At 44.2% G+C, this 103,106-nt stretch overlaps 2 protein-coding genes and 1 long non-coding RNA gene across 9 annotated transcripts; 2 read left to right on the top strand and 1 right to left on the bottom strand.

The window, feature by feature from the left end:
• Positions 1–6,625: 6,625 nt before the first annotated feature.
• Positions 6,626–35,694, bottom strand: NPTN (neuroplastin). Of its 2 annotated transcripts, XM_026689462.2 has the most exons (9): positions 35,329–35,694; positions 29,272–29,619; positions 23,859–24,027; positions 22,877–22,971; positions 21,933–22,066; positions 20,712–20,985; positions 9,004–9,025; positions 8,264–8,337; positions 6,626–7,657 (listed from the first exon to the last, which is right to left on the bottom strand). In XM_026689462.2, exons 1-8 carry the CDS (start codon positions 35,420–35,422, stop codon positions 8,277–8,279), a joined length of 1,197 nt encoding a protein of 398 aa, XP_026545247.2. In that variant the 5' UTR covers positions 35,423–35,694; the 3' UTR covers positions 6,626–7,657; positions 8,264–8,276. The 2 variants fall into 2 exon arrangements, with proteins under 2 accessions (XP_026545247.2, XP_026545243.2); XM_026689458.2 differs by lacking the exon at positions 29,272–29,619.
• A 12-nt stretch (positions 35,695–35,706) lies between these two features.
• On the top strand, positions 35,707–36,927 carry LOC148129679 (uncharacterized). Its single transcript, XR_015750768.1, has 2 exons — positions 35,707–35,835; positions 36,301–36,927. It is a non-coding gene; the product is annotated as an uncharacterized LOC148129679 (long non-coding RNA).
• A 3,745-nt stretch (positions 36,928–40,672) lies between these two features.
• On the top strand, positions 40,673–71,509 carry CD276 (CD276 molecule). 6 transcript variants are annotated; one of them, XM_087972563.1, is made up of 7 exons: positions 40,673–40,791; positions 46,727–46,859; positions 49,402–49,752; positions 53,471–53,767; positions 66,102–66,242; positions 67,648–67,683; positions 69,176–71,509. In XM_087972563.1, the coding sequence occupies exons 2-7, from the start codon at positions 46,754–46,756 to the stop codon at positions 69,196–69,198; spliced, it is 954 nt and encodes a 317-aa protein (XP_087828689.1). In that variant the 5' UTR covers positions 40,673–40,791; positions 46,727–46,753; the 3' UTR covers positions 69,199–71,509. The 6 variants fall into 6 exon arrangements, with proteins under 6 accessions (XP_087828689.1, XP_087828686.1, XP_087828688.1 ...); XM_087972560.1 differs by having other exon boundaries at positions 40,683–40,791; positions 67,639–67,683; XM_087972562.1 differs by having other exon boundaries at positions 40,685–40,961.
• The last annotated feature ends 31,597 nt before the right edge of the window (positions 71,510–103,106 follow it).

The raw sequence follows: 103,106 nt of genomic DNA, 5'->3' as shown, positions 1-103,106 counted from the left end.
TCTATCTCTATCTCTATCTCTATCTCTCTATCCATTATCTATCTATCTATCTATCTATCTATCTATCTATCTATCTATCTATCTATCTATCTATCTATCTATCTATCTATCTCTATATTTATCTCTCTATCCATCATCCTATCTATCATCTATCTATCTATCTATCTATCTATCTATCTATCTATCTATCTATCTATCTATCTATCTATCTATCTATCTATCTATCTACAGTATATGAGAATTTTCATAGCCTTCTCTCACATTTTCCTGGGAGATGCGACATCGCCACCTAGTGGGGAAGGCTGGTTCTGTCCTCCTGATCAGCCCAGGCAAAACCGGGGCAAATTTGTCAAATTTGTGTCTTTCAGCACCACAAGAAGCTTTTGTGACGTGTGTCAATCAAATGAAACAAAGGAAGGGGCCTCGTGGTTGTGGGCTGCTGTCGTTCATTCTGCCTTCGACTCAGTTGAACTGCGGTGCTGAAGAAATCTGTGTACAGATAGTCCCCGACTTACAATACTTCGTTTAGTAACCGTTCAAAATTACAACGGCAGTGAAAAATGTGACTTAGGACCAGTGGTGGGATTCAAATTTTTTTTTTTACTACCGGTTCTGTGGGTTGTCTCCCAGGAATAGTCTTTAAGTGGAGGAAATTCAGTCCGAAAATAAAGTATATACAAACTGTAAATAAAAATCCACACAAACCACCCTGCAGCAATTAACTGTACAGGGTAGAAGAAGGAATTGCAGACTTGAAAGGCCAGCAAAACACACACAGTTAGGAAGACACCAGGAACACAGATAAGCCATGACGATACTAGATAAATTCACGATTTGCTCCCAACAGCTTGCTGCGTGCAGCTTGCCTTTTTAAACACTGCGTTCCCAGCTGCAGCTAATGAAGGGAATCAGGGCCCTTTCCTCCCCGTTAAGCCATGCAACTCGTGTTGCTCCCTTCTCCGTTCCTCCCTGTGTGCTCTAGGATGAAGAGGGGGTGGGCCTGGGTCTTCCTCTGAATTCCCACTCCCTTGTTCTACCTCTTCCCTGCTCTGCCCAGCCAGACTTTGCCCTTCCCCAAGTTTCTTCCCGGCCAACAGAGCCATCACTCCCACTCCCTGTCAGCTGATCAGATTCCGACAAGGGCATGACCTATCCCCACAATCACATGATCAAAATTCATAGTAACTGGTTCATGACAGTTGCAGTGTCCATGGGTCAGGGGTGCCCTTCCGACAAGCAAAGTCAACAGGGAAATGGGGATTCACTTAACCAATTTATCAGTTGCGAGGATTCCCTTAACAACGGAAGCAAGAACAGTTATAAAATGGGGAAAAACTCACTTAAGCAACAGAAATTTTGGACTCGGTGGTGGTCGTAAGTGGAGGATTACTTGTATTCCTTGGATAGCAAAGGTGACTAACAAACAAGTAACGGAGTGTAAAACCAGACACGTCACTAGAAGGCAAAAATCACACAACTGCGACTCGCTTACTTTGGTCGTTTCATGCAGGGCAATTCACTGAAGAAAGCAATTGTTTTATGTGCTTTTTTTTTCAAAAGTTAACTGGACTTTCTGTTTTTTTCTTTGAAGATGTTTTTCTCATCTGAGAAGTTTGGTTGGTCAGTGGGAGAACAGACGGTTGGATTAACCAAGGCCAGGACTCACCCTTAAAACATTTGACAAACGGTTGCAGGAACTGGGCCTGGCTAGTCTAGGGAAGAGAAGGACCAGAGGAGACATGATAGCAGTCTTCCAATATTTGAGGGGCTGCCCCAGAGAAGAGGAAGGGGTCAAGCTGTTTTCTAAAGCACCTGAAGGCCAGACAAGGAATAATGGATGGAAACTGATCAGGGAGAGATTCAACCTGGAAATAAGGAGAAACTTTCTGACAGGGAGAACAATCCACTCATGGAACAGAAGTTGCCCTTGGAAGTTGTGGGAGCGCCATCACTTGAGACTTTCAAGAAGAGATTGGACTGCCATTTGTCAGAAATGGTGTAGGGTCTCCTGGTTGGCCAGGGGGTTGGACTAGATGACCTACAAGGTCCCTTCCAACTCTGTTAATCTGTTAAGGCTAAAACGTATGAAGAACGGTTGCAGGAATTGGGTATATAGCAATAGCACTTAGACTTATATACCGCTTTATAGTGCTTCACAGTCCTCTCTAAGCAGTTTACAGAGTCAGCCTCTGGCCCCCAACAATCTGGGTCCCCCCCTTTACCTATCTCGGAAGGAGGGAAGGCTGAGTCAACCTTGAGCCTGGTGGGATTCGATCTGCCAAATTGCAGTGGGAGTAGCTTACAGTACTGCACTCTAACCACTGTACCACTGAGGCCCCTTCCAATATATTTATTCTTTACTGGCCTGTTTTTCCTTCTGTGAATCCTTTTTAAGTAGACCAGAAAAGAAACAAAAACCATGACTACTTAAGCTACCTTTATTATCTCTGAAATTTCACTGGTCAAAAAGATGCACGTGCATTTGGGCAAAACATGCGTCCCCACAACATTGGATTAGCTCGATGTTGATGCAAGAGTGATTTTGGGTGAACTGGAATTTTTTAAAAAAGCACAATTTGATCCCTCATAAACGTTTCTTATTCACAAGTCATCTTTTATTTTTTACTCCCATCTTTTAAATGTATATTCCACTCATCTCTTATTTTATTTTTTTGTACTAGAGGGAAGGAAAGAAGGAATAAAAGGAAAAGGAGGAGAGGGAGGAAGGGAGACAGAATGGTTGTAGGAATTGGGTATATAGCAATAGCACTTAGACTTATATACCGCTTTATAGTGCTTCACAGTCCTCTCTAAGCAGTTTACAGAGTCAGCCTCTTGCCCCCAACAATCTGGGTCCTCCCTTTAAGGATAAAGGGACACAGGTGGAAGGAAGGGAAGGAAAGGAGGGAGGGAGGAACGGAGGGAGAGGGAGGAAAGGGGAAGGAAAAAAGGAAGGAAAAGGAGGAGAGGGAGAGAGAGGGAGGAAGGAAGAGGGAGTGAGGAAGGTAAAGGGGGAAGTAAGGAAGGGAAGGAGGAAGGAACGGAGACAGGGAGAGAAGGGGAAGGAAAAAAAGGAAGGAAAAGGAGGAGAGAGAGGGAGGAAGGAAGAGGGAGTGAGAAAGACAAAGGGACAAAGGGGAAGGAAGGAATGAAGGGAAGGAAAGGAGGGAGGGAGGGAGGAACGGAGACAGGGAGAGAAGGGGAAGGAAAAAAGGAAGGAAAAGGAGGAGAGAGAGGGAGGGAGGAAGAGGGAGTGAGAAAGACAAAGGGACAAAGGGGAAGGAAGGAATGAAGGGAAGGGAAGGAGGGAGGGAGGAATGGAGGGAGAGGGGAAAGGGAAGGAAAAAGGAAGGAAAAGGAGGAGAGGAGGGAGGAAGGAAGAGGGAGTGAGAAAGACAAAGGGACAAAGGGGAAGGAAGGAAGGAAGGGAAGGAAAGGAGGGAGGGAGGGAGGAAAGGGGAAGGAAAAAGGAAGGAAAAGGAGGAGAGGGAGAGAGAGAGAGGGAGGAAGAGGGAGTGAGGAAGGTAAAGGGGAAAGTAAGGAAATAAGGAAGGGAAGGAGGAAAAAATGGAGAGAGGGAGAGAAGGGGAAGGAAGGAAAGAAGGAAGGAAAAGGAGGAGAGGGAGGGAGAGAGGAAGGGAGAGGGAGGGAGTGAGGAAGGAAGGAAGGGAAGGAAAGGAGGGAGGGAGAGAGAGAGAAGGAAGGAAAAAGGGACAAAGAGGGAAGGAAGGAAGGAAGGAAGGAAAAAGGGACAAAGAGGGAAGGAAGGAAGGAAGGAAGGAAGGAAGGAAGGAAGGAAGGAAGGAAGGAAGGAAGGAAGGAAGGAAGGAAGGGAGTGAACCTTAAGACATGCAGCGAAGAATGTTCTACTGGGGTCTATTTTACAAGTATGTCGGCCTCGGCTTTTCAAATGTTCCAGAATGGATGTTTTATCTTCATGCACGCTGAGCATATTCAGAAAGATGAGAAGTGAAATGTCATTTTCTGCCAAGGCAGAGGGGAAGGTTTTTTTCAATGCAGCTCGCAAGAGGCTGCTCAACATGGCCCCAGGGATCCTGCAGCAGCTGGGTTGGAAGAAGGAACAGGAGCCTGAGAAATGTGACAAAGTCACAGCGGGGGGATGACAAAACACGCCAAGCAAAGGGAAAAATAGCAAGGTGCAGCCGCCGGAAGGTAGAAGTGGACAAGGAAGATACAATTTTAATGAGGGTCTATTGGACAATAAAGCCATCTTAGATGAGATTGAAAAAAAAAAAAGGGGAGGGAGAGAAATAGAATATAATAAATGCACACTCCTTTTATTTTTTTCCTTTACCCAGCCTTTATTAAATTTATTAATAAATTAATCTCTGAAAAGTGACGTTTTTCAAACGGAAGAACATTACTTTAGAAAACAGCTCAAGTTGGCGAATGTGATGTCATACTCTATAACCTCTTTCTATTTTCCCCGCAACAGTCCTGCGAGGTAGGTTGGGGGGCTGAGAGCAAGAGGCCGGTCCAAAATACACCCGGTGGGATTTTGCCGGAGGTGGAACGAGGAGTCTCCCAACGACTGGTTTCTAGGCACACACTTTCACCCCTACGTCAAAACGGGCTTGTGCATAATTTTTTAAAAAAATTATACGGTTGCCCATATTGCAATCAAGCCAATTTAAAAACAAAAAACCCCTCGCCCAAACTATCGGAATAAAGCAGGGTGTCCAACCTTGCAACTTTACCTGGAGGACTTCAACTCCCAGAATTCCCCAGCAGCAGCAAAGCTGGCTGGGGAATGGTGGCTGGGAGGGAGTTGAAGTCCTCCAGGCTTAAAGTTGCCAAGGTTGGACACCCCTGGAATAAAGAGTCAAGAAATGGTGGGCTGGGGAATTCTGGGAGTTGAAGTCCTCCAGGCTTAAAGTTGCCAAGGTTGGACACCCCTGGAATAAAGAGTCAAGAAATGGTGTTTTAGGGGCCAACCTGTCAAGGTTGACCGAAAAATAAAAATGCCGCAAGTAGCTTCTTTCAAACCTTGACGTTGAACCGGAGGAAGGGGGAAGCAGAACACTGAGGATGTGTGTGTGGATCGCGAGAGCCTGTGCAACCACCGAGGTCGCCACTGCAGGTGCTGGAGAAACGGACAGTTCCCGTCGCAAACGGATGTCTCATAATTGGACAATGGGATCTGCCAGGGATGGGGAGGAAGGGAAAACGTTGGTTTCACTAAGCAAGTCTTTGCGCGGGAAAACCGGAGCTGGTTTTGGTTCTTCGGTACCAAAATGGTGTGTTTCCAAGGAAGTTTTTTACTTTTTGGAATTCAAAGCTCCCGAGCCTGTTTCCGTATTTCGGGTTCTCTAGTTGGACAGTGGACGCCACCTCTCCCACGCATCCTCGGGCCATCTACTGGGCTCCAGTCTCATCCTAGCCCCCAACCCTTTTGGGGGAAGAGCCAGCCAGGCAAGGAAGTTGAGGGCCTCCTTGGACCTCTTGGAGAAGGATGTTCCACAGGGCAGGGGTAGTTAGAAAATGGTGGACTTCCAGGTTCTACTAGATGGCACCACTTAAGGGACCAGGAGGGCATCCTCCACACCTGACCTGGTGGGATGGGCAAGGAGCCTCCAGATCCTTCCCAGATCCCAGAACCAAAGTTGATCGCGACGTGTTGCTTCCCTTCTTTGGAAAAAACTGACTTGACCATTTGACGATGTCTGGAAGGTTTATCAAGACCTGGCTCTTCAAGGTAGACATAGAGGGACTTTGATCTCAATAGAAGACAAGACATGCATGGACTGTAATAATTTGCCTTTCCATGCTGCATTTTGCTATGTTTTAAGAGGATGGATACAGCTATAGAAGGTGTCCTACTTGACCAGCTGAGAATGGCTTGTGAACTTATGCTCTGATTAATTCATGAGCCTCGAGCCAAGTTTCAAAAGAAATCCAATTATTTATTAGGAGCAACATGTCAGCATTTTCCCCCAAGTACAGTCGGCTCTGCCCTACGTAATTTACTATCCACCCATGACCCTGTTTCCCCTGTCCAGGGCGTGTCATAAATCACATTTTCCAACAAAGCACTTAGAAAAACAAGCTCTGGTAACTTGAGACACAATCTAAAGAAAGGTATGCGTGGAATGTGCTTCTGATCATAGCAACTGAACTGCTCCATCAGCTCCCCCCTCCCTCCTTCTTAGGGCAACTCGGGAGCAAGCCAGCAATGCTTTATCAGTTGACACTTATATTACAGAGGTCTTAACTGAGGCTTATGAGAATTGTAGTCCAAGTACGTCAAGCGGGGAAGATCAACTTCCTCCTGTATTTTGAATGAACACGTTCAAGCTTCAAGTCCTGTCGGTCTTAATCAACATGGGTAACAATCCAGGATGAGGGAAGACACCCCAAAATATTTGAGGCTCCACCAGTTGATTTAGACCGTGTCCCTTTTGGGAAGATCTTCCTTCCATTTATAGACAAAGTGGAGAAACGGATGAAACACTACCAGGTTTTTGAGAATAGCCGAGTGTCCCCTGTATAACCTTAACAGGATGTCATAAAGCTGTCTGAGGAGACTGCGAAGGACTAATAATGACACAAAGCCACCTCATTTAGTCAGGAACATTCCAATTTAAAAATGGTCCCACAGCTAGGATTTTATTTAAGTTTTATTTTTAAAAACAGTGGAATCCCTTTTATACATTATCGTTGCACTTCAACAATTTTACACACCACAAGTTTCATGCATCTACAAGTACGCCCATAATCTAAGAACCCAGAAATGTCTGTGATTCTACAGTCATCCTAAAATCAACATGAATTAATGTCAAAACTGAAACAAACCAGTTGCATAGAATATCACCATGCCGCGATGCTGTTTCAACAGCATTAAAACAAAAAACGAACAAAAGAGAGAAGAAATTATAAAATTCGGCCTGAATTGAATATACAAGACTGTGAATCCATCAGTGCAAAAAAAGAGATGAGAAATATACATGATTTAAGGAAAAACAAAATTAAAGCCATTATAATATGTATATAAACGAGTGTGTCTCACTGTATTCCATCATCGTCTTCTGGACTACCCCAAATTCCACATTCCATAATTATAGGATTATCTCATTTTTTTCTGTACAGATTGAGCCCTTAGGTCAAATGTCAATTTACATGATATTCCTCCTCCATACTTGGACATAAATCTCTCAGACATACAATATAAGGAATGAATTCAGCAGCTTAAAAATCAAATACTCACTGTAGTTTGGTTTTCCCACCCTCCAAATATAAATATATACTGTATATATTTTAGGTTTTGCTGTACTTTACAAAAGGTCTTCACTAGGATGGCAGCAGGTGCATTTCAGAGCTAATTTTTAACAGCTACGTTAAGTAAAAAATAAATAAATTGCTGCATGCATGATTGGACTTCTTACTTGTAATACTTAAGTGTTCTTAAAAGGGGGGGGGGGGGAAGCAACATTCCCACAGCACATCAAGCCCAGAATAGTTTACATCCTGTATTCTGAAGCGTTAGTAAAAGTGATTTCAGCTAAATAAGGCATGCTTGAGACAGTCACCGTTGCTCACTTCAAAGACAAGCATCAGAGAAAAATGGAGTTTGTAAATCAACCCTCGGATATTCAGTTTTGACAGGTGGCATTTCTATCAGTCTCTCAAACCTAAAGCTCTGAAAAAACAAATAACAATTAGTGATGACTGAAATTTCTAATTGCGATAAGCTAGGACAAAACTGTAGGCCCACCCACTTTCTCAGGAATCAGCAAAAAGGAGTTTTAAGGGGGGCTCGATTCTGAACACCAATATAGAGATGGAAGAATATAAACACCACCTTTTGTTACAAAGTTGTTTATGGTCAGGAAAGCTGTGTGCGTGTTTATAAAATGTATAAACTTTGGGTTTTGTTTATATGAAAAAAGATGGAATTGGTTTTTTTGTTTTTAAAAAAGGCTCACCGATATTTTTAAAAGAGGTATGCCACATTGGATATTATAATCCTGTATAGACGTGGTTGATCTATGTGTGACGTGCATCCAATTTTTATTGTCCTAATAGCCAAAAATGTGTGAAAAAAATATTCAGGAGTAGGGCTGGCTCCATTCAGCGTTAGTGCCGCTTAACTTGCAAATAATTTCTGATATACAGACGACTCAGTCTTACATATTTATATTTAGCCCCTTTGCATTTTCAAAAACCCAGGGGTGGATAAGTAAATAAATAAGTAAATAAATAAATATGAAAAGACAGTTTTGAGAAACATTTTATACAAACTTACATAAGCACTGCTTTTAATTTGTATTTCTCTGGCGTAGATTTTTATCTTTATGGTTGTTTGTGGAATTAGTTTTCCTACAAAAGAAAAATGACATCCAAATTCAGTTTTGGGAGTTAAAGCCCATACATTTTCAACACGTTGAGGTTGACAAGCACTGATATAAAACCTTGTAAAACTTTGTGGGCAGAACAGAGATGGCTTTCCAGAACAATCATGTTAGTGGCATCATTTACATTCACTTGTGTACAATGCACTGGTTTCTGTCCCAGTTATTTGTGAATACTGCTATTTCAAATGCACCGCTCTCTCGGGGGAAGGATTTGTTCTATGTAATCTCCCCCCCACCAAAAAATAACTGTTCAAGATGGCAATCCCCACTGACACCCCCCACTTCAATCGCTCCTCCCTTTTCTGACAGTTATTTACATGCAAAAACATCCCGACTGATCTACAATGAGATTTAAAAGGCCAGAGTAAACAAACAAAGGAACAAAAAATCAATGTGACAGTTTCTTGATTGTCACACTTCTGGGGATCTCTGGGAAAGTCCACATATCTTAAAATTGTTAAAATTGAGAAGCACTGCTTCATTATATGCCAACCCTGAAAAGAACAATCTTTCATTGCCTTATAATATTTTGCTTTCCCTTCATATTCCCTTCATACTTGCCTGGAAGATGGAACATTTAGAGCACAAAAAACGGACTGAGATAGGAAGATCAGGTCCATGAAATACTTACATTGGTCCAGCTGGTTCATCATCTGCAAGATGGGTGGATGGTGATCCAATGAAGGAAAGAGAGAAGGCAAAAAAAGTCATTAGGTTCTGCAGTAAAATTCCGTGGGAGGGTACAAAATTATTGTCTACCAATCAACAGCTTTATCTGAAAGGCCATTCCATTCGAAATTGCAAAGATTTCATGAAGGGATATTTTTTTCTCTCCTGGATTTGAGTTTAGATGACAAAGTAAGGTGGTTCAAAATCATTTCAATCAACAGTATTTTGAATGCTTATTGTGAAAATGCAACTGTTAAGTGGACAGATTCTTGCAAATATTGCACATACTCATCCTGACCCCAAATTCCAGTGGTTCAATCTTACAAGAGATGAGAAGACAAACCAACATTTCAGTTGTAAAATCCTGCTGTTTGTTTCTAAAATCAATGCTTTTATTTTCCCCCATCTTAACTCTCCCCAGAAACACTTGGTACATGATTTCTTGAGTATTCCTGTCTCTTTCAGACTCTGCTCCAAGTTCTGAATAAAATATTTCAGAAGGTGGTAGAGGCAATTTTGACTGGTGCAAAGCAGCCCCTGCAAAAGCAGAAAGCTTTTGTGGTGATTACATACACAAATGATATTACCCAGTTATTACACATCACAGACACTTCTGCTCGTTACCTGGGAGGGCCAGAAATTTGCCCCTTTATAATTTTTTAGAAGATTAGGGAAAAAAATATTATAATAATAATCAACTTGTCCCTTTTCATGTAGGCTTCTTCATGATCAACTCGACTTTTCATTTGTACTTTACCTTACACGGAGTAAAAAGAGAGGCACATTTTAAGCAATAAAAAAACCCCAATCCATAAGAACACCTTCGGTTGGCAACCTGTTCTGCATTACATCACTAGTTTGTTTGTTGATAGATAGTTGGCAGGCTAAAAAAAGAAGAAGTTTTCTTATAATTTGTGGGTTTGGGTACAAAGTCAGCAGGATTCCACAAGGGGACTTGAGGCACACAAAGCATTTATGGAAACTACAGTCTTTAACAATGTAAGCAACTGCAAAGAGCACACACTAGGAGTAATGTTGGCCCAAGCTGGACATTACTCCATCAGTACCTTTAAGGCAATGGAGTGGCTCAGCCACCACCAGCACAGTTACCAGAACGAGAAGAGAGAAGAAAAAAAAGGAAGAACAAAAGAGGAAAAAAAAGAAAGAAAGCTAACCACAAACTAACAGCTGGACAGCCAAAATAACACACCAGTGTCCACAGAAGTCTGCTACTCACAGCAAACTATCAGAACAAGGTACAGAGAACTAGGACTAGTAAGGACAATCAGACATCAATGTGCTGTATATACAGTGGAGATATACAGAGACACATCTGGTTTGGAAACATGAAAGCACATTATGATAAAAACTAAGCTGCCCCTCCAACAAACATATTTCAATCTCCCTCCCCTCCCAACGAAGATCTCACAGGCAGCCTAAGCTAGAGACGCTCTAATATAGAAGCTTTGCTGGTGCTGACATCGAAGAACATCCTTAGTTTTCGTTTCCCAGGAATTAGCGGGGTTAGGGTTAGTGCCGTGTTCAAAACCATCGTTCTGCCATTCGAAACCTCGCTTCCACCCCAGCAGCCTGAAACAAGGGTGGTTGTTTCTTTTTTTTTTCTTTTCTTTTTTCTCAGGGAGGGTTTTGGCTAATGGATTCTGAAGGAAGCTCCAACTTATGCCACCTGAGACAGACCGGTCGTCAAACACGGAGGTGGAACAAGAATGAGCTTACAAATGGAACAAGGCTGGCTTCGGACTTGACATGAGGAAGCAAGATGGATGCTCTAACGTGAATGCGTTGAGGTTGGCAGAGCTCGTGGGGTGGGGTGGGTGGGCGGTTGACATGCAACTCTTTTATCGTGGGTTGGCGAGGTGGCCATTTCTCCTTTCTATGCCCAGTCCAGTCAAGTGTGGCTGTTATAGAAAGCCTTTCTCGGTCAATAGCTCCTGGGCCAGCCATAGCACCTTTGCAAAAAAAATTAAAAATAATAAAAAATCCATCCCACCATATACAGGACGTGACAAGACAAAAAAAAAAAAAAAGGACCAGAGCCCTAAGAGAGGTTGACCCAGAAAAGGGGAGAAACAGAAGTGTAGGAAGCCAGGGGGGAGGAGAGAAAAAAGAATGGAACAAATTAGGAAAAAAAAAAATGGAGGTTCGATAGCAAACTGAAGCCCAAATTATTGGTGGGTGGGAATGAAGAAAAAGTAAGGAGAAGGGTTAACGTCATGAACTGTGCATCGTATAGACTGAAGCGGAGAATAAACAAACTCCAAAGCATGCAAAGCTCTCACTTACCACCATTTTTAAAGGAATGATGCAATTGAAAGGGGGAAAAAAAAAAAGAAGTCATAGTAACTGACAAATAACAATATTACTCTCATTTCTAGTTCTAGTCATTCTCTAATTTGCTAGGGTTTGAGCCGCAGGTTGGTTCCTTACGCTCTTCCACCTGGCTACAGTTTTTTTTCGGACTGGTGGCCTTTCCGCCCCCACCCACCCCCCAATTCGTTCCACTGACATCATCGAGTTAAAGACTCCCAACTTCTCATTTTACACATCGGCTCTAGGATACAAAAAGAAATTAGTCCACCACCAAAACGCAGGACCTCTGAAGAGTTACGTGCATGTTATAAAAAAAGCAAGCTTCCAAGCAGCCGTCTCAGGTTTTGTTTTACATCCCAAGATGAATTTTTTACAATCCCCTTCCCAAATGGTCAAGCGGAAATCCTATATGCTCTGTATTAAAAAAAAAAGGGGACATTCCGTTCTTTTTTTTTTTTTTTTTTTTAAATGAGGTTCAGGAACTTCGCTCAGATGCAGGGGGAAGAGATTTTACGAACAGGCTAATTGGGGACTTTATTTGAACTGTTTTGCTCTGCCAAAGGGACGGGAGGGCTTATAAAAGTGGGAATCTGTGATCGGGAGCTGGCAGGAGAGAAATACTTTTGTCCTCTGTTCTTCCCTAGCACTGAGGCAATTGTGCGCATGTATAGATGCTCTCAAGAGACCTCGATCTGGCAATCTCCCTCACACCCCTCTTCAGTCTAGACCTAGGTCTCTTATTTCTGACCGGCCACAACCTGACAAGGGAAGAACAAAATAAAAATTAGAAATTGGGGGTTCGGGGGGCGTGAAAAGAGAAGGAAGCCAATGCCCATTTTTTGCCCTCTAACCTGGATCAGCGTAAGGAATAGAGGCCGCGTTGCTAAGTGGATCTTCTTGCAGAGGCCCGTAAATCAATGCCAACTAGGATCTTAAATAGTAGGACAGGCAGTGCTCGTTTAGCGGCTGCCTCAGTTAGCAACAGTTCAAAAGTTACGACAGCGATGAGAAAGTAATTTTAGGACCAATCTTTACGTTTATAGCCTTTGCAGGTATATATATATATGGCGAAAGAAAGTAGAAGTCAGATTGTAAGATGAGTTATGGTTTCACTTAGTGAACGCTGTACTTAACAACGAAGTTTCTGATAGCAAATGTGGTCGCTAAATGAGGACTATGTATAAGAACTAACCTACAGAAAATTATTAAATTGGATACTATTGTTTAGAAGAAGCATGGACAAAAGGCCAAAATACATAGATATTCTCTTGTAAAAGGCAAGAGAATTTGAAACTATTATGAATAATTTGATTAACATTTCAATAGCCCAAAATGCACAGAATAAACATACTTTTTAAAAAAATTGGGGGGACATTTCCCATTAATAGCCCAATTATATGCTACAGTGCAACGTATTAAAATCTTTGTAGAACTGTTTTTTCCGACTTAAAAAAAAGCATACTAGCTATGTACATATATGTGCAAAAAGTTTTCTTATATATCTATGATAAACACATGCAAAGTACAAAGCTATGCAAAATTTAATATGCACATTTTTGTATTTCCGGAGCCTGGAATCTATGAAAGTTTATTTTTAACAAGGAAAAAAAAATCACTTTAATGCAAAAGAAAGATCTGAAAAAATTAAGTGGTCTGAATTGATTTATATAAAGAGCAAAACAGTATTCCAGGTAACATCAAATAAGACAAAAAATGACTTCCAAGCACCACAGCTTATAGCAACTACAACGCTGGAAATTAAGCTTGTATGTTTTTAAGATACTCTATAAAGATCAGTTCCTTTCCTTTCTAAATCCGATATCAGAACTGAAAACAGAAGTTTGGACGTGACATCTGATAAACAGTGTTGATGCTCAGCATATTGAATCAATAGAATGAAATTCGTGGAATACATAAATAGTATTTTTATGAAGATAGCCGGGTATGAATTCATACAACTAATTCTGAAAAAGCATTAAGGGGCAAGGCCTGATGGAAATTCTCTGAATGTTATAGTGTGGTTCAGGTTTTATGGTGTATTTTACTCTGTAAGTATTTCAGCACTACAATTATAAGGAGCACAATTTGTTAATGTTTATGCTTGCTGCACTCAAATAAGCTAACCAGGTATGGGGTAATATAAGCACGGCATATTTGGTAATTGTACTTATGTAGCCAACATTAAAACTAAACACAAGAGAACAAAAAGAAAGCCTAACTTGGGAGGGTTGATAGAACAGACCTGAATCCAAGAAAAAATAAATAAATGAAAGGATTTGGCTTTTAGGTGAAAGTTAGCAGATTTAATATTGTAACAATTCTAGTAAGTCAACCGTTGGGGTGTGTACTCATTTGAGTCTTCTACCTTGGCAACTTGGTTTCCAATTTCTCAGAATAAAGTAAGGCTCAGGTAGGATAAGGCACAAAGTATTTAAAAAATGTGCTTTTAAAATGGAATTTCATTTAGAATTCTCTGGCCCAACATCATCATCAAAGATTAACCTAGCCAGGAACTTCCTCCTGCTTGAATGCTGTTGACAAAAAAGATTAAAAGGAAAGAGTTAACAAAACGGCCTGAGCTGCAGACTTTAATAGACCAGAAAAGACCTTTTGAGAACTAGCCAACCCCTTCAAGTCTCATAGATGCACTGATGGGGGAGTAAGGATTAGCACCCAGACAGGTTCCTGCGAGTAAATAATTTCTGCTAAAAGGTAACAACTAACCAATGCAAGAAAATGCTTGTAGCTCAGGGTTGAACTCTTGGGAGTCCTTGGTGCTTTCTGAGCTTGGTTGTTTTCCTGCAGACGTTTCATTACCCAACCGGATAACGTCTTCAGTGCACCTAGCTGGGTAATGAAAGAAAACAAGCAACCGTGGAGAGCACCAAGGACTCCACAGATAACAATTAAGCTGGACAAGAAGGCAGAATCTTTAGAAAAGGTGTAAAGAAAAGGATTTCCTTGGGAGGGTTATCCAGGCCAGTGAGTTCCACGTTTTCTGGAGAGCAGCAAATCCTTATCGCATAGCATACCGTAAAAATAAAAATAAAAAGGTCAAAATAACTGTTAAATTAACTACTAAGACCGTATTACTATTCTTCTTCTCATCCTTACTAGTACCTATCTCTTCCCACTTATGGCTATATCCATGTTGCTTGTATCTTTACAACTTATATTGTTTTATTGTTTCCTAGTATGATTTGATTGCTTATTAGTATCCTATGACTATCAATTAGTGTTGTACCTGATGATTCTTGACGAATATATTTTATTTTTTTCTTTGATGTACGCTGAGAGCATATGCACCAAAGACAAATTCCTTGTGTGCACAATCACACTTGGCCAATAAAGAATTCTATTCTATTCTATTCTATTCTATTCTATTCTATTCTATTCTATTCTATTCTATTCTATTCTATTTTGCTCCATTCCATTCCGCAGGGGGTTGGACTAGAAGACCTCCAAGGTCCCTTCCAACTCTTCTCTTCTACTCTACTCCATTCCATAGGGGGGCTGGACTAGAAGACCTCCAAGGTCCCTTCCAACTCTTCTATTCTCTTCTCTTCTCTTCTCTTCTCTTCTCTTCTCTTCTCTTCTCTTCTCTTCTATTTGCCTTTGGGTTAGGAGGCCTCCTCCATAGAAACCTGCCTATGGGGGCATCGGAGACATTACTTGTATTTAACAATAGCAACAACTGGCCATGATCATTCCAAGTGGCTGGAAAGAGCATCTATAAAAATTAACACCTGGGATAAAGGGCAGAGCTGCTCATTTAGCTTGGCTTTTTGTGCGTTCTGCGTACAAGAAAATCTCAGTGGCAGGCAACAATTCCGGGCAAGCAAAGCACAAAACATAACCAAATTTTTGCTAAGGAGATTAGATGAGTGCCGAAGTGACAAGAAAAAAGGAAGGAAAAGAGGAATGTGTTTTTAAATTGCTTTCTTCACGCTCTTTATTTATAACCAGGATCAAGCCAAGAAAAATAAGTATTGGAACAAAATGCAATAAAAATGGAACAGCTGCCCTGCCAAGGAAAGAAAATCAGGCATTCTTTATTTTATTCCAAACTGCAAAACAATTCAAACAGGAAAACAACATGCTACCTTGGCTTAGGCTAAAATTAACACAGAGAGGAGCTGGAAGAAAACCAGCTGAAGTTCTTACTTTCCTCTTACTTCAAAACACACGTAGTCTAGAAAAGCATGTGTTTGTTGATTTATTGCTAATCCAATAGAAAGATTTTTATTTCCCACTGAAGCCATGGCACATACACTAGACTTGATACAATGAAATAATAATTGTTTTGGATGAAGAAAAGAACAGGACCAGAGGGAAAGTAACCGCTTGACTGTAACACAAAAACATGTCCCTGTTTGTGTAACAAAAGCTACAGCCCAGTAAGTTTTTGAATAGTATCATAAAGACCTGCACTGCCTCAGTCATAAGCAATGACTGCAGAAATGCATCTCTGCTTTTTAAAACTTCAGCCTAACATAGCAAAGCACCCAGTGCTTATGTGTTATATACATCAAAACTTGATGGCTGTTGACTTGCCCATAAGATAAGCCAAGAAGGAAATTCCTTGGCAGTAGCTCCAAGGAACAGCAACATCTGGAGCGTTGGAAAGTCAAAGTTAAAAATGATCAGCTGTTTTTTACGTAGGGAACATCGACTACACTGAGAATACCCAGGTTAATAATAGGATGTCTCAGGTACACCTGGACCACAATTCAGTCTGCCTTGTCATTGGGAGAACAAAAGGGATCTACTGGTGCCAGCCCGATTCACAAAACCCTCAGAACTGAGTTAAATCGAAGAGCGCTTTCCTATCTATTCTCACAGAGAGAAAGGAGGCATAAATAGGTCAACAATGAAGTGAAACTCCTTTGGAATAAAGCAACCGTAGATTTTTATGCCGATTTGCTGATTCGTTGTAGTAGAAGATGGTGGGGGGGTTCTTTGGAGTGCTGCCTTGAGCTCAAAATAAAGAGTTACAGTCAAGTCCTGGCCACTGATTTATACATGGAAATTATGATTTTTTTTTTCAGCAGGCTGGCTGGGAATTTCGCAGTTTCAACAAAACAGAAGCTTGCCGAGGGGACGTAGATCGATTCCACAAAGAGGCTAACCTCACACCCTTGGAATCGCTAATATATCATGGGTGCCTCTATAATAAATGATCTGTTTAATTGCATCGTCGAATCCGGGAAGTCCTTGGCCTAAGGCCACAATTGACCCCAACATTTCTGTTGCGAAGTGAAACATTTGTTAAGTTAAGCTTGTCCCATTTTATGACCTTCCTTGCCACAGTCACGGTTGTTAAGTGAATCTGGCTTCCCCACTGACTTTGCTTGACAGGGGGTCACAAAAGGGGAACGTGTGGCCCCTGGGACAAGGCAACCGTCATAAATATGAGTCAGTGGCCAGGGGCCCGATCACGTGACTAGGGGGATGCTGCAATGGTTGTAAGGATGAAAACTGGTCGTAAGTCACTTTGTTCAGTGCCGTTAAATGAACTGTTGTAAGTCGAGGACTACCCGTAGGTGGCTCCTAGCTTTCCTAGTCTTGGTTTTGGTGCTCAAAATGGGATCCTACAGGCAACGAGGGCGGCAGGCCTGGACCTGTTCTTAACTGCTCGCTGTGACAACGTAAAACACTGAATGAACTGCTGTGCACAACTGTTATTCATGAACAATTTCTGTTAATCATGTGCCTCCATCTATGCAGGGGGTGCCCGATTCAGATGTCCTCCACTGCAGCTGGAGAAAATTATAATACATCAGGAAGTAGTCCTGTTAATCGTGTTTCTCTGAATTAATTACGTGTAAATTTAAAGCAAACACAAATGGGTGCATGTTTCTCTTGGGTTCTTTGTTCTATGTTCACCTGCTGGCTGGAATTCGGTTCCCACAAGTGACTTCAAACCCCATGTCCTGCCCCTGTCGGAGTCCGACTCAGAGGAGGAAGCCGAACAGCTGCTCCGCTGGCTGTGGAGGAGGCTGGGGAAGGGCAAATTCTGCCTGGGCAGAGCAAGGGGAGAGGTAGAACAAGGGAGAGGAAGACCCAGGCCCACCCCTTCTTTACCCTAGGGCATGCAGGAATGGAGAAGGAGCAACGTGGGTGGCATGGCTTACGGGGGAGAAAAGGGCCCTGATTCCCTTCATTAGCTGCAGCCGGGAACACGGTGTATAAAAAAGGCAAGCTGTGTGCAGTAGGCTGTTGGGAGCAAATGTGAATTTATCTTGTATAGTTGTGGCTTATCTGTGTCCCTGGCGTCTTTCCAACTGTGTGAATTTTGGTGTGCTTTCAAGTCTGAGATTCCTTCTCCTGCCCTGTCAAGCTAATCACTTCGGTTTGGTTTGTTTGGATTTTAAGTTACAGTTTGTGTGCGCCTTGTTTTGGACTGAATTTTCTACAGTCAAAGGGAGAGTTTTTCTCCAGCTGAAGGTAATCCGGACATTGGGGGCAAAATTGGAAATACTAAAGGGATTTTTCTTGCTTATTTGACTGTGTTGCCTTTGTGCCACACCCCGGGTCATCACACCCCAAGGATGCATTGTGGCCCTAAACCTGAAGAAGCACACTCACTGACGAAGCAGTGAGGGCTCTAGGCTTTAAGCTCTCCTTCAACATTTCCTGGCTTTAACCATTGCTGGGAGTACTGACCCAGCGGCTTCTTCAGAGTATATTCTGCGTGAGTCCCCTCTTCGACAGGTAGTGCAAAAACTGAAATGGCCAAAAGGAAACAGCCATTCCTTCCTGAGAGATAGGAAGGCTTGAAATGAAGTTCTTCACAAACTCAATAATGAAGTTCCCCTAAGTTCCGAGGTTTAGAAGGAAGCTTCAATGGCAAAGGCGAGGAAATACACCCTTAAAGGCTTTACCCCATGGTCCCAACACCAGACCCCCCCCCTCATCACAGTCAGGAAGCAAACTCTCCAAGCAGTTGAGAAGCCCAAGGGATCCTTCTCAAGAATGTCTACACACATTCCTGGCACATGCATCTGTCTAAGCAATGTGTTCAAAGGAAGACCAGTCCAGTGTCAGCAAATGCTTATCCAGCTGTCAAACCAAACAAAACCGTCTCTTCAAAAGAAGACCATGCGCAACGGGTCTCATGCCGAATTGAAAGCTGGCGCCAACTCAACTCTCTTTGCATCTTGTTAGAAGGGAAGAGCTTAGCAAAATCCCAGCCCCCCACCTCCCCACCCAGTTCTTATCAAGGAGCTGTTTGCCCAGGAAGCTGTAAGCAGAAACAGACAATCTTTTCTGCCTCTTTGGGCTGAATGGAAAGAACTTGCATTGGTTCATGGCAATGACAAAACATACAAGCAAGCCATCTTCCTTGAGACACTGTATAAGCTGTTCTGGTTAGCACGGTTAAGGCTACTGCTGGATGGATCCTAGAGAAGCGGAACAATCAAATAGAAAGGGCCTTTTTTTAAAAAAAGGGGGGGGGATTGGGAACCGTTTTAAAAGATTGACTGGTATATTTCTGGATATAGACTATATTCCAGCTGATTAAACTAAAATTAATATCCAAGCCGGAGTAGGTTTTTTGAAAACTGGAAGAACAAAAACTGCCACTATTGGAGGTGGGAGTTACTGTTTTTATTTTATTTTCTCTGCTGTTTTTATTGCTTGTAAATCTCCTAGAGTCACTGCAAGCAAATAGGCAGCTATGTAAGTTTCCTAAATAAATTAATTATTGGATTTTATGCATATAATAAAAACGCGGGCCCATTTTTACACAAATGTACCAAAGCTGACCTGCTCATTTGAAAAAGCTGAACATTTTGCCAAGGCAGCTGTGGAAAAACAGGACTGTCAAATGGAATCTATTTTTTTTTCCAAAATAAAAAGATGGAATCCATTATGACACCTTCAGCATCTGTTATTGGCAGGACCATGCTTTTAAAATTTTTATCTTATCTTACATGGCTAGTCCAGAATTATTGCACCGTTTAGGCAGTGTTTGTTTCTGCATAATTGCAATTTAGTGTGCTGTATTGTCTACATGACACAGTCCTTATCCCATGAACACAGTATCTTATTCAAGATGTTAGATGGGAATTAACAACAATTTATTTCTAAAATAACTTCCCCATTTAAAAGGAAGATGCCATTTATTTTTGGTTCATATTTGTGGTTTTGTATTGTTTCTCATAAAGTAATATTTTACACACAGACAACCCTCAATTGTAAATGGACATAGCCATGCTCTCTATGGTCTGTCATAAACAGGTTCACATAGGAAGCTAGTTATTAGCTTGGAGTGCTTCTATGCCTTAGTGACTGTAAGATGGAGGGACTTCAACTCCAAGAATTCACCAGCCAGCCAAAGCTGGCTGGAAAATTCTGAGAGTTGAAGTCCATCTATCTTATTGTTGCTAAGACCGCTATTTTCTCACTAATAATAATAATAATAATAATAATAATAATAATAATAATAATAATAATAATAATAATAATAGGAAAGAAACAGCCATACCAAGAAGAAAGTTAAGATTAAAGCTTCACTACCTCAAAGGAGTCTCAAGCAGAAGATTCAGGATGGTTATGGGATGTCTGCGGGATTCAGTGGATAAATTTCAAAAGGCTACTGATCTCTACCATTTAAAATGCAAGTATGAGCAAAAACTTTCCATTACAATGTGTTTTAGTCGCTTAAAGCATTAGATCTTATTCATGCAAAGGCAGGTTGCAAGTATCTGCAGTCAAGAGGTCTTTAAAAAGTTTTAGCAATTAATTTGAAAAATCCTTCTTTGTTTTCCTCCAGCAAGACACAGTACCGTATGTATTGAACCGAAGCTGCATTTAGGCACAGTGAATTTAGTAACAAGCAACATTGTGTTTTAAAATGTCTCGCATGCTAGGAAGAAGTCTGTAGGACAAGACCAGGCTGAGCCTGAGAGAGGGAGGGGTCAAATGCATCATCGGTCTTGAGTCCCTTCACGCCCACAAGAGATCTAAGTCCAGCCCACCTTGAATTCCTTCTATTCTTCATTCCTGCTAATTTCCCTTGACCGTTAGTAATTCAGATTCTTGTCGAGATCATAAGCTCACAACAAACTTTTATATTCATTTGAACTGCCTGGACTTCCTGATTTTTCCCTCATTTGACAAGAGTCTTTTTAAAGATACAAATATTTCAGTATCTTCTCTGTCAAGGCCTCTCAAACGCAAGGACCGAGAGACAAGGATTTCCCAGCAGCCTTCAGCAACCCGAAATTGGAAAGTATCGGTTGATAACGCCAACTTTTTAAAAGGATGGCTCCCCAAGGGAAGAAACCAAGGGCCTGGTTCCCAGCAAACACAGGCGGTGTGGAAGAAACTTACCATCCGGAACCTCATCTGGCCGCTTCCTTTTCTCATAAACAACTATGATAACCACAAGAATGATGATCTCTGCCATAATTCCCAGGAAGGGCCAGAGAGGAGCCAAATGGCTGCGTACGCGCAGGATGGTGGTTTCAGCGGCCGTGTTCACGGAGTTGGTGGCATTGCAGACGTAACTCCCAGGATCTTCGCTGATGTGGAGGTTTGCAATACGGAGTTCGGTGTAATTGTCTTTGTTGTTAATGAAGAAGCGACCGGAAGAGTTATCAATACTCTAATGAGAAAAGGGTAGAGCAAAATTACCAAGCATTCCAGTTAGGGTGTTATATGCCCACATCCCATCTCTTGAACGAGCTTAATATTCTTCATTATGAGAAGTAAGCTGGGCACGCGAGAAGCTCATTCACCTACTCGTTCCACTTGCTGAGGGTTCTCCTGCCTTTTAAAACCTCCTGAAGTTCACTTGTGATGGAAGATGACAGGTATACTGGCATGTCCTCGGCTTACGACCACAACTGAGCCCCCAAGTTTGCGTGGGCTAAGCAAGTTGCTTAAGTGAGTCACCGCAGTTGTTAATAACACGGCTTTTAAGTGAATTTGGCTTCCCCGTTGATTTTGCTTGCCAGAAGATCGCAAAAGGACCCCAGCACACGGCAACCGTCATAAATATGACTCAGCTGCCAAGCTTCTGAATTCTGAACAGTGGTAAGTGTGAGGAATGGGTCGTAAGTCATTTTTTTTTTAGTATCGTTATAATTTCGAATAGTCACTAAATGGACTGCCGTAAGTCGAGGACTGCCTGTATTTCAAATAGCCATGGAGGAACAATTCTGAGGAGCAAGCAAGGTTAGTCAGAAAAGGATGCAGGAAGCTTGAGGGAAACTATATGCAACTGGATGTTTGGGTTCTTGTTCTGCATTAGAAAGCAGGGTCGTCTGCAAGAGATTTCCTGCCTAGAAGTTACATTATTTTTAACATCTGTTGCGGGGACCATACCTGGTTTTGCTCTTAAGACGCCTCCGATTTTGATCTTCATACCTCAAGTTTAACAAACAAATAGAAAGCCCTCCCCCCAGCCAACAAAAGCCATTTGCAGAACAAGAGAGAATGATCTGCCGCTAGGAGGCAAAAATACTGGAACAGTTTCATTCCTTTGGCCTCGTGTTGCAAACGTCAGCCAGCAGCTGAGCTTACCTAGTGGGAGTTCGGTCTTCTACTCACCAGAAGCATTCCGTTGACTTTTTTGTACCATGTCCACTCTGGATGTGGGTAGCCAACAGACTTGCAATACATCACTGCCTCCTGCCCTTCGTTCTTGTTCTCACTTCGCTTATGCCCAGTAATGTCAGGAGAAGCTAACAGGCACACAAAAAAGGGGGGTGAGGAGAGAAAAAGAGCAGCGTATAATTCAGTCTTGTTTCCTCTGTAGAACGGTCACAACCCTATATCATGAAATTCAAAACCGTCACCCACTGCTCAAAACTCAAGGAAGCACAGCGGTGGGCCATTCAGTGGCTTAATATATTCAGTTTTGCCACTGGTTATTTATTTAGAGCCTCCTTCCATTTTATATTGAACTATTTATTGTGTAATCTCCTGTCATGGGAGAGTCGGCAGAGCGTTCGTGCCCAATTCTGGTTTCTGTTTTTAGCGTCATTGAGTAACCCAACAGTACCTAGACAAGTCTGGGGAAACGCCTTCAGATATGCACTGAACAGTGCAACAGCATGGAGCAATAAACTAAAGCCAGAAAAGTGCTCTTAATTCTTAAAAGATCATTCTACACCTTCTCCTGAACAATTTAGGACTAGGCTGGAAGACATATAGCATTTATTCCTACAGGAAAACGCAGAAAGCTGCAGCTGGGATACCATTTTTAGCAGCTTCAAAAGACCCGTTAGAACATGGCCAAATAGCTTATTAAGCAAAATAAGAAGAAGGCACAGCACTGACATATCTAGAATTATTTTGCATTTTCTATGTTTGGTTTTGACATTCGGGAGATAAAAGCAATTTCCTAGAGGCTCCAATTTATGAGGATGAGCGCTCATCACCTGTGACCTGGAAACCCTCAATAAAGTGTTCCGTGGGAAATTGCAGAAGGAGAATTTTAGAAGCTAATCTAAAGAGGAAGACAAAGGAAATGAATTAAAAACTATGGGTACCTTTCACTTCTATTGTAGCATTTGCTGCTGGGGAGGCAGCAAATAAAAATACGCACCAATATTCCCCCGAATCATCAGCTCTGGGCTTTGTGATTCTGCAGAGAAAAAAAGAAACAGGGATCAGAACAGCAGGGGACTAAACCTTCCCCAGGTTTAGAAAGCCATATAGCCTCAGTTGTTTCTAGCTTATAAAAAGCAGTCCTAAATATTCGAGACCTTGTTTTTCCAGCTTCTTTGCTGGAAAATTGAAACACCTACGTAAGAAATTCTGAACAGAGCGTTTTTCCCTCATATTTTACAGAGCCAATTGGGATCCCAAATAGGATCTTCCCTTTTTGAAATGGACGTTATGAATTATTTTAAAACTTGTTTTTTTTTTTTTTTTAAAAAAAGCTGTGTTAAGATGGATCGAATTATCACATAGACTTTAAAGTGAGTGTATCCATAATGTACAGGGAGTCCTCGACTTACAACAGCACGGAAAAAAAGGGACATGACCATTTTTCACACTGTGTCCCAAGGACACGTGATCACCTTTTGCGACCTTCCGACAAGCAAAGTCAATGGGGAAACCGGATTTGCTTCATAATCATTACCGACTTATTAGCTGCAAGGATTCGGTTAACAACCGAAGCAAGGTAGGTCGTAAAATGGGGCAAAACCTCACTTAACAACAGAAACCTTGGGTTCAGTTGTGGTCATAAGTCAAGGACTATCTGTATTCTGCTTGCTAATGGACAAAAAACCCCAAATAATGCATGGTGTCATCCCCACTTCATAAAGTTTTGAATATTATTTCTTAAAGTCATCCTATCAAAGACTTGAGGATTGGATGTGAACAAGCATCTAAATCTCCTTAGCTAAAATCACTAGTTTTGTTTAGTTTTAGTTTAGTTTTAAGGTTAAGAGCTGTTCAGCTACTACATTTTGTAGCGGAAGCGTCACTGAATTTTCAGAGATGAAAATTACTTTTCAGACTTACTTGTATTCTGTCGTGTTTGTGCTTTTTATGGTGCTTGGCATCTCTTCTCCGTTTTTCACCCAGTAGCTGTGAACGAGGGGACTAGGGCTGGTTGTGAGGTTGCACTGTAGTGTGATAGGAACTTGAGGGGAGGTAATGGTCACCTCACCACTGGAATTGATCCTGGGCTCTGGAGGAAAAGAGACACATTAAAAGAGCTGTCAGTTTTAACCCGACTCAAATGTCCTACGTGGCACAATTAAATGGCAGGAGTTGGGAGAGGAAAAGAAACTACACGTGGAAAACAACTTTACTAGCTCAGATGGCATCAAGGCATACAATGAACAGCTGACCAGCAGAGGGAGAAAAAAAAAACACAACAAGGACTAGTCTACTGATACAAAAGGGCAAAAAGAAAAAAGAAAGAAAGAAAAGGAAGGAATATATTTTGGTATTCTTTTGTTTTTTTTTTAGCCTAACCAAGGGGAAATTAAAAATAAATAGCACAAGAACATATAGCAAGCATTCAGTCTAATCCGTTTAAAAAAAATAAAATCTTTGGACGCTTTCACATATCGTTCTAGATTGAAGGATTTTGCTGCAAAGAAACACATCTGATAGAATACAATATTGTATGTGCAATTTTTGCCCCCCCAAACAGGTATTTAGCAGGGCCTCTTCTAGGAAGCTAGCAAAGAAAATCGTGCCATTACACCTTTCAGTGCCTCAATAATGGAAGACAATTTCAAATCATCAATTGTGTAACACAGATTTTGAGCTATGATGAAACAGACAAGAAACAAAAGTTTATTTAGCTAGTACTCCGAAGTAGAGGAATCAGCAGAAACAATAAAGTCTTGTAGCAAATCTATTCTTTCCATTTTCTATGGTACACAGGACACCTATGTAAAATAGGTGCCTTGCCCCTAACAGCATTAACTTCTTAGACACCTGTTGTGTTCCTTGGGATCCTTTTATTTACCAACCCCTTTACCTAAGAAAAAAGAGAAGTTGAAACCCTTCCCCCAATTAACATGTTGGATTTCCCTGTGATCTATATTCAGATTGTGTAAAGTATTTGAAAGAGGAAGTGCACAGGGAAGCAAACCGAATTTACACGTTCTAAGTCCTTCAAGCAGCAAGGCCTTTTGCAAGGCTTGGACAGAGATTTCTGGCTTTTTACATGGGGAATAATAATAAATAAATAAATAAATAAATAAATAAATAAATAAATAAATAAATAATAATAATAATAATAATAATAATAATAATAGATTAACAGAGTTGGAAGGGATCTTATAGGTCATCTAGTCCAACCCCCCATCCTGCCCCCAAGCAGGAAACTCTGCAGCATTTCTGACAGGAGACTGTCCAGTCTCTTCCTGAAATCTTCCAATGATGAAACACCCCAAATTTCTGAAGCTGTTCCATTGGTTGATTGTTCTAACTGTGAGCAAATTTCTCTTTATTTCTAGGTTGAATCTCCCCTTGATCAGTTTCCATCCATTATTCCTTGTCTGGCCTTTGGGTGCTTTGGAAAATATACACAGCCCCTTTGCCTTACTGGATAGAAAGCGGTCACATTCTTAATGTATTGCTATATCCCAACCTGAACTCCCATTTCTTTCAACTAAGGAACTTGGACACGCAATCCCACACAAATCCCTCTGAAGCAAGAACATTTCACCGCACAGGTCAAAATGTACTTCATGAATATCAGGCTATGCAGCCTTTCATCCTTCCTTTGTATTTATGCTGGGTTTTTTATACTTTAGACCCTTGGAATCCATCCAATCCAACAGTATAATCTTTGTTCTGCAATTAGATGTGTTCAGGCACAGACTGTGGGATTAAACCAAGTACTGGTAGAGCAAAAATATATGAACATACTTTTTTTTAAAAGACCCGTCCTAAGCATTTATTTCATGCCAGCATCTCAAAAGACATAGTACAAAGCCATGCCACTCTATTTAAAAAATAATTGTGTAAAGGAATAGCGTAAAAATTTGAAAGACTTGTCATGATTTACTTCTGGCATGGAATGTTTTTTGCAAATACATTTCATTTTATGGGTGATCTTGACATATACATATTATCTTCAGGAAGAGAAAATAGTGGCAGGATAAACATGCTGGTGACTGTAATAGAGAACAGGAAAGATTTAGACATGTGTTTGTTAGTAGCATATGATTGTACCTATATTACCAAATCCATGAAAATCTTTACCTAGTAATACTCTCAACTGAGAATTATCCTCCACAGAAGTACGTTATATTCGGGTTTAACATGGCTTTATTCTAGACTGAAAAATCAGCAAATTTAATTAAATCATAAAATGTTCAACTGCAGCTTTCCAATTAGTCCAGCAAAGGGAAACCTGATTTTCAAATTCCCCATATGGAACACTTCCATGTATTTGCTGTCACTGCAGCCTGAACACGAGGAAATCTCATGCCCAGTGGAAAACATTACTATCTAGAGTTCCTCTCAAATTTATTTGGAAAGTTCCATGACTTTACCATTAAGGAGTTAAATATTTCCTCATAAACTCACCATACAGATTAAACAAAATTAAATAAGTACACAAGGTAGACACCTGATGAATAACATCTACGTGCAAAATGAAATGCTGCACTAATAATATTTGTCAAGAACATAAACAACTGCACCCAACATAGAGATTTATAAATCAGCTTTACAATCTCTAATCTGATGCCAAGAGCCATGTTGGCTAGAAATTCTGAGGATTATAGTCCAAATATATTTGAAGGACATCAGACTAGGCGAGACTGATATATTTTCCTACTAATTGTCAAATGAATTAGAAACAAGGCAAAAGGAAGCAAATGGGAGAATTCGACACAAGACTTTGGGAGCAGAGAATATTTATCGCCTAGAAATGGGCAATACAAGCAGTTGTATTTTTGAGAATTCTGGGTTTCAAAAATTTATTCTGCTGTATTGCTTTCAAAATACTAGTTTTTAGATTGCATCCCGTTTGATGCATTTTAGCAAAATGGTAATATAAAACTGATAGTGAGACAAGCATGCAACTACTACTGGAAAATCACACTGACCATCCAGTATTTCTCTTAGTTGTTAAAACTGTATCATAATGCTTGTGTATAATGTATATGTCAGCATTACACATAACGGATTCTTGGTTTTTCATAAAATAATCCTCTACTGTTAGCTGTTCTTACTGCCAATTTCTAACTTGAGAAGCATTTGTCTCATTAAAAAAAAAGATTTGCATGCTTTCCCTATCAGTTGTAGTCATATAGTGCAGGAAGTTCTTTAAGTCTTCTAACAAAGCATCTGATAGGCTTTTTTTCTATATCCTAATAAATGAACTGTTCCGTTTACACAAAAAACATTTATGGTGCAGCTTTATGATCAGAAATCCAGATTAAGTTTATCAGATTTATTTTCACTGCATGGCCCAGGAGAAAGGCTATAAGCCACAACAAATAAGAAAGAAAATTGATTTCCAACTTATTACTGAGTATTTCACATTTACATGATTCCTCATATACTTTGTGGGCAATTTTTCCTCTCACTCTGATACATTCTTAACACTCCATTTTGATACACATATATTCTACTCAAGGTAACTATTTTTTTATGAGCATACCACTGTAGAAGGTAAATTGCAGAAAGTAATCTTTCTAAAAAGCTTCTAAAAGTTAAGTAACGCCTCCCTTCTGAGATTATGCTTTTGATATGAGTGCTGACATTACAGACCAGAGTTTGTGATTAGATTGGTTTAGCCAAGGTGTGGCTCTGATGGAGCTGCAGTTTAGAAAAATATATGTTTTTAAATAAAATCTGCTTGCTGGAAAAGGTGCTGCCAGACTCCTCCCAACCTTTTAAAACGATTAACAGTATTATAGTAAAAGAAAGCAGAGAATTCATACCACTGAGAGGTCCCAAAAAAAGTTACTTCCCATATATTCTTCCCTGCTTTTTAAGATCAATGTAGAATTTTTCTTGCAAGTTTTGTTTTCAATTGAGATTGGCCTGGCATGAAAGGGGTGGGGGAGAGAAAGAGAGACAGAGAGAAAGAAAGACCCATTTCCGTATTAAAAACCATGTTGTAAAATGTCCTACAAGCCTCATTCCCTAATGAGTCCTGCTGTCTTGCAGCTCTAAAAAGAACTTTTAAAAATCTCAAAAAGGCAGATGCAGATTCATTATGTATGCCTCAGAACTAGAAACTGCCAGATTTACCAGCATAAATGACAGCACAGAAGGGTTTCTAACAGCAGCTCTAGGGAACAAAATGAGGTTGGAAATCATTTATACAATGGCACAAAATAAATCTGCAGTGCACCAAAGACATTTGGGAAGTTTACAGGCCTCAACCAGAGGAAATAGTTCTTCCATTGTTGGTTTCCCAGGATCTAATATTTAGGATAAATTTCCTACGAATCAGGAGTGAAACTTAAATGTGTGCCGAATATTCATTTTTTATTTTAAGAATTTATATGCCACCTCTCAAAATAAAAACCCTCCTGCGATGGTACGTATTAACTATTGCCACTTGCTTCACAGTGCAGTACAATTCATTGGCCTGTTCCTCTGCGCGATGGGGCTTTTCAGGAACCACTTCAGGCAACGTTTTAGAACGTCATCATGATTTCTAGGCCTTTCAATAATAAATAAAGTCGGTTACAAGATCACCCCATGCAATTTAGCTTTGTATGTGAGGACATATAACTTGAGTGTTAACAGGAAGGAGATGAGAAAGAAAACCGCCTCTTTTGCATTTGTAAATAACCAGGAGGCTTCAGATACACCAGGGAAAAGTACTATAAGCAGAGACTCAACATCTGGGAAGTTTCGGTATGGATGTGATTTATAAAAAGCAACTTCTGACTAACCTTAAAGGGAAAACCCAACATTTGTCAGGCAATAAAGGTTGTAGATGAGGGTCTACGTACTTAAAACCATGAGGAGAAGGAAGGCAATCCCACGATATCCCCATAAACAAAATAACAATAATAAAAAAGAAAGTGTTAGGTTAACAATCAACGCAAAATAGAAAAGGCACTCATGGAGAAACTAGGAGAGCACAAAGCCTACTATATAAGAAGTAAATAAAAAGGAATAAAAGCAAAAGGAAACAAACATTCCAATACCAGCTTGTTTTTCAGAGGAACTAGAAGACAGTTTCAAAGATTCTCCTCAACACTTGTGGTCCTAGGAAGGAGGAGACACATTAAGAAGGTGGCAAAAGACACACTTTGACACGTCCACAAATGAAAAAAATCAAGGCACTTCCCCACCACCAACACGCACACACACACGCACGCAACGAAGACAATCGGTGGGTGATACTAAGGGTCACAAGAGAGGTGGGGTGGGTGGAATGGGGATCTCTGGGAGTGCCTCTAGGGACTACAGCGCGACTCCTCTGAGGAACTGGACTCACTCTGAAGGACGCTTATAGTAGCCTGGGCTCGTATCCACGTTATGGCAGGATTTTGCCTCAAGTCATTCCTCCTGGGGTCGTTGCTCGCCCTGCACTCATACGTCCCAGAGTCTTCCAAGGTAAGACGAGTGATTCTCAGCACGCTCACGCCATTCACCCCGTAGGCAGTGTTAATGGTGACACGGCGCTTTCGAGCACCGTCCCACAGCTGTTTGAAAGATTCAGCCCGGTTGACTTCAGCGTACCACCACTGGATCTCTGGGGTGGGGTTCCCAAACACGTCACAATACAGTTCAAAGGCGTCCCCTGTGAGCTTAGTCTCTGACATAGGCGACTTGACAAACCCAGCTAGAGAGGAAAAGGGGCAGCAGAAATGCCATGACGGATGAACAGGAGGGGGAAAGGGGAGGAGGAAAAAAAAACAGATCTTATAAAGAAAGCAAATGAAATAGCAGAAAACACAAAAACAAAACAAAAACAAAAAGAGAGACATGCCCATCTACAACAGTGGCTATAGTGTGAGTTCAAAAGAAGAAAAGTGAGATCGGCAAAAAAAAAAAGCCAGGTTTAAGGGAAACAAGCCATCAGATTTTACAGATTCATAGTCTGTGACAGAAAGAGAATGTGTCTATTTTTTCCTCTTCCTTTCATCTAATAATAATAGATCCAAGGGAGGAGGTTAAAAACTGGGTTGACATCTTAAGTCTTATCAGGAATTCCCTTTGTTTAAACTTCAATAATTCTCCTTTATTATCTCCTTTGGATTTAACACTGGGATTAGAAAAAAGCTCTCTATTATAACCAGCGCTCCCCCATGTTTGTGCTTGGATCTCTTCTTATTTCAAGCCCAGAGGGATGTATGATAGTCAGATAAATTGCCCTAAACATCTTATAGCAGCCAACAGTTAAAGAACTCTTGTGTTGCAATAATCACTGTATTACCATAAACTTATGCTGATTAAAAACAAATGGACCACAAAGGTGTAAAAGTTAGGCAAACAATCATGCTACTGTTATAGTCACACACCAAATAACTATCCCATGCCATGTAGATCTCTTATTTTTCCCGCCCAAGCAAATCCTCAGAACTGAATCAGCATTTTCAATCCTTTTAAATTGGTATCTTTCAAGCTCTGGAGTCAAAATAGTACAAGGGGAGTATGTTTTTCTGGTAATGACTAAGAATTCATTGGTTCTCAAATCCCATGCCCAAGTATAGGTGAGCTAGCTTTGTGCCCAAGGCAGGATCAGAACTCACGGATTACTGGTTTCTAGCCTAATGCCTTAACCGCTACACTCAACTAGTTCCCACTTCATCTAATTAGCTAGATTACACCTAGATTACCAATTACTTAAAATTATAAGATTACTTTTCTGTTAATCAAACAACACCTAAACTAGATTGCAAAATATTTCAAAATAACGTAGAAGGTTACCTGCTTGTTTATACTCTGAGTCACCCTGGAAAGTTACAGACATTTTCTTCATATTCCAATATGCATTCAATCATAAAGTAAGCCAACCATTGTTGGAAATCAACATAGTATGTATCAGCCAAAAACTAACTCAATTTCACAACACACCACCCTATGAGATCAGGAATCATTCCTGTCACACTTTCCAGTTTCAAATTTGGTGCTAAGGTAGGTATAAAGTATTTGCTGATTTAACTCCACACTGCTGATTGTTTCTTAATAATGTAGCTGCTGAAAAGTTTCTGGCCTTCTAACCAGTGAAGGAAGGATGAGACACTACAGTCTTTAAAAATTACAGTAAAACTTTAGAACTATATTTTCAATCCTAATTTGGTGAAAACTCAAATCAGTAAAGCTATACACATATGTATTGTTCTGTAATATTCAATATCCACCACATTTTTGCTTTCACAGTTCTGGAACCCCACCTAGATATGATAGTTTTATTCTCTTTTGATAAAAAGAAATTCTGTCAAATACAATTGAACAGAATGTCTGCAAATCTAGTTAAGGTAAATGTTTCTGACTATTGCTATAATCTTGACTAGCGCTATACCTATTTAATACTTTTGAATATACTGGATATTTTGTACTATCAGCTTCAATTCGTTTCTTCAAGATGGTGACAAATACTTTCTACAGGCAGAAAAGCATTCTAAAAAAAAGCCTCTAACCAAAATACAAATCCAAACATTATGTATCTTAATGTAGTTTTGCCTGCAGGTTCTATACAGCAAGTCAGGAAATGGGCCACACTTATACTAAATTATTAATGTGACCAAAAGGCATCATCTCACTAAAAGCTATGCTGCATAATGTTAATGTTGCAGAATCATAATACCAGGCCTGTGTGTAGCTATGCTATCCTGCTGAGCCACTCCCCCTCTGTTTTGACCGTGCTGCTAAAATATACATAGCCTTAATAAAAATGCAAACACAACCTGTCCTTTGCTTTGTGCATCCTACACCGGTTAGCAGGAAGTTGAGCTGTTCAAAATGAGTTCTGCTGGAGTGATCTTTGTATTTTCAAGCTTGGAAGCTAATCCTTTAATATGGTTTCGCAGGGAAGCCAAGAGCAATAGATACATTTAGTGCTTATGAACAGGCACAACTGAAATAAAAGTCATAGAACAAATAGAATTTATATTTAAGCACTTCTATCAAGAAACTTTTGTGAAAGGTGCATAATAAATTTACATTACTTAGCAAATCTAATCCTAATTTAAATCTTTCTTTGACCCAGACCACTACAACGCTTAAAGCAACTACACTCAAGACAATACAGATTTTAATTTTAATAGCAATCCCCTGTAGTACAATGATTAAAATGCAAATCTTTATTCTTTTCAACATTTAGTACTATCCACACTAATAATATTTTCAAGGTCAAATGAATGCATGGAAAGAAAGGCCTTCAACCATGTCTCTCTTTTATGATGTAAATCAGTTATTATTCTGAAGATACCTGCTTACTATCATTAGCTTTTGCACTAAAGCAGTCTGTTTTGTCCTATCAAAGCCAGTTATTGTCATATGTTACTAAAGAGTTGAAATCTGAATATTTCTACTATGAACGATTTGAAACATTCCTTGTTTACATCATCAAATTTAGGCAAACTAGACAAGCCCTCTTCTTGTATTGATCTGGCAGAAAATTGGAATATATCCAAAGCTTGTAAGTGATCAGTCACATAAAGTTGTTCAATTAATTTCTAGACCCCAATTTTAAGATTTAACCATTTACTCTACAGTTCTGTTACTGTACTAATTCTGCTTTTATTTAATTCAGATTTGGCATGATAGCATACGATATAAATAGTCCAAACTGGTTCTTTGCAAGTACTGCAGGTTTTCCCTTATTTGTAATATCTTATTTTCTAGTCAACTTGACCTAAAGCAGTTCAAATTCTGATATAATTTTACAAATTACTAAGAGCACAGTAAAAAAACGAAAGCCATACACAACTCTCCTTTCAATTTCTTGTTTGAAATTAAGCATTCAGGAATTGATGTTCTATAATTTTCAGAACTGTCTTTTTGAAAATACTGGTCATGCTGGGAAGAAAATGAAGGGAATTTTTTTTTAATTTTTGATCATTTTTGTATCAAAATAACACACCAATTTTCTACTACAGCTTTCAATTAAAGTATTGCTCCTATATGCTCATCTTTTGGGGGTTATTTACCTCAAAAATGCTTCCTGAGTCTTCTCTGGACATGCTGAGCTTTCCTGTGTTCATTTTATACTCTCTCTACTGATAAGCGTCACTCACTCGGATGCAAACTCATGTTTCTCACAGTTCTCTGGAGCAGAAAAGACTTTCCATGATAAGACCTATCAGAAGAACTCTCTTGTGTTGTGAAGGAGCACGAAGCATACAGATGTTCCATCTTATCAAACAGAATGCACCCACTATTTAAAAGAGCAGTGTCATAGACTTCTTTAGGAATCCCCACTAACACCAGTAACAAAGCATGCTTCTGTCTTACGACACAGGTGTCTCTAAACATTTTCATTACCATGTTTCCTTGCTTTATACTTAAGCTATTCTTAGGCATTTCTGGGGTGGGGGAAGCTTGGGAATGAACAGAAAAAGGCTGCAGAAAAACTATAAAGTGTTCATTAAAATGGACTAACGTCCTTCTTGTTAAACTACTGAAGATAGAAGGACTGGTCTTCTGTCTGGAAAGGGACATAGGAGAATACATTTTTCCTTTTTGGTAGATCTTTTTTAAACCTTTTGGTCCTCCAAAAACAGCAGGATTTCCTCCAAAATGTTCAGCTGATAACTATATATTTTGTGTGTTCTAGATTCTTGACCCTCTACTTCTGCTCTGTCCTTTCCTTGCTGCCACCTACCTGTATTATTAAACCACTTGCCAATATAATCTTATCCTTATTGTCCTAACTCAGCTCCTGATACCGCCACAGATTTTTATCTATCTTTTATTGCTTGCTTTCTATCAGCTTCTAGGAACATTCTAAGCTAGATCAGCCCTCTTAAGGTTAATAAGTCAGCTTTATGGCAATGCAGAGATCTGGACCTGGCCTGCAGAGTTAACAGCCAATTTTGGGCCATGCTGGGAATTTGAGGAACTGCAATTCCAAACACATCTAGAACACACCAAAATTGTTTTATGCATTGCCCTGTAGCAATTTAGCAAGTATATCCAATTTCCACATCTTTCCTGCCTTTCAGGTCAAACCTTTTTGACCATTTCTATAGACAATTCAAGTAATTTTGTATTTTTACATTAAAGAGCTTATATTTCAATCACATTTGAGACTATCACTAAAAACAATACAGGTAGTCCTTGACTTACAACACTTCATTTAATGACCGTTCAAACTTACAACAGCACTGAAAAAAGTGACTTGTGGGCGTTTTTCATAGTTACGACCATTGCAGTATTCCCACGCGATCAAAATTCAGATGTTTGGCAACAGGCTCTTATTTATGACCTTTGCTGTGTCCCAGGGTCACGTGATCCCCTTTTGCGACCTTCTCAATGGGGAAGGCAGATTCACTTAACCACCAGGTGACTAACTTGTCAATGGCAGTGATTCACTTAACCACGGTGGCGAGAAAAGTCATGAAATGGGGGCAAAACTCACTTAGTGAATGGCTCACCCAACAACAGAAAGGCTGGGCTCAATTGTGGTCGTAAGTCAAAAACTACCTGTATAGCAATATTGTTTCCTAATAATCCCTATAGCAATAATTGCATTTTTGGTGGTCAGGCTTATTGCCAATGACCCAAGGGCACTTTCCCTAACAGAGCCCACTTACAACAGCAACAGCTCTTCCTCTTCGTCTTCCTCGCTTCTGTCCTCCTCATCCCTTGAATCTTCTCCCAGCTAACAAGCAAACCATGAAGGGAAGCACCCTCAAGGCAATTTACCCTGGCATTCATTGGCTCTAGCCCCCCCCCCCCCCAATCCTACACCAACCTCCTCCCAACTATTTTATCCGGGCATGCAGTCACTACAATCCCCCAAATGCTAAGCATGTTAGCTGTGCTGCATGGAGATTGTAGTGCCGGCACATCAAGGAGGGCAGATATGATGCACGCCTCTGAGGACGTCCACAAACCTGGCTGCGCTTCAAGGGCGTTACCCTTCCCCCTGCAAAAGATACAAGGCAGCGGCTCCCTGCCGAAACCCTGGGTGGATTCCTCCAGAAACCCTGGGTTGGTTCCTCCAGAAACCCTGGGTGGATTCCTCCAGATCCTTCCTCGCCTTCGGCTGCAACAGACCCGCTCTCAGCCATGCCCGAGGGAGGGAAAAGGGGCGAACTGCCTTCCCTGCACCTTTTCCCTGCCGTTACCTCCTTTTCCCTTTCCCAACCTATCCTAGGACAGGCTTGGGATCTCCTGGTGGTCCCCCATCCCAGCCCCAAACCAGATCGGGCTTGCTTCGCCTTCCAGGAGGAGGCAAGAATTCATCCGGTCCTCCTCGGCCCCGCCCACCCGAGAGAAGCCCCGCCCCCTTGTCAATCACCGCCTCAGATCGGCTCCTCGTCCCCCCACCCCGCTTCCTCCCTCCTCCTCCCTCCCCCACCCCCGGGCCGCCTTCCCTCACCGTTCTGCGCGCCGACCGGCGTCGGCCAGAGGCTCCCCGCCGTGGCCAGGAGGAGCGAGAGGGCCGCGGGTAGAGAGGCCGGGCCCCGCAGCATCGTCCCTGCGGCGGCGGGTCCGCGAGCGGAGGAGGAGGAGGAGGAGGAAGAAGGTCGGGCAGGGGGCGCGGGGCGGCGGCCGGTGAGGGAGGAGAAGGGAAGGGGAGACGAGAGGAAGAAGGGAAAGAGGAGGAGGAGGACGAGGACGGGCGGGCGACAAGCCCCGGCGCCCTTCGGCGTCGCCTTCGCCTGCCTGCCTTTTTTTTTCCCCCTCAGCGGCGGAGCGGGCTCCTTCTGCGGCAGCGCCGGACTCTCGCGAGAACTCGGCTCTCCCTTCTCGCGAGAGAGCCAGCCCACCGGAGGCGGCCTCCGAGCGCGCAGAAAGGCGAGGACGACGACGACGAAGAGGAGGAGGAGGAGCCAGCAAGCGCCGCCCATGCGCCCGGCTCTCGCGCTGCAACGTCACGAGGGAGGCGTGTCTTCCTCCCGCGTGGCAACGTCACGGGGAGGGGTGTGGCCTCAATCTCCTCCTCCTCCTCCTCCCACCTCTTGTCCCGCTGTTCACGCGAAGGGACCGCCTCCCTGCGGCTTTCCCAGCGAGGGACTGCAGGGGGGAGGCTTGCTGGATCGTGAGAATGCGGGGAGCCACGCGGCTTGCGTGTACCGGGGTTGCGTGGATAAGGAAGGAGGTGCGGGAAGGCAGTCCTCGTGTGGTACATGGGGGGGGGCGGGGGGAAGGGAGGAGCTCATCCTTGTGCTGGGAAGGGCTGGGGTTTCTCAGCCGTGGTTTGCTGGTCTTGTGAACGCGGCCAGTTGCGAGTTAACCATGGAGAGCTCCTAAGTCTGTAAGAGATTCGCTGGTTGTCCCCAAAAGTGCTTTTTCAGGGAGGCAACTGGACTTCCTTGGTTTTTTTTTCTTTTCTTTTGGGGATGCAAAGGACCAGCTGTCTGCAAGGAATATAAATCCTTCGGTTCATCACCATCATCATGTCAGAGCTGAAGAACCTTCTTGGAGGAGAAGCGAAACATCTTCAAAATAAAAAAAAACAAGAAAGTCCAGTTGCCTGTTGGAAAAAAAAAAACATTTTTGAGACAACCAAATGACCTGCAGGACTGAGAATCTCTATGGACTTTTAGCTATGCAATTTGGGATGAACACCCTTTGAATGGTGTGGGACAATGAACGGATTTCCAGAAAAAAATGGCAGGCGACAGGAACCACTAGCATTATTCAAGTGACCCTGAGGACACAGATAAATCTCCAAGTAGCCTCAACGACCCTCTGAAAGGATGCAAATGACCAGCTGTCTGCAAGGAGTATCAATCCTTCCCCACCATCCATGTCAGAGCTGAAGAAGCTTCTTGGATGAGAAGCGAAACGTCTTCAAAAGGAAAAAAAAAAAAAGAAAGCCCAGTTGCCTGTTGAAAAATGCACCTTTGGGACATGGAGTGCTCTAGACAGCGGAAGCCACGAAACAGGAGGAAAATAAAGAAGTACTTGGTGGCTTTGATGTTTAGAAAAAATAAATAGAAATAAAATAAATAGAATAATAGGAAAAAAGTGACTACAGAGTAAGAGATGACTCTCTAATTATACAGGGAGTTCTTGACTTACACCTGCAATTGAGCCCCCAATGTATGTTGCTAAGTGAGACATTGGTTAAGCGAGCTGTGCCCCGTTTTATGACTTTTCTTGCCATATATGTATATATTATAAATTATATATACACTGCTCAAAAAAATAAAGGGAACACAAAAATAAGACATCCTAGATCTGAATGAATGAAATATTCTTATTAAATACTTTGTTCATTACATAGTTGAATGTGCTGATAACAAAATCACACAAAAATTATCAATGGAAATCAAATTTAGCAACCCATGGAGGTCTGGATTTGGAGTTACACTCAAAATTAAAGTGGAAAAAAACACAACAGGCTGATCCAGCTTTGGTGTAATGTCCTTAAAACAATGAGGCTCAGTAGTGTGTGTGGCCTCCATGTGCCTGTATGGCCTCCCTACAACACCTGGGCATGCTCCTGATGAGGTGGCGGATGGTCTCCTGAGGGATCTCCTCCCACACCTGGACTAAAGCATCCCCCAACTCCTGGACAGTCTGTGGTGCAATGTGGCGTTGGTGGATGGAGCGAGACATGATGTCCCAGATGTGCTCAATTGGATTCAGGTCTGGGGAACGGGCGGGCCAGTCCATAGCATCAATGCCTTCATCTTGCAGGAACTGCTGACACACTCCAGCCACATGAGGTCTAGCATTGTCTTGCATTAGGAGGAACCCAGGGCCAACCGCACCAGCATATGGTCTCACAAGGGGTCTGAGGATCTCATCTCAGTACCTAATGGCAGTCAGGCTACCTCTGGCGAGCACATGGAAGGCTGTGCGGCCCCCTAAAGAAATGCCACACCACACCATTACTGACCCAATGAAATAATGAAAGTAGTTATTAGTTATTAGTTACTATATATATATATATTCTTAAGTTTTCGCGGGTACTTCCATGTATGGTACTCAGCTTTGTTCAGGTATTTTCCCACGTCATTATAGTTGTGCTTTTAAAGTTGTAGCAACGTTTCGGCAGAATCTCATCTGCCATATCAGGCTTCTGTATTGTGTTCGTCTGTGAGTCAGACTTTCACAGCCATTTCAACGTTGCTACAACTTTAAAAGCACAACTATAATAACGTGGGAAAATACCCGAACAAAGCTGAATACCAAAAACGTGTGTGTGTGTGTGTGTGAATTGATGATAGAAGACACAAAATAACACTGTCAATGTCAAATGCTGTTAAAAATGTAAATATGACTTGTACTGGTGGAAAAACAATAAAAAGCATTGTTAAAAAAATAAAAAGGGGAAAGGAAATTATAAAAACCTCTCATCTTAAGAACAGGCTAAAATCAGCTTTAGGAGGAGGAGAAATGCACCTTCTGGGCCAGGCCTAGTTGGTTTGACTGGGATTTAGCCACTCATGAATTGTGAAAGAAAGTAAATAAATGCAACTCAAAAGAGGATACAGATTTGCATAAACTCTGCATGTATTAATTAACGAGCACAGGTGCTCGTTTAGAAATACCGATTAGGTTTTCCATACAGTCTCACTAGAGGTTGTGACTGGGGGATGCCCATGGAATAATCTAAACAATCCATTAAATGTTTGTTTGTTTTAAATATTTACACATTGCCCTTCAGAATGCATGCCAAAATAGCCGTCAACTATTAAAAAGCCAACATCCAATTAAAAATGCATTACTGACAAGTGGGAGGTTTTTTTTTTTTAAAAAAAAATGGAATAAACAGTATTTAAAATGGGGGAGTGAAATGTTGCAACTCCCAGTGCTTATTAAGATGGATTGTCTCATTAGAAGTTCATTAAAAGCCAGTTAAAAAAAACAACCAAATACAATGAAATTGGGAGGTTAAATGAGAGGAACTGGGGGTGTTTATTGGAATCATCCAATTACCTCCGGTTTGATCAAAACATAAGCCACATTATATACATTAACTGGAGAAGGAGCAATAACTGCTTTTAGAAGTCTGGAAACTATGAACTTTTTGCTGAAAATGGATAAAAAATGAATTTGGTGATCTCTGGCTGTAAGTTTTAGGACTCTGTAATACACACAGTATTGTTGGAAATAACAAAAAGCTCCACGTTAAATCAAAGCCCATCAAAACCTCAGCTACGCTCTGGAATCCAAGATAAAATGTTGCTTATTTATCAGCCGGGTTCCATAACCCTATGCTGTCCCCAGCATGCCTCTCTTTGCTCAGAAGTCAATCAGCCTATGACTCAGACAAGGTCTTCCACAGGAAATACAATTTCTCTCCAGTGCTGCTAAATTTAGTTTATAGTTCAGACAGCAATAATACCCAGTAGGCACCCTATGGTCATGCGGTTGCCACAAAGGAGTTATTGGATTGGGGCCAGCGTTACTTCAATTTTTTCCATTCGTGCTGTCCCTTTCTTCCTTCTTTCTTTGTCTGCTAAACCATCAGGGTACGGAGAAGATGAAAGGGGTCTAACCACTGGGACTGCAATACATTGTTTACACTGGAGGAAATTGCATGGCGGGCATGCAGTATATATACTGTCTATATATGCTCAGGGGTGGGATTCAATTTTTTTAACAACCGGTTCTGTGAGCGTGGCTAAGTTGGTCATGTTATTGGCTGGGCGTGGCCAACTCAATATCACTCACATCGAGGCACGCATCTCCTCGCCTGGCCTCTCATGACTGTGGGGATGCTGCAACAGTCGTAAGTGTGAAAAACGGTCATAGGTCACTTTTTTCAGTGCCAGTGTAACTTTGAATGGTCACTCCACACAAGCAAAGTACCAGCAAAGGAGGGGGAAAAAAACTCCAGAGATGCTCCTGAGACAGGAAATCTAGTCCTGCCAAGAATGCAATAAAGGTTAACGGAGAGGCAGTTTCTGTAAGAAACACCAGAATGTTTCCTTCCTGCCTTCCTTACAGGATTAGACCAGCAATTTCTTCTAACAACCGATTCTGCTTAGAATGTTAACAACCGGTTCTATCGAATACATGCGAACTGGTAGAATCTCACCCCTGTATATGCGCTATATGTATGTATGTATGTATGTATGTATGTATGTATGTATGTATGTATGGTATTCAGCTTTGTTCGGGTATTTTCCCACATCATTGTAGTTGTGCTCTTAGAGTTGTAGCAACATTTCAGCAGAATCTCATCTGCCATCATCAGGCTTCTGTATTGTGTTCGTCTGGAACACAATACAGAATACAGAACACAATACAGACGAACACAATACAGAAACCTGATGATGGTAGATGAGATTCTGCCGAAACGTTGCTACAACTTTAAAAGCACAACTACAATGACGTGGGAAAATACCCGAACAAAGCTGAATACCATATATATATATAAACTACGTTTATACTTACACCTGTTATCTTATAATTGCTTGACAAAATGAAATAAATAAATAAAATAAAATAAAAACCTCCAGTGATGGAGCGCCCACCCCTTCTGGTGGCAAGCCGTTCCAATGGCCAATTGTCCTCCCAAGTTCAAGGACGTTTCTCCTTCATTCGCTCCTGGATGAGTTGCCATCCGTTGCTCCTTGCCTTGCCTCCTGGTGCTTCGGACCCCTCTCTTCCTCGTGGCAGCCCCTTCAAACACAGGAACACCGCTATCACGCCACCCCTTAGTCCTCCTCTCCTTTTCCCCTCCTCCCTCTTGGCCCCCCTCCACCTTCCCGCCCTCCCGCCCCCCTTCCCCAGTGCCCAGATCCCCCGCTCTCCCCACCCCGGAAGCCAGGGGGCTGGGATTGCCTCCTTTTCCACTCCGCTCGGCTCCCTCCGGCTCTCGCCCTCGAGGGCGCAGGGAGGAGGTTGCCAGACAAGCTGGGATCTGCACGGCCGGAGGGTACGCAAAAAACGGGTGGAGAGACCCGCCCTTGTCTACAGCCGGCCCTGGAAAGGAAGGGAGGCGGGAGGAGGAGGAGGAGGAGGAGGAAGGAGGACGGTCGGGTAAGGCTGCTGCAGCCTCCAAGGCTGGCCGGCGCAACTTGGACGGGACTTTGGTTGCGGGGCAGGGTAAAAGTCCGATGATGTGGGGAAGGGGCGCAGGGAAAGGAGGGGTGGCTTAGCCGGAGGGAAGGAAGCCGACCTAGCCTTACCCAGCCTCCCTCTCTCCCTCTCTGTAAAGGAGCTGGAAGGGGCTTTTCCTGGCCCACCTCCCTCCCCGTCGCCGCGCCTTGTTTGCCAAAAAACAAAAGCCTTTTGAACGGGGGTCCAGATTTCGTGGTAACCTCCGGCCGCGCGTCTTTCTCGGCATCTGAGCCTCCCGCGGGGTTGGGTTTCGCTTCGTTGGCTTCGGACTCCCCTTCTCGGCCGGCCACGTAGGTCTCGGAGGAAAGTTCGCAGTCAGGCGAACTCCGCTTCCCACCCACCCCGGCGGGGGGTTCACCTTACGAGCGCCTCTCTCCGGGGAAGAACGGCGGGGGTGGGGGTGGGGGTCGGGAAAAGGGTCCTTGGAAAACGGGCCAGGATCCACAAAGGACCCTTCTGTCTGGGAGGCCAAAGGGGAAGGGGGTGATGGCGGCGGGGGTCTTCATCCGAATTGCGATCCGGGTTGCGCGGCGATGCGGCTCACAAGCCATATGTGTGTATTCAGCAGAAAAAGTTCCACAAACTTTATCCTTTGCATCTCAGAGGATGTGGGAATGTGACCTAAGCTGTACTTTAGACTGGAGTCTCTGTTTGTATATGTCTGTTTGTGTGTCTCTTCTCCTCTCCTCACCTCTTCCCTTTCCCTTCCCTCCCCCCTTTTCCCTTCCTTTCCTTCCCCCTCTCCTCCCTTCCCCTCCCCTCATTTCCTTTCCTTTCCCTTCCCCTCCCTCCCTTTGCCTTCCCTTCTCTTCCCTTCCCCTCCCCTCCTTTCCCTTCCCATTCCCTCCCTTCTTCTTTTTTTCCCCTTCCCTTCCCTTCCCTTCCTTTCTCTTCCCTTCCCTCCCCTTCCCCTCCTTTCCCTTCCCTCCACTCCCTTCCCTTAGCTTCCCTCCTTCCCTTCTCTTCTTTTCCCCTTCCTCTACCCCTCCCTCCCTCTTTTCCTTCCCTCCTTTCCCTTCCCTTCCCCTCCACTCCCTTCCTTTCTCTTCTTTTTCCCTTCCCATTCCCTTCTCTTCTTTTCCCCTTCCTCTTCCCCTCCCCTCTTTTCCATCCCCTCATTTCCCCTCCCTTCCCTTCCCCTCCTTTCCTTTCCTTCCCTTCCCTTCTCTTTCCTTCCCCTCTCCTCCCTTCCCTCCCTCCTTTCCTTCCCCTTCCTTTCCCTTCCCTTCTCTTCCCTTCCCCTTCCTCTTCCCTCCTTTCCTTCCCTTCCCTTCTTTCCCTTCCCTCCACTCTCTTCCCTCCCTTCCTTCCCTCCCTCCCCTTTCCTTCCCTTCCTTTCCCTTCCTTCTCTTCCCTTCCCTTCCTCTTCCCTCCTTCCCTTCCCCTTCCCTTCCCTTCCCTTCCTTCCCTTCCTCCACTCCCTTCCCTCCTTTCCTTCCCCTTCCTTTCCCCTTCCCTTCTCTTCCTTCCCTTCCTCTTCCCTCCTTTCCTTCCCTTCCCTTCTCTTCCCTTCCTCTTCCCTTCCCCTCCACTCCCTTCCCCTCCCTTCCTTCCCTCCCCTCCCCTTCCTTCCCCTTCCTTTCCCTTCCTTCTCTTCCTTCCTTCCTCTTCCCTCCTTTCCTTCCCCTTCCCTTCTCTTCCCTTCCTCTTCCCTTCCTCCACTCCTTCCCTCCTTCGCTTCCTCCCCTTTCCTTCCCCTTCCTTTCCTTCTCTTCCTTCCCTTCCTCTTCCCTCCTTCCTTCCCTTCCCTTCCCTTCCCTTCCCTCCACTCCTTCCCTCCTTTCCTTCCCTTCCTTTCCCTTCCCTTCTCTTCCCTTCCCTTCCTCTTCCCTCCTTTCCTTCCTTCCCTTCTCTTCCTTCCTCTTCCCTTCCCCTCCACTCCCTTCCCTCCCTTCGCTTCCCCTCCCCTCCCCCTTTCCTTCCCCTTCCTTTCCCCTTCCCTTCTCTTTCCTTCCCCTTCCCTTCCCTGTTCTAGTTCTGTTCTGATTATTTTCTCTTCTGGTCTCCTTGATTCTAGTCTATCCCCCCGCCTCTTACTTATCTCATCTTCCCGTTTGCCCAACCCTTTTAGAAAGCTGGACCTCCAGAGTCTAACGTTAATCTAGAAAACTGAAATTGTGGCCACACCAGGGAACTTCCATGTGGCCAGCTGGGCTTGGAGCCAGACAAACAACCACATCGGGTGGATGTGGTGAAGTTGGCAAAGCCAAGCAGATTGTGGTCTCTCCCGACCGGTTGCTCGTCAGGTCTGGTCGCGCAAGAATGGAAAAACACTTTCTTGGCCTCAGATTTGAGAATTTTAACCCCACTCTAACTCTGAGCCACGTTGTGTGGACAAAAGCGCTTCCCAGCCTCTGGCGGGAATGCCAGTTTCCAAAGGGTGTCTGTCTCTTTGTGTGTGTGTGTGTGTGTGTGTGTGTGTGTGTGTGTGTCATTCAAACGATACATCCTCACTTCCTGAAATCTCCCCTTTGGGTAGGACGCCACTGTTGTGGCAAAGCTGGCCATCTGTTTCCTTTGGTGGGATGACTTCATTGTGGAAGACTGGCTCGATGGCTCTTTTCGCCAACCTCTCTCTCCAGAGACCAAGAAGTCATTAGGTCCAGGGAAAAGCACGTGCAGGGCCTAAGGGGAACCATTCTTTTCTCTGGTTGAATAGGGACGGCCGGTTTCCTTAGCCCTACTGGTTAGTTAGTGTAATTGAACAGAATATCAGAGATGGAAGGGACCTTGGAGGTCTTCTAGTCCAACCCCCTGCTCAAGCAGGAGGCCCTATACCATTTCAGACAAATGGCTGTCCAACCTCTTCTTGAAAACCTCCATTGGGGTGGACAAAATAACAGAGTCGGGAGGGACCTTGAAGGTCCAACGGCCTACTCAAAACAGGAAACCCTATACCAGTTCAGACAAATAGCCATCCAAATTCTTCTTCAACAGTTCTGGTGTTGGAGTATCCACAAGTTCTGGTGGCAAGCCGTTCCACTGGTTAATTGTTCTCACTGTTAGAAAGCTTCTCCTTCGTTCCAGGTTGCTTCTCTCCTTGATGCGTTTCCATCCGTTGCTTCTTGGCCTGCCTTCAGGTGCTTTGGAGCAGTGGTCCCCAACCTTTTTTTGTACCAGGGACCAGTTTCACGATTATTCATTCTTTGCGGACCGGTACAAAATGATCCGCGGACCGGTACCAGCATCAGCACGCACGACCAAGGCAAGGCGAGCCGAGTGACTGGCCAGCCAGCCGTTCCCCGCTTCTCCCCGCCACCTTCAACTCCTCTTTTGTACCTTCTCGCGGTCGATGGGCTTTTCGAGCTCTTTCTTAATCTCCTCCTGAGTAACGCGAGACCCCACCGCCATCGGGACGGCTCTTTGTTTGAAGCCACCCCCCTTTGACGAAACTAAGGCGTGAGGATTCCTTCAGCACCCAAACGCCGCTTTACAACCAACGACCGACAAGCTCACCCGGAAGCACTTTCTCAAGCGCCGTCGAAACAAGATGGCGGTGCCCAAGCAAAATAGGCCCTACTTTCATTCTTTGCGGCCCGGTACAAAATGATCCATGGACCAGTACCGGTCCGGGGCCCGGTGGTTGGGGACCCCTGCTTTGGAGAATAGCTTGACTCCCTTTTCTTTGTGTGGCAGCCCCTGAGATATTGGAAGACTCCTCTCAAGTCACCCTTGGTCCTTCTTTTCATTAAACTAGACAGTCCCAATTCCTGCAACGGTCTAGCCTTCAGTCTCTTAACCATTTACACTTTTGAGAAGGAGCTTCCAATGATGGATTCAATGGGAGCACCTAGACCAACATAACCTTCTCCAGATTTTGGGGGGGGTTTATACCTTCCAACATTTTCAGCCCTCATTGCTGGCCAATGATCCCAAAGACCATCATTCCAACTCACTTCCATTGAAAAAGGTTGGTGCACAAATTCCCCTTTTTTAAAAACTGAAATCATCCCACCTGATTTTCTTTTTGAAGCCAAGGAAACTGACGGCGGATTGACTGAGCTTTGTAAATTTCACTTCTGCAAAGAAAGGGCCTGACTAATAGTCCTGAGACCAGGCTGTTCCTTTTCAATGTCTCTTTCGAATGTTTTGAGGGCTGCATAAGACAGCTGGACTTGCCAAGGCTAGCCCAAAGATAGATTGTTTGCACAATCACACAGGAAAGGGACGAAAGCAATCGAGGGACGAAAGCAAGCATTTCAAAATCCAGTTGATACAAAATTGTATTATGTGTTTAATTGGGGCGTTAGACTTTTAAGATGATTGTCCAAGCGCAATTCCAGAGGGGGAAGAATATTATGTCATTCTAAGCTTGCCTTTTAGGAGAATTTGGCATTGTGTGTTATCTTGCACACTTGAATTTTTCTGCCATGTAATGCAGCTGGCACACTTTGCTGGCAGGAAAACAAAAATCGCCTTGACAATTACAGGGTTCTGTTGGTAGGGAAACAGAAAGCAGAAGAGTCCTGGTAGAAGGAGGCTAAAAATATAAACCCAGAAGACCTTATAAATAGTTCCTGTTGATGTCAAATAAATATGCTTGTCACAATCATAATTAGAGAGCCAAGAATGGGTGGGGAAAAGACAGCAGAAGAAAGAAGCTGATATAACGTCCTGGATTTTGCAGAACATGTGATGGATCTGTTTGGGGAGAAGTGAATTTCAGTTAGAAGATTAAAACACACCTTAGTGCTGTGCCAGATAGTAATTTCTCTTTACAAAGCTTTAATTTGTCTATCTTATTCTTCAGAGGTTGGTGAGAATTTATTTGGAATTGGTTGTGAGAATGTTCTTGAGCTGACTTGGTGTTGAAGATAGCACTGAAATTGTTGGTTTTGTGGCTGCTTCTTCTGGCCTTCCATCTCTCTCTGATCACACAGATGGATGCATCCTCAAGGAAGGAGTTTCTTCCCAAATGTAGAAGAAGGATTGTAGTTGGAGTCAAAACTAGAATCAGCCTAGAATCTCTATGTAGCCACAAACAGACTAAGTCCAACCCCTCTTGAATTCAGTTGACTCTTAATTAATGTCATGATAGTGCTAAGTATTAGCTGAGTAGACTTTTGTGCAGAGGCATGATTCGTAATAAATCAATTTAATTGGAATTTCATGTACTCCTGATCTGACATTATGTATCTGACATTAATCTACTCAACTAAAGGTTGGCAGTATTTTAGCTTTGGATTAAGGGTCAACAAAATTCAAAACAGATTGGACTTAGTGTGTTTGTGACTACTTAGAGACTCTAGGCTGATTCCTCTTTTGACTCTACCACAGGGTCTGCCAGTCCTTCCCCTAAAGTAACTTCCCCTAAAGTAACTAAAGTAATGGAAGCCAAGAGAGTTGGAGACAAGAAGGAGGCTTACATAGATGGTGATGATATGCATCATTTGGCCAAACTGGGAAGTCAAGGCAGAACATCTCATGCCATATCTAAGAATTTTATTGAAGGTATCTTACCCCCAAAATCCTGCTATAAATCAAGGAGGGCTTCTGGTTCCTATGTGGATGTTTTGTGGAAGGATTGTGTCAGCTTTAGAAGTTTGGAGTTGAGGTTTTCTGGAACGCTGATAGATTGTTGAAGTGGTTTGCCATTCTCTTTCAAAAGGGTCTTTCTTTTCTAGCCCACAGCCCTAGACTATCCTGGTAGCAACCCATCAATGTGCTTGGATTGTTCACAAGTTGTCTACCTAACATGGAGAATAAACCTGGTGTTTTGCAACGTCTTACCCTGTTTGGTTTTCCTTCAGGAAGAGGACCACTGCTTTCTCTTGACCATGTGCTCCAACGCTTGTGGGCGTCCTGGCTCTCAGGACTCTTCGTTTGCATGGAAGTTCTGTGTCCAGCTGCTTCTTCTGGGTTTTCTCCTGCCCACTTGGCTAGGTAAGTAAGAAGAGCATCATGGATTCGCCTTCTTAACTTCTGCCTTCCCAGTTCCAAGTTTGATTTGGTTAAGGATGACATAGAGGGGACTCAGCGGTTCAGTGGCTAAGATGCTGAGCTTGTCGATCAGAAAGGTCGGCGGTTTGAATCTCTAGCACCACGTAACGGAGTGAGCTCCCGTTCCTTATCCCAGCTTCTGCCAACCTAGCAGTTCAAAAGCATGTTAAAAATGCAAGTAGAAAAGTAGGGGCCACTTTGGCGGGAAGGTAACAGCGTTCCATGCACCTTCGGCAGTTTAGTCATGCCAGCCACATGACCACTGTCTTCAGACAGTGAAGACGTCCTTTAATGCCTCCAACTTGGCCCCACTGTTCAATAATTTTCAGTTGAAGATAAAACTTACTTCAAAAATAGTCTTCAAAAGAAAGCAATACAGTCCGAATTTAATGAGCAGATAGAGGTGAAATAAAAAAAACCCAAACAAACTACAATGATGAAATTTCCACAACGGAACAGGAGAAGTATTTACCAAAGTCAAGGAGATAACAAGGCACAGTCTGTTGTAAGGACGCCAACTAAGATAACTTCGGACCAAAATAAAACACGCTTTGTTTCCAGCGTTTGCCAGTACTCAGGTCCAAACTCTTATTCAGTTCTCACACCTGCAGCCCATGAAGAGGATCAAGGACCTCTCCTCCCGAGTAGACCACATCTCTCCCTTATCTTCTCCTCCCTGTGTGCCCTAGGATGGATAGGGGATGGACCTGGGTCCTCCTCTGACTGCTCAGCTGGCCTCTGCCCTTCCCCAGCCTCCTCCACAACCTCCGGAGCCACACTTCCACTCCCTATCTCCTGTTCCTCCTCTCCCTCAGAGTCAGTCTCCACCAAGGGCATGACAGTAGTGTTCTGATGCACTGATTATGTTACCTAGTTGGGTCATGAAACATCTGCAAGAAAACCACCAAGCTCAGAGAGCACCAAGGACCCCCTCATTTCAACCCTGAGCTGCAAATATTCTTCTTTATTGCTATTATCTAACAAATCCAGAAATATAAGGAGATATATGTCACCCTTAATTTTAACCTCGTTAAAATGCAGCGATCTGTGGGAATGATCTGAAAAGAGAAGAAGGAGAGACCTTACAAGCTGTGTCTCTCTACTCACAGAAGGTGGGAGGACGTGGGAAATGTTTCAGAAAGGACCCCAACCCAGTTTTCTAAAGAGTAGTAGGACTTGAATAAGCAACTGCCGTGGCAACTGTAGCAAAAAATTGGGGGCAACTCACTTAATGACTTCCTTGCTTAGCAACGGAAATTCTGGCCCCAATTGTGGTTGTAAGTCGAGGACTACCTAGAGTAGTGAACTCATTTCTTCTCCCTTCCCAGCGTCAAAATTTTTTCTAATCTTCTTGGAGGCTTCGCCTATCCCAGGGGAAGTCCCATATCAAACATCTGACTGGTTCTTTGTTCTCAGCCAGAGCACATCTGTGCATGAATGAAAGATTGCCGTGTCTTTTAGTTCTCTGGAGTGTTGACACTTGGAGTTAACGGGTCTCCCTCCCTCAAAATGCAATCAGAGCTACTAAGAGGCATAAAGCCGATGTGATGAAGCTAGACTGACATCTAGAGGTGAACATACGAGCTTCTGGATTGTTGTGTGATATGATTTTTTTTTTAGATCATCCTTTTCTATTTGGCTGCTGGATGTTGTTCAGATACGGGCATATTTCCTTCAGATTTCAGGCTATCCCACACTGGGGATTTGGGTGTCCAAAGTTGGGTGTGAACAGAACCAGGGTCTTTCCGGAAGAGGTTCTGCACTTCAGGGCTGGATTCCAAAAAAAGCAGAAAGTCAAGTGTGAATTAAAACACGCTTTGTTGAGCAAGACACAATGGGTTGGGTTTTTCTAGAACACTGAATGGTCAACAAGGGTTCACAAACCACAATGCCTGGCTTGGCCTGAGCTGTAAATGACACGAAACAGGGCAGTTGGTGGGATTCAATTTTTTTTTACTACCAGTTCTGTGGGTGTGGCTTGGTGGGCATGGCATGACTTGGTGGGCATGGCAGGGGATGGACACTGTAAAATCTCCATTCCCTCCCCACCCCACTAACCTGCTTTCCAGCTCTGGTCTCCTGTGCAGGGCAACCAAAGAAGACCCAGCTGATCATCTGGGACTCAATGGGAGGCAGAGAATAAATGGGGTTGGCAGGGCCAGTCAGAGGCGGTAGTGGCCGGGTTTTCTGAATTACTCAAACTTTTCACTACCAGTTCTCCAGAACCGATCAGAACCAGCTGAATACCACCTCTGAAATAGGGGCATTTGGAATAAACCAGCCAACCTGAGCTGAGCAAGAGTGCCAATGGTGGATTCTTAGTTTGTGGTGCACCGTGGGTGATGGGACATCCCTGGCTTGCATCAACGGAGACGGCAATTGGCAAAGGGAAGGTTGGCGTACAAGGCTTCGTCCCCAAAGCTTTTGCAAGAGGTTGAGCAGGGAAGTCTTAAGTGTTGTGTTGTGTCGTCCTCTTCCCCATCAGGAGCTGTGGAGATCAAGGTCTCCGAAGAGCCCGTGGTGGCCCTCGTTGGCCATGACGCCGTTCTCCATTGTTCCTTCTCACCGGAGGCCAATTTCAGTCTGAACGAGCTCAGCCTCTTCTGGCAGGTGACCGACACCAACCAGCGGGTGCACGGCTTCACGAAAGGCCAGGACCAGCCGGCCTACCAGGACAGCCCTTACGCCAACCGCACTGCCCTCTTCTATGACCAGCTGGCCCATGGCAACATGTCGCTGCTGCTACGCCGAGTGCAGATTTCCGACGAAGGGAGCTTCACCTGCTTTGTCAAAGCGCGGGACTTCAGCAGGGCGGCTGTCACTCTTCAAATGGCAGGTGAGCTTCAAGGAAGGAGGCGGGGAAGATGGGTTTCTGAGCCACAGGGAGATGTTCTGACCCAGCTTCCCAAACACGACAAACCCCCTGACGTGAACGCAAAAGATTCCTTTATTAGGAGGCCCGGCAGCCCCGGCAAAAAAGTTCTTCTCTCACCGCAGGCTAACAAGTCTGTCCGGCAAGCAGATGAATAGTTGTCTGCCACATCTATTCATCTCCACCCCCTGCCTTGTTTCCCCAAAGCTAGGGTGGGACTTTGCTAGCAGCAGTGGCTCTTCCGTCCAAGGACCAGCCCATAGATTTCCACCGCTCTCCTCTCCTCTGCCTTCTGCGCATCCGCAAGTCAGGCACTGGACCCGGCTGTTCCTCCTCTTTCTCATCAGCCACCTCCAGACCTGGCTCTTCCATCCCAAGGACCCGCCCATAGATTTCCACCGCTCTCCTCTCCTCTGCCTTCTGCGCATCCGCAAGTCAGGCACTGGACCCAGCTGTTCCTCCTCTTTCTCATCAGCCACCTCCAGACCTGGGTCTTCCATCCCAAGGACCCGCCCATAGATTTCCACTGCTCTCCTCTCCTCTGCCTTCTGCACATTCACGTGTCAGGCACTAGACTCAGCTGTTCCTCCTCTTCCTCATCAGCCACCTCCAGACCTGGCTCTTCCATCCCAAGGACCAGCCCATAGATTTCCACTGCTCTCCTCTCTCCTCTGCCTTCTGCACATTCACGTGTCAGGCACTAGACTCAGCTGTTCCTCCTCTTCCTCATCAGCCACCTCCAGACCTGGGTCTTCCATCCCAAGGACCCGCCCATAGATTTCCACTGCTCTCCTCTCCTCTGCCTTCTGCACATTCACGTGTCAGGCACTAGACTCAGCTGTTCCTCCTCTTCCTCATCAGCCACCTCCAGACCTGGCTCTTCCATCCCAAGGACCAGCCCATAGATTTCCACTGCTCTCCTCTCCTCTGCCTTCTGCACATTCACGTGTCAGGCACTAGACTCAGCTGTTCCTCCTCTTCCTCATCAGCCACGTCCAGACCTGGCTCTTCCATCCCAAGGACCCGCCCATAGATTTCCACTGCTCTCCTCTCCTCTGCCTTCTGTGCATCTGCAAGTCAGGCACTGGACCCGGCTGTTTCTCCTCTTCCTCATCAGCCACCTCCAGACCTGGCTCTTCCATCCCAAGGACCAGCCCATAGATTTCCACTGCTCTCCTCTCCTCTGCCTTCTGTGCATCTGCAAGTCAGGCACTGGACCCGGCTGTTCCTCCTCTTTCTCATCAGCCACCTCCAGACCTGGCTCTTCCATCCCAAGGACCAGCCCATAGATTTCCACCGCTCTCCTCTCCTCTGCCTTCTGCGCATCGCAAGTCAGGCACTGGACCCGGCTGTTCCTCCTCTTTCTCATCAGCCACCTCCAGACCTGGCTCTTCCATCCCAAGGACCAGCCCATAGATTTCCACCGCTCTCCTCTCCTCTGCCTTCTGCGCATCTGCAAGTCAGGCACTGGACCCGGCTGTTTCTCCTCTTCCTCATCAGCCACCTCCAGACCTGGCTCTTCCATCCCAAGGACCAGCCCATAGATTTCCACCGCTCTCCTCTCCTCTGCCTTCTGCGCATCTGCAAGTCAGGCACTGGACCCGGCTGTTTCTCCTCTTCCTCATCAGCCACCTCCAGACCTGGCTCTTCCATCCCAAGGACCAGCCCATAGATTTCCACCGCTCTCCTCTCCTCTGCCTTCTGCGCATCGGCAAGTCAGGCACTGGGCCCGGCTGTTCCTCCTCTTCCTCATCAGCCACCTCCAGACCTGGCTCTTCCATCCCAAGGACCAGCCCATAGATTTCCACCGCTCTCCTCTCCTCTGCCTTCTGCGCATCTGCAAGTCAGGCACTGGACCCGGCTGTTTCTCCTCTTCCTCATCAGCCACCTCCAGACCTGGCTCTTCCATCCCAAGGACCCGCCCATAGATTTCCACCGCTCTCTCTCCTCTGCCTTCTGCGCGCATCCGCAAGTCAGGCACTGGACCCAGCTGTTCCTCCTCTTTCTCATCAGCCACCTCCAGACCTGGGTCTTCCATCCCAAGGACCAGCCCATAGATTTCCACTGCTCTCCTCTCCTCTGCCTTCTGCGCATCCGCAAGTCAGGCACTGGACCCGGCTGTTTCTCCTCTTCCTCATCAGCCACCTCCAGACCTGGCTCTTCCATCCCAAGGACCCGCCCATAGATTTCCACTGCTCTCCTCTCCTCTGCCTTCTGCACATTCACGTGTCAGGCACTAGACTCAGCTGTTCCTCCTCTTCCTCATCAGCCACCTCCAGACCTGGCTCTTCCATCCCAAGGACCAGCCCATAGATTTCCACTGCTCTCCTCTCCTCTGCCTTCTGCACATTCGCGTGTCAGGCACTAGACTCAGCTGTTCCTCCTCTTCCTCATCAGCCACGTCCAGACCTGGCTCTTCCATCCCAAGGACCCGCCCATAGATTTCCACTGCTCTCCTCTCCTCTGCCTTCTGTGCATCTGCAAGTCAGGCACTGGACCCGGCTGTTTCTCCTCTTCCTCATCAGCCACCTCCAGACCTGGCTCTTCCATCCCAAGGACCAGCCCATAGATTTCCACTGCTCTCCTCTCCTCTGCCTTCTGTGCATCTGCAAGTCAGGCACTGGACCCAGCTGTTCCTCCTCTTTCTCATCAGCCACCTCCAGACCTGGCTCTTCCATCCCAAGGACCAGCCCATAGATTTCCACTGCTCTCCTCTCCTCTGCCTTCTGCGCATCTGCAAGTCAGGCACTGGACCCAGCTGTTCCTCCTCTTTCTCATCAGCCACCTCCAGACCTGGCTCTTCCATCCCAAGGACCAGCCCATAGATTTCCACTGCTCTCCTCTCCTCTGCCTTCTGCGCATCCGCGCCAAGTCAGGCACTGGACCCAGCTGTTCCTCCTCTTCCTCATCAGCTACCTCCAGACCTGGCCTTCCCATCCCAAGGACCCGCCCATAGATTTCCACTGCTCTCCTCTCCTCTGCCTTCTGCACATTCGCGTGTCAGGCACTGGACTCAGCTGTTCCTCCTCTTCCTCATCAGCCACCTCCAGACCTGGCTCTTCCATCCCAAGGACCTGCCCATAAATTTCCACTGCTCTCCTCTCCTCTGCCTTCTGTGCATCTGCAAGTCAGGCACTGGACCCGGCTGTTTCTCCTCTTCCTCATCAGCCACTTCCAGACCTGGCTCTTCCATCCCAAGGACCCGCCCATAGATTTCCACTGCTCTCCTCTCCTCTGCCTTCTGTGCATCTGCAAGTCAGGCACTGGACCCGGCTGTTTCTCCTCTTCCTCATCAGCCACCTCCAGACCTGGGGGCTGTTGACTCTCCTTCTGAAGGCTGACGGATGGCCCAGGCTCTGCCTCTGTCTGTCTCTCTCTCTCTCTCTCTCTCTGACAGCTCCATTTCCTCTTCCCCCTCAGAGCTCTCAGGTTTCCCTGATGCTGACCCTGACTCCCACGCCTCCCCCTCCTCTGAGTTGGCTGCTGGAGGGGCCAGCGGCCGACAGGCCACAACAGGACCGCTTGACTTACAATGGTCGGTTTAGTGACCATTCAAAGTTGCAACAGGACTGGAAAAAGGGACCTACAGCCATTGTTCAACCTTACGACTATCTAAATATTATTGCTATTGCCGTGGGTTTGGTCCTGAATCATCTCTCATCCATTCTTCTCCGGTTTTTAGCTACCTACTCCAAGCCAAATGTGAATTTGGAACCCAGCAAGAACCTGAAGCCAGGTGACCTGGTCAAAGTGAGATGCCACAGCTTTTCAGGGTACCCCGAAGCTGTTGTGCTCTGGCAAGATGGCCACGGCAACAACATCACTGACAATATCACCACCTCCCAGATGGCCAACGAGCAGGGACTCTTTGACGTCCAGAGTATCCTGCAGGTGGTGCTTGAGCCTAACAGCACCTACAGTTGCCTGATCAAGAATCCTTTGCTTCAAGAGGTGACCCATGCTTCCATCTCCATCACAGGTTTGTGCCTTTTGGGGAGTGGGTGAAATCTCGGGTAGTCGGTGAGTAGGGGGGGTCTACATTGGCTCTTCTGGGATGGAGGTTGGACTTAGCTGGGACTGCTGACCTCTGTGGAGAAGACTCGATGCTGCTGCAACAGTCACCAAGTGGTTGTAAGTCGAGGTCTACTTGTACTTAATATCTCTGTAAAAATTATTTATTTAGTGTACGGCACGTGTCAGCCAGGGATCACTGAGGTGGCTGGCTGCCTCTGTGAAAGGATTTTTTTTTCGGGCGGTGTTACCTTACCTGCGGAACGTCTGAATGCCAGTAGGCAATCAGGGGAGGGTCCTTTTTCGTCCCTTCCACGGCTTATTCGCTCACGCAGACATGATATTCTTCCGATTAAAATCGGAATTCCGATTTTTTGGGGAATCGCCCCCCCTTTCCCCCCTTCTTCTCCTCCTTCCCCTCCCCTCGGAGGCCCCGAGTCAGGAGTTGCTACCGCTGGTGCGGCTCCGCGTGGCTCCAGTCCCGCGTTGCCTCGGGAAGGGAAAGGCAAAAAGGAAGAGCCGCGGCAGCGCTTTGCAACGGCAGCAGCGGCTCCCGGTTTTGCCTTTCCCTTCCCGAGGCAACACAGGACTGGAGCCATGCGGAGCTGCGCCGGCGGTAGCAACTCCTGACAGCCCCAGCCGGATACCTGAGCGGAGCCCGGGCGGTGCGAGCGGAGACCGCTGAGCGGCAAGGAAAGAGAGCTGGGCAGCCACAGACCAGCCTCCGTGCAACACGCCACCGCCCGGCCCTGGCGAGGGAAAGCAGCGGGTGCTCCCCAGGCGGCGGCCTTGGCCCCACCACCAGGGAAACAGCTGCCTAGCTCCGGAGCTGATCCACACCTGACCGGCTGGAAAGGAAGGGTGTGTAGCGTTGGTGTTGTGTGTGCGATTTCTTGGCGCGCGGCAGGGGGTCTCTTTTGGCTGGCCCCGATTTTTTTTTCAGAGGGGAATATCATGCCTGTCACGGGAATCGAACCGTGCACCTCCGTGATGGGCGGGCCCAACATCTTACCCAGGGGATGGCTTCAAAAATATTAGCAAAGAGTTCTCTGCCTGGTTGCTGAATGGGCATGGACATGGTGGGTGTGGCTTAGTCAGCCTCCTGCACCGTGGCAGGGGGGCATTTTGCCCTCCCCGTGCTCCGGAGGCTCTCTGGAAGACGGAAATGGGACGATTTATGGCCTTCCCGAACTTCCGGGAGGCCCGTTTTTCGCCCTCCCTGACCCTCCGCGCATGCCCTACACTTACCTGCATCCAAAACGGGCCGTGGGGGAGTGACTTCTGGGAGGGGCAGGGTGGGGTGGGGTGGGCGGGGCCAGCCAGGAGTGGGATTTGGGGCTTCTCTGAACGGCACAGAATCTGGTCTTACCACGTGAGCCACTGCGGCCGCTCTGTAAAATTAAAAAGGCTTAATGTCTTTAGCTTTGGACAGAAGTTATTTTTTACAAATGGAGTTTGTACATTTTTACAAATGGAGGCCAATATACGTGTCCCAGGACAATGTTGCAGGATCCAATCTGGGTCAGCAAATTGTAGGATTGCAGCAGTGGTGGTATTGGACTGGTTTGGCCCGGTTCTGGCGAGCCGGAAGTGGTGATGAGCAGCGGAGACCAAACTGGTTCTCTCCACTGCTCTGCTGTTGGGCTCACCTGCCCGCCTGGGCTCCCATATTCACTTTTATCTGCTGAATTTGAAATGCAGCTGCTTTCAGGGGTGGGATTCAAATTTTTTAACAACTGGTTCTGTGGGCGTGGCTAAGTTGGTGGGTGTGGCTTGGTGGTCATGTGACTGGCTGGGCGTGGCCAGCTCAACATCACTCACATCGAGGCACGGATCTCCTCGCCTGGCCTCTCATGACTGTGGGATGCTGCAACAGTCGTAAGTGTGAAAAACGGTCATAAGTCACTTTTTTCAGTGCCATTGTAACTTTGAATGGTCACTCCACACAAGCAAAGTACCAGCAAAGGAGGGGGAAAAAAACTCCAGAGAGGTTCCTGAGACAGGAAGTCTAGTCCTGCCAAGAATGTAATAATGGTTAACAGAGAGGCAGTTCTGTAAGCAACACCAGAATGTTTCCTTCCTGCCTTCCTTACAGGATTAGGTCAGTAATTTCTTCTAACAACCGGTTCTCCGAACTGCTTAGAATGTTAACAACCAGTTCTAGCGAATAGGTGCGAACCAGTAGAATCACACCCCTGGCTGCTTTGCGCGGCACAGAAGAGTGCTGCGTGGCAGCTGCTGAAGTGACCTGGATTGTGCAGGCTTGCAGGAGGCAAGTTAGAATGCCTTTGTAGCTGCACAAATGCCTCTGCGCCTGCGCAAAGTGCGCATTTGGTGCATGGGCACACACACAAAGTATCTGCATGCGTGCAAAGCACGCCCGCCAAGCCACGCCCACCAAACCGGTGGCAACACTATTTGAATCCCACCACTGGATTACAGCCTTCAAAAGGATCGGCTTTCGGGGACGCCTGACCTTTTCCCTCCGAGCGCTCTGACAGCGCTTGCCTTGCCAAGTTATCTTTGCTGGCTTTCCAGGTGTCTTCGAGTCATTCCAGTTTTTTTATAGACTCCCCCAAGCTAACCTTTTTCATTTGATGGTAACATTAAGTAGGGTTTAATTGTCCTTGGCACGGCAATTGCTGCTTTGTGAGAGAAGATCCCTTTGGGAGCATAAACGTTTTGATTAAACACACAATGCCACTCGACGGAGCCCAGTAGGGTTGGACACCAGCTGCAAGCGTCTTCTTGAGGGCAGCAAAGGAAACGCAAATCGAACCGATGTCTTTTCTTGTAACCCAGAGGTCCCCAACCCCTCATAGCCGTGATCCAATACTGGCCCGTGGCCCATTGGGAATTGGGCTCTGTAAGTGACAGGTGTTCTGACCCAGCTCCCAAACATGACAAACCCTCTGAAGTGAACCCAAAGATTCCTTTTTATTAGGAGCGCCGACATTAGGAGCGCCGACATTAGGAGATTCCTTTATTAGTCCCGGCAAACAGTTTCTCTCTCACTGCAGGCTAACAAGTCCATCCAGCAGAGTCTGTCACATCTATTCATCTCTGCCCCCTGCCTTTTATCCTGAGAGCGGGGGGGGGGGGGGGGGGTCCCCCGGGTTTTTTTTTTTTTACGAGACTGGAAGTGGGGCTCCCCTTGCTGACAGCCAGTGGCTCTTCCATCCCAAGGACCTGCCCATAGATTTCCACTCCTCTCCTCTCCTCTGCCTTCTGCGCATCCGCAAGTCAGGCACTGGACCCAGCTGTTCCTCCTCTTCCTCATCAGCCACCTCCAGACCTGGCTCTTCCATCCCAAGGACCTGCCCATAGATTTCCACTGCTCTCCTCTCCTCTGCCTTCTGCGCATCCACGCGTCAGGCACTGGACCCAGCTGTTCCTCCTCTTCCTCATAAGCCACCTCCAGACTTGGCTCTTCCATCCCAAGGACCTGCCCATAGATTTCCACTGCTCTCCTCTCCTCTGCCTTCTGCACATCCGCGCGTCAGGCACTGGACCCAGCTGTTCCTCCTCTTCCTCATCAGCCACATCCAGACCTGGGGACCATTGACTTTCCGTCTGAGGGCTGATGGACAGCCCAGGCTCCGCCTTCATCTCTATCTCTGACAGCGCCATTCCCTCTTCCCCCTCAGAGTTCCCAGGTTGCCTTGATGCTGACCCTGACCAACGCCTCCTCCTCCTCATCTGATTGGCTGACAGATGAACGTGTGAAATCCGTTTACACAAGTGGTGGGGGCTTGCGTTCATATGCGAAGCTCCATTTGTTCAAATGGAGTTTCACACGGGAGTGCGAAACTGTGTTTATGTGAGTGTTGGGTGCTTGTGCTCACGTTCGAAGCTCCATTTGTTCAAATGGCATTTCACACACGCGTGCAAGCACCTGCCACTTAAATGGAATTGTCTCCTCTCTGCCCTGTTGCTGTCACCACCCCCATTGGTCCACAGGGCTGGAAAAATTGGGGATCACCGTTGTAACCCATTGGTACAACCAGAATATACAGATAATGCTCAACTTACAAACACAATTGAGCCCCAAATTTCTCTTGCTAAGCAAGACAGTAGTGACGTGAGTTTTGTCCATTTTATGACCTTTCTTCCCACAGTTGTTAAGTGAATCCCTGTGGTTCCTAAGTGAGTCACACCGTGGTTAAGTGAATCTGGCTTCCCACATCAACTTGGCTGGTCAGAAGGTTGCAAAAGGGGATCACGTGACACTGCAATGGTCATAAGTATGTGTGATGACCCGGAGTGTAGCACAAACGTAACAAAATCCAAAACATAAATAAATGTCCTTTAATGCCTCCAACTTGGCCCCACTGTTCAATAATTCTCAGTTGGAGATAAAACTTACTCAAAAATAGTATTCAAAAGAAAGCAGTACAGTCCGAACTTAATGAGCAGACAACGGTGAAATAAAAAACCAAAAAAACTACAATGAAGAAATTTCCACAATGGAGCAGGATAAGTAATTACCAACTTCAAGGAGATAACAAGGCACAGTCTGTTGGAAGGCCGCCAACTAAGATAACTTCAGACCAAAATAAAAGACACTTTGCTTCTAACAACTCTGTGTTTTAACCGTCTCTCTTATATATTATTCTCCCCAGTTGCAACCAATGAGGGGGATCATGGCCGCTTCCTCTCTCGTAAGCCAAATTGTTTCCTTCTCTGTTCCTCCCTGAGTGTCCTAGGATGAAGAAGGGATGGGCCTGGTTCTTCCTCTGACTGCCCAGCCGGCCTCTGCCCTTCCCCAGCCTCCTCCACAACCTCCGGAGCCACTCCTCCACTCCCTGTCGGCAGCTCCTCCTCTAACTCAGAGTCCGACTCTAACAAGGGCTTGACCGTGTGAGTCAGTTGCCAAGCATCTGAATTTTGATCACAGGGATACTGCAATGGTCGCTAAGTATGAAAAACTTTCGGAAAACACTTGCCATGGTAACTCCGAGCAGTCATGAAATGAAACATTTAAGTCGAGGGGTACCTGTAGGTGGTGGTGACAAGGAATTTCCCAGAATTTGGCATTAAAACCAACCTCCTTCAGCATTCCGTCCCCTGGGATTGAAATGTCCTTGAATGGGAGCAAATCTTTGGCCAGATCAGCCGTGTTAACCGTTCTCCTTCACTAATGCAAAGAAAATGTACCTGCCAAACAGATATCTCCATTGTGATCAAACGTCCTCGCTTCCATCTTTGGAGCCTTGTCTTAAAACTTGGAACAAAAGAGGAGAAATTGAACAGATTTCAGCTTCTTAAAAAGCAGCGGCGGCTTGGCAACACGTCAGAAATAATCAAGCTCTTTTTCATTTGAGGAATTTCAACAAAGACCCGACAGCTGTGGTGAGATTCAGCCAGTTCGCACCTGTTCGGGAAAACCGGCTGTTAACTTTCTGAGTAGTTTGGTGAACTGGTTGTTGGAAGAAATCATTAGGGCAGAGAACCAGTTGTTAAATTATTTGAAGCCCACCACTGCCTGACAGCACAGGGTGGCCAATTTTTAATATGCCCTCTTTTTTATTTTTTAAATCTCTCGCTAGTTTAACTTAGGTGATTTTCCAGATCCGTCTCGTCCTTGTAAATCAGATATTTTAGTCGCATGCGTCACATTTACACCCTGCAAATTTGGGTTTTCGGTGAGCCTGAACTTCTGAATCTTGTTTTGAGATTTGAAAAGAAAAGTGAGGGGAATTATTTTACTTCACCACTGAAGGAAAACGTTACTCAGTGTTTACTTCATCTTAATGGACATTCTGAACTGAAGATTCTGCACCAGGCAGGGGGCCTGTGATCCAATAATCCTGAAGTCGTTTAGAAATGCTAGGACAGTTAGTAAGTTTTTTTTTGGGGGGGGGGGGAGTGCATGCAAATAGATGATGAATCCCCCTTTGGAAAACTGCCAGCCGGAATGGAAGGAGGAGTCAAGTAGGGAATTAGCCTTGAGTCTTTGTGTAGCCACAAGAAACATAAACCTGATACACTTCCTCCCCGAGATCCACGTAACTTTATTTGCTTGTTCCGAAGAGAAGGCAAGCAGTGTGGGAAGATTCTTGTAATATAGATGGAAATCAATAAAGTTGGTGACTTAGGCTATGTTGCGTTGAGCAACCGGTCTGTTGTTTAGATCTTCAGGTTGATTGCTGAATTCCTCTCAGAAAGGGACCCTCGCAAGGGTGAGATAGAGAGAAGCCCTGCTAAGGGCGAAGTTTGGCAAAAGCAGGACCCTATCCAGGGTGAGTTTAAGCAGCGTAACCCTAGCCAGGGTGATTGAGGGACTCTCGCAAGAGTGATTGCAAAGCTAAAAGAAAAAGAACACAAGACGAAGATTTCTTTAGGTGAGACAGCGCATTGCTTGAGGCAGATGGGATTGCCTCATTTGAGCCTAAGACAGATGGAATGTTTAGGCTGGCTCCTTGCTCTACGCTGTGCTCTTTTATTATGCTGAAAAGAGGGGGTGAGGGGGGTTTACAGAAAGACAAAGAAGTTACAAAGTTTATCTTTTAGACCAGGCTACAAATGATACAAATAACGAACTTCTTGGCTGTTATTGATTAATAGTTTTCCGGTAAACATGTCTTTACAGAATACACATCTTATCTGACACAGACCTCTGTGTTAATCTTATCAATTTAGCTTCTTCCTGTCAGTTATTTTCCTGTCAGTTTAGTGAACTTTGCCCTGAGAGGTATACGTGCTAAGCAAGATTTTTCTTATGGAAAAATACTGAGACAGAATCGCCACAATTCCTCCTTTTCTTTATTTTTGTGCTCATGATTCTAGGTAGAGTCCTTTCTCCTCCCGAGTAGTCCCACAAGGTGACAACAAACCCTTCAGTTTGTTGGTGCCTTGCAGATTCAACTCATACGAGGAAAAGTCCTCATCCCCAAATCATGACTTGGCAGAGTTAACAAAACTTCTTTTGGAGAAAAGGAGTTATTAGTGTCTATTTCTTCCTCTGACTCTTGGTCAGAGTACCATTCCTGCAAAGGTTTTTTGACAAGGTCTTTTGATTCAATTACAGATGTGAGAAAGCTAACTTTATTGTCAAGTGTTTTCAAACTATCAGTTTTAGATGAATCATTAAGTGTAGTTGCTAGCAATGTGTAAGAAGAATTGACCTGAATATTGTGTTTTTGTAGAAAGGTTGATTTCAAATTAGGATTGGGACCAACATCATAATGAGACATAGATATAGAAAGACGAATTGTAAAAATATTCCCTTCATCTCCTTGACCATCCCACTGACGTCCTCCCCAAGTGAACCCAACCATCCCTTGTTTTCTTGCAAGTGTCTTTCCTTTTGCAGTAAAGGTGATTCTGAGTGGATTTATTCTCTGTCCACAACAAGGCCATTGAGAGCAGGGAAGATGTGCTTGAGCACGAGTAATATGAATATAGTTAGTGGTGGTGTTTAAAATTTTTCCTTGAAAATCAAGGATAGTCCAGGTGTAAGTTTGAGGTTGATGTTCATTTGTAGAAGATGATTGCATGCTTCGAGGAATGCGATGATAGCCAAATCTTGGAATAGCATGAGATGCAGACTGCTTAGAGATGGAGTTGTCAGCGATGAAGGCAGGATACCCAAGATGGCGAGCTCGAATGAGAGCTGTAGTTTTGCGATGGATGTCATCAGGGATGAGGTATCGTCTTTGCCACGACAGGTGGTTTGTAGTGATCAGGAACCCAGGAAGATGAATGATGCAATATGCATTTGGTGACATCACAGGGTGGAAAGCAGCAACGATGCCAGCGTAGTTTATCTCCAGGAAAAGTTTTCTCAGAATTAGCTTGAGATGGCAATGTAAGTAAAACTGAAGATAGTGGGTAGATGCCACTGAAGAAGTTGAAAGCAATAGAACAGTGTGATTGAAATAAGTGTGATTGTGAAAAATCCTAAGCAAGAATAAGAACCTATAGTAAGTTGAGTAACATGTATAGTTAAAAATTTTAAACAAGGAGAATAGTAATAGTAAATAGTTATGTCAGAAGTAGGAGAAAGAAAACTACCATTGTGTTGGAAAACATAATTACATGCAGAAAGAAGATTATCTTTAAAAATAAAAGTAATAGTGTCAGTAAGGAAAGCAAAAATAGCATCAGGAGATGCCTTAAATTGAGAAAAAGACAGGAAGTATTGATATCAGAAGAAAGATTAGGGTTAGAGTCAGGTTTGCCATGGTAAGGTCTGACACAGCGAGCAGGAACCCAAAGCACTCGATCAGGAAGTTGGACAGCTGCGTAACCTTTTCCCCAGGTGATGAGCTGTGCAGGACCTTTCCACGCAGGATCTGGAAGCTGTCTGAAATAAACAAGAGGACGGGAAGAGGGAACTACTGGCTTGGTGAAGTGGCGAGAAGCCGCTGTGGAGGGAGGAGAGCCAGTAAGATTGAGAAAGTTAAGAGTGTACAGACAAACATTTAAGATATTTTGCAACGTTGGGAGGTTTTAAGAGTAAGAGATAAAGGAAAAATAGACATTTTAATAGAAAAACTATGGTATCTGAATATAAGCCTGAAATTGAGAAAGTAAATCACGTCCCCATAGATTGCAATGTAGAGGAAGGATATAGGGTTTAAGATAAGCAGTTAAAGTTGAATGCTCAGTAGAAGCAGAGAGCCAATGAGAGCTGACCTTAGCAGCTTGAGCTCCACCTACACCCTGCACTGAAGAAGCTTCTGTGAGAGACCAAGAAGAGGGCCATTCAGAAGAACGAATAACAGAAACATCTGCACCGGTGTCAATCAGACCTTCAAAAATTCGACCATTGAGTGTAACAGAAAGAGTTGGTTTTGAAGCTTGAACAGGCTGCTGTAATGCAAACAAAGAAAGTGGTTCAAAAAGAGGCAAAATTATAAGTGTTGCCACTACTGTTCCCTTTTTAAAGTAAAGCAACGATCTCCTATTGCAGCCAATGCAAGATTATTAAGAGCAGAAGAATCATATAAGTAAGGAGCTGCAACCACACCTCTATTGTAAGAGAAGAATTGGGAATAAGCAAGACAGGTGTGGAAGGAGGTAAAGGTTTGAGAAATGTTGTAGTTAAAGGAAGAGTAAAAACTGCACCAGGATCCTCATACACAAGATCCTCTAACAGCACCACAGGAAATGTTGTGACAGGTAATTCAGCCTTTGTAGCGGGGCTAGCTGAAGACCCCTAAATTAGTTTCCGAAGGCTGAGAAGGAGAAGGATTAGAATGACATTGTGAAGCCCAATGATAGCCTTTCCTGCAGCGAGGACAGATAGTTTTTGGCTTAGATGAGGAAGGTGGACCTCTGGTTTGGCCACTAAAGGCAGCTCCACCCCCTGGCAAACGACATTGATTTTTAAAATGTCCTGGCTTTCCACAGTTAAAACAATTGCCATTGCGTGTTACAGCAAAAGCATCAGGAGGAGAAATGGAAACAGAATTAGAATTTGGTAATGAAGAAGTGATTGCAGTAGCAAGCATATCCATTTTATGAGTGGTTGTTCCTACAATTCTACAGAGTTGTAAAAACTCAGCCAAAGTCACTCCTGGCTTATTAGCAACTGGCTGTAGAATTTTTGACAATCTTGATTTGTATTAGAAAAAGCCAATTTTATAAGTAATTCTTGTTTACTTTCAAACAAACATCCAGAATTCCCTCATTGCATTCACAGACATACATCCTTCTCAATTTGTCAAAGCCTCTTTCCTTCCTCCAAACAACACTTCCACAAACCATCTCTCTCCTTCCTACTTCCATTTCCTTTCTTCATCTTTATCATCAAATCTACATGCAATAAACAATCTTAGCTTCCCACTCTTGTCTTCTCAAGTACATCAGAAATTGTGGAAAAGCAAAACAATAGAGTAGCAAGACATTTTTACATAGTATTGACACATGGTAGAGTTTTTGCAAAAGATTCCATTAATCAATAATGAGTTTTGTGTTAAGTTGAGACATAAGATCACGGCCCCACAGGTTGAACAAACACAACAGAGAAGTTATAAAAGACAGTTAAATGATTTGTTCTAAGATGGAACATACTGAGAATAAGAATGAAAATCTGTGGGGTCCCTGAAGAACTTTGTTAAAAGACAAAGAAGGTTGAGAAGGACCTTGCTCATGATGGGATAACCCCTTTCCCCATCTGAATCTCATCCTGTGGAGTACGGGATGGCTCCCTGACAAAGAAGATGGTCTAAGGTAACAGCTTGAGAAAAGCCAGCTGTTGCAACAGATTGAACTGCTAAGCGATAGTCATTGTGCCAAGCAGCAAGTTGAGAAGATGTCAGAAAAAAGAATCCTTTAATCAGTGCCTTCTGAAAGGTATTACGAACAGGCAAGGAGGCAGGAGAATCAGTGAAGTTGATAGGGTTAACATCAGGAATGTGAGGTGAGTTGTAGAAAGGAGGAGGAGGAGGGGAAGAAATGTCTGGATAAGGAGGTAAGGAAGAATTTGTATCAAATGAGCTGCAAGAGGCTTGGAAGTTTTTAAATTAGAAGAAGGGGAATCAGAGGAAACAAGAGAAAAAGATTTTTCAGGAAGACTAGAAGATGGATAAACAATTGTTATAGCAGCCATTATTGCTCTCCAAGAGATAAGTATATCCATGGGAGCTCTGGGAATTTCATGTAAATATTTTCCTAATTTTTCCCATTGAGAATGGCTAAGAGTTCCAGCAGATGGATAGGCTGGACAGTGCGCCTCAATATAAATTATAAATTTATTTAAAGATTTCTTCGAAATTGGGTACAGTTGTACCATTAATTTTCTGAAAGGAATTAGCCTTCTTCACTAGACTATAAAGTTCGTCCCTGTGCCCTGACGAAACTTGAGAAAGTGAGGAGCCCATTACTTACGATTCGTACGAAACCTATGCCAGGTGCGTAGCAATGGGAGTGAAGGAGATGCACCTCTAGACAGAAGTCACACCTTGGAACCTGAAGATCGAAGAGATCCCAGACGAATCAAGGCATCCCTGACAAATCAAGGAATCCCGGACAAATCAAGGCATCCCGGACAAATCAAGGAATCCCGGACGAGCCCCCATTTGTTGCGTTGAGCAACCGGTCTGTTGTTTAGATCTTCAGGTTGATTGCTGAATTCCTCTCAGAAAGGGACCCTCGCAAGGGTGAGATAGAGAGAAGCCCTCGCAAGGGCGAAGTTTGGCAAAAGCAGGACCCTATCCAGGGTGAGTTTAAGCAGCGTAACCCTAGCCAGGGTGATTGAGGGACTCTCGCAAGAGTGATTGCAAAGCTAAAAGAAAAAGAACACAAGACGAAGATTTCTTTAGGTGAGACAGCGCATTGCTTGAGGCAGATGGGATTGCCTCATTTGAGCCTAAGACAGATGGAATGTTTAGGCTGGCTCCTTGCTCTACGCTGTGCTCTTTTATTATGCTGAAAAGAGGGGGTGAGGGGGTTTACAGAAAGACAAAGAAGTTACAAAGTTTATCTTTTAGACCAGGCTACAAATGATACAAATAACGAACTTCTTGGCTGTTATTGATTAATAGTTTTCCGGTAAACATGTCTTTACAGAATACACATCTTATCTGACACAGACCTCTGTGTTAATCTTATCAATTTAGCTTCTTCCTGTCAGTTATTTTCCTGTCAGTTTAGTGAACTTTGCCCTGAGAGGTATACGTGCTAAGCAAGATTTTTCTTATGGAAAAATACTGAGACAGAATCGCCACAAGGCTATACACGTATGGCTCGGTTTGCATGTGCCTGACGCCCCCAATGTTTAAGTCTGCATAAAAGAGACTTAAATCTGCATGAAAGAGACCCTCTCCCATAACAAAGAGGATGCTATTTACCCAGCAACCCATCTGAGGATACAACCCTTTGTCAAGTCTGAATTTGGTTAGATTGTGGGTTTGGTTGTATCCTGGGTTATTCATTAGGCTTTCAGCTGTAAAACGTTGGCAGACACGAAGTCGCCTTGCCAGCATCCAAAATCTCCCGTCGATGGAAAACCACATAGGGAATCCATTAGGCCGAATGCCTCCTTGCTCAGCTTCTCCTCCTTCTCCGAGCAAAGGGTGATAGATCAGCATTTATTTGAATTTATTAGCATAATTATTTAAAGGTTAATGAAGTGTTTTATAGGGTAATTCAACCTGCCTTTTCCTGGGAAGTCTTGGGAAACGGCAGCAATTGAAGCATTTAGCTGCATCCTTAGGGGGCTTTGGGCTCTGAGTAAATTCTTGGCAGCCAACAGCTCTTTGCGGTGTGGTGTGACATCAGACCCACGTGGTGGCGTTTTCCTTGGGTCATCCCAGTCCGGGGCATTGGCAATCACAATCTCTGTCTCCTTCCAGGACAACACCTTCTGTTTCCAGCAGTAGCTCTTTGGGTCACAGTGGGGTTGTCGATTTGTCTTCTCATCCTTCTGATCGTCCTGGCGTACGTGTGCCAGAAGAAAATCCGTCAAAGTTGCAAAGAGGAGAAAGCGAAAGCCGGTAAGAGTTACTTGCGCGTTGGCTTGCTCTGTCTTGACGCGTGCGCACTTGTTCCAAACCTCTCCCGATATCTCTAGGGCTATGCACTGCTCGGAGTTTGAAGACAACACAATGCTTCGTAGGGCTGGGAAGCTAGCCCCTGTCTGCAACTCTTGAAAGCAGCTGTGTCTTTTTGGTGTGTGCACTTGTGGCTGTCTTTCACAATGGCATAGATTTAAAAATAAATAAAAAAGAGGACGCATTGGAAATTGGTGACCCTCCTCCTCCTCCTCTCCCTCCCCCCTCCTCCTCCTCACTGTTACCTAGTTCGGTGATGAAACGTTTTCAAGAAAACAACCAAGTCCAGAGAGCACCTATGACCCCTAAGCCATTGTTGTCCTCCCCTCCTCCTCCCCTCCACAACCTCCCTCTCACTTGTCCCCCTCCGTCCCCAACCCTCCTCCTCTTCCTCCTCCTCCTCCTCTTCCTCCTCTTCCTCCTCCTCCTCGTCTTTCTCTCCTCCTCCCCTCCTCCTCCCCTCCACAACCTCCCTCTCACTTGTCCCCTCCGTCCCCAACCCTCCTCCTCTTCCTCCTCCTGTTCCTCCTCCTCCTCCTCCTCCTCCTCCTCCTCCTCCTCCTCCTCCTCCTCCTCCTCCTCGTCTTCCTTCTCCTCATCTTCCTCCTCCCCGTCTTCCTCCTCCTCTTCCTCCTCCTCTTCCTCCTCCTCTTCTTCTTCTTCCTCCTCCTCCTCCTCCTCCTCCTCCTCCTCCTCCTCCTCCTCCTCCTCCTCCTCCTCCTCCTCCTCCTCCTCCTCCTCCCTCCTCCTCCCTCCTCCTCACAGTTACCTAGTTTGGTAATAAAACATTTGCAAGAAAACAAGTCCAGAGAGCACCCAGGACCCCCTAAGCCATCATTGTCCTCCTCGTCCCCTCCCCAACCTCCCTCCCCACCTCCTCCTCTTCCCTGAAAACTCCCCTCCTTTCTACTACAGATGGTATTACCTCGTTTGGGTAATGAAACTTCCACAAGAAAACCACCAAGCTCAGAGAGCAACGAGGAGACCCCCTCGTTCCCACCCTCAGCTACATCTATTCTCCTTTATGGAAACCAAAAGTGACGAGAATTATTGATTCTGATAAAGGCGTGAGAATTCCTTGGCACTCTGCCAGTATCCCAAAGGTAGACTGTTGCGTGTTTTACAACGTGCAGCAGGGGGCAGTGCAGGACTTCCTTTTGTACATTCGGGTAAAAGTTGAACCGTTGGTCTAACAGAAGCCTAACACCAACCCTTTGCTTTGAAATACCCGGTAGATAGAGGTTCAGAGTCCCTAAGATTCACGCTATTGTTTTCACTCTGTTTGGCACCCTCCACTGGGACTCAACCCACTGACACCTTCTTCTTTCTTTTTCCGTGGCACGGACAGCCTTGCAACCGCTGAAAAACATGGATGTCAAAGAAGGTAAGGGCGGTTGCGCTTTGCAGCAAATACAGACACAGCGTCGTAGCTTTCGGTCCTTTCAAACCAAGGGGGCGAGGCCATCACTCGGTGGCACATTTCTTCTACATACAGAGCGGAGCGGTGGTATTTGACCAGTTTGGCCCGGTTCGGCCCGAGCCGGTAGCGCCGATCAAGCAGCGGAGACTGAATCTGTTCTCTCCTCCGCTCTGCTGTTGGGCCCACCCGCCTGCCCGGGCTCTCCTACTCACCTTTAACCGCTGGTTTTGAAGCACAGCGGCTTTGCGCGGCACAGAATAGTGCTGTGTGGCAGCTGCCGAAACAACCGGGGAGAGTGCAGGCTTGCAGGAAGTGAATTGGAACGCCTCGGCACATGCGCGAAGTGCGTGTTTGGTGCACACATGCACGCGAAGTGTGCGCATGCACACAAAAACACACCCACCAAGGCACTCCTACTGAACCGGGGGTAGAGAGTTTTGAAACACACCACTGATACAGAACGATCTGGATGAAATCGGTGGCTCTCACTTTCGTCTCCTCTTGCAACAAATGACGATGGCCAAACGTGGCATTTCTGTGACATGTTCCTGCTCTGATTTGATTTTTTTTTTTTTTTTTGAAACAGAAGTAAGGATAAAGTGCTTTGCCTCGGTCAGATTAGGCTTCATCCTTCGACCTTCATCTAAAAGCTAAATCTGAATGAGAGAGAAATGAGGGAGGGAGGGAGGGAGGGAGGGAGGAGAGAGAGAGAGAGAGAGGGAGGAAGGGAGGAGGGAGAGGGAGAGGGAGAGGGAAGGGAGAGGAGAGGGAGAGGAGAGAGAGAGAGAGAGAGAGAAGTAATCATTGAAAACCATATGAGCCTCTCTGGCGCAGCGGTTAGAGTGCAGTACTGCAAGCTACTTCTGTAGCCAGCTGCCTACAATTTGGCAGTTCAAATCCCACCAGGCTCAAGGTTGACTCAGCCTCCCATCCTTCCGAGGTGGGTAAAATGAGGACCCAGATTGTTGGGGGCAACAGGCTGACTCTGTAAACCGCTTAGAGAGGGCTGGAAAGCAATATGACGCGGTATATAAGTCTAAGTGCTATTGCTGTTTCATGGGGACCTAACCCTGCTCACTTAAGATTAGGGTTAGGTCCCCATGAATTCAGACAACAAAGTGAACATCACCGACTGGTTTATAGTATATTAGGAGGCCCCTGACTTTTCCAGCCCTTCCTTTCTATGGGATGGGTAGATTAATTTTTCCCTATTCTGTGACACAAAAGGGATTGGTTTCCTTTCTCCAATCTGCGGGCTTCAACTCCCAGAACTCCCCAGCCAGCCAGCCAAGGTCCACTCATGTTGAAGTTGCCAAGGCTGAGAAACACTGGGAATGGAATAAGGAGGGGACTCTTGATAGCCTACCCTTTGAGGTGCCCCCATCCCAATCCTTTTGACCTACTTGTAAGACTACCGCATCCCAATTTTGAAAAGTTATTGTTCCTTTCTTTCTAGATATGGCTGAAGAAATCGATTGACGATAATGGAGTTGTGCTAAGGCACCTCTCAAGGCTGAAGTTGGCAAGCCAACCTCTTGAGATCTTCCTCCAGCATAGATCATAGAAGAGGCAAGAGTGAATTGCCTGGCGTTCTTCCTCGAAGCCTACAACTCAAAGCTTCTTACAGATTCTTGCCTTCTGCACAGACCTGGCCCTCCCACCGTGGACTAAGAAAGAGGCTGGAACTCAGCTTAGTCCTTGCCGGCTCTATCCTTGCTCCAAGCTTGAAATAGCCAAGGTCCTTCTTCATCCAACATATCCAAGGCTACTTATTCTTCTCCCTGTTGACCTTACATGGCAAAACCTGATCTCTGTCCTCCCAGGGATCGTAATTTGGATCCACACAAAGATTCCACAGTCAGGGTGGACAACATGATCCAGCTCAGAACTTCTAGTTTGACAGTAGTTCTTATCTTCTTCTACCTGCAATCTCCTCTCCCCCCATGGGAATTTGCCCGCTGGATTTTAAGCCACTGCCTCTGGGAACAATTTTCTTCTCTCACTGCACCCAAGAAGCAAAATTAGTCTGGGATTTGGCCAAGAGACTATCTTAGTATCTCGGGCATCCTGGCAAAGTTTATGTCACATGCATCACGGCCAACTTGCCACCACCGACTCCCCGCAAGACAACTCTCTGCCGGACAAGAGTTATACTAATATCAAAGAAATGGTGGAATAGAATAATTAAAGAACGGGTGCAAAAGGAGACGCAAAATGAAATGCGAATGATAAAAAGTAAAGTAATGTTTATTTATTTATTTTAAATAATTAAATTGAATTGTTCAATAGCCCTGCAGTGAGTTGTCCCACAGCAAGTTGGCCATGGCAAGTTGGCCATGGCAGCAAAATTTTTTTCGAGTTGTCCATTTCTGGGGTCAGGCTGCCCCGATGCGATCCTTTAGGAAAGCAAAACCCTTGACTCCGTTTGGTTGAAGTGAAAAGAACTTTTAATAAAAGGCTTTTACAGTTTGCCATTCCCTCCCCTCAAGCCCAGTTCATCGTTGACCAATCCGGTATTGCCACAATGTTTTGAGAAACGCCGGGGTGTTTTGGGGACCCTGGAATTTCACCCCACCCCCACCCAGGACAAAAGGCCTTGAAGATCCCAGGCACAACCAACCTGAACTACTCTGCTCTTTTTCGCCTGTCATTCCCCGCTCCCTAATTCCCACCGTTGATGTATACAGGTGTTCATTGCCCAATTGGTTCCTCCTTCCTTTCTGCTCCCTTCCCTTTTTAATGGCAGGACGCCAGCGAGGTGCCAAGCCGAAGTGTGCCTCAAAACTTTTTTCTGCTGGGAACTTTCAAAAACTGGGAGGGAGGGGGCATCAAAGATAGCACAAGGGAAACAGATGCTTGACCTGAGGGCACACATCTTCTTTTCTAGCCATCAGTAAACACTCAACATTAGGACTAAGGTTCTTTTTTAAACACAATAACTTAGAAGAAAAATAACAAAAGTGCCTCTGAGCAGCACTGGATGTCGCCTTTCAGCAAGAGACACTTGTGATGCACGAAGAAACCTCACGGGGAATTGAACGGACTTCTTTCTGCAAGCTTTCTTTCGAAATAAAAATGAAAACATCAACAACAACCAATGGAGATGGAAAAAAAATCTGCCTTCGGTAGACTTTGCAGATTACGTTCATGTTTGCCTTGAAATCAATCCCACTTCATGGAGTGGGGCTTACTTTTAAGTGTGCCTAAGATTAAACCCAAATACTTGGTCAGAGGTCTCTGGTTTTTTTCCCCCCAAGTGTCATGCCCCTGGTGGAGACTGACTGAGGGAGAGGAGGAACAGCCAACAGGGAGTGGAAGTGTGGCTCCGGAGGTGGTGGAGGAGGCTGGGGAAGGGCAGAGGCCAGCTGGGCAGTCAGAGGAGGACCCAGACCCATCCCCTATCCATCCTAGGGCACGCAGGGACAAGCGGATAAGGGAGAGACATGGTCTACTGGGGAGGAGAAGGCCTTGATCCTCTTCATGGGCTGCAGCTGTGACAACTGGATAAGAGGACGGACATGCATACGGGCCAGTGCTGGAAACAAAGCATGGAAATATCTCTAGTTTATGGTTCCTCTCTTGAGTTTGGCGTCCTTCCCAGTGTGTGTTCTGTTATCCGTGGACGTCCTCCATCCCTTATCTTGCCTGGTTTGTGTTGTTTTGTACTCTTTATAATTTAAACAGCATTTTCTCCCTTCTGGTAACTGCTCGTGTGGGAGTTTTTTGTCTCCAGTCAAGGATATTCGGAGCTTGGAAGCAAAGTGAAGGAATAAAAGGGGCTTCACCTGTTTTTTGTGACTGTGTTTATTTTGTATCCCACCCTGGGTCATCACACCAAGCCTCAAAAATGTCAGTCTTTGATTCTAAGCGCTGAGTGCTGTAGAAGTTTATGCTCTTTTTTTTTGTGTCTTCTGTGGCTCTAAAGAGTATCTGGAGGAATAGTAATAGGGAATTCCAATCATGTTCAGCAGTTGTTTGACATGGTAGTGGGGGCAAATCTGGAACCACCAGGAAAACAATTCAAGGAAAGATAAAATTAAATGAGAACAGAGACTACGGGAGGATGCATAGAAGGAGAATGAAAATCTTACAGGCCCTCCACTTCCTTCACATTAGAATTCCTAAGACCATCAACCAGAGCCAGGTAGAAAAGCTACAGCTTTCAGAATGCATATTTTCAGTGTGCAGGAATTTTATCTCAAGTTCCTGAGGTCACCAAGTAGAACTAGCGCTATGTATGTTAATACAGCCAAGAAACAGGGTCTTTAACATCCACAAGATGGAGGCATGAATGAGAAAAGGATTAAATTCCCAACACTTCCCCTGATTGGCTGAGCTCCTCTCCTCTTGTAAAGTTTCCCTTGTCCAGCCACATCCAGCTCTAAGGCATGGTGCTCATCTCCAATTCTTGGGCAAAGGAGCCAATGTTGGCCATTTTCCATGGTCATGTGGCCAGCATGACTATTATATATGCCAAAGGCACACAGAACACTCTTACCCTCCCAGCAAAGTGGTACCTATTTATCTACTCACATTTGCATGTTTTCAAACTGCTAGGATGGCAGGAGCTGGGGCGAGAACAGGAGTTCACTCCATCCTGTGGTGCTTGGATCTCGAACCTGGGCTGTCAGAAGCTCAGTACCTTTAATTGCTGAGCGATCGCACCCTCTTGTCCATTTCCTTGTCCACTCACATGGCCAATTCAAGATGAGAGAGCAGCCGATTGATTCTCCCTGATGGACCATCTTACAAATATTGGAGAAGAGTAAATCCCGAAATCCCAAAGTCCTTCCTCAAAAAAGGCCTCAAGGCAACAAGAATCTTAACGAAGCTTCCATGGAGTGGGGAATATCAGAAACGCAGAGCAATTATGCCTATTTCAGTTTTGACAGTTATCTAATGCATAATAAGTGACACGTTGAGGAAGATGTTGAAAAATGCTACACATTGAGTGTGAAAGCAAGAGGGGGAAAAAAATCGGGTCCACCCTGTAAACCAGGGATCTCCAACCTTAGCAACTTTAAGACTTGTGGACTTCATTTCCCAGAATTCCTCAGGCAGTCATGATGACTGGGGAATTCTGGGAGTTGAATTCCATAAATCTTAAAACCGCCAAAATTGGAACTCTCCACTGTAAACGGAATGAGAGTATAGAGCATGAATCTAATAGCCATGCTGGTTTTTTGTTTTTTTTTAAAAAATCCAATTATTACTACTTAACAGGACTTTTTACTTTTGGGGAAAGAGGAGACTAGCTTATGAAGTTGCACATCAGGGCTATGTTTGCACTTTTTTTGAATCAGACAGATAGCCCTAGGCTACAGTGGTCTAATTCAGGCTAGAGGTGAATGTTTGTCCAACAAATTTTACTTTCAACTTTCCTGAAATTGTCAAAAGATGTTCTGGATTTGTTCCTTTTTAAATGAGAGGTCCAGTCCTTAAAATCTACCATAAAATAACCACCAGCTTTCATGCTTTCTAACCCATTAATCAGGAATGTCAAATTGTGGATTAAAAAAACAAACCTTGAAATTATCTCCATGTTGAATACATGCCCATTAAATATTGTGAGATTGTTCACTTTTGTGTCATGAGTGGCGTGATTGCCTAGACTAAAGAGTGATGTGGTGGCCTAGACCACATCACTTACCACTTGGAAGGTTGAGAGTTCAATCCTAGGCAGCGGCAGATGGTTATCAGAGCGGAAAGAGAAAATTTCTGCTGTGAACTCCGCATAGGCGTCAGGAAGGGAATCCAGCCAGTAAATGCTCAGCTCCACTCAGTCGCTCCGACCCCACCCTGAAGCAAGGGATTATACAGGTTTGTAAAAAGAAAAAAGAACAATTATTTTGGGGGTCACAGAATAGGGAGAAATCCATTCCACCCACCTTCTTCCTATGACTCCTGCCAAGAAAGCTTTTCCAGGTGTCAACATTTGTCGCACCTGTACTGTCCTTTGCAAATTCAGATTGAGGTTTTCTCCAACCGAGCTGATAAAAATCTGGCTTCAGGTACATAATGAATGCATCAGTTCCATTTAACAGATAGGAGATCTTCCATGGCAAACAGCTAAGAAACATCTTTGTCCAGCTTAATTCCGGTGGATTTGTGTAATAGAAGGCACCGCTTTCTGCTGCCTGGTGCCACAGGTGTGCTTTCAGTGATTCTGTTCCACGCTGGCATATTGTGCCTCACCCTTCCTATTAAATATGATTTGGAAACAAACCCATCTAACGCCTGCCTGAGTTGCAAGAATATTGAATTGGTCAAGGTTCCGACAAGCCACCTTGAAATTGCAAGATAATCTCAGTCAGGGGAGGGGGAAATTTCTGAGACGCCGTTTGCATTCTGATAAGCCCCTTGACTTCTCTGCGACTTTTCAAAGAGGGCTTACTGTTGTTGTCTTAGCAAATGCTTCACAAACAGCCGAGGGGAAGGCTCCTGTGTCAACAGCCTAGGGAGGGCTTGCATAATGCATTCTACTTTGATTGACAAACTGCAGCGGCTGAGTTCGTGCACTCTGCAATGCTACAAACCAGCATGGATTTGGCACGTGGCAGAATTGGGCAACCTTTGCCATCGGATAATTCGGTTGTTCCTTTGCTAGGGCAAACATCAAGATCACTTGAAGTGTTAGTACGCTTTGTAAGGCCTTAGTAAGACCACAATTAGTATATTCCATCCAGTGTCAGGATTCCGGCAGTGGCCCTATTGAAATCACGAGCTTCGAGTCAAGTTTCAAAAACGTCAAAGGATTCATTAGGAGTGAACCTGTCGGTATGACCTGTGTGTAGCCGATTCTGAGACACGTAATTCACTATCACCCTTGACCCTGGTTTCCCCCCACCCCTCTGGGTGTATCATAATTCATATTCTCCAGCGAAACACGTTCATAGCCAGATTATCAATCATGTTCTCTATGTTTGATTTGTGGGACAGAAACTCCAGTCGCTCAGTTATAATCTTTGCAAGATATGAATGGAATGCACTTTCGATTCCAAACTGCTGTGCTGCTCTTTCAAATTCCTTCCCCCCTTTCTGTTCATGGCAACTCTAAAATGGGCATAGACAATTTTTATGAGTTAACATCCAGTTTGGGTCACCACAATATTAAAAAAAAAAGATACTGAGACTTGAAAAACGTGTGGAGTTGAGCAACGAAGAGGATCAGAAGGGGTAGAGGCTAAAACATATGAAGAACGGTTGCTGGAATTGGGTGAATCTAGTGAAAAGAAGGACTTGGGAAGACATGGGAGCAGTCTTCCAATATCTGAGGGGTTGCCACAAAGAAGAGGGGGTGAAGTTATTTTCCAAAGCACCAGGAGGCAAAACAAGAAACAGTGGAAATAAACTAAAGAAAGACAAAAGCAACCTAGAATTAAGGAGAAATTCCCTGATAGTGAAAGCAATTAATCAGTGGAATGGCTTTCACAACTTTACAAACTGGTGGACTTCAACACCCAGAATTCCTCAGCCAGCATGAAAACTCCGGGAGTCGAAGTCCACAAGCCGTAAAGTTGCCAGGGTTGGAGACTCCTGTCTTAGCAAACGACTGACTGCCACGGACTTCACTTCTGATCGTTTCCCTGCCAGCTGCTGTTGTACTCCTGAACTAGCCATAGTCTGAATCTGGGACCTCTCCTTGGTATATAGTCCTACCTCAATGAGTTTGATTCTTAGGTTACCAATGAAAGGCCTAAGGAAAAAGAAAGTTGGGATCCCTCAGAGAAACAATTGAATTATTTAGGGAAATGAAAAAGAGCAGGATGCCAAAAGAACAGCAGATCCGATTTCAAACTCTCATCAGTTCTACAAGAGTTCTCCGCTCGTGTTCTCTCTTGAGTTCCTCACTCCCAGAAGGCCACCTTGGTGGATGGTGAGTTATGTCCTTGTATCTGCTGTGATGCACTGCCGATCAATAAAAGAAAGCTTCAACTATCATGGGTTTTATGCCTTTCATTGTGCAGTCCCATTGATGTTTGTCGAATCCCTACTGCCATGGCTGTATCTCAAGTTTCTCTTTTGTTCCCTCCCCTGGGCTTCCTTGAAAAATGAGCTGCTTAATAATGAATTAGGAAGGGCGGGGGGAGACCCCCTTCCCTTGGCTTGCCCTAATTATTTGTGTTCCCTTCAAACTAGTCCTTTCCAAACAGATATGCAAAAGGCCTTCTTTATGTTCCTTAATTTCACATTCTTTGTTCTGGTTTTTTTTCCTGGGAAAAAAGTATATCAGGAAGGTAGGGAGGAGTTGGAGCAAGAATGGGACCTCAACCCATCGCGTGACATCCAGGTCTCGAACCCGGACTGTCAGCATTCCAGTTGGCAAGCTCAGCATCTTTAACTGCTGAGACATCGTGCCTCCTGCAAGTAGATAAATAGGTACCACTTCAGTTGGAAGGTAACAATGTCCCCTGACATCTCCTGCTGGCCACATCACCATTGTCTTTGGACAATGCTGGCTCCCTTGGCTAAAAATTGGTGATGAGCACCACACCCTGGAGTCGGACACGACTGGACAGGGGAAACTTCTACGTTTAATGTTTGGAAGGAGATTTCCAGGGTAATAGAGTTCCATAGCATAGATCTCTCACGCATCAGTTAGGCTGTGTTCTGGTGATTTAGTACTGGGTCTGAACCAGGCCATTGAAGTTTATTCCATAAGCTATCAGTTTAATCAATCCTGCCTTAGTGTGATACTGTAAGAAGTAATTACTCACCACCAACCCCAGAGAATGAAATATTTTGGGGAATATCAAAAGAGGCAGAATGTTATATTTCCCCAAAGGAGAAATAGAAAAACATGTCTTTAAAGTCAGAAAGCAGCCCCAATATCCTGCATAGGAAAACAACTTCCAGCAGATGCCCGAAGTCTTTAGAGATGCAGATTTTGTGCCCATTAAGAAACCCAGGTCAATCTATTCCCAAACAAAACACCTTCAGCTCCAGGTGATGGGATTAAGAAGGACAGGACAAGACCTTTAAGGACCTAATAGGACTAACCCCACCTCCATTGAAAAGGCAAGATACACAAAAGCACTCTTCCTTGCACAATTCCCAAGAACAGTGCAAACTTCAAAGTCACAGAAACCTACAATAAGATCCATCCACTCATTCAACCAATTTGTCAGCTGTCCCAGAACTACATGCTGTGGTTGGTTCTGCTCATCCATAAACAGAGTCCTTCTTTCCAATCAGCCTCACACTTTATTTCCAGCACCTTTCTCCTGGCTTGGAACTGGATTAGGATTTTACTTCCAACGGTACCTACAAATGCAATCACACGAGTTGCAAGCCAGGGGTTCATAGCTTAATTGAAAGAGTCGTTCTGCTTATTGGATAGCTGCAGTTCTGTAAAGGGAGGGGCCAGGTGCAAAGCTTGAATTATTTGTCATCGCATTTACAGCTTGTCAGAAGAAGTGTTGTGGCTCACCAGCGGCCAGCGGAACTGGCAGACTCGGGCAATGAGGAGGTTGGGGAGGAATATGGGCCAGTCCTGGAGTCTGGGGAAGACTCTGATGAGGGCTCTGCATCGGAGGCAGAGATGGGGCCAGGGCTGTCCGACAGTTATCAGCTGCCTTTGGAGTCAGAGATTAGTGGGGCAGAAGAACAGCCGGAGCCTGTTCCCACGTGCGCATGCACAGAGCTGCCAGGAGAAGGGAACAGCTAAGGAACAAGGGTCAACTCAGGAGTAAAGGCACAGGTGGATGGTGAATGGCTCCTCCCAGAAGGAATCAAGAGGGGTGATAGGGGAGTGGGGTTTTGCAGGGGACAATTTGTTCATTTAATGAGGGTGAAGATTTGTTCGTGACTCTCAGGGACTCCTGGCCAAGTATTTCCTTGTTCAGCGTTGTGCTTGGAAGCTATCGGCAACTCTCCAAGCCTGATAAGGTCTGTGGTTGGAATCCACCCTTGAAAAGCTGTTTGGCCAGGACTTTGCTGAATGTGAATGATAGGCTTAATAAAAAGGGGTTTTGTCAGGACAAGGAGCCTGCTGCGTGATTTTGTGAAGCTTCGGTCAGAACAAGGAGGTTTGTTGAGGTTTATAATCAGGCGGTTGGGATCCTAGATGGATTAGCTTGAGACAGTTCTCTGCTTTCGGCCTTGGGCAAAGTAAGATTGGATTTTAGCCATATAAATCCCCTTCCTTGACTGCCTATTGGCAAAGGTGAGAATGGATGACCTTTGATTGTCTCATCTCCCTAATTCCGGCCTCTCCACAAAGGTCCCCCTTGCAGGGAGGAGGACATTTTGGAGGCCAGGTCTTTTTCTGGATTTCTCTCCCCCCCCACCCCCCAAGACAAACTGGTGCCTTGAAGGATGAGGTTTTTAATTAAGCAGGACGGTGCCTTAGCCACCCCCCTTTATAATTCAGCTGTGGAGTGGGTGAACTTACATCGCTGGAGGCCAAGTACTTTATCACAATGAGGGGAAATTGGATTATTGTGGAGGAAGAGAGTGGCAAACAATATTATCTCTATTAGGGCACAAAGCTATTTGCGCTCATATTCTCAGTTCCCTCCCTCTGCCATGGATGCATTCGGGGGACACTTCAGAGCATGGCTGTTGTTATGCTTCGATACTATTGTCTTTCCTTCCTCCCTCCCTCCCTCCTTCCCATGTTCTCTGTTTCCTCCTTCCATCGATCACTTCCCTCCTCCCTTCCTTCCTCTTTTCTCGACTTCCTTCCCTCTCTCCTTCCTTCCTTCTTTCCTCCCTCCCTCCCTCCCTTCTGTCCTTACTTCCCCTTTTTGTTTCCTTCCTTCCTTCCCATGTTCTGTTTCCTCCCTCCCTCTATCACTTCCCTCCTCCCTCCCTCCTTCCCATGTTCTCTGTTTCCTCCTTCCATCTATCACTTCCCTCCTCCCTTCCTTCCTCTTTTCTCGACTTCCTTCCCTCTCTCCCTTCCTTCCTTCTTTCCTCCCTCCCTCCCTCCCTCATTTCTCACCTTTCTTCCCTCTCTCCCTCCCTCCCCTCCTTACTTTCTTCTGCCTCCTTCCTTCCTTCTTCATCCCATCTCCCTCCCTCCTTTTTCTCACCTCTATTTCTTCTTTCCATCCATCCATCCATCCATCCATTCATCCATCATCTCCTTCCTTCCTTCCTTCCTTCCTTCCTTCCTTCCTTCCTTCCTTCCTTCCTTCCTTCCTTCCTTCCCTCCCTCCCTCCCTCCCTCCCTCCCTCCTTCCTCCTTCCTCCTCCTTCCTTCCTTCCTTCCTTCCTTCCTTCCTTCCTTCCTTCCTTCCTTCCTTCCTTCCTTCCTTCCTTCCTTCCTTCCTGGGATGCTGCAACCATCATAAATATGAACTCATTGCCAAGCATCTGAACTTTGATCATGTGACCATGGGGAATATTGCAATGGTCTTACGTGTGAAAAACAGTCATTGGTTGCTTTTTTCAGTGCCGTTTTAGCTTCCAACAGTCACTAAATGAACTGTTGTAAGTGAAGGACTGCCTGCATTGGCCCAGCGATGAGAACACCAAACTCTCCAGACTCCATTGCTACTTCTCTGTCCCCTACCCACCTAAGCTTCAGGGTCCCCCCCTGGAAGGTTGTTTCTTCCTTGTTCTGAAAGTGCCTCTCCCTTCTCCCAATCCAGCCATCCTAACAACACGCAACTCTGGTCCCAGCTATTGAAGGGGGTAGGGAGAAAAAAAAATTGCCAGCATGCTACATTTCCCTTTCATAATTCCTAGGACTTTTAAAATGCAGCTGAAGAACAGCAGCAAAACAGCTGGAGGGAATTTTACATTTTTTTTTTTACACACTCAGCCTGATAATTCTCCTCGCTGCTCCTCGTAACAATCTTTTAGAGTCCTTTGCAAATCACCTGACAAATAAATGTGGATTGTGTGGGGACAAGCAACTTATTTTATTTCCTTCTGAACCAAGTCAACAATAAGGGCTTCTTTTATATATTTTATCTAGCACCAATTTAATGCTCTTAGTTGACTAGATTCTTGTTATAGGCATCAGCAATAAATCAGCTTAACTGGAATGTAACATGTGGCCCTGATATTCTCTTCTATAAAAAGCTTTTTCTACTATGTCAGCAATGATACCTTTAGGCAAAGTCTAGGTTAATATTTGTTCCATATTCTTAATAACAGCTGAGCTGCAGAATACCCCATGACCACACGATGGCAGCACATAGTTAGAAAGTGGGGGGACATATAATTCTCTGCTGCCCACTAGTGATTATTCAATTGTTTTTCAGCCCCAAAGGAAAGGTTGTTTGACTTTTTTTACTCTGGATCTCCCCTAAAGCAGTTTGAAACCATTAGATGATTTGACTCAACAGAAGTGAAGTGAACACTGTATATATAGGAGAGATCAGGAGTAAAAAAAATAGAGATAGTCAAACAACCTTTCCTTTGAGGCTGCAAAACAATTGAATAATCACTAGAGAGTTGTATAGCCCCCTTCTAACTATATGCTGCCATCATGTAGTCACTGGGAATTCTGCAGCTCAGCTGTTATTAAGAATATGGAATAAATATTAACACAGACTTTGCCTAAAGGTTTCATTATTGACATAATAGAAAAAGCTTTTTATAGAAGAGAATGTCAGGGCCATATGTTAAATTCCAGTTAAGCTGATTTATTGCTGATGCCTATAGCAAGAATCTAGTCAACTAACAGCATGAAATTGGTGCTAGGTGAGAGTAAGTGGAATGGAAGGAATTGGACTTAGATCACTTGTGGGAACATAAGGATTCCAAACTGATTCCTCTCTTCACTCTACCTCCAGGCATTGCCTCACCTTTTACTACAGAGAAACAGATAAAGAATAACGATATGATAAAGAACAACAAGCTCAACCATAAGCAGATAAGGAAAGATGAAGATTTAGTAGTGGAATATAAGGAACAAATTCAGATGAAGACCAGGGAACAATTAGCAGTAGAAGGACATTCTTCTCAATGGTTTTCTTACAATTAGGTGAAAGGCAGATTTAATGCTGGCAAAAGGATAATTGGAATTGAGAAGAAGACAGCTGAAATTGACACCTTGTATGGGGAAAATGAGCTGCAAATTTGGTTATAATCTAAATGTGGTCAGATGGGAAAAACTGTGTGGAACTGGTGTTAAATTTATCTTGGGTTATAATTTAAGACAGATATCTATGGAGATTCTCAGGTCATGGTTGTCCCAAAAGTGTTTTTTTTAAAGGCAACTGGACTTTCTTTGTTTTTGCTTTGAAGATGTTTCGCTTCTCCTCCCAGAAGCTTTTTCGGTTCCTGAACAAGGATATATCTGAAGAACTGAAGAAGCTTCTGGGAGGAGAAGCGAAATGTCTTCAGAGCAAAAACAAAGAAAGTCCAGTTGCCTTTCGAAAAAGCACCTTTGGGATTTAAGACAGATGTGCCAGCCCACTTTCTTCATTAAGAGATGACTTTGAAAGATAATATGAGATCTTGCAAAACAGCATTGCTAACTAAACAGAACTGCAAGACGGCCCTCTATTATTACATTCATAAATCCAAAATAAAACCAGGTTGTATTCCTAGGACCCTTAAAAAAGAAAGAAAGAAAAGGTTCAGATAATTTGGCCTGGGTGTGGAAAGTAAGTTGCCCTCCATATTATGATTTTGGGTTATTCTTCTAAAAAGGCATTATTTTCCCCCACCTCTATGAATTTTCTTGTAACAGGAAAGAAAAGAGAGAGAGAGAGAAAAGGTGAGTAAATTAGTGGCTTTTTTCTCTTGAAAGAAAATTGCATTTTGCTGATGAAGCAGAGACTTTGATAATGAAACACATGGGGTAATAAAGCCAGAAAGCTAAAATTATTTAAAGTGGACCGTTATGTAGCTCTTCCACACACGGAGGATTTTGGTTCTTTTCATTTCTTCTCTTTTTTAAAAAAAAAAAGATAAAAACCCAGCTTTTTGCTTTAATAGCAAAAATAAAATTCATCTCTTTGTTGGATGTTGGCACTTTTTTTCTTTTCTTTTTTGGAAATAGGTATGGATAACAGCACAGCCTGGGGAATTCAAGGACAAACGCGGCATAAAAGCAAAGAGGGGGAAAAAATGGAATAAATATTTAATCAACCGACTGCTTTTTCAAGGGCGGAAAATGGCGAGCTGGCGAGAGCTGGGGAAGAGCTACCTTTTAATTGTATAAATACCTTTAAAACAACGGCAGCCACCAAGGCAGGCGAGAAAGAAAGGAACATCTGTTGAAGGAGCTGCTATTGGCCACTTGGTGCGGTTTTATATCTCACGGCTGTCGTTGTTGCCAGCCAAACTCACGCGGCAAGAGAGGAAACAGATGGAATTCAAACTATAGTTTGGGAGCCAACTCTCTCTTGAAAAACCATCCTTCGCTGGGTTATTTTAACACCGGCAAAGTCAAGGACAAGTTGTCCCTCTTTCGTTTCTGGCCTGGGAGATGAAATGAAAAGAGTTTAGAGTGCAGAGAAGAGCAAAAAAGATGATTAGCGGGTTGGAGGCTAAAACACAGGAAGAACGGTTATGGGAATTGGGTAGGTCTAGTCCAGCGAAGAGAAGGACCAAGGGGGACATGATAGCAGTCTTCCAATATTTGAGGAGCTGCCCAAAGGAGAAGGGGGGGGGTATCAATCTATTCTCCAAAGCACCTGAAGGCAGGACAAGAAGCCATGGATCAAGGAGAGAAGCAACCTATAGGGTCTCTTTTGCTTGAGAGGGGTTGGATTAGAAGACCTTCAAGGTTCCTTCCAAATATGTTATTCTGAAGGCAAAGGGGTGAAGGGAAGTGTCGGTTCTGCTAAGGGGTGTGTGTGTCCTGCCCCTGGTGGAGACTGAGGGAGAGAAGGAACAGCCAACAGGGAGTGGGAGGGTGGTTCCGGAGGTCGTGGAGGAGGCTGGGGAAGGGCAGAGGCTGGCTGGGCAGTCAGAGGAGGACCCAGACCCATCCCCTATCCATCCTAGGGCACGCAGGGAGGAGAGGATAAGGGAGAGACGTGGTCAACGGGGGAGGAGAGGGCCTTGATCCTCTTCGTGGGCTGCAGCTGTGACAACTGAATAAGAGTTTGGACCTGCGTATTGGCAAATGCTGGAAACAAAGCATGGACATATCTCTAGTTTATGGTTCCTCTCTGAGTTTGGTGTCCTTCCCAGTGTGTGTTCTATTATCTATGGATGTCCTCCAGCTCTTATCTTGCTTGGTTTGTGTTGTTTTTTTCCTTCTTCGTGTAACTGTTTGTGTGGGCATTGTTTTGTCTTCCGTCAAAGATATTCGGAGCTTGGGAGCAAAGTGAAGGAACAAAAGTGGCTTCACCTGTTTTCTGTGACCGTGTTTGTTTTGTATCCCACCCTGGGTCATCACGGGGGGATTATTTATTCCATTACTCATTTATTAAATTTACACACTGCTCATCTCTCCAATAAAGCATGCCTCTGGGTAGCTTACAAAGGGTGAAAAAGAGAAGCACAAAAACTCAATGGCCAATCCATTTTTCTAGCGCTTCGCCAAAGCCAAATTAGTGTTGAGAGGTCTCACATTTAGTTTGTGTGAAATCTGCTTCTCCACAGGAGTTAATTTTGACAGCCAGGAGAACTTGCCCAATGACAGGCCAGGAGGTGGATAATGAGCTGGAAAGAGAGGTCCTGCCAGCGCAATTCATTCTCAAGTGCTCTGCAGCCAGGCGGGGATCAGATATTTGGGTTCTGTTCCACAGGAATGAGCTAAAGGAAGACAAACAACCACCATAAGGAAGATCCATCTCCAAGAACATCCTATGGATTAGCCTGGCCAGCTAATGAATGATTTAACAGAATAACAGAGTTGGAAGGGACCTTGGAGGTCTTCTAGTCCAAACCCCTGCTCAGGCAGGAAACCAGAGGTGGTCTTCAGCAGGTTCTGACCAGTTCTGGAGAACTGACAGAGGAAATTTTGAGTAGTTCGGAGAACCGGTGGTAACCTTCCCCCTGGAGTGGAGTGGGAATGGAGTTTTTATAGTATCCTTCCCCTGCCACGCCCACCAAGCCACACCCACCAAGCCACACCCACAGAGCAGGTAGTAATTTTTTTTTGAATCCCACCACTGCAGGAAACGCTATACCATTTCACACAAATGGTTGTCCAATCTCTTCTTAAAACTTCCAGTGATGGCGCACCCACAGCTTCTAGAGGCAAATGGTTCCACCGATTAATTGATTTGGGATTAGAGAATAACAGAGTTGGAAGGGACCTTGGAGGTCTTCTAGTCCAACCCCTGGCCTAGGCAGGAAACCCTACACCACTTCAGACAAAGAGTTGTGCAATCTCTTCTTAAAAACTTCCAGGGTTGGAGCATTTAGAACTTCTGGATGCAAGTGGTTCCACTGATTGATTGTTCTCCAGGTCAAGAAATTCCTCTTTAGTTCTAGGTTGCTTCTGTCCTTGATGAGTTCTCATCCTTCCATGCTTCTTGTCCTGCCTTCGGGTGCTTTGGAGAAGAAGTTGACTCCCTCTTCTTGAAGGACAGATGGAAGAACACTGAAGGACAGGTCCAGCTGGTAGTCTTGAGACCTGTCTCTCTGCAGGAACATGTGCTCTATCATCTTAGGAGGAGAAAAAAGGGCCTTTGGCCAAACAGGAATGACATTACCTACTTCATAGCATCATTACAAGGACAAATATGAGGCAACTGCCAAACGTGTTTTGCAAGGTGAAAATGTAAATAATTGCCAGTAATTTATAATAAAAGCCGGGGTGGTGCTGTATTGTAGGCTAACTCTGCCAACTGCCAACAGTTCGACCTTGACCAGCTCAAGGTTGACTCGGCCTTCCATCCTTCCAAGGTTGGTGAAATGAGGATCCAACATATTGGGGACAATATGTTGAACTCTGCAAACAGCTTAGAGAAAGCTATGAAGCACTGTGAAGCAGTAGATATGTCTGAGTGTTATTGCTAGTTTCCTTCCTTCCTTCCTTCCTTCTGGTTAGAATGCAGTATTGAAGGCTAATTCTGCCGACTGTCAGCAGTTTGATTGTTACAGCTCAAGATTGACTCAGCCTTCCATCCTTCCAAGGTCAGTAAAATGAGGACCCAGATTGTTGGGGGCCAGAGGCTGACTCTGTAAACTGCTTAGAGAGGGCTGTAAACCACTGTGAAGCGGTATATAAGTCTAAGTGTTATTGATAGTGCCTTTCCTTCCTTCCTTCCTTCCTTCCTTCCTTCCTTCCTTCCTTCCTTCCTTCCTTCCTTCCTTCCTTCCTTCCTTCCTTCCTTCCTTCCTTCCTTCCTTCCTTCCTTCCCTCCTTCTTTCCTTCCTGTTAGAATGCAGTATTGCAGGTTAACTCTGCTGACTGTCAGCAGTTCGATTTTCACAGCTCAAGATTCCATCAGCCTTCCATCCTTCCAAGGTCGGTAAAATGAGGACCCAGATTGTTGGGCGTGATAGGCTGACTCTGTAAACCACTTAGAGAGGGCTGTAAACCACTGGGAACCCTTAGGTATAAGTCTTAAGTGTTATTGCTATCGCTATAAGTTTAAGATCCAGGATGGGGATTTTTCCCCTTTCCCTTGTTTTTCTTTCCACCTCACCTCTTTTCCCCATCTTCTCCTAAGAAGACATGCCAGTCTAATTCACAGCTCATCTGGCTAGTTTCTCTTTCATGTTAATGGGCCTGAGATGTAAGCATTGAAGTAAGGCTAAGCCCTGCAGACTTGGAGCTATTATCATCTGTAACTATAGCCATTCTTCACATTTCCCCCCCATTCTTCACAGTTAATGATGCTATAACGTAACAGAATTCCAAAGATGAGGTACAGTGAATAATGCCTCAATGTACCCTGCCAACATTTTTAAAGCTCACATATCTGGTTCCATCTCCCACACTCCAAAAACAAAACAAAAAAAAGCCAATTAAAGGAGAATATTTGTTGGAAATGAGGGCTCCTTGGTGATCTCTGAGCTTGGTGGTTTTCTTGCAGACCTTTCATTGCCCAAACTAGGTAATATGATTTCCCCGTATTTAAAATTCAGTTGCCAAGCCGTGCAACTCCTGTGTGTACAATTAAAAATACATTTGAATGCAATACAGTACAATGATAGAACACATAAAATACCCGAGAAGACGTAATAAAAGCCAAGCTATAACAACTATCAAACTTAGTCTGGCAGAACCATAATGGCCTCTCAAAAGCCAAGAATGCTCTCAGCATACCCAAACACTCTAGCACGGTGAATCAACTCTTGTTTTATTTCAAGGGCAGGTCACTCCAGAGAAGAGGTAACTTTAAAAAAAAAACCACCACCTTCTCTTTCTGGTTGGTATCAAATGATGACCAACTGAGGTCATCGGACAAGGAAAGCCCTGGGATATGGTCTGCAGAGTGTTCTTCTCTGTCCTTCTCTGTACTAGACTCATAAGGCTGGAGGTCTTCTAGTCCAACCCCTTCCCAGGGCTGGAGTCTTTATACCATGCCAGCTAAATGGTTGTCCAATCTTTTCTTGAAAACCTTCAGCAATGGAGCACCCACAATTTCTTGGGGGCAAGACTTCGCACGGATTAATTGTTCTCACTGTCGGGAAGTTTCTCCTGACTTCTAGGTTGGGTCTCACTTAAACAAGCTTCCACCCATTATTTCTTGTCCTGCCCTCAGGTGTTTCAGAGGATAAATCACTTTTTCTCTGTGACAGCCCTCAACTGGATAACAGATAATCAAAGTTGAAAGGGACCTGGTAGGTCATCTAGTCCAACCCCCCATGCAAGCAGGAGACCCTACACCACTTCTGACAGATGGCAGTCCAATCTCTTCTTGAAAGCCTCCAGGGATGAAGCTCCCACAACTTCCACGGGCAACTTCTGTTTCTCCTTATTTCCAGGTTGAATCTCTCCTTGTTCAGTTTCCATCCATTATTCCTTGTCTGGCTTTTGGGTGCTTTAGAAAATAGCTTGACCCCCTTCCTCCTCTCTGGGGCAGCCCTTCAAATATTGGAAGGCTGCTATCATGTCTCCCCTGGTCGTTCTCTTCCCTAGACTAGCCAGGCCCAGTTCCTGCAATCAAATGTTTTAGCCTCCAGTCCCCTCTCATCATCCTGGTTGCTCTTCTCTGTGCTTTTTCTAGAGTTTCAACATCTTTTTTGTAATGTGGTGACCAAAACTGGATGCATTACTCTAGGTGTGGTCTTACTAAGATTTTCACAGTTAAGACCTTTCTAGCATCTCCATGATCATGTGACCAAAATTCAGATGCAACTGGTTCATATTTATGACCGTTGCTATGTCCCAACATCATGTGATTCCTTTCTGACAAGCAAAGTCAATGGGAAAGCTGGATTCACTTAAGGATCGTGTTGCTAACTTAACAACTGCAAGCATTCACTTACCAACGGTGGCAAAAATATCATAAAATAGGGCAAAACTCAAGAAATGTCTCATTTAGCAACAGAAATGTTGGGCTCCATTGTGGCCAAAAGCTGAGAACTACCTGTAAGCCAAAAACACCTCAATCTCTCTCCCTCAGAACTAATTCCAGAATCTTCTTGTTCTTCCCACCTTAAATTTACAATTGAAACGGAAAAACAGAGGACATGGAGCTTTCCTCAGTTACTCCCATTTCTGCTTTACCAGCAGCAGTTTAGTAAGATGAGAGATTTGTGTTGGTGTCTTTTTTTTGTTCTTCTTTTTTTTCAGGCAATTGATCCGCATAAAGCTTGGGATTTTTAGAAATCACCGCGGAGGATCTGGAGGAGGATAAAAATGCAAGAGGAATATGAAGATGCTTATTTTGAAGAGCAGGTTCTCAGTTATGGAAGGCAGGATATTATATTCACTTCCTAAATCCTTAGTAAGGCCACACTTGGAATACAGCATCCAGTTTTGGTCATCACACTGGAGAGGACCAGGCTGAGAGTGAGTGAGGGGTCAAGGACGTCATCAGTCTTGAGTCTCTTCATGTCCACAAGAGATCTAAGTCCACCCCCTCCCTGAATTCCATTAACTCTTATCCAAGGCAATCCTAAGTTGCATTAGCAGAGGGATTCAACCAAGATCCCATGAGGTACTAATAGGTAAAGGTTTTCCTCGCACATACGTGCTAGTCATTTCTGGCTCTAGGGGGCAGTGCTCATGTCCATTACAAAGCTGAAGAGCCAGCACTGTCCGAAGATGTCTCTGTGGTCACGTGGCCAGCAGGACTAAACGCTGCTGAAGGCGCATGGAACGCTGTTCCCTTCCCACCAAAGTGGTCCCTATTTTTCTACTTGCATTTTTTTAATGTGCTTTTGAACTGCTAGGTTGGCAGAAGCTGGGGCAAGTAACAGGAGCTCATTCCATTATGCGGCGCTAGGGATTTGAACTGCCGAACTGCTGACTTTTCTGATCGACAAGCTCAGCGTCTTAGCCACTGAGCCACCGCATCCCTGAGGTACTAATACCACTCTATAAAGCCTTAGCAAGACCACACCTAGAATCAATGGTGGGATTCAAATTTTTTTTTACTACCGGTTCTGTGGGCGTGGCTTGGTGGGCATGGCAGGGGAAGGATACTGCAAAATTCCCATTTCCCTCCACACTGCTGAGGGAAGCTTACTGCAAAATCCCATTCCCACTAACCTGCTTTCCAGCTCCGTTCTCCTGTGCAAGGCAACCAAAGAAGACCCAGCCGATTAGGTGGGACTCAACGGGAGGCAGAGAATAGATGGGGGCAGAGCCAGTCAGAGGTGGTATTTGCCATTTCTCCGAATTACTCACAATTTCTGCTACCGGTTCTCCAGAACTGGTCAGAACCTGCTGAATTAGCACCTCTGTCTTGAATACTGCATGCAGTTTTGGTCACCCCATTACAAAAAAGATGTTGAGGTTTTGGGGGAAAGTGCAGAGAAGAGCAACTAAGAGGACTAAAGACCTGGAGACAAATCCATATGAAAAATACTTGCAGGAATTGGATACGGCCAGTCTAGTTGAAGTCCACAAGTCTTAAAGTTGCCAAGGTTGGACACCCCTGGACTAGAGTGACATGATATCAGTCTTCCAATATTTGAGGAACTGTCACAAAAAGTAGGGGGTCAACTTGTATTTTTCAAAGCACCTGATGGCAATGCAAGAAACAATGAATGGAAACTAATCAAGGAGAGAGACAGCCTAGAATGAAGGAGGAATTTCCTGAAAGTAAGAACAATTAATCCGTGGAACAACTTGCCTCCAGAAGTCGGGAATGTTCCAACACTGCAAATTTTAAAGAAGAGATTGGACAACCATTTATCTGCAGTGGTTCGGGAATTCTGGGAATGGAAATCCAAAGGTTTGTAAAGATGCCATAGTCGCTTACTCCTGCCCTATGAACACTCTTGGCAATTAATTAATTATATTTTATTTGGTCCTGGCTGATTCCTGCAGCCTTTCATGCAGACTAATGCTAAAAGGAACACCATATGTTACAATGTTCCCCAGCCTCCTTGTACTACAATTCCCTCTGTTCACTTCAGGAAAAACCTTGAGTATCTTTTGCTGCAGAGCTTCGGAGGGTTTGTCTGTATGCTTTGTCCCTGGGAAGAAAAATAATAATAATTCAGTCTCCATTCTTTTGGTGCTCCCACTTCTCTTTCCCCAGAAATTAAAAATTTGAAATGAATCTGTTTGTAGGGCCAAATATCATGTTCCAAATATCATGTTCTTGCTATTAACGGCAGTCACAGGGAAGCAGCGGTGTTTTTTTTTTTTTTAAAAAAGATAATAAGGCAGACAGAATGCAAAGCTGAAAGGAAAGCAGGAAATTAGAAGGCAAAGGCAAATAGATTAAATGCGGATAAAGCTTTAAATCAATTTAAATATTAATTTTCACAAGTGGCAAATAGGGTAAAAAGTTTTGCTGCAGGCATCAAATCCCCACCTACAAATCAGGAAGTGGGAATATATGCACTCAAACACACACATATACACATACACTCTCTGTGTGTGTGTGTGTGTGTGTGTGTGTGTGTAGACAGATAGACAGATGGATGGATAGATGATAGATAGATAGATAGATAGATAGATAGATAGATAGATAGATAGATAGATAGATAGACAGACAGACAGACAGACAGACAGACAGACAGACAGACAGACAGATAGATAGATAGAGGAAGGGAGGGTGGGAGAGGTAGATAGATAGATAGATAGATAGATAGATAGATAGATAGATAGATAGATAGATAGATAGATAGATGATAGATAGATAGCTACATACACACATACATGATAGATAGATGATAGATGATAGACAGACAGACAGACAGACAGACAGACAGACAGACAGACAGATAGATAGATAGATAGATAGATAGATAGATGATAGATATACTCTCACTGTGCATATATGTGTGTATAAGATAGATAGATAGATAGATAGATAGATAGATAGATAGATAGATAGATAGATAGATAGATAGATAGATAGATAGATAGATAGATAGATAAGGAAGTAAGCAGGCAGACAGGGAGAGGTAGATAGATAGATAGATAGATAGATAGATAGATAGATAGATAGATAGATAGATAGATAGATGATAGATAGATAGCTACATACACACATACATGATAGATAGATGATAGATGATAGACAGACAGACAGACAGACAGACAGACAGACAGACAGATAGATAGATAGATAGATGATAGATATACTCTCACTGTGCATATATGTGTGTATAAGATAGATAGATAGATAGATAGATAGATAGATAGATAGATAGATAGATAGATAGATAGATAGATAGATAGATAGAGGAAGGGAGGGTGGGAGAGGGAGATAGATAGATAGATAGATAGATAGATAGATAGATAGATAGATAGATAGATAGATAGATAGATAGATAGATAGATAGATAGATAGATAGATAGATAGATAGATAGATGATAGACAGACAGACAGACAGACAGACAGACAGACAGATAGATGGATGGATGGTAGGTAGATATACCCTGTGCATATGTGTATGTGCATATATGTGTATATATATATATACACACACATACACAAACTCACACACACATATATATACATATGCTTGCTTGAAGATAATTATTGAGAAATTAAAACACTGTTGATGAGAGATTTCATGTTTAATCACAATGCCAAACAATCCATTTTCCACGATGAGTGAGAGTTATTTTTGACCTTTGTTGGTTTTTTTTGCGCAAGGGGGAGGGGGGGGGAAGGAGGTTGCCATTTTTTTTGAGATGGCCTGTTTTGTTTTCCTTGGTCATCAGTGCCGTGCTGGGAGTATGCTACAGTGGCTGCACCACTAAACAAGCCATGATGAACTCAGAAAAAAAACAACGCAACAAAGAGATTTTAATTTGTACTCTGCTGGGAAAAAAGGAAAATTCTGCTCCAAATTGGGGCTCACTCGGTAGCTCCTGGAGATCTTTTATGGATGTTAGCCCTTCCGTGTATGAATGATTTCTATCAAGACTATGAGCTAATAAAGATGTACTTTATGATTCTTCCTGAAGCTCGTTTTAATGGTTTTTTTTTTCCAAAAGAAAAGGTCAGCCTGTGGCTGCTATTATAACTAAATTGGGGACATTTGAACTACTACGTAATAGTAGTAAGCACTGTGGGATTCATTTTTTTTTTTTACTAACAATTTTGTGGGCGTGGCTTGGTGGGCGGGGCAGAGGAAGGATACTGCAAAATCTCCATTCCTTCCCCATTCCTGGGGGAAGGTTATTGTAAAATCCCCCTTCCCTTCCCTCCCCACCCCACTAACCTGCTTTCCAGCTCCGTTCTCCTGTGCAGGGCAACCAAAGGAGCAACTGATCAGCTGTGGGCGTGGCTTGATGGGCATGGTATTCTGTGGGCGTGGCTTGGTGGGCATGTCTTGGTGGGCGTGGCAGGGGAAGGATACTGCAAAAATCCCCCTTCCTTCCCCAGCCCACTAACCTGCTTTCCAGCTCCGTTCTCCTGTGCAGGGCAACCAAAGGAGACCCAGCCAATCAGCTGGGACTCAATGGGAGGTGGAGAATAGATGGGGGCGGGGCCAGTCAGAGGCGGTATTTGCAGGTTCTCTGAACTATTCAAAATTTCCACTACCGGTTCTCCAGAACTGGTCAGAACCTGCTGAATACCACCTCTGGTCGTAAGGGTTGCATTTTGTGGTTATTCTGCCCAGCTGGTACTTGGTAGCTCTTCTGCCAAAGAGAAACAGAAGACATAATTATAATTTCCAAAGAGGACACGAAAAACCAAATTCAAATCTCAAACATGACACTTGTAGAGTGATCTTCAATCTCATCAAATTCATGTCAGAAGCACCAACTCACTTCCGGATTGAAAGTATTAGCCGCTGACGTCACTGTTGTCTGGGGGGGCATCCAGGAGGGGTGTTGAGAAAATGTCTATCCTGGTTTATATATTTCTAACCCAAATACCTGTTAGGTGACTTATATTCCTAACAAGGGGGCTCCTTTCATGTCTCCAGCAGGAGCTGGAGTGAAGGATGGGAGCTCACCCTGACCCACAGCAGCGTTTGGATCTCCAATGTGGTCTTGCTAATCTTCAAACTAGCATTGTAACCATGCGAGTCATGGCATTCCCAATCGTCATTTTCGATAGTTTGCTATCACTCCACCCAATCAACCACAATTGTTTGAGAGTAAACTGGGAGGTTTACATGAGAAGAACCACACATACTAATGGTCTTCCAACTGGTTCTCCAGTCTTCCTTCTTTAGATGTTGCTTCTTAGGCTGGCCATGTCCACTCAAAAGTTTGTCCTGCCAGGTTCTTCAACAGATTGCAGATACAAAACAGGTCTCTCTCTTGTTTTGACTGAACCAAACTGTCAACTGCATCAGGAAATGTTATGGTAGAATAGCCCGGTAAATGTTATTTGGCCCAATGAATAAATAAGGTTTCTCTCGTCTCTGATTCACTTTGGGCAGAAGAAGGTACAGAGAATGAGCAAAGATTGGGAAGGAAAGTCTTGATTTATGTCTGACTCCCACCAGCAAGCTGGGATAAACAAAAGTCCAAGGATAATAGCTGTTCTGGCATTTTTCCTCCATGTTTCTATTCGGTATATCTCTATTATAGATAGAGATGTACATTCTATACTTTATTTCATGCTCCCCATAAATCCTAACAACCAATGTGGAAAGAGTAATATTAACCTTTATGAACAGAGCAAGGAAAACTGCCATAAAGTTGATGTAAATAAACCTTGGGTTGGGAGGGCAGTTCCTTATCTTGTGGATAAAATGGTTCTTCGTAGCCCCAAAGGTGCTTTTTCATGAGGCAACTGGACTGTCTTCGTTTCTCCTCGAAGACGTTTCGCTTCTCCTCCAAGAAGCTTCTTCAGTTCTGACTCAGTCTTCAGTTAGAGCTGAAGAAGCTTCTTGGATGAGAAGTGAAACATCTTCAAGGAAAAGCAAAGAAAGCCCAGTTGCGTCTTGAAAAAGTCATAGGAACCAATTGCCAAGAGTCTGAATTGTGATCACGTGACCATGGGGATACTGCAATGGTTATAAGTGTGGAAATTGGTCATAAGTCAGTTTTTTTTTTTCAGTGCCATTGTATCAAGTCACTAAAACGAACTGTTGTATGTTGAGGGCTACCTGTACATTTCTAGCCCAGGACAAACAAAACCATCTCAGTTGCTTGCTGAATACCACGTACCTGTTGTGGCCCGCCAGCTGCCAGCAGAGCTGGCAGCAGACTCAGACAATGAGGAGGTTGGGGAGGAACTTGGGCTAGTCCTGGAGTCTGGGGAAGGCTCTGATGGATGCTCTGTGTCGGAAGCAGAGACAGGGCCAAGGCCATCTGACATTTCCCATCTGCCTTCAGAGTCGGAGATAAGTGGGGAAGAAGAACAGCTGGAGCCTGTTCCAGATACGCGTATGCACAGAGCTGTTAGAAGAGGAGAACAACTAAGGAACAGGGGGCAACTCAGGAAAAAAGGCACATGTGGATGCTGAATGGCCCTTCCCTGGGGAATAAATAGAAGCAAAAGGAGAATGGTGGTTGCAGGAAACAATAGTTTGTATTTCTTTCGAAAGAAAGATTTGCTTATCGTGGTTCGTGCCTCTCAGAGACTCCTTGCCAGGAATTAATTTACAGCTTTGCAACTGGAAGCTCTCGGCCTGGCAATTATCCAAGAACAGATAAGGTCTGTTCTTGAAATTAACTCTTGGAAGGATTATTGCCGGGTCTTTTCTGTGTGTGAATGCCATGAATTCACAGCAACTAAATAAAGAGGGTTTTTTTCGAGACAAGGAGTCTGTTTCTTGGTTCTGATATGGCTGGGTCAGAACAATTCCAGAAAGAAATATGGAAGAACTTGTTAATTCTTGCAGCTAACTGTTCCACCTCCAGCGATCGATTGATGATCATTAATTGCCATCAGATCAGCATTGAGTTTTTTTTTTTTCCCGGCAGCTACATAGATAACTTCTCTCCAAGGTGATTGCTTGCCAGATGCCTTTAGGAAAACCTTGTGGTGCGTTCAGCAATGTTCTACTTTCATTATTTTGGGGTAAAATATCAAGTCTCTTTTTAGTTGGAGTGACTTTATGGACTTGGTCTTGAATTTTCTGGCCAACAAAGCAGAGGTCTTGGGATTTCTCACTAATCTTCCATTCAAGTACTAACCAGTTCTGGTTCTGCGCAACATTTTGAAATCCGTCAAGACTGGTGAGGTGCTGTTATAATATCAGATTTTTTTTTCTCTGTAAAACAAGGCTGGACAACTGGAAAAAAGTTAACCTCTAGATTTTGGGGAATACAACTTTTTAAAAATACTTGATTGCTGACCACTGTTATCTAGAGTTTATAGGAAGTAATAACTTCAAGTTTATCAAAGAGAGATCCAATCTAGAATTAAGGAGACATTTCCTGACAGTGAGAACAATTAATCAGTGGAAGAGCTTGTTTTAGAAGTTGTGGGTGTTCCATCACTGGAGGCTTTCAAGAAGAGAATTGTCCAGAATTGGAAAGTCCCTTCCAACTGTAATTCTGTAAGACCCAGATTGGAGGTTCTTGCTATCCTTACCCAAAATGATTGTGTTCTGTCTCCATCTCCATCACCATCTTGGGTGGCCTGAGTATCTATCTAGTCTTCTTTGGCATCTGCCATCTTTTTTGATCTGATGGAATTGATACACTCCAGGTCCTATCAATTGAAGTATAATCTGATGAGACCCAGGAGGTGAATTTTCTCAGTTGTAGAATCTGGAAAAGCATCTTCTAGAGATCTGCATGAACCTTGTTCTCACAAAAACTCACTTGCCTTGAGCTAGGTTGCGTGATGAACCTCTTACAGGATCTTGAATGTTTGGTCAAGATAGCATTTTTCAAATTTGGCCACTTAAAGATGTGTGGATTTCAACTTCCAGAATTCCCTAGACAGCATGCTGGCTGGGGAATTCTGGGAGTTGAAGTCCACACATTTTAAAGTGGACAACTTTTTTAAAAAAACACTTGTCTAGATGTCTATGGAGACTCTCAATCATCCAGGCCATGGTTGTCCCAAAGATGCTGGTTTTCTTCCAAAAGGCAGCTGGACTTTCTTGGGAGGTGGTTGTTGTTGTTGTTTTTGTGCAAATATTTTGCTTCTCATCCAAGTAGCTTCTTCAGTTCTGGTCTAGATGTTTTATTCTCCTCTAGATATTCATCGTTCTTTTCATTTTTATATTGTTCCTTGCTGTTTTTAGTATTATACATTATGGACCCAGCAGACTTACATAAATTGGATAAATAATAAATGAATAATAAAATAAATACGGGTCTGCATGTCTGTGTATATATGAATGATGATAGGCTATAAAGGAGAAAATAAGAGCTAACCAGATGTTAGGAGACATCTGTTGGATTTCAAGGCTGTGCTTTCAATAAACATAGTTTAGAAAAAAAGTCCTTCAGAACTCAGAAGAAATAAACACGGAAGGTTTGGCTGGATAGCAGTCAATTTTATGGGGATTTTTTTAAAAAGAAAAAGACAGAGATAGCCATCTAGGATTGTACATTAGTTCGGATGAAAAAGCAGTGGAGGAGCTGATAAAAGTATTGATCTGAACAATGTCACTTAGATTCATTGTTCCGTTCGTGAAGCTGCTATCGGCTGCAAAGGAAGCCCCTTCCAGCACCCATAACAGCTTAATTCATTGTAAAATTTGGGACCAGGAGATGATGTTCTCCAATTATTCCTTTCACGCTCGTTCTTTTGGCCGGCACAAATGTTTTATTTGCTCTTTCAAGATAAAATCCATGCAAATAATTGCAAAGCCAGACCTATAGATCAGGTTTATTGCCGGGTAGAACAGGAGTTATAAGACCAGATAATGGTTTCATTCATCCCCATAAGCAAAATAATAATAATAATAAAAAAAATGACAGTATGTCTTTGTCACAGATGGATGGATTCATACATCATGGGTAAAGGCAGCCACTGTAGCGTATGAACATGTTTTCTAGCTGAAGATGTAGGACGGGCCCCCTCAAAAATGGCAGTTTACAATATTTAGCAAAGCACGGTTGAATAAAACCACAGCTTAGCATCATGGATCAAGCCTTTCTTGTGTCTTTTGACGGCAACTGATAAATGAAAAGATGTTTCTGTGCCAAAGTGAGTTTAATTATTCAGTTGTTATTCTGTTTACCTTCCTGCCTCATAGCAAATTGCTTTTGTTTTGGGAGCTTTTAGGAGCAAAGTCTCCAGAAATTGTGTCCAGGAGGCATGACAAGGAACAATGGATGGAAATTAACCAAGGAGAGAAGCAACCTGGGACTAAGGAGAAACTTCCTAATGGTGAGAACAATTAACCAGTGGAACAACTGGCCACCAGAAGTTGTGGGTGCTCCATCACTGGAGGGTTTTTTTAAGAAGACACTAGATAGCCACTTGTCTGAAATGATACAGACTTTCCTTCTTGTGCAGGGAGATGACCTCCAAGATCCCTCCCCACTCTGTTATTCTATGTTCTATATATCACCTTACGACCAATTCCAGGATTCTTGAAATCTGATTTGAAATGCAAGCAGTTCTCTGTTTAAAAACATCCAGTGAATGGAAGAAAAAAAAAAGACCCAGCTGGATTTGAACCACTCATTAAGATCTCATTAATAGAAAAATAGATTTTTTTTTTTTAAAAAAAATGGGTTTTATTATACAGGGAGGATTTTTAAAATTTTGTAAGCCGCCTGTAGTCACCTATTTGTGACCTGGGCGGCTATATAAATTTGTCTGATAAATAATTAAATAACAGCTCATTTTTTCTCCTAAAAAACGAGAACACCTTCCCATAGGGATAATGGTCCAAAATTCCAAAAAGGAACTCACGCATGCCACTGCTAGCATGGTTTTATGTTCTCTGGCTGATTAGTCATAAACATGGCATTGGTCCAGGTCTACATAACCCTAAGAACTATAGCCAGACAGATAAACCATGAATAGGCTGTCATGTCATCTCTCTTTTGACCATAAACCTAATTTAGACTTTGCACTAAGTCCAACAGCTGGATGGTTTTTAGTACATTATTTGAACAAGACTAGCCCGTTCAAGAAAGAAGAATGTGATGCTCTTTGATTTTGGATGTTTTCTTGCAGACGTCTCATCACCCAACTAGGTAGCATCATCAGTGCTTAGAAGGGAGTGGCGCTTGCAGAATGGAGGAGGAGGAGGAAGACTGTGGGGTCCATGATACTCTGATGTTATCTGATATTACCTAGTTGGGTGACGTCTGCAAGAAAACAACCAAGTTCAGAGCTTGGTTGTTTTCTTGCAGATGTTTCATCACCCAACTAGGTAATATCATCAGTGCTAGAAGGGAAGAGGTTTGATCTCTGTTTAAATACGGGCGGTTTGCCCCATTCGCTTCTAGCACTGTTGATGTTGCTTAGTTTGGATAATTAAATGTCTGCAAAAATAAATAAATAAATAACCAAGCCCAGAGAACAGCAAGGACTCATTTCAACCCTGAGCTACAAATATTCTTTAAAGAAGGATGTCCTAGTTAATTTGTTTTCCGAAGCAGACAAACACTGTTCCCAAACCTTATTTTCTAAGTCCCAGGAAAAGAAAATTCTGCCAGTTTATTTTTGGTTTTTTTTGACATTCTAGCCTGCTAGAGATTGTGGTTTGATATGTTGTTTGTTTGTTCTTAAAAAGCTGCAGCTCCATTTTTTCTCCATCAGCCTCTCCTTGTCAACATGGCTTTTATATATTAGATTCTTTTCAAATTTCTTCAACCTGCAGGCAAAGAAGGATCCAATTCTTCTGTGTTTCTTTCACTGGGTCTGGTGACTGCTTGAAGATGAGATATTGCTTTGTTGTCAGTAAATAAGTGATTTCTGACCATTTAGATAAGCTGGATAAGAAAAAGAAATAAGGCTTTGCAAGAAATCACTCGCCAGTCAATAAAAAGTACAAAATGTAAGTGATAAAAGGCCTGAGTGGCATTTTTCTACCTTAAAACACAACATGGCTACTTGGTTAACAATGCTAAGAACTGAAAAATAGGCACAGCAGGAAGTTAGGTTCTTATTAAATGTAAATCTTTAAAAATCCATGAACGAGCATGATTGACATGGATTTCATCCTAAATATGGATTACAGCCAGGACCAGGGAAAATTTGGTAGAGTTTGGCTTTAGACATCAAAGTGAAAGGCAAGATTCAGGGTTGAGATAATAACCAAGAGACAATCGGTAACCAGAACCACGCCTAACTTTCCAAATTCTACAATATTATTCTTGTAAAGCTGTCAACTTGATAGCCACTGAAGTAATCAACCCTGGATGTTAGGAACTTTGAGAAAAATAAAAAGGACCAATTACCAAAGTTATTGGAAGAATAGAATAAAACAGAATAGAGAATTTAGAATAGAAATAGAATAGAGAATTTGAAATAGAATAGAACAGAATAGAGAATTTAGAATAGAATAAAGAATTTAGAATAGAATAAAACAGAATAGAGAATTTAGAATAGAATATTTAGAACAGAATAAACAATTTAGAATAGAATAAAAATAATTAGAACAGAATAGAGAAGTTAGAATAGAATATTTAGAATAGAATAGAGAATTTAGAGTAGGATAGAATAAAATTTTTAGAACAGAATAGAGAATTTAGAATAGAATAGGATAGAATAGAATAGAATAGCAGAGTTAGAAGGGACCTTGGAGGTCTTCTAGTCCAACCCCCTGCTCGGCAGGAAGCTCTCTCCCATTTCAGACAAAGAGTTGTCCAATCTCTTCTTTAAAAGCTTCCAAGATATTAATTATAGATTTTTTTTTAAAAAAATGTTCTCTTATTGTCTACTAAGAATACAGGTAGCTCTTGAGTTATGACAGTTCATTTAGTGACCATTCAAAGTTGCTAGGGTACTGAGAAAAGGGACTTATGACCATTTTTCATGCTTACGACTGTCGAGGCAGTCCTCACAGTCACGGGATGAGGACTGGCAGCCTTATTGGTGTTTGTGTGTGTGTGTATGTGTGTGTGTGTGTGTTTGATATAGGTCAAAATGGCAGCAGAAGGATGCCACTGTTGGCCAGTCAACAATGCTTAGAAAGGGGTGAAGAAATAAAAGAAGGAGAGTTTTGAGGTGGCTGCAGACGAATCGGAGCGAAAAGAAATCAAGAATAAAGCAGACATGGGGGAAATAAGTCATGCACAACAGAAGCCAGGAGGCATCGCTCTGACTTTGAGGTTCCAGCCTTAAATAAACACCGTCTCAGAAAAGCTCTTTGAAGTGCAGAAGGCATCGAATAAGCACAGGAGGTCTGGATGGTGACAGTTTTATCATCCTGGAATTCTTTCTTTCTTCCTTCTCTCTCTCTCTCTTTTGGGTGAAAGAGTTCAAAGGAGGACAGGTTGTCGCTTACTGAGACCCAATTTGTGACTTCCCTTTTAATTCTCCTCCCTATGAGTCTCTCACACACACCCCTGTCTGCACCCAACTTCATCACTCCCCCACCTCTCTCTCTTTCTCACTCCCTCTTTCTCTTTCTCTCCCCCTCTTTCTCTCTCTCTTTCTCACTCCCTCTCTCTTTCTCTCTCTTTCTCTTTCCCTCTCTCTCTTTCTCTTTCACTCTCTCTCTTTCTCTCCCCCTCTCTTTCTCTCTCTCTTTCTCACTCCCTCTTTCTCTTTCTCTCTTTTCTCACTCTCTCTCTCTTTCCCTCTTTCTCTTTCTCCCCCCTCTTTCTCTCTCTCTTTCTCACTCCCTTTCTCTTTCTCTCCCCTCTCTTTCTCACTCCCCTCTCTCTTTTCTCTCTTTCTCTCTTTTTCTCACTCCCTCTCTTTCTCTCTCTTTCTCTTTCCCTCTCTTTCTCTTCTCTCTTTCTCACTCCCTTTCTCTCTTTCTCTCTTTCTTTCTCTCTTTCTCTTTCCCTCTCTCTTTCTCTCTTTCCCTCCCCTCTCTTTCTCTCTCTTTCTCACTCCCCCTCTCTCTTTCTCTCTTTCTCTCTTTTTCTCACTCTTTCTCTCTTTCCCTCTTTCTCTTTCTCTCCCCTCTTTCTCTCTCTCTTTCTCACTCCCTTTCTCTTTCTCTCCCCCTCTCTTTCTCACTCCCTCTCTCTCTTTCTCTCTTTCTCTCTTTTTCTCACTCCCTCTCTTTCTCTCTCTTTCTCTTTCCCTCTCTTTCTCTTCTCTCTTTCTCACTCCCTCTCTCTCTTTCTCTCTTTCTTTCTCTCTTTCTCTTTCCCTCTCTCTTTCTCTCTTTCCCTCCCCCTCTCTTTCTCTCTCTTTCTCACTCCCCCTCTCTTTCTCTCTTTCTCTCTTTTTCTCACTCTCTCTCTCTTTCCCTCTTTCTCTTTCTCTCCCCTCTTTCTCTCTCTCTTTCTCACTCCCTTTCTCTTTCTCTCCCCTCTCTTTCTCACTCCCTCTCTCTCTTTCTCTCTTTCTCTCTTTTTCTCACTCCCTCTCTTTCTCTCTCTCTTCTCTTTCCCTCTCTTTCTCTTCTCTCTTTCTCACTCCCTCTCTCTCTTTCTCTCTTTCTTTCTCTCTTTCTCTTTCCCTCTCTCTTTCTCTCTTTCCCTCCCCTCTCTTTCTCTCTCTTTCTCACTCCCCCCTCTCTCTTTCTCTCTTTCTCTCTTTTTCTCACTCCCTCTCTCTCTCTCTTTCCCTCTCTTTCTCTCTCTCTCTCTCACTCCCTCTCTTTCTCTTTTTCTCACTCCCTCTCTCTTTCTCTCTTTCTCACTCCCTCTCTCTTTCTCTTTCTCTTTCTCTTTCCCTCTCTCTCTTTCTCTCTCTTTCTTTCTCTCTCTCTTTCCCTCTCTCTTTCTCTCTTTCCCTCCCCTCTCTTTCTCTCTCTCTCTTTTGGGTGGAAGAGTTCAAAGGAGGACAGGTTGTCGCTTACTGAGACCCAAACTGTGACTTCCCTTTTATTTCTCCTCCCTTTGAGTCTCTCACACACCCCCAATCTCCCCCTCCCCACTTTGTGACAGGTAGGGATTCAGAAAGAGGGAAACCGTTTTGGCCCGGCGGACTGTAAAAGGATAATTCTTTCGGCATGGAGAACTTTATTTCTACACGAACCTAGTCTGCTTTTTAAGATTTCCGTTTACTTTTAAAATAGGAATTTTAAAACGTTCCTTACCCCCCACCCCACCCCATCTTAAAAATAAAGGACTCCCTAACAAGAATTTAGGGGGACGATGATTTGGGATTGTGAATTCTGGGGCTGCGCAGGAGTGGGAAGGCTTAGGAAGTCCAAAAAATCAAAATGGAGTGTATAATGGTGTGAGCAAGGTTTCTTTCTCTCTCTCTTTCTCTCTCCCTCTCCCCCCTCTCTCTTTCTCAATCACCCCTTCTCTCTTTCTCTCTCTCGCTCTCTCTCTTTCTCTCTCTCGCTCTCTCTCTTTCTCTCTCTCTTTCTCTCTCTTTCTCACTCCCTCTCTCTCTTTCTGTCTGTCTCTTTCTGTCTCTCTCTTTCTCTTTCTTTCCCTCTCTCTTTCTCCCCCCTCTCTCACTCACTCCCCTCTCTCTTTCTCTCTCTCTCTTCCTTCTCCCCCTCTTTCTCTCTCTCTCTCTTTCTCAATCACTCCTTCTCTCTCTCTCCCCCTCTTTCTCTCTCTTTCTCACTCCCTCTCTCTCTTTCTGTCTTTCTCTTTCTGTCTCTCTCTTTCTCTTTCTTTCCCTCTCTCTTTCTCCCCCTCTCTCACTCACCCCCTCTCTTTCTCTCTCTCTCTTTCCTTCTCTCTTTCCCTCTCTCTTTCTCTCTCTCTTCCCTCTCCCCCTCTCTTTCTCTCTCTTTCTCACTCCCCTCTCTTTTTCTCTCTCTCTTTCTCTCTCTCTTTCTCTCTCTTTCCCTCTCCCCCTCTCTCTTACTCTCTCTTTCTCACACACTCCCTCTCCCTTTCTCTCTCTCTCTCTCTCTTCCCTCTCCCCTCTCTTTCTCTCTCTTTCTCACTCCCCCTCTCTTTCTCTCTCTCTCTTTCTCTCTCTTTTTCTCTCTCTCTTTCCTTCTCCCCCTCTCTCTTACTCTCTCTTTCTCACACACTCCCTCTCCCTTTCTCTCTCTCTCTCTCTTTCCCCCCATCTCTCTCTCACCTACTCTCTCTCACCTAATAACCAACCACAGTAGCCTATTAATGGAGAAGATGAGTCTTATGTCTCTTCCAGAATAAACAGATAATTGGGGGAGTCCTCGATGGGCTTCACACCAGACACATTCCCCCCTCCCAACGATCTTCACAGATTGCACCAAAAATATAATTTTTAGAGTAACAGAAGGGAGATAGAATTAAATATATGACTAATGAATTACTAGTGAGTCAGAGTGATGGAATGATGTGAACGTGTTGGGGTACAGCTGAGGACATACAGGTTCTGGTCCAACCTCAAAGATGGAAGCTGACTTAGAGACAGTCTCTCTCTCTCCCTCTCTCCCTCTCTCTCTCTCTCTCTCTCTCTCCCTCCCTCCCTCCCTCCCTCCCTCCCTCCCTCCCTCTCTCTCTCACACACACACACACACTCACTCACTCACTCTCTCCATCTATCTGTTAGTCTCCATCCATCCTGTTGTGGTCCGCTGGCGGCCTGCGGAGCTGGCAGCAGAGTCAGACAGTGGGGAGGAACATGGGCCAGTCCTGGAGTCTGGTGAGGACTTGGACGATGGTCCTGTGTCTGATACAGAGATGGGGCCAGGGCCATCTAGGAGTTATGTGCTGACTCCGGAGGCTCCAGAATCTGACAGCAGCGAGGAAGAGGAACAAGGGGAGCCTGTTACCAGTGTGCACATGGGCAGAGCTGCCAGAAGGCGAGAACAGTTAAGACAAAAGGGGCAACTCAGAAGTAAGGGTTGGAGATGATTGGTCCCTCCCATAAGACATAAAGGAGGAACAAAGGGACAGGAGCCTTTGCAGGAAGCAACTTTTTTTGTTCTGGTCAGTTTAAACTCTGAAGCTCCATGTTGACTTTGTGCTAATTGGCAATTTAGTCATTGGCAGTATTTCAAGGGAGATAAAGGTGGTTGCTTATCAGCCTTATCTG

This window comes from Notechis scutatus, chromosome 11, assembly GCF_049901735.1.
Source record: "Notechis scutatus isolate UNSWTSFEM ecotype Mainland chromosome 11, rNotScu1.2, whole genome shotgun sequence".
Classification (NCBI taxonomy): domain Eukaryota; kingdom Metazoa; phylum Chordata; class Lepidosauria; order Squamata; family Elapidae; genus Notechis; species Notechis scutatus.
This window is presented reverse-complemented; position numbering and strand designations above follow the sequence as displayed.

What these genes read in the sequence shown, in the direction of transcription:
- NPTN (XM_026689462.2), bottom strand. Translation starts at nt 35,422, where the DNA reads ATGCTGCGGGGCCCGGCCTCTCTACCCGCGGCCCTCTCGCTCCTCCTG. An exon ending in GCCGGTCGGCGCGCAGAACG is followed by an intron (nt 29,620 to 35,328) that starts GTGAGGGAAGGC and finishes TTTCCTCTCTAG; the next exon opens with CTGGGTTTGTCAAGTCGCCT. An exon ending in GATGAACCAGCTGGACCAAT is followed by an intron (nt 8,338 to 9,003) that starts GTAAGTATTTCA and finishes TTTCTTTTGTAG; the next exon opens with GAAAACTAATTCCACAAACA.
- CD276 (XM_087972560.1), top strand. Translation starts at nt 46,754, where the DNA reads ATGTGCTCCAACGCTTGTGGGCGTCCTGGCTCTCAGGACTCTTCGTTT. An exon ending in TGTCACTCTTCAAATGGCAG is followed by an intron (nt 49,753 to 53,470) that starts GTGAGCTTCAAG and finishes TCCGGTTTTTAG; the next exon opens with CTACCTACTCCAAGCCAAAT. An exon ending in TGCTTCCATCTCCATCACAG is followed by an intron (nt 53,768 to 66,101) that starts GTTTGTGCCTTT and finishes GTCTCCTTCCAG; the next exon opens with GACAACACCTTCTGTTTCCA.